The sequence below is a fragment of the Rutilus rutilus genome, assembly GCF_951802725.1.
Source record: "Rutilus rutilus genome assembly, chromosome: 13".
In the NCBI taxonomy this organism is placed as follows: Eukaryota; Metazoa; Chordata; class Actinopteri; order Cypriniformes; family Leuciscidae; genus Rutilus; species Rutilus rutilus.
The window spans coordinates 31,225,893-31,346,350 of NC_140218.1; the positions used below are offsets into that span (position 1 = coordinate 31,225,893).

Genomic DNA, 120,458 nt, shown 5'->3' on the forward strand with positions numbered 1-120,458 from the left:
GCCCCTCAGCTCCTCTAACCACCTTCAGGGAGGTGGAGTCGCCGTGGATCTGCCGGCCTACAACTCCAGCCTGACGGTCCATTAACGTCCCCTTGGCTCCTACCTCCCTCAGCTCCACCGTGGCCCATCAGTTCTGCCAGGCTCCCTCGTCCCCCCGGATCCACCTTGGTCGCTCGTCAACCTTCTCCCCCACTTCTGGACTGCACTCCTCTGGCTACGCCTCTCCCACCTGCCCCATCAGTCGGCCCCCTGGAGTCGTCAGCCCTGCCTCCTCCATGGCTCCCCCCTCCGCCTGCTCCGCCCTGCCCGCCTGCATAGTCTGCTCCACCCTGGTCTCCCCTGCCTTCAGTCTGCCCTCACCTGCTCTTTGTCCTCCTCCTGAGTCCCCTCCCTCCCTCTGCAGATGGTATATCTACGGCGCAAGGACAGAGTAATGTCACAGCTGTGTTCTGTTTAGTTTGTTTTCATTGGACTTGTCTGCCTGTCTTCATGTCGCGTATCATCATTATCAGTTCATCTGTATCACCTGGGTTTAGTTCATCATCATCATCATCCCGTTCAGTCAGTCTTTGTCCGTTCTCCATTGTATTTAGGTGTGTGTGAACCTTCAGCCTGTCTGTACCTGTTTGAATTATATTATTAGAAAACGTTTTGCATTGGAACTTTTGAATCCTCATCTTCTTCTGCCTGCACCACACTCTGACACTAAGCTGACAACACTTCACATAATCTAGTGCTAGCTTTAAAGTGCCACTTAACCAGGTTCAATCCAGCCTCATACTAAGGTCCGTTAACAAAACAAAGTGTATCAGACATTTTGCAGGAAGACAAAACAGGCATGGGTTCAAATCATGCCAATGAAAACATAAACCTAAATGAAAAAACAAACTGCTGGATATACCAGCTGGATAAGTGTTTGTCTCTGAATTTCTGTGTTGGTGTTTTTTCTTCTGAATGTCATAACATCTTCAATTAAAACCTATGAAATGGTCTCACTTTATATTAGGTATTTTAAATTAGTATATACTTACAGTACATGAAAAAAATGGTTCAGTTCAAAGTACTTATTGCTTTATTGTATTGCAGAACACTTGTGCTGCCATTGAGGTGGGATACGGGTAAGGTTAGGGACAGGTTTGTTGATATGGGTAGGTTTAGGGGTGGGTAAGAGAATGGTCAACAGTGTAATAATAGATGTACTAATAGAAATGAATTACAGCTGTAAATACATGCAGGTATTTTTTAAAGCAGAACTTGGTAACTTTTTTAACTTAAAGGGATCCAAATTAAACAATTCCCCATCGTAAGTACACATTGATGGCCTAAGACACGAAACGAGCGGTTTGTGTGAGAAAACGAACAGTATTTATATCGTTTTTACCTCTTGTACACAACCACGTCCAAGTGATCTGAGGGCTTCGGTCTGCGCAAGCGCCGGAAAGCGCCGGAAATGATCTCTCGCGCGTGTACGTCACTCATTGTTTACACAGAGATTTCACATCGAAACACATCGAAATTATTAGGAGTATAATATCCCATATCACACATACCCCGTATGCGGTGCAGGAGCAGCACGCGCTATAGTGCTTTCACATATGCTGCGTTTGCAGTGCGTAACTGATCCGCGGCTGTACCACAAAAACCTACTTACTATTTTTATTTGAAATCCAGAAGTTATACAGCAACGTTTATTAAAAAAAAGTTGTCAGCATTGCGATTCTCTTTGTACACATATACACTCTTTAATGGACGTATGCACGTTTAAACACAATTTAAAACAACGTAGGCCTATTATTCATGCATTACTTCTACTTATATTAAGTTGCTCAAGCAAGTGGTCAAATATTTAACCATGTACTTATATAAAAATCGCAAACATTTTAAATTAAAACTTAAAATTGACGAAAACAGCCGACTCTCATGCCTTTTCTTTTGCATTTAAATTTTAATACAATAAATCGTGCATGTCACAAAGAACTTGTTTTTCCACCTCCACGAATGAGACAAGTGTTGTTCATTATGTCGCCTTGTCGAGGTAAATTGTAATTTTCCTTGCTTTACCCCGTTCTTAAAGTAAAAAGATGACTGTGGAAAAAGGTAGTATTTAATGTAGTAGTATTACATTTTATTTAATTAAACGCATTTATGGTGAAATTACTACATTTTCAGGTCAATCTGTGTTCATTTTGACCACGAAACATGCGTTTGCAGCACAGCAAAAATAGACTCGGTGCGGAAACGATCGCTGCACTGCTGTATACGCACCGACTGGAACGGATCGACGGACTGCAACTGCGTGCAGTGTGAAAGCTCTAACCTGTTAACATGGGTATGGAAAAAATACGCAGCGCATACGCACTGCAAACGGAGAATGTGTGAAACAGGCGTGATGCATCAACCTCAGGATTAGAAAGAATAGGGGCTGAAACAAAGTGACTAACTGATTCTGAATGAACCACCATTAAAAATTGGCAAACCCCAGAAAGTACTGGACCGATTTGCGTTTATCTGGAGTTGGCCAATCAGCAACTGCCTTAACCTGTTAGCTAGCATCGGCCGGACGGGCCGTGGGGGCGTGTCTATACTTTTATTACTTTTTTTAACCTTTTGTTTTATAACAAATATTCAACTGACTATCATAAACTATGCATCATTTGAAAGCTAAAACACTCAAGAATCATGTTCTAAATTGTTTTTGCAATCAATACACCCGAGAGGAAAGGGTTAAATTAAATGCAAAAGGACTGGTCGTGTAAACATGAGCAAAATGAACAGCAATACTTATCTTTCATCTCCTATGGTTCAGATCAGTTCGGACGAATCCAAGAAACAACAGCATACATTTCAATGTAAGGGTCTACTCTTCAAAATGCATCCCACTTTTTAATCCAAAACAACGAAAAAATAGGGAAAAAAAAGAAATATCCTCCTTTGTTTGCATGAGCGTTTTCGCGATAGAGTTCGCATCATGTTCATTTTCAATGAAATATCGATTCTAATCCGTATTCCAACACTCAAAAGCCATCTCTCCCCCATAGTTTAGACTCTTCCGGATCGATATTGCAAGTACAAAAGTGTCAGACGGAGTCTGGAACATCTGTTATTCAAGATTATTTTAGAGGATATTTTTTTCAAGATATTTATTCGGCCAATTAAAGAAATGGGTAAGGACATCCATCTTTCTATAGAGCTACTAACACTTTCAAGAAGTGTAATAATTTACTTTTTAATTTACCCAGGTATGTAAAATAATCAACGATATTGAAGGTTGCAGCACACTTACTAGGTTGCTGTGTGTCAATCTCATTTAGATATAGAATGGAACTTTTAGCATTATTAATTTTGTATCCAGAAATTTCTCCAAATGTATTAATAAGCTCTAATAAAGCAGGTATTGATGTATCACGATGTTTTAGAAAAAGAATTACATCTTCAGCGAATAATGCTATTTTATGGTCTAATCCTAATGCCTGTTAATTCCACGTCTTTTTACTGTATTGCAAAAGGTTCGATGGAGATGGCAAAAAGAAGAGGAGAAAGGGGTGAATCTTGTCTGCACCCTCCTGATATGCTAAATGGTTTTGAAACCATAATATTTGTCAACACTTCTGCTGTAGGGCTACTATAAAGTAACCTAACCCACTTGCAATAACCTTCACCAAACCCAAATCTATAGGCAACAAATCAAACAAATAAGCCCATTCAACCCTATCATGTGCCTTTTCGGCATCCAATGATAGTAGAAGGAGTATCGCGTTCACTCCTTCGTTCATGAAGAATATTTAGGGCTCTTCGAACATTATGAAATCCTTGCCTGCGTTGTATGAAACCATTCTGATCCTCTCCTACTAAATTTGGTAGAATACCCTCTAACCTCTTAGCTAGAACTTTATACATAATATTTTTGTAAGGGAATTTAACAAGCTAATTGGCACTTTGTGTTTGATTTTCCTGGTTTTGTTAATAATGTGATTAAAGCTCCTCTCATTGATGTAGGAAGAAGGCCTTGATGATAGGCCACCACTATCATTTCCAAAAAGGGGGTTAATAACTTTTAATTTTTTTTAAACCCTACAAAATGGAAGTTTATTTCACAAATTCCGGGAGGAGCACGTTCAGGTAATCCAACCAATAAGCTCAAGGGGAGGCCAGTATATAGCCGAGCCTCACCTCTGTCCCGCGACAGCATCAGAGCATTTGGCCCTGCCCATTTATCATCATGTCCGAAATTGAGCTTTTCCCTTAATTCCAACCATCCACGCCATAGGAAAATGGACTGTCAAAGGGCTAAGACAGGCCCTGATGAATTCAGACATCAATTTCTCTTGTAGATTAAATAAAGCAGTTGCACAACGTTATATATGCTCGATCTTCCTCCTCTCTCTTTTCAGCAGCACTGCTACCAGCTCCACCGAATACCGTCACCTCAGAACCTCCTCCAGTGGCGAACAACATCAGAGCACAAATCCTTGCCGGTGCAGATGTGGATTTAGCCTGTTTATTATCTATGTTTCCCCCAGCCAAGTCCAATCGCCAGGTGGACTGCAGAAATATTTACATTATGTTAAAAAACAATACTCAGAATTCTTCCAGCATACTATCTCTGGCTGAATTTTGAATCCCTTTCTGCTGCTACACAGAAATAATTTGCTCTGCTTTTCCCGGAGGATAAATTACAGGTGTTGTTTGAAATATTACAGGAATCTTTAGTTACTTATCAGACTGCAGTTAAGACATCTAAGAGAAATTATTTTGCTGATTTACTCATAAAGTACAGTGGTAATTCTAAAGTGCTGTTCAATACTATCAATTCAGTGGTTAACCCAACTGCCACATGTCTTGTTATGATCTGTTAAACTTTTACACCCTAAGCCTACAAACTATCCCAGTCAAAGAGGAGTACCCTGGGTTCGGGCCGAATTCAGAGTTCGGAGCCCTCCCCTGGACAGCACGCCAAATAAGCATAATTTACTATATCTGATTTTATGTATGTGTGAACTGAAAAGGACTATATACTTACCTTGTGAGCACACCATAGAATGAGGTGGACTAGTGCCAAACTGAGTTAAACCTCATTCCATGGCCTGCCAATTCCACAGATACAAATGGCAGAAGTTACCACAGTGCCAAGCGTTCTGTAAGAGGTGTCAACCTATTATTATAGACTGCATATCGTAGGAAAAAAGGTCTATTCAGTGCCCTAAAACAGCTAGCTGGCAGGGAACAACTGAATGCATTGACCAGGGGACTCGTTGCGAGGGTATACACAACACTGTTTAGAGAGGGGTGTTGCCCTGACAGCTTATTTCCCAATACCCTCTGTAGGTGGTATTGGTAATCCATAATCCATAAATCCAGGGTGCCATAATCTGGCAGCATAGCTGAACGGAGATGGGGTGAAATCTCTGCTGGAAACTGGAAACATCCTCTAAGTATAACACGATCTGGGTGATAGACTGATTTTGTAATTATAACCAGTATCCAAGTACTCAAAGTTAGACACCATCAGAAAATGTCAAATGTGTACCAAAAGAATCAAACAAGGTTTTTGGGTAGCATGAGATCACTCACAGAGCGAGCTTCCAGAGTCAGGAGAAATAGCAAGAGAAAGGGGGACACCAGTCTCAAGCTCCACTGAACCAACTCAAACTGCAATCCCCACGAACAAAGCTGCCGCGTCACCTATACGCAAACACGAGACTGGAACCACGGGGCGCCAACATTTCTAACAAGCATATATTGTGTGAGTCGTCCACCGTAAAAAACGGGGGCATGGCATCACACACTTTCTATACTTTAGACCTGACATTTTAACAGACTAACTCCCGGTCTAATGATTTTCCACACACACAATAAAAAAAAAATTTATTTCACAAAGTGCTCAACAAACATGTGGCTTCTGAAGACAAAGAAGCTGATGACGTGCATTTCAGGCACTGCATTGCTTTTTTATGGTCTCTGTGATGCGATGCACTACAGCACATCGCCGTGTCCATATGTTCGGCCAAACAGATTGACATGTTAAGACGTGCTTCAGACAATGGCTCATGCAGGAGCGTTCCTATAACATCCTTTTAGATACACTTTAAGAGAAGTTTAGACTTAAAGTACATTACGTCTGTGGGAGATGTGTGGGAGATGATTGTAACACATTTTTCTAAACCACAAATGGGAGTGTTTTGTTTCAGATCAAATACATTTCCAAGGTTACACAAGATCTGCCTACCACAATGTGAGTCATTTTCAGATAATGCTAAGAAATTAGCATTTTGCATTTACCAAGAAACAAATTTTGTTTCCTAATAATGTGGTAAACTGTATATTTGCTTGTTCAAACAGAAGAAGAGCATGACTGTGTGTGAATGTGTCACAGTGGTATTGTTAAGTGGTAATTAAGTTGCACTTCAGACAAGATGAAGAAGAGATTAAGGAGAACTAGTATTCTGTTATATTTCACAATGTTTCCTATCAACTGGGTTTAGAATGAAAAACAACGTTACACAACGTGGACATTAAGTCATTGGGGTATACCTGAACTGTTCACATTTGTGATGAATACTAAAATCACATTTTCTTTAATATAGCAATAAACCAACTAAGAAAAGTTTAACATTCAGAATATTTCAAAGCAGTGAAATCACTTGTTTTTATTTTATTTTTTAGTTACAGTACAGTACTGTAAAACTGGATAAGTTAATCTAACAAAAAAAATAGTTGAAACTGATTACATCGAAAATTTTGACTGATACCAACTCAATTTTAACTGATACTTACTTAATCTTACAAGTTACAATAACATTATTGATCAAGTCATTTTATAAGTAGTTTTTGGTCACAGTACATATTCAAATTAATTAAAGATAACTTAAAAAAAAAAATTGTTACATTACAATTTTTTACCTTCATAAAAACAGTTTTAATTTCTTAGTAGCAAATTACTCACTTTATTCATCTCTATAAGTTTTTTTAATTTACATTATCAAGTAACTAAATTGCTACCTATACACATTATGAAAAAAAAAAAAAAAAGGTTAACACAGACAATTTAAATTCAAGTTACTCTTTTATTAAGAAACCACAAAACATCAACAATAAATTGTTTGTCAAATGGAAATTCTCCCAAACAGTGCCAGGCCCTTGAGAAATGTTTGCTCAATGATTTACTACACTGCACATAATAACCTTATTAGCATACAGAAATCAAAGATATGATTACTACATCGTAAACTGCAATGTACTGCATTGTCGTACTGTACGTTAAACAGTCATACTTTAAAACACATCTGTAAGCTGTTTTCAAAAAACAAATTTCCTTGCTCTGTGGTGTGCACTAAAAGTGACAGAAGTGTAAATTTAAATGAAATTTCAAATGAAGGAGGACCATTGTAAGCTTTGTTCAAACACTGAGGTTACTCCACTGCCAAAAGCTCATTTTTAAGACTCAGCACTCTGAGCCTTAGCTTCCCATCCTCCAGACCCATCAAGACTTTCTGGGTAAAGTTAAATGTGTTGGCCAACTCTTTTGGGTTAGTCCAAAAAGCATGACAAGTGCATCAGCCAACAGCCCCTTTCACACAGCGCGATGATCCCGGGAAATTGCAGGGAAATTGCCAGAACGCCCTCTGTGTGAATGCAAACACGACCCGGGATTGATGTTACTAGGCCGGTTGCCTAGTAACATGTTCAGTCCCGGAACGCGCGCTGTGTGAACAAAAGCTGTAATAATGCCGTGTCGTAGTGATGAGGCTGAAGCCGGGATCGTTCGCCAGCTAGTGAAACGGTACGTAATGCGCAAGTTTATGATCGAATCAGAGAAAAAAATGCACAAGCGTGGTTTCTCTCGAGAGAAATCGCAGCTCATAAGCAAACTTAAGACGCTGCTGAGACATTACAAGTCACATAGATGTCACGTGTCTTTACGGGATTTTTACGGGTTGTGTGTGAACACACTCTCTGATTCCAGAAAATCACTGGCAGTGTGAATGAACCAAAATGAATGAACCAGATCACTTTATCAGTGTATTTTCCGGAATCTCTGAGTGAAAGGGGCTAATGTGAGAAAATTTACTGTATAACCATGTGACCCTCAAGTAGCCTACAACTATCTTCTCTGGGCAGAATAATGTGGCTGTTAAATTGCCACTAATGATGAGGAGACCGAGTGGTTTGACAAGAACAGAGAACTGTTACTCTAAACTTCCAAAGGAGGACAGCTAATAAGTGACATATATTTACATCTATTCCAAACCATTCTATCCCATACAAAAACTACAATTATAAAAAATAATATATTAAAAACCTGGAACTAGAACCAGGGTGACATCTGAATGGCAAGTGAGATTGTTGGTAACCAAACAGTGCAACACTTACATCCCATGTCTTGAAAAAGTTGGAGTTGCAGATAGGTGGGGAGAGCACACAGGAGGACGGCAGCTAGTTGTACATGGATGTCCACGTTTTCCTTCAGTGTGAGATTTAGAGACTTGAGTATGAGAATATTGAGTTAACATGGAAGATAATCCGCACAGCCACACAATAATATGCATCACCCTAAAATGTCTGTAAATACAACCAAAATATTTCAAAATCCACTGCAGTTTCTATATCAGGCATCAAGAAGTGTAACCAACTGTGACCTGGTCATATATCCTGAAGAGCTGACTCAGCACTTCAGACCACTTTCCCTGTGCGACCGCTTTCTGAACAAGCTATGAAGACAGGGAGCATGCTGGTCCAACACGTCCAACAAGTGGTTCTTCAAGGCAAGGCAAGGCAAGTTTATTTATATAGCACATTTCATACACAATGGCAATTCAAAGTGCTTTACATAGAGGAAATTAAAATAATAAAAAGAAATAAGAATAATTAAAACAGTTTAGAAAATAAAATAAAATACAGTACAGTACAAACAGTCGGACAAACAGCGGCACAGTGCTCATTCAGTAAATGCATAGCTAAACAGAAGTGTTTTGAGTCTGGATTTGAAAGTGACTACAGTAGGAGCACATCTGATCTCTTCTGGAAGCTGGTTCCAGCTGCGGCTGGCATAATAGCTAAAAGCGGACTCGCCATGTTTAGAGTGAACCCTTGGTATTTCTAGCTGATATGATCCTAATGATCTGAGTGATCTGTTGGGTTTATATTCAGTGAGCATATCTGCAATGTATTGAGGTCCTAGGCCATTGAATGATTTATATACCAGTAATAATACTTTAAAATCAATCCTAAATTTAACTGGGAGCCAGTGTAAAGACCTGAGGATTGGTGTGATATGTTCATATGTTCTGGTTCTGCTCAGAATCCTGGCGGCAGCGTTCTGTATGAGCTGCAACTGTCTTATGGTCTTTTTGGGAAGGCCAGTGAGGAGTCCATTACAATAATCCACCCTGCTGGTGATGAAAGCATGAACAAGTTTCTCTAAGTCTTGTCTGGAAACAAAGCATCTAATTCTTGCAATATTTTTCAGATGATAGTATGCTGATTTAGTTATTGCTTTGACATGACTACTGAAACTAAGGTCTGACTCCAGAATCACACCGAGATTCCTGACTTGATTTTTAGTTGTTTGACCCCTAGAGTGAAGGTATGCGTTCACCTTGAGAACTTCATCTTTGTTTCCAAATGCAATGACTTCAGTTTTGTCTTTGTTTAACTGAAGAAAGTTTTGACACATCCAACTGTTGACATCAATGCATTGGCACAGGGAGTCAATGGGGCTGTAGTCGTTAGGCGATAGGGCTAAGTAGAGCTGTGTGTCGTCTGCATAGCTGTGGTAAGCAATTTGGTTCTTTCTCATTATTTGGCTCATTGGGAGCATATACAGGTTGAACAGGAGTGGTGCAAGAATTGAGCCTTGAGGGACTCCGCATGTCATGGATGTCCACTCAGACTTATGGTCTCCTATACTCACATAATAACCTCTCCCATCTAAGTATGACCTGAACCATTTTAGGACCATCCCAGAAAGCCCCACCCAGTTTTCCAGCCTGTCAAGAAGTATGTTATGATTGACATTGTCAAATGCAGCACTGAGGTCGAGTAGTACCAGCACTGATAATTTGCCTGAATCAGTATTTAAGCGAATATCGTTTATTATCTTTATGAGCGCTGTCTCTGTGCTGTGCTGCGGTCGGAAACCAGATTGAAAATTGTCAAAGTATCCATTCGAGCTTAAGAATTTGTTCAGCTGATTGAAGACAACTTTTTCAATGATCTTGCCTATGAAAGGAAGATTTGAGATCGGTCTATAGTTGCTTAATATGGTCTTATCCAGATTGTTCTTTTTCAGGAGGGGCTTGACAACTGCAGTTTTCAGGGAGTTTGGAAAGCTCCCAGAGAGAAGTGAAGCATTTACCACTTCTAGAAGATCTGCTTCTAAACTGTTTAACACACTTTTGAAAAAAGATGTGGGAAGTGTGTCAAGAGCGCAGGTTGATGTTTTAAGGTGCTGTACGGTTTCTTCCAAAATGTTGCCATTAATTTCTTTGAAGTCAGACATAGTAACTACTTTCTCAGGTGGTCTGATCTGTCTGATCCCAGTGCAACTCAAGGATGTGCTGATCACCTTTCTGATATTATTGATTTTCTCAGAGAAGAAAGAAGCAAACTCACTGCACTTGTTGTCTGAGAGCATTTCACTGGGAATCTTTGTCATCCTAGAACTGGTAAAAAATATAGCATCAAATCTGTGATTACTTGTGTTTCCACTCATGTTGTGTACTTGATACGTTGTCCTTGTGGTATAGGCTATGTGGGAAAAACGTCACGTCAATTGAAACAAAGGATTAGTGAACATAAGAGTTCGATCAGAAGAAAAGATATGAATTATCCAGTTGCGGTACACTTTTTAAATTTGAATTACGATGTTACCTCTTTACGTTTCTGTGGGATCGAGAAAGTAACTTTGCCACCTAGAGGTGGAGATATTGAATTACTTCTACAGAGACGCGAACTGTTCTGGATTTACACCCTTCAGACTTTATCACCTATGGGTATGAACGATGAAGCACCATTTCATGTAATGTTATAGTGATGTATTTGTTTTGAATGATGTGATGTTGTCTCTACTATGTATTCACAATGAGTTTGAGTGGCCATGGAGCCTGGCTGTTTGTTGTAACAATTTGAATGATGTGCTGTTTCTACTATGTATTCACAATGAGTTTAAGTGGCTGTGGAGCCTGACTGATTGTTGTAACAATTTGATGCTGTTTGATGACGATGTGTTGATCATGTGTTTTAGATGATCTTGTTAACTTACAGGGAGATCTTTATTGATTGTTGTAACTATCACAGTCTGTAACTGTTTATGATGTGATGCTAATTTTATACTCCTAATGAGCTTAATTGTTTACAGATGGAACTTTGTTAGTTAGTCATGTGTTTATCTTAAAAGAGATGAATTTGAACATTTGTATACTCCTGTATACATCCTGTATACGATAGTGTGCGGGAATTGCTTGTCTATTGAAGAGGAAAATTCTAAAAGACAATTAGAATTTTAGTCAATTAGAATTATTTTTCACAAGAAATTGGCAGGAACGTTGGCAGGAACGTAAAGAAAGATTTAAGGAACAGAAGCATCTCTGCATGTTCAGCTATAAGCCTGCTTCTGTTTTCATTCAGAATGTGTGACACTGAGCTGAACAATCTTTCACTTTCCACACTACTGCATGGGGCTGAACGATAAGTTTGAGCCATTTGAGCCAGACCTGGAAATCGCAGATTTTAAACTGTCTAGTACTTGAAGGGTTTGTCTGAACGATGCACAGTGGCCTCTCCACGATAGCCTATGTTTCCAGCTGTATAGCAGAGGCTGTTGAAGCTCGCTCTTAGATGTAGCTATACATCCATCTGCAATTTCTCCAAAAACACTGTCCAGGGGTGCATTTCCCAAAAGCATCGTTAGCCAACTATGTTCGCAAGTTCCGTCGTTATCAGGGATGCGTTTCCCGAAAGCATCGTTAGCCAACTATGGTCGCAAGTTCCGTCGTTATCAGCATAGTTCAACGATTTGGTGTTTCCCAAAACCATCGCTCCAACGAACGTTCGCAAACAGCATCGCAAACTTGTGTGGTTGGAACGACAGCTCTCGAGCTGTGGTTAGAAGCATAGTTTCTAGTTTACATGAGATGTAGACTGAATAAATCCTCATCTTTAGCAAAATAAGCAAGCTGACATTCAGTACAACCCGTGTTATTTATTTAGAATACATACAAATGTAATTTACGTCTTTTAGTTTGTCAAGAGATTTAAAGCACCGTTTTTGAAGACTGCGCATGTGCGAACGTGCTCTACTATGTAAGAACGAGCCAAATATTGAGTCTGGTAATAAAGCAAAATAACTGAGAAAAATTTGAAATGGTCTTCAGATGCCATGTCTGTAGCTTATATGACAAAATCTAGCGTTAATTCGAACTCAAACAGATTAATTAAAATAAGTTATTAGTCCACAACGTGCGAGACGTCATAAACCAACGTGGTTGAACGATACTTTGCGACATACGGTTTCGGGAAACAGTCGTGACTAGCTAGTTGATTTCTCCATCGCAGCGTTTCCCGTACAACTATATAGCTCGCTGCTTAACTACCATAGTACGATGCATCGATGGAGAAATCAACTAGCTAGTCACGACTGTTTCCCGAAACCGTATGTCGCAAAGTATCGTTCAACCACGTTGGTTTATGATGTCTCGCACGTGGTGGACTAATAACTTATTTTAATTAATCTGTTTGAGATCGAATTAACGCTAGATTTTGTCATATAAGCTACAGACATGGCATCTGAAGACCATTTCTATTTTGCTTTATTACCAGACTCAATATTTGGCTCGTTCTTACATAAGCCGCGTTTCCACCGCAGGAACTTTCCCCAGGAACTAGGAACTTTGGGCTGGTACTCGATGTGTTTACACCGCAGGAACCAGGGTCTAAATGAAGTTCCGGGTAAATATTTCCCCCTCCGATAGTCCCTGCTCACGAGGTAGTACTTTTTCAAAGTTCAGGAACTTTCAGGGGTGGGACTTGTGCGCTGCACAAGCTGATTGGTTGTGTTCACGCCGCATTTTGGTTGGATGACTCCACGCAGCATTTTCTTTATTTTTAACCTCCCTTTTAAAAAGTGGCTTCATGCAGTAAAGTTGTCTGTCTGCAAATATGGAATTTAATAAAAAAAACTGGGGGACTGGCGACGAGTTTCAGGCTTTATTATTTGGGTATTTGTGGAAGAGGAAACTTTCTGCGCGTTCGTCACAGCCATCTCACGGCCAATGTCCGCAATAGCTGATAACATACAATTTTATATCTAACGTTAGCATTACGAGCTCTGAACACGCTTTATCAGTGCTCGTCTCTTTTCTGCCACAGCTTTTAATATTAAGTCATTATGTTTACACATTGTCATCTATTGCAAGGCAAACCATGTTACAAATTTACTATAACAGGATTGAAATAGCGCTTTGAGGTTGGTAACAAACAACTATTTACAAGACTGTCACTATTTATGATTGATAGACGGGGTTCAGGCTTTTTTTAAGCGTATTTGCGCAAAAGGAAATTTTTGCGCGTTCGTCCCAGTCATCTCACAACATACCTTGTCTAATTTTATACGCATACGAGCTTTCTGAACACGCTTTAGTATCAGTGCTCGTCTATTTTGTTATATTAATTACCTCGTTAGTAAACCAATAACTGCAGCACAGTTTGAATCTCCTCCATACTTATAAATGTGGCGCTCAAAACTGATTACTGTCCGTCGCAGACTGGGAGGAGCAGTTGCGCGCAGTTTACCTTCCCGGTACTTTAGACCGCGGTGTAAACGCAGAAAGCAACCGGTCTGGGGCAAAAAAGGTTCCTGGGAAAAAAGTTCCTGGGACAAATTGTTCCGGGTAATTTCGGTGGAAAAGCGGCTATAGTAGAGCAAGTTCGCACATGCGCAGTCTTCAAAAACGGTGCTTTAAATCTCTTGACAAACTAAAAGACGTAAATTACATTTGTATGTATTCTAAATAAATAACACGGGTTGTACTGAATGTCAGCTTGCTTGTTTTGCTAAAGATAAGGATTTATTCAGTCTACATCTCCTGTAAACTAGAAACTATGCCTCTAACCACAGCTCGAGAGCTGTCGTTCCAACCACACAAGTTTGCGATGCTGTTTGCAAACGTTCGTTGGAACGATGGTTTCGGGAAACACCAAATCGTTGAACTATGCTGGGGTGCGTTTCCCGAAAGCATCGTTGGCCAACTATGGTCGCAAGTTCATCGCAATGTCCATTGAACTCTATTGGTAACGACGGAACTTGCGACCATAGTTGCCCAACTATGCTTTCGGGAAACGCACCCATGATAACGACGGAACTTGCGACCATAGTTGGCTAACGATGCTTTCGGGAAACGCACCCCTGGTTGCGGAGTGCTACGGCTAGCGCTAGCAGCAAATTCTCAAATAGCGCCCCAAGTCCCCAAGCACTCCCATTCAAAAGGCAATTTGACAAATTTCCATTCTAATTATGCTTTTAAACAAAAGTTTGACTCGGGTAGATGAACAAAAAGACCATAGGTTGCATTTTGGCGAGAGTTAAGGCCATTGCACACTGAGTCCGAAATTCGCATCCGAAATTTTCGCACGTAAAAAAAAAAATTCGACCTCACGTTATGTCAATCATGCTTGCACACTGTCTACGAAACTTTCGTCCGTAAAAAAAAAAATCGGACTGGGTTCGATTTTCTGCGTTTTTCGCATCCACAGCCAGTGTTTTGTGAGGTTTTTTGAAAATTCAGAGCCACCATACAAGCGACCGACAAAATCCAGAATGACGTCTGACAAGTTGATACACTTCGTCTCGCAGCACAAGTACTGTATGAAAAACAAAATGCGGATTACAAAGACACTGAATAAAATATAACCTGTATACAGCTGTTCTGTCTGCCCAGCGCTTCTGCCGGCCGTGTGTGTGTGTGTGTTTGTGTGTGTCCGTCCATAGACATACTGCCAGTTTCTGTTCAGAATCGATTGGTTCACGGAAATTGGTGGTCTTCTTTTTAATATGTGGCTCCAGTATCGCTAGCAAAGCATCAAACTGTTCCACTGACATTCTGAGGTAAATTTTGAATCGTTTGGGATAATTTCGCAACTCCTTGATAAGTAGGTGAAACTCTCCTTCCTCTCGGCGCAATCTCAGGATTGGATGGACCCAATATTTCCTCTTTCTTTTTCTCTTTTTAAGAAGAAAGAGGGCAACAAATTCATCCTCACTGCTTGACGAATCCATTTAGTATTTGTTGCGTTTTTTTCCGCAAAGGTTTAATAAATACGCATCGGACTCAGTGTGCAAGGTTTCTGTGCGTGGCGAATTTTACTGCTGACGAACACGAAAAAACGCATACGAAAATTTCGGACTCAGTGTGCAATGGCCTTTATCCTTCAAGAGCTACAGACGACGTGTTTTTTTTTAACAACAGTAGCAACAAAATAGATACTTTCTCTAAAACACTGCAGAAAACGAGAATGCCGCTAATACAATTATTTTTATCTATCATACAAATGACTCCGACCGTTTAACTAAACCAGGTTTGAGACAAGTTAATGTTAATGTACATTTAGCATTATTAATCAGCATATAAAAAGCATTTCATAATAAACAATGTTAGAATTTCGAAAATGATTTATTTAGAGATGGCAAGGGTGAGTTTTGATTATTAGATTATGTAGGCCTACATTGTTTGTTTTAGCAGTTTATTGCCAAAATATAAAAATGGTCCATACTTTTGTTTTCTCAGTCACAAGGCATTCTATGTGCCATACACAAATATATATAATATATATTTTTATATATATATAAAAAAATAGCCTGTTAAAACATCTATTCTAACCTTTTATGTTCATATCCAGTTGGAAAAAATATGTACTTTTTTGGGTAACTTTTTGGTAAAAATTGTCACTGTTTTGGCTCTCTGGGCCCAGAATTCTTATCTTTGATGACTATTTTGAGTGTTTAGGTTTTTATTCTTTTACAAAGTACTACGTCTGCCTCGATGGAAATGTATTACTATTCCAAAAAAGTATTGTCCCGACCTCCGCTGGGAGGGAAATATAGAGACCTCTTGAAACTTTAATTAAATACCCCTGCCTGCACTATGGAAATAAAAATAAAAATCCTATATGCTCTCACTATTCTTATTCCCTCCCTGTTCTAGCTTGTACTGTTCTGAACAATGTCTGTAACATTATATTGCTAGCCCTTCTCGTGTTTAAAAGTCGCTTTGGATAAAAGTGTTGTCATGATCCTGGTATCCTTCTCTTACACTCTTCCTCCCTCTTCTGGTCACACTCATTATTACATCCTCCTTTTGTGGCGATGGGCTCAGAAACAGGGACACCAAATGAATAAACCAACTACGCCACCCTGGGGGCTTATTACCAGGGAATCGCCCTAAACAAATCAGGAGCACACAAGGCTCACAGGCTCGTATTGGTTGGAGTCAGGCATGAGACATGGGTGAAGGATACAAACAATAAAATCACTTTATTGATTAAAATGATACAAACAATAAAAAAAAGGAAAGAAAAAAACAATCAGAAAAAGGATATTCAAAATGGGACACTCCTGGCGACGGAAATTGGGAACGGCAGCCAAATTACTCCACTCAAGGGGCCTCCCTATTCTCCTAAAAGAAAAGAAACAAAGAAAACCACAAACACACGTGCACTCACACTGCACTCAGTCAAACACCTCCAGGTGGCACAGCAATCACTCCAAAATACCACCACCAAGATGAGAAAGGCTGCCGCCCTTAGTTTCCTTGCCGCCCAGGCCTACAATAAAAAACACACATCAGACTCATACACCACAAAATAGAGAAAACAAAAAAGGAAAAAAAAAAACAAGAAATACACAAAAACAATTATTTGACCCAAATGAACAATGTTCGTCTCAAACCAGTATGATAACAAGCATTCTCATCATAGACAAATACATTCCAGATGATCGTCACCTCACAACATTGTTGAATTTTACACGTTCACCATTTAAATCAGGGTACTCTCATGAGAACAATTGGATAACCGGATATCCTAGACAGCATCCGGAAAATACAGACCAGATGTTTGTTTAACTCGTACCGGGCCACAAAGACAGCACTTGAGCCAAAAAGAAAGAATTAAACAAAACAAACATTCACATAATAATAAACCAAAAAAAAGAAACTTAAATTAAAACAATGAACAGTGATGACTAAGAATAATGAGCATCAAGAGTCACTTTAAATACAGCTCCTTACATTCTGAGTACCCAATATCAAATCCCAGGCAATAAAAACATCCACACCAATTCTCATGGAATGAAAGAGAAAAGTTAACGTTAATGGTGCCGTTGAGGTCGAAGACGTCGCAATGACGCTAGTCAGTAAAGGCCTCATTATACTTCTGCGTCAGACCTACGCCGGAGCCTATACGCTGTAGGCAACGTGTTGGTTTTAATTTATACTTCTGTGTCGTTGTCCGCGTTGACGCGTACCTAGGGAGTGTGTGAAACCCCGAGGGAGGGGTTCTGGCAGACCAATCACAGCGCTTGTGTCTGCGTAGAATTGACGCGTTGTTACATTTTTGGAGAGGTGCACGTCAGGGTACGCCGTAGGGTACGCGCTACACACAGCCTACGACGTAGCTACGGCGGCAGTTCGACGCAGAAGCATAAAACAGGCTTAAGGCTACACAGCAGAGCAGCACGTAGTAAGTTTGTGGTCGCTCAGCAGTTTATGTTGAACCGGACTGTTGATTAAAACGTCCAGTGAACGACAATGACAACGACAGCCCACCATAACCTTAAACAGGCATATGAAACACACCTGGATTAAAACAGAGGAAACTCACCAAGCGGACTTGAGTTGGACTAAGGCATTAAATATAAAAGGTTGAAAACATACCTGAACAGCACGTCATTAAAGAACCACGAAACTCATCCGTGTTTCTAGAAGTTCGCACAACAACGAGCGCCGCCGAGTGTACGCCGATTAGTTCCCCTGTCCACTATAACAAAGAAGTCTATATTACCCAGTGCCACAGGAATCATTTGCAACAGAGTCGCTAACCGGCAGCTCTTACCTCTCCAGCTCTTGCACACCGCGCCGGAACAACAACGACATGACGTCACGTGTAATGCCCTCACAGGTAACGTACACCAACCGCATTTATAGTCACCATAACTAGAGCTAAATCACCATCCAGCCGAGCATTAATAGGCGGAGCTAATGCCTACTGCTACAGTCTGCTACAGTCGGATCGAGCTCAATCGGATCAATTAAGGTGTTTACATGAAGGTTTTTTAGTCCGATTGAGCCGTCAATCCGATTATAAGTGTCCATGTAAACGCAGCTAATGATTACAAGTGCTCTGCCTTGACGGCTACACGAGAGACACTGGTTACAAGTGCTCTGCCTTGACGGCTACACGGGAGACACGAGACACTGATTACAAGTGCTCTGCCTTGACGGCTACACGGAAGACACGAGAGACACTGGTTACAAGTGCTCTGCCTTGACGGCTACACGGGAGACACTGATTACAAGTGCTCTGCCTTGACGGCTACACGAGAGACACTAATTACAAGTGCTCTGCCTTGACGGCTACACGAGAGACACTGGTTACAAGTGCTCTGCCTTGACGGCTACACGGGAGACACGAGACACTGATTACAAGTGCTCTGCCTTGACGGCTACACGGAAGACACGAGAGACACTGGTTACAAGTGCTCTGCCTTGACGGCTACACGGGAGACACTGATTACAAGTGCTCTGCCTTGACGGCTACACGAGAGACACTAATTACAAGTGCTCTGCCTTGACGGCTACACGGGAGACACTGATTACAAGTGCTCTGCCTTGACGGCTACACGGGAGACACGAGAGAAAACAAATAATAAACATTTAAATCAACAAACCAGAAAACAATAACACAAAGAATGACGTTCAAGATTTGGTACCAACACAAGGTGTATGTAGTAGCCTACTACAAAACTATTCTTTTAACAATACTTTCAAAAGCAAAACAGACATAAACCAAAACATTCATAAACAAATAAACAGAAAAAAATATATATAAACCACAAATAACAATTTGAAAGACTAGTTGGAGAAACAACCCAGCGATCACGGGGACGAGCGCTGGAGAGCAGGCGTCACACAAGACCCATAAATCGAGCGCACGTGTTGATGAGAAATGTTATTGCCGAGAAGAATCCGCACGTACAAACAGCAGGAATCCGAGTATATAAAGCAGCAGCGTCAAGCAGCGTTGCCCCGCAAGTGTCACTGACAGTCTAGTCCTCCTTCATTTCATACCAGTCGCCCGTCCACGTCACGCGCACACAAGACAGCACCATGAGGAACGCCAAAGGAGAGTAACAACTGCCAACAGCCCAGTTGCGATTTATCCTCAAGCTCAACGCATCACCAGACGCGAAACCGCGCAAGAGGAACGCCAGAGGAGAGTAGCAGCTGCCAACAGCCCACAGCCGCGATTTATCCTCGAAGCTCCAAGCGAGGACGGATGAGGAACCAGGAGGGGCAGTGCCCGGACAATGACGCACCACGCAGACGACAGCCATAGGTAAACAATGACTCGAAACCCTTTTTATATGGTCCCGCATCATTATGATTGAACTCACGCCCGAACGCATTAGGTTAATTAGACGCAGTAGGCTACGTCCCACTACACTTTCACGCGCACACATCCTCATTCATTATCTCATTCATTCTCAGCTGTTTCTCATCACCTCATCTCTTCACTCTCTCTCCCCACCTGTTTCCCACCTTCTCTGATTAGACTCTCTAGCTGTGTCCCAATGTTGAAGGCTGCATCCTTCGAAGGACGCAGACTTCAAGGATGCAGCCTATGCGTCCTCTGAAGGACGCACCATGTAGCCTTCCTAGGATTTCCTAATTGTGCAACCAGGTGTTCCCGATCACCGCTCCTGGCGCCAAGCAACGGTGCGAGAGGACAGCTGCTTTCCTGATCATTCATTTTTATAACTGAGTAAACAGCTATGGAGCCAGAATTGACTATTGTCATTTTTATGTTTTATATTTTACTGGAGGTCATGGTGTGCACCGGCGCTGCCGGATCATGTATTTTCGGTTTAGCCCTGTTTGAATACAAAACCCAATTTAATATAAAAAGTCCAGTATTTCTAGCGCTCGTCATCTGCAGCTGTCACGGTTGCCAGGCGACAAGAACAATCCTTCGTAGGCTAGACCGGTCCGAGCACTTCAGATGCGCCCTTTGATATGGGACGCTGCTGTAGTTAGCAACAATTTGTTAATATTGTGACAATAAGCCTACATTTTGTTACTTTAATTTTCGGAACTGCATATTTCGTTAAGTATTCACTTACAAATGTGAAGTAACCTGAAGTACTTTTTCCCCTCACATCACAATATGATTACATTACACTACACAAAAGTATATAATGTAACAACCAGATATTACTGTATATTGAAAATATACAGAAGTAAAATGCAACATAGCCTACGCAGTAATGCAGTAGTAGCCTAATATAAATGCAGTAGTTATTAAAAGTACTTTTTTCAGGAAGCCGTCGATTGAATCAGCCCTGCAAACCTGTTGGTAGACAATTTAGTGGATAGTGGAAATATGCACTTTAACACTCTGGAGACCATCCCAGATGATGTCCCACCAGCAGGAGGCCTTACCAGGGGCAGCCCATCCCGGTCCAGCAGCTCAGCTCAATAGAGTCTACATCATTTTTTTCTTATTTTATGTATTGTAAAATTAAATGTTTATGTTGATTTTGATATGTTTAACGTATTTTGTAAATAGTTGGAAAAAGTACTTTTATTTGAAAAAATAAAAAGGTATAGAATTTGTTTCTGTCACGGTTGTTGAATGCATTGTTTCCTTCTTGCCTCGTGTCGTTGTTGTTTATGTGTGAGTGGGCGTTGTCCCGCTCACGTGTCTGTCAGCGCTCCAGCTGATCATCATCATCATCAATCACTGTTCACAGCTGCTATTCATTTCCCTTCCCTATATATACTCACACCATTCTCTGTTCCAGTGTCGGATTGTTTGTTGAGGTCCTGTGTTTGCCGTGTCTGTGGTTTCCCGTGGAGTTGCCGTGTCCTTGTTCGCCTGCCGGGTCTTCCTGCCGTTCCTGTTCTTTGTCATTGGACTCACCGCACTCCAGCACCGGGATCGGGATTCGTCACCGTCACAGCACCAGCGCACCACAGACCATCAAGTCCCTGCACGAGCCTGAGTCGCCGCCCTTCGTTGTTCTGAACTGTTTGTCTGACCCTTTTGAGCTTAATAAACACTTTTGAGAACCTGCAACTGTTTCCAGTTTTGTCCGATCATGACAGAACAATCCGACCAATCCATGGAAGCAGCAGGTGCCGCCGCCGCAACAATGGATGACTTTGTTCGTGCAAGTATTCAAAGGATGGACGCTCAGGACCGTCATCAAGGGGAAGCGGCGCGCGCGATTCAGGCTCTCGTCACGCAGGTGTCCGAGCTGACCCAGCGTTTTCAACAGCTGCAACCTCCCGCTGCGCCAGCCGCACCGCCCGTCCCTCCCACACCACCGATGCCCGCCTCCCAGTCGGAACCTCGCCTTCCGACTCCTGAGCCATACTCTGGTGAGCCTAACTTTTGCCGGCCGTTTTTGACTCGATGCGGCATGCATTTTGCACTCCAGCCCCGGACATTTGAGAGAGAGGAGACGAAGGTGGCATTCGTACTCACTCTACTGACTGGGAGAGCGGCACTATGGGGGACGGCGGTGTGGGAGAATCAAGAACCATGCTGTTCCTCGTTCCAGGCGCTCTCTTCGGAGATGAGAAGAGTTTTCGACCGCGCGGTCGCGGGAAGAGAGGCTGCCAGGGTCTTGTCTGATCTACGCCAGGGAGAACGATCTGTTTCAGATTATGCCATTGAGTTCAAGACCCTGGCGGCCGAGTGTCGCTGGAACGAGGAAGCGCAGTGGGATAGGTTCCTGCATGGGCTGGCCGACCGCGTCCAGAGGGAGATCTACGCCCTGGACCTACCCCCCTCACTGAATGGACTCATCGATCTGGCGCTGAGGGTGGACGCCCGACTAGCCCGGGTCGGACCACGCGCTCCATCCAGCCTGCCTCGTGGGGGGGTGGAACATCAGTGGTCCAGTGGCATGGACGCGGCCGGTCCCTCCGATCCCGAGCCCATGCAGGTGGGTCGAGCTCGACTTTCCCGGGAGGAGAGGGAGAGGCGGAGATCCCTTGGCCTTTGCCTGTACTGCGGGAGAGCGGGACACTTTGCTAACAACTGCCCGGTAAAAGGTCAAGCCCGATAGTACGCATGAGGCTACTATCGGGTGGGATCTCCGCCGAAAAGTCCTCATCCACATCCACCATCCTCCCGGGAAGACTTAGATGGTCTGTCCACGATCATCACTGCACCGCACTGGTGGACTCTGGGGCCGAAGGTAATTTTATGGATCGCACCTTTGCACTACAGTTTCAAGTCCCACTCAGAACACTTCCCCAGAGAATCACTGTACGTGCACTCAATGGACAGTCACTACCCACCATCTCCCAGGCCACCGAGAACATTACACTCATCACCTCAGGAAACCATGCAGAGACAATATCATTCTACATCACGGACTCCCATCACACCCCCATTGTCTTGGGTCACCCCTGGCTCCATCAACACAACCCCCGCATTGACTGGAAACAGAGAACCATATCAGCCTGGAGCGCTGAATGTCATAGTTCTTGTCTTGTGTCTGCCTGTTCTGTTGTCTCTGTTCCTGTGTTGCAGGAGGAAGCAGTGGATTTATCAAACGTGCCCGCGGAGTACCGTGACCTGAGGGAAGTGTTCAGTAAGTCAAGGGCTGCTTCTCTCCCTCCGCACCGTCCCTACGACTGTGCTATAGATTTACTGTCAGGTAAGTCTCCGCCTAAGGGCAAGATTTATTCACTCTCGGTTCCGGAGAGGGAGGCTATGGAGAAATATATTTCTGATTCTCTAGCATCCGGGTTCATCCAACCTTCCTCATCTCCAGCGGGGGCGGGGTTCTTTTTTGTGGGGAAGAAGGATGGATCGCTGCGACCTTGTATTGATTACCGGGGGCTGAACAACATCACGGTAAAGAATACTTATCCTTTGCCGCTGATGTCTTCAGCCTTCGAGAGGTTGCAGGGAGCATCCATCTTCACAAAGCTGGACTTGCGTAATGCTTATCATTTGGTCCGTATCAGGAAGGGGGATGAATGGAAGACTGCCTTTAACACCCCTAGGGGGCACTTTGAATACTTGGTCATGCCCTTCGGTTTGTCCAACAGTCCCGCAGTCTTCCAGGCACTCGTCAATGACGTGCTGCGAGACATGATCGATCAGTTTATTTATGTCTACCTGGATGACATTCTGATTTTTTCCTCGTCTCTCCAGGAACACGTGCAGCACGTCCGACGAGTACTCCAGAGGTTGCTAGAGAATGGGCTTTTTGTCAAGGCGGAGAAATGCGCTTTTCATGCACAGTCGGTTCCTTTCTTAGGACACATCGTGTCGGCTGAGGGTATGCGTATGGATCCTGACAAAGTTAAGGCTGTGGTAGAGTGGCCAAACCCAGATTCCCGTAAGGCCCTACAGAGGTTTCTGGGGTTCGCCAATTTCTACCGGCGTTTTATTCGCAACTTTAGCCAACTAGCCGCACCTCTGACTGCCTTGACCTCCCCCAGAACTGCGTTCAGGTGGTCGGAAGCAGCCGAGACTGCTTTTTCCAACCTCAAGAGCCGCTTTGTTTCGGCTCCCATCTTAATCGCCCCTGATTCCTCACGTCAGTTTGTGGTGGAGGTCGACGCGTCAGAGGTGGGGGTAGGTGCAGTTCTTTCACAACGCTCACCCTCAGACAACAAGATGCATCCATGCGCGTTTTTATCCCATCGCTTATCACCAGCTGAACAAAATTACGACATTGGCAACAGGGAGTTGTTGGCGGTCAAGTTAGCCTTGGAAGAATGGCGTCATTGGTTAGAGGGGTCCGGGGTACCCTTTATTGTCTGGACGGATCATAAGAATCTGGAGTACATTAGATCCGCTAAAAGGTTGAACTCCAGGCAGGCGCGGTGGGCACTTTTTTTCGGCCGTTTTGATTTTACCCTCTCGTATCGTCCGGGTTCCAAAAACATCAAACCCGATTCTTTGTCGCGTATTTTTGATCGATCCGAACACGCACCTACTCCCGAGCGTATTTTTCCTGAGACCCTAATTATCTCTACGCTCACTTGGGAGGTCGAATCGAGAGTCAAGAAGGCTCTAGAAGGGGTAACGCCCCCGATCCGGTGCCCACCGAACCGCTTATTTGTGCCGGAGGAACTACGTCCAGACGTTATTCGGTGGGGCCATTGTTCTAGTCTAGCCTGTCATCCAGGAGTTAGTCGCACCCTCTATTTGGTCAAACAACGATTCTGGTGGCCGCTTATGGCTCGCGACGTTCACGATTTTGTTTTGGCTTGCTCAGTTTGTGCTATTGGTAAGTTGTCTAATCGACCCCCAGATGGGTTACTCCAACCGCTGTCGGTGCCTTCGAGACCCTGGTCCCATATCGCTCTAGATTTTGTTACCGCCCTCCCACCCTCCCAGGGTAACACGGTAGTTTTAACCGTGGTGGACCAATTCTCGAAGGCAGCCCACTTTGTTCCCTTGCCCAAATTACCCTCAGCCAAGGAGACAGCGGTTGCAGTCGTTAATCACGTCTTTCGGTTACATGGCCTCCCGACAGACGTGGTTTCCGACAGGGGTCCCCAATTTGTGTCCAAATTTTGGCGAGAGTTTTGTAAGTTACTGGGGGCGACGGTCAGTCTGTCTTCCGGGTTTCACCCTCAGAGCAATGGTCAAACTGAGAGAGCCAACCAAGACCTGGAGAGAACCTTTCGATGTACGGCTGCCAGGAATCCTTCCTCCTGGAGTCAGCAACTGCCTATGGTGGAGTACGCCCACAATTCGTTGCCGGTGTCAGCTACGGGCCTATCTCCTTTTGAGTGTAGTATAGGATACCAGCCACCGGTCTTTCCCAGTCTGGAATCCGAAGTCGTGGTCCCCTCCGCTCACGCCTTTGTCCAGAGGTGTCACCGCACATGGACAAGAGCCCGTGAGACTCTCCTCCGTGTGCGGGCGCGCATCAAGGCCAAGGCCGATCGCCACCGGTCTAGGCCTCCCGTATACGTCGTCGGTTCCAAAGTGTGGCTTTCTACTAAGAACATTCCGCTCCGCTCCGTATCCAATAAACTGGCTCCTAAATTCATTGGCCCGTTTTCTGTCACCAAAATTGTTAGTCCGGTGGCAGTCCGCCTCAACCTCCCTCCAGTGTACAGGAGAATTCATCCGGTATTCCACGTGTCCAAAATTAAACCCGTTTTTTTTTCCCGCATTAATCCGCCTGCCCCGGTTCCCCCACCGCCGCGACTCGTAGATGGGGAACCATCCTATTCGGTCCGTCGCATTATGGACTCTAGGCGGAGGGGACGCGGATTCCAGTACCTGGTGGACTGGGAAGGTTACGGTCCGGAGGAGAGAAGTTGGGTTCCGGCTCGTGACATCCTGGATCACTCTCTTATCGATGATTACAATCGACAGGTAAGGGAGTCTGGGAACGCCGTGAGGCGTTCCTAGAGGAGGGGGTACTGTCACGGTTGTTGAATGCATTGTTTCCTTCTTGCCTCGTGTCGTTGTTGTTTATGTGTGAGTGGGCGTTGTCCCGCTCACGTGTCTGTCAGCGCTCCAGCTGATCATCATCATCATCAATCACTGTTCACAGCTGCTATTCATTTCCCTTCCCTATATATACTCACACCATTCTCTGTTCCAGTGTCGGATTGTTTGTTGAGGTCCTGTGTTTGCCGTGTCTGTGTTTTCCCGTGGAGTTGCCGTGTCCTTGTTCGCCTGCCGTGTCTTCCTGCCGTTCCTGTTCTTTGTCATTGGACTCACCGCACTCCAGCACCGGGATCGGGATTCATCACCGTCACAGCACCAGCGCACCACAGACCATCAAGTCCCTGCACGAGCCTGAGTCGCCGCCCTTCGTTGTTCTGAACTGTTTGTCTGACCCTTTTGAGCTTAATAAACACTTTTGAGAACCTGCAACTGTTTCCAGTTTTGTCCGATCATGACAGTTTCATGCAGAAAGTATTACTGTCATTACAAAAATAAACAATGTCCAGAACAATTCATTCTCTTTTATTTACACAATTAAAGTTGCATAAAAATAAATTTACATAATTTTTCTTTTAAAAAATAAAAGTGAAAAAAGTTAAACAAGAATATGTAGAAAATATATATATTTTTCAATCATTCTCTCAAGAAGAGAAAACAGCCTGTCCATCCTCTCCCTTCTTTCCTGTGCACTCCTCGCCTCTGCCTCCCTCTGTAGTTGCATTTCTTCTCTGATCAAGTCCAAAAACTCGTCCTGTCTCGCCGCCTTTGTGCTGCTGCTGCCCCTGGCTCCTCCTCACCGTGGGCACCCACTGCTGAACTCGGCCCTGGTGTGTCCTCAGGGATTGAAGCGATGAGGACAGGGGGGTTGGTGCAATGCCTCTGTCCCAACACCTCATCCATGAGGACAAACCAGGGCCAAGCTTCAGCAGTGGGTTTCCCACTCACACCCTCTCCTGTCCCAGGACACTTGCAATCCTAAAGGCAGAGCAAATGAACCATGGCTTGATAACAACAACAGGACAATACATTTCAGCAAAGATGTGTGTATTACTTTTCTTTATAAATATATATATATAGACCCATTTTTTCCTGAATTGTTCTAAAAAAGCAGAAAAGGGTACTTAACACAGAGGAGCAATTTAAGTGCATTGTTAACACTGCAAAATATGACACATCAAGACATGCATACAAAATACTTAAGAAATCATATTTCTGTATACTAAAATTTGGTTAAAACCACATACCTTGCATGACAGCTACAAAAACACATAAAAGTGAAACCCCATTGCCTTATCTACTGCTTTTCTTATTGTTTTGGGCTTTATTGGGTGAGTGATAGCCTATTTCTTATAATACACAAGTGAAAATATTACAAATAGGTCGTTAAACTAATAACGTTATTACCACAAGTTTTGCCTAAAACTACCTGATAAATGAAGCCACGCAATGGTGACGAATGACGAAATTTAACTCTGGTTTCGCTAGCTATTTGAGTAAATGAAAACATAATACTTACATTTAAATGTGAATTTGCTGTCCACCACCGATCTCTAGTCTCGGCCGCCTTTAAAAAAAAATAAATAAATGCTGTCTTCAACGGCGCGCAATGACTTATGGGGTAGAATAGGCCGCTAAGTGTCCATTTATGTATCCTTCTTTTCACGGGGAAACGAAGGGTGCATTTGGCGTCGCTTTTGAATCAGGGAAGCCTTCGTCGCGGCGCGATGACGCAACCGGCCTTCGAATACGGCCTTCGAAGGATGGAGAATTGAATTGGGACAGCCTTCATCGAGCCGCGGTGACGCAATCGGCCTTCAAATGCGACCTTCCAAGGATGCAGCCTTTGAATTGGGACGTCCTTCGTTGCGCCGCGGTGACGCAATCGGCCTTCAAATGCGGCCATCCGGCCTTCAAATCCGGCCTTCGAAGGACGCAGCCTTCACTTTGGGACACAGCTTCTATTTCTAGGCTTTCCTTTCTTTTGTTCTTTGTCAGATTATTGTCGAATGTTACGTACCTGTTTGCCTGCTATTCCTGTTCCTGTCTGGTGCGTGTTCTTGACTGACTACATTATTACCTCGCCTCTGCTTTGTCCAACCTCCAGCTACGTGAGTGGTCCACAGTTTGGCGTTCCCGTGCTCTCTGCGGACTCAGTCTCTCTCTCTCTACCTCCGGGATTTCCTTTTGCCAGCCCTGACCGTGTATTTCTGTTGCATTATTGCTGAGAGACTTTCTGTTCCCTTTGGCTGAGATTATCTTCTGTTGGATTTAATACTGAGACTTTCTTTTGGGTTTACATGCCTTGCGGCCATCTGTGTTATTTTGCCTGAACTGTTTTTCAACTATTAAATATTGTCAAATCGCCTTCTGCTTTTGGGTTCTCTCTCCTTGCACCTGACAAGTGTCTGCTAAATTAATAAATGAAGACCTCTGATGCAAAAGCCTCTAAAAGCCACCTATGTCAAAAATGTAGTGAATGAATCTCTCGGCAAATACGCTCATCAAATACTTTCACTTCAAACTCACTAAATCCCAGCCTCAGCCCATTCAGAAATGTCGGTACTTAGGTAGAAACCTATACATGGGAGCCTGATAAAAATGTTCATAAAAAAGAAAAATGTTAGACGGACTTAGAGGCTTTTGCATCTGAAGTCTTCAAATATAAATGTAATGTGTTTGCGTGTGTGTGCTTTTACGTATGCATGGTTAACAAGGACAATTGCATGTAGGCTATAAATCCATGGCATTATTACTATGTAATAATACTACATACTATGTAATTCACACATCTTAAAAACATACTAAAGAATGCTTTATTGAAATTCAAAAAATCCCTAAAGTTTTCCATGAGAGTTATGTTTAGGGGTTGTGTTAGGGTTAGGGGACAGAAATATGTCACGTCAATGTTACGTGGTAGTTTAACGTTGTTTCTTCTACATATTTCTGAGTTTATGTTGGTGGATTATATTAAAGACTCCTTTATTTCTAATTTCCTGCGTTGTGCGCTCTTCACACACCAACTACGTGACATGGGAGAGGTTTTGTAAGATTTTATTAAGATAAAATGAAAGGTTTTTTTATTGTAAAAATGCAGAAAGTCTTCGTTAGGGTTATGATTATGGTTAAGTTAACGTGTGTATATATAACTGTATATGAAAACATTAGACGTTTATGGAATGTCCCCATTTAGATAAATGTGTGTCTTTTACAGCTCACTTCTCCCCTGTCAGGTCTTGTATTGTTGGCTGTTGAATGGTTGTATGACATTTTCATGATTGCCATCAACATGTACTTTTTCATGAAATTCGAATTAAATTAAAATGTAAAACATGCATGCTAATTATTGCATGCTAACAAATGTATTACAATACAATCCGGTGTACATCATTACAGATGGTCATGAATGTTAAAATCAGGCAACACTGACCTCTAGTGTTTAACAGGTGACTTGTTCATGTCTTGTGTTCACCATGTGGGGAACAAAAATTTGTCTTGGTTACATATGAAATCTGATTAACATTACGCAAAAAGAGGAACTCGCTTACAGTCAGACAAGTCTCTTGTTTGTTCCATTGAAAAACAGCGCAGAGGAATGCAAAATCATGTTCTGTGTGAAAGGACCCTCAGTGTACTGGAATGTGGGTCAACAGTAAGAGTTCTAAATATTTCTATAAATATATTTCTATATTTCCAGTACAAGGAAGTAAACTACACTCTTAAGAAAAATGGTTCTAAACAGTACCAAATGAGGGTTCTTCGGCTTGTAACAATAGCAGAACCCTTTTTGGTGCTAAAAATAACCCTTTTTATAAGGATCCATAAATAACCATGCTTTGAAAGTGCTATTTAGGACCTTTATGGTGTTATAAATAACCTTTTCAACTATATTTATTTTCATTAATATTAGTATATTAGTATTTTCATTTGATTAATATTACTATGATTAATATTATTTTTTATAAATTATTTATTAATATTGTTTTTTTTAGCCCTCTATATGCCTGGTCTTATATCTTGTTGCCTTGTTCCCTGTCAGTTTGTCACTTTATGGTTTCTATTTGATTGTGTCACATACCTGGCATCTCCAAGGTGTTTCTGGAGAAAAAATACTGGCTTCCTGCTTCCAGTCAGTGAGCAGAGCACACCTTCACCATACAGCTCAGTGTCTACGCCTACATGCACAACTTTTGTTTCAATCAGACTGAATTAATTCCGATTGATGAATCTGAATGTAGTGTTTACACGAACGCTAAACATGATCGGGTTGATGTGCGTGCTTATATGTCACAAGCTTCAAATCAGATTAGATTTTTTGAAATGTGCACACTGCACAAAGATACAGAGTTTCCTGCTGTTTGCACATAACCATTCTCCTACATTGGTTCTTTATTTTAACCGCAGACTATTTATCCATTTCTGGTCATAATTTGGAGACAATGAGCATACGAACTGTTGTGCCGTGCTGCTTGTATTTATCACACAGTAAAAATGCCCCTACCCGCGCCCAAAACCGTCTGCCGTCTGTGGATGAGAATCTGAAAGAACAAGGAATGGTGGGACGTTGTCCTGCTTCACTTCACAGAAGCTGAGTGAAAGGAGGATTATAGGATGATGGGACACTCATTTATATGACACTTTATTCAACAGGAAGAACAGCTTGTTCATTCGTTCAGGAAGAACATACATCATTACGCTATGTCAATGTCATTGCACATGCACAGTCCTTTCAATTTCGGTTTTCAATCTGATCAAGTGTTTACATATTCTCTCGATCGGAATAGAAAAGAAATAACCAACCCCATTTAAAATTTCATTCGGATTGATTACGGTGTTTACATGAGGGCTTTTCATTCCATTTGAGCCGTCAATCCGATTATTAACGGATTATTTGGTTGAATGTAAACGTAGCCACTGATCCTCACATTTTGTCCATTTCACTCTGTGACCTTTGGATTTGCTCTGGCAGCCAATATTCTCTAAAAAAAAAAAAAGTTTGAGGAGAGTTCCCAGCAAACACATTTACGTTGTGGATACGTCTGTGGCATGTTGCATTTACTATGGCAAAGTCGCTATCTACGTGCTCGCAATATTGTAACAACGTCGAATTGTAAGATGCGTCAGGGTGTAGCAACGTTGTTGTGCGACATTTAGCAACTGCGAGACAATGTTCTGACAATTTATTTTTTCTATGCTATAGATATCCCCCATTTAGCAGGTTATGAGGTTAATTTTTAATTAGTCAGATGTTAGATAATTATATACTTTTAAAATATTGTTTATCCTTATTATTATTATTATTTATAGGCCTAACAGTAAATTAATTATAATCAACACCTGCAAGTGTACACTTTGAGGAGTAAAAATTACAGAAGGCTACGTTAATTCAACTTTATTAAAACTGCATATGGTAATCAAAATTGCATTTCCAAAAGTCATACATTTGTGAAAAAAGAAAACGAAAATACAATTTCCTTTTAAGTATAATAAACAAAACATAAAAAGCAAAGGCAGATCAGAACATTTCATGAACAAAAACGGGTTCTGTACATGGCAGACAGTGGAGTTTCGAAAGCCGGACGATAAAGGTCGGTAACTGGAATCAGTCCAGAAAACATCAACAAATCCAGAGGAGCAAAGAAACGAATGAGACTAAATAGCAGACAAATCAAAGGAAAAACTAAACAGGTGAGCGAGCGGTTACAAATTTATTTATTTTCTCTGTGCATTTCCAAAAAAGGAAAAAATATTAACATGCAACAAGTAGGCGCTTAAGTCACTGTCTGTTCAAGGAGTGCTGAAATTTCAATTACTCATCATTAAAGCCATTTTGGCTTCATGGCCTATAACTTTTAGCATAAAGTTAAAATATTTGTCATACCTGACCAGAAGATGTTCAACACTTTTCCTAATGGTAAGGATTAAAGGATATAAAAGAAATATAACTAACGTTAGCATAGTTCTGTGATTTAAATAAGATCGCAAACTTCATGAATTATCAGCTAACGTTATTCCTTCCCTTCAGTTAGACAGAACAAATAAATGTCACATTAGACAAGGAAGTTGTAGATTGTGTTTGAATAATTACATTTCTTATTTATCTGAGGTAACGTAAACGCAATTCTCTCGTATCCTTGCTTGATGAAGAATGAGACAACACAATGCGCCCAACGGTCGGTTGAAATTTAAAAGGCTGATTCAGAGCAGTGACGTGTACATAGGTCATCCAGTGGTTGTCCAGACACCCTCGGCACAACCTTAAGCAATGGCCCTTGGTTCAATGTCAACATTGTGACAACGCTGTAACAACCTTCACCACACAACGTAGTTATAGCAACCTTTTGGCCATGTTGTTAAAAGGTTGTTAGAAGGTTGGGTACGTTGTGCCAACGTTCTGTGTTTGCTGGGTTTGAGGTCCAGGTTCACATGTCGTATCTGGTCACCGTCATCATCACATCTAAAAAATAAATAAATATAAAATAAATAAAAATTAAACATCGGTTAGAATGCTGATAATAGGATCATTTTTAACTATGGTATTAACATTAATATAATGTATACTCTATGAAATATCATACACACATGCATGTATTATTAAAAAATGCACTAACCAATTTTGTACATTATATTTTATATTATATATTTAACACATTCAATACCTACATCTGAGCAGAAATTTACGAACAAAAGCTTCATTGATGCGGCAGTATTTGCTAAAACAGGCCCATGTAATACCTCAGTATTTTGGTGGAGTACGGAATGCAGGTAAGTATCACAGGAGAGGAAAATGCACTTGTAGAAACACAAGGAAGAATGATAGACAAGTTTGCTGGAGGCAATTCTTAGGCATGATCAGGAGATTTCAGTACTGGTCTGTTTCCTTGTTCAAGGCGAAACAGTGACTAAACTGAGGTGTGTGCTTTTATGTGGTGGTTGATGAGGCTTGCTGATTAGTGACAGGTGCCGGTGATCAGAACCCTGGTCATTGTGATCATTGAGTGGTGGTGGTGAGAAAGAGTGAGATCCAGGATGTCATCACGTGGGACCCAGCATCTTTCCTCTGGACCGTACCCCTTCCAGATAATGAGGTACTCAAGTCAGCCTCCCCAGCGTCGGGAGTCCAGGATCTCCTTCCCTGCATAGATTGGCTCTTCGTCTACGAATAGTGGTACTGGGGGGTCGTCACTGGGGTCAGGCTCTGTGAAAGGAACAGAAACAGGTGAATAGTGAGGTTTGAGGAGGGATACGTGAAATTTAGGGGGAATTCTGTAGTGCGTTGGGAGTTTTAAGTCATATATGTGACGGGGTTGATCTGTTTGATGACCTGGAAGTGACCAATGTAATTGGGACTAAGCTTTTGACAGTGCAGGTACAGTGTGATGTCCTGTATTGAGAGCCACACTTTCTGCACGGGCTGATTGATGGGAGTGTCGCATGCACAGGATTGGAGTTAGACCGGTAACAGCTTGACAAAGTGAGTTCTGAGCATACTCGGCCCGGGCGAGGAACTCGCCCTAGGAACCTTTGTGGCTCTGGAAGAAGGTCCTCAGGAAGTGGCTTATTTCTTGGATATTCCTCTCCGTCTGTCCGTTAAAACAGGGATGGTAACTGGATGTGAGGCTTACGGTCACACCTAGGAGTGAGGAAAAAAGCCTTCCACACACATGAGATAAATTGTGGACCACGGTGTGGCGATTAAGGAAAAAAAAGGAGCTTTACGCCACCTCTTCGTTTTGTTTACTTTTATTTTTTACTTTCACTTTGCGTGTATGGGGAGGCGCTTTTCAATTAACGGCGGAGGCAAGGAGGATATAAATGTGGGTTCGTACCTGAGAGAGTGCGCGTCATCCGAAGGCTTGAAGCTGAGGGAGTGATTGTTTGGATTACCGTATGAAGGGGAGAGACGGCCGCTTGTGAGCTGAGGTTTCCAGCGAGGGATGTCTGGTGCGTCGCGGAGTTCACTCAACTTCACTGCGTTGCACATCCTGATCATCTGGTTTTAATAAAGCTGAAGACAAGTATGGGCTGCTTAATCCGCCGAAACGGTGCCTGACAACAACACCCCCTAGATCCCTTCATAAACGACAAACTTGGTCAGTACCTGTGCGCCGCCATTACCCACTCATTCATTCACGCACGCACTCGCAAAACATTCACGCACGCACTTTTGATATGCTTATATTACTGTGATTGTTTATTGATTATTGTACCTTTTAAGTTTGTTGATATTAGTAACTTTGAGCTAATTAACAGAATGTTTATTCTATGTTTTTTTCTTTTTTGTACAATTTATGAATGGTCCTGGACGCGAATCTGCCTATTGGAAACGTGACACAGGTGACGCGGCGATTGCTACAGGGATTTTTTTTTTTCCCCTTTTTTCTTTTTCTTTTCACCCTTGAATTACATTGTTGAACAGTTTTTTTGTTTTGTTTTTTGTGTTTTTATTTTTATTTTTTGCTCTTGAAGGTTGTTTTGTGTGTTGTTTTTGGGACATTGGAAAATAAAAAAAAATTTGCTAACAGTTGTCGCTGACAAATATATATTTTTTGTAAATATTGTAACCGGTGGTTTTTTGCTATCCGGGGAAAGATACCATCTTTGTCAGGAAATTCCTGGCTGGCGCCCGAACAGAAAGAATATATTATTTCTTTGAAAGACTTTTTGTGCTAGGGCGGTCACCACCGTTACAACGGTCTGAAACAATGTCTACTGGCAGACCAAAATTTCGGAATACCTGATTAAACATGGCCTCCACTGTTTCCATGGCAGTTGGAAGTCCCTTCATGGGAAATCAGCTTGCAGGCTTTCGAGAAACAATCCACAATTACAAGGATACAGGTATATCTGTCTGAGGCTGGCAGGTCTGTGATAAAATCCACCCCTAGGTGTGACCAGGGGCAACGTGTAACGGGTAGTGGGAGGAGTTTTCTGGACGGTAGTTGGCAAGGGACCTTGGAGAGTGCGTTCCTGACAGTACTGGACATACCGCTTGATGTCATTAGCCATGCAAGGCCATCAAAAGCAGTCTTGCATTAGCGAAGAGTGTGATGACTGGATTAACAGGAATCAGGGGGTTCTGGGCACATAGGTACATCGTGGCGGGCATCCTGGCAGAACTGGGTTGTTGGCAGATGCTTCAGCAATTTGTTCATCAAGGTTCCACTGAATGGGACTCACAATAGGGGCTTTCGCACCGGAAGAACCTTTTCATAGCCCCTAAGACCCATCTTGACTGAGGGCTCAGGCATGGCGGCCATGACGGGACGAGACTCTGGAATGGCTGCCATGCTGGGACAAGACTCTGAAATGGCGGCCATGATGGGACGAGACTCGGGAATCGCGGCCATGACGGGTTAAGACTCATGATGGGACAAGACTCTGGAATGGCGGCCATGACAGGACGAGACTCTGGAATGGCGGCCAGGACGCACAAATAGACAGAGAATCACTTAGGCTTGAGTTGGGTGTAAAAAAGATTCACCATTATCTGTATGAGCCCTTGGTCTTGATCTTCAACGTACAGTGAGGAAAATAAGTATTTGAACACCCTGCTATTTTGCAAGTTCTCCCACTTAGAAATCATGGAGGGGTCTGAAATTGTCATCGTAGGTGCATGTCCACTGTGAGAGACATAATCTAAAAAAAAAAAATCCAGAAATCACAATGTATGATTTTTTAACTATTTATTTGTATGATACAGCTGCAAATAAGTATTTGAACACCTGAGAAAATCAATGTTAATATTTGGTACAGTAGCCTTTGTTTGCAATTACAGAGGTCAAACGTTTCCTGTAGTTTTTCACCAGGTTTGCACACACTGCAGGAGGGATTTTGGCCCACTCCTCCACACAGATCTTCTCTAGATCAGTCAGGTTTCTGGGCTGTCGCTGAGAAACACGGAGTTTGAGCTCCCTCCAAAGATTCTCTATTGGGTTTAGGTCTGGAGACTGGCTAGGCCACGCCAGAACCTTGATATGCTTCTTACAGAGCCACTCCTTGGTTATCCTGGCTGTGTGCTTCGGGTCATTGTCATGTTGGAAGACCCAGCCTCGACCCATCTTCAATGCTCTAACTGAGGGAAGGAGGTTGTTCCCCAAAATCTCGCAATACATGGCCCCGGTCATCCTCTCCTTAATACAGTGCAGTCGCCCTGTCCCATGTGCAGAAAAACACCCCCAAAGCATGATGCTACCACCCCCATGCTTCACAGTAGGGATGGTATTCTTGGGATGGTACTCATCATTCTTCTTCCTCCAAACACGTTTAGTGGAATTATGACCAAAAAGTTCTATTTTGGTCTCATCTGACCACATGACTTTCTCCCATGACTCCTCTGGATCATCCAAATGGTCATTGGCAAACTTAAGACGGGCCTTGACATGTTCTGGTTTAAGCAGTGGAACCTTCCGTGCCATGCATGATTTCAAACCATGACGTCTTAGTGTATTACCAACAGTAACCTTGGAAACGGTGGTCCCAGCTCTTTTCAGGTCATTGACCAGCTCCTCCCGTGTAGTTCTGGGCTGATTTCTCACCTTTCTTAGGATCATTGAGACCCCACGAGGTGAGATCTTGCATGGAGCCCAAGTCCGAGGGAGATTGACAGTCATGTTTAGCTTCTTCCATTTTCTAATGATTGCTCCAACAGTGGACCTTTTTTCACCAAGCTGCTTGGCAATTTCCCCGTAGCCCTTTCCAGCCTTGTGGAGGTGTACAATTTTGTCTCTAGTGTCTTTGGACAGCTCTTTGGTCTTGGCCATGTTAGTAGTTGGATTCTTACTGATTGTATGGGGTGGACAGGTGTCTTTATGCAGCTAACGACCTCAAACAGGTGCATCTAATTTAGGATAATAAATGGAGTGGAGGTGGACATTTTAAAGGCAGACTAACAGGTCTTTGAGGGTCAGAATTCTAGCTGATAGACAGGTGTTCAAATACTTATTTGCAGCTGTATCATACAAATAAATAGTTAAAAAATCATATATTGTGATTTCTGGATTTTTTTTTTTGATTATGTCTCTCACAGTGGACATGCACCTACGATGACAATTTCAGACCCCTCCATGATTTCCAAGTGGGAGAACTTGCAAAATAGCACGGTGTTCAAATACTTATTTTCCTCACTGTACCTGAGTACGAATCTCGGCTGCACTGAATATTTTCACCTAAGCGAACGAGCTTATCAGACATTCTCCAGTCCCCTCTTTCAGGCAGCTGGAAATATAGATATTGCAGTAAATGGGTCTGTTACAAAACACACACTCCTGCAAACAAACACAGTTCTTACGGCAACACAAAGCACGAAAATAGATCTTTTCTGTCTGTGTCATATGTGGGTCAGGGGCATGGCCCCCCAGCTCATGCTGTAAGTGTAATAAATATAGTTGGGTGTCCACAATGATGTGCGTGCCCCTACACTCAAACGCTGCCAAAACAGTATCAACTCTCCCCCCAGCCAGTACGGGAGAGGTATTAAATGTAGATTGTGTGCCCACTGTAACGTACGCACTACTACACATGGAAACTGTTCCTACAGTATCAGTCTTCCCCCCGGCTCGCACTGGCGGGGCAGGACCAGCACGCTGTGAATGCAGTAAGTGTAGGTCGTGTCCCCACTATCAAGTGCGCACCACTACACATAAACACTGTTCGCACAGTTTCAAGCTTAAATAGGTCATGTGCCCGCTATAAAGTTTGCACACCTGCAAACAAGCACTGTCCCCACAGTTACCAATTCGCCATCACAGGCTGCGAATTTAACAGATGTAGAAGGTGTGCCCACCACAAGGTCTGCACCTCCACACACAAACACTGTGCATACAGTCTCAAGCCCCCCGCCAGCTCATGCTGCTCATGTAGTTCAGGTGCCCATTAAAACGTGCGTGCCCCTACACACAAGCACTTCGAACATGGTGTCATATTTTTCCCCTATCAAGGAAAAGAGGGTAATGAACATAGACCGTGTGCCCACTGCTATGAACGCACCGCTATATGTAAAAACCCACGCTATAGACACTATAGAGGGCTTGTGCTCACTGAGACGCGCGCCTCTGTGCATGAGCGCCGTTCACACAGGCGAGGAAACACTAGACAGTCAGACGTACCATCACGAAGTGTATGGGGGCGCGGCGCTCGCTCCCCTGAGACAGCGGGGAGTGCGAGTGTTGAACTACCTCGACGATTGGCTCATCATAGCCCAATCGGAGGAGTTATTAATAACTCACAGAGCCTGGCTCCTTGACCACTTAGAATGCCTGGGCTTCAGGATAAATTTTTCCAAGAGCATACTATCTCCCAGCCAGAAAATCTCCTTTCTGGGTATAAAAATAGACTCGGTGCTCACAGAGGAGCACGCGCTGTCTGTTCGGTGCCTACCGACATCTTTCAAGGTGGGCACTCGCGCTCCCCTCAAGAATTTCCAGAAGATGCTGGGTCTTATGGCTTCGGCCTCACCAGTACTCCAGCTAGGGCTGCTGCGAATGCGTCCTCTTCAGTGTCGGCGAATGCCACGGGTCCCAGTTCACGCGTGGCGATCTGGTCACTTACGAATCAGAGCGAGTCACGGCTGCATCAAAGCCCTAACTCCATGGAAAGCGACCGACTGGTATCGGTCTGGCGTGAGATTGGGTGTGATCTCGAGGAGAAAATAATCTTGACAGATGCCTCCAACTTAGGCTGGGGGGCCCTTTACGAGGGCAGGCCCGTCTCTGGTCTATGGTCAGACCCGGAGAAGCGCTTACATATAAACTGTCTAGAGATGAAGGCAGTAGAGCCTTAGCTTTAAAAGCCTTTCTCCCATACTTAAAAGACCACCACGTCCTGGTCCGGATGGGCAACAGGGCAGTGGTGTTGTACATAAACCGCCAGGGTGGTATCAAGTCACACAACCTGCACTGCATGGCCGAGAATCTCATTCTCTGGTCTCAGCGCAACCTGCGCTCGCTAAGGGCGACACATGTACCAGGCGTTCTGAACCAGGGTGCGGATATGTTATCCATACGCAACGTTCTCCCAGGAGAATGGTCTCTTCACCCACAATCGGTTCAGCTGCTATGAGATGTCTTTGGCAGGGCGGAGGTCGACCTCTTCGCCTCAGAAGACAACGCTCACTGCCTAATATTTTTTACAAAGAACAGGGATGCGCTCACCCACGACTGGCCGAGCCGCCCTCTGTACGCATTCCCTCCTGTCATGATGCTACCACAGGTCATTGAAAGGATCAGGGAGTGCAGGTGTGCAGTGCTGTTAGTAGCCCTCCTCTGGAGAACCCAGTGTTGGTACCCAGAGCTCTTACAGACGCTGAAAACCGCCCCATAACCGATTCCCCTGAGGAGAGACCTCCTCACACAGGCGAAGGGAATGATCCGATAATCCGATAGCCGATAGGATGAATCCGATAGCCGACAAACCGCTAGGAAGAAACGAACTCATTGTGCGTTTTCTCAAGGGCGCTAGGAGGTTGAACCCTCCTAAGGTTCTGGAAGCCATGAAAGGTCCCCCATTCGAGCCGCTTCGGTCAGTAGACCTGAAATCGCTCTCGCTCAAAACTGCTTTTCTGCTGGCGCTTGCCTCAGTCAAGCGGGTAGGTGACCTACAAGCGCTATCCAGAAGCGCTTCCTGCCTGGAATTCTGGCCAAACGACTCTAAGCTCGTCCTTAAACTGAGGCACGGTTATGTCCCTAAAGTGCTCTCCACTTCATTTAGAGCACAGGTCATTTCCCTGGTGGCTCTCTCCTAGCCAGATGATGAGAGTGATGCGCATTTACTCTGCCCTGTAAGGGTTCTCAGAAGTTATCTGGAGCGCTCTGCCCCGTTTAGGCAGTCAGAGCAGCTCTTTGGCGGTCACACTAAGGGTTTGGCTGCTACAAAGCAAAGACTGTCACGCTGGGTAGTAGATGCTATCGCGTTAGCTTACAAATCCAAGGGCCTTCCTTTCCCCTTGGGCGTCAGAGCTCACTCTGGCCTGGTCCAGTGGAATACCCATTGAGGACATTTGTGCGGCGGCTGGCTGGGCCTCACTGTCCACATTTGTAAAGTTCTATAACTTGGAGGTACCCGCCTTACAGGCCAAGGTTCTCTCAGTATAAAAGTGTTAAGCACCCCCACAAAATCTTAGGGTTCATACACACCTGGCGCTGCTTTAGCTGGCCACTATGTATCCCTTATACCATGAACTAAGGTTCCTAGCCCGTTTTCACTGGCTTATATTAGGATTATGCTTCACTGTGATTCATATATGCTTGGTCACGGTAGAGCGAAGTTAGCACGCACAGCGTTTTGCAAGGGGTTCCCATAGCGTAAGCTAGCCTTACGCAATACGAGAGACCTCTCAAAAGGGAACTTCTTGGTTACTAACGTAACCTCAGTTCCCTGAGATGAGGGAACGAGTATTGCGTAGCCTGCCGTGCTACTGTGCTTGGATCAGGGGATCGCTTCAGTCGTTTAAACCTGAAGTACCTAGGCGAGTCTCGCCAATGTATAGCCTCTGACCACGCCCATACTGACGGGCTATGACGCGCCAGGGCGCCAAGCGTCCCGATTGGTTCTCACATCAGAGCCGCCTCGCCATAGGTTCGTGCAGTTGCCACAGCACAGCCAATGACCGCTCTCGCGCTCAGTTGTGCTCGCAGTGCAGCTGCAATGCATTTTAAATGTGTAACTTCAGTATTCTCGAGAAAAGGAGGTTTTCCCATAGCGTAAGCTAGGCTTACGCAATACTCGTTCCCTCATCTCAGGGAACTGAGGTTACGTTAGTAACCAAGTAGACATTCCTCCAGGGTTAGTAACATCACCAACCCTAAAATTTACATAAACCCTGCCCCCGGGGACACGATTTATAGATTATCATGAGAATTGACACTTTTCGCTCTCATGCCACACTAGGGTTGGGTACCGAAACCCGGTTCCAATAGGCCAGCCGCACGTAGGTGTAGAGCGCTGCTAGCCAATAGGAACGGAGGAAATTCCAGGGAGGCGGGCCAGAAATAATACACCAAATTAGAGGTTCGATTCCTGTCTCGGCCACAAATACCATAAAATGAATTGGTAATAATTTTTACATCTAGATACACTTTAAGTACGATTAACATATAATAAAAGAACTTTGTGCACAAAAATAAAATAAAACTTGTAATATTTGTTCTTGTGTAGGATGTAAAAGATGTGCAATTAACTTAATAAACCTTTACATTATAATAAGGTATAGTTATCTTTAATATAGAAAACATTTGAATGTGAATAATTGAAAAGAACATTTTGATAATGTTTTAGACCTTTATTTGAGATATTCACATTATATTTGTATAACTATGTACAGAAATCCAATATATATGAAATATAACCAATAAACACCAAATAGAGAGTTTTGTTTTATTTATAGTACAGATATATACAGATTATTATATAAAACTGAAAAAGGTAATGTATTAAATAGATTAAACAACAACAACATTAATAATAATAAAATCTAAAATTGTGGAGAACACAGGAAAAAACAAGAAATATTTTAAATTAAATAATTATGTACAGAGTTCAATATTAACAGTTATTATTATTTAGTGTTTACACATCTGAGCAATAAGTCAATAAAATTAACTTTAAAAACATACTAAAATACAATGCAAACAAGGACAAAACAAATGGAAATAAATTGAACAATTTAAAATGATAGATTAAACAACAACAATAATAATAAAATCTAAAGTTAAGTTTAAAGTTTAAATTAAATAATTATGTACAGAGTTTAATAGTAACAGTAATTAACATTAAGTGTTTTTTTAAATCTGAGCAAGATAAAATAACAATGGAAGTCAATAAATTAACTTAAAAAAAAACACTAAAATACAATGCAATAGAATAAAATACAATACTTTTGGTGTTTTAATACAATGCAAACAAGGTTTAGTTTGGTACTAAAATACAATGCAAACAAGGACAAAACTTTTGGTATTTTAGTGAACAAATGGAAATAAATTGAACAATTTAAAATGATAGATTAAACAACAACAATAATAATAAAATCTAAAGTTAAGTTTAAAGTTTAAATTAAATAATTTGATTTAATAGTAATAGTAATTAACATTAAGTGTTTTTTCAAATCTGAGCAAGATAAAATAACAATGGAAGTCAATAAATTAACTTAAAAAAAACACTAAAATACAATGCAATAGAATAAAATACAATACTTTTGGTATTTTAATGAACAAATGGAAATAAATGAAATATTTAAAATATATATATTAAAAGTGCAGTAATATGTTTATACATATATGCATAACATTGTGGTACAGAGCCATCAGTCTGTGAAGAAGGCTTACTCACAGGAGCTGGTGGACTGGGAGAACTAGAGACGGCATGTGATGTCGGTGAAGGCTATTGCAGAACTGCGTGGAACACAAAGCAAAGGATATATATATATATATATGTGTGTGTGTGTGTGTGTGTGTGTGTGTGTGTGTGTGTGTGTGTGTGTGTGTGTGTGTCTGCATGTATAACACATTGAATGCACGTGTGTTTAACTGTCTTTACTTTTTTTGTCCCAGTAGCTGCTGGGCATTGGGGCAGATTGTGCTGCTTGAGGTGGTACAGAGCCTTCACCCCGTGAAGAAGGCCTACACACAGGAGCTGATGTTGATGGAGGCTGCGGCAGACCTGCAAGGAAAAGCACAAGGAGGAAATTAAAAACATTAAAACACTGAATGTACATGATATGCATTTGATTGTCTTGACTACATTGAATGACTAGAATAATTATTTATTATATTATTCTATTTATTCTTTTATTTATTCTAGTAATGCACATTCTAATAATGTTCAAATGTCTGTAAGCAAACAGTCCACTTTTCACAACAAATAAAAACAGTTTAAATAGCATGCATATGCATATCATGAAGTGCACTCACCCTCACCACTGGTATATTCAAACCTTAACAGTTAGAACAAAAGAACATGTTTTTCAGAACAGGCAAGAACACTGACAAAACAACAAATAAGATAATACAAATCAGAAATGGAAGATAAGTCTGTATGTAAAGGAATACACCTCCAAAACTGATGTGGAAAGTAACCTGTTGTATATAATACTGTGGATCCCATGGCTGCAGATGATCCCAAAAATTAAGCATTATAATTTGAATGATTTCTCTCCAGTATGTGCAATTTTATATGTCATAAAGATTCTGACACATGATTTACTTACTCAGATGTGTGAGATATTTTGTTGGAGAAAGACACTACACTTCTTGCTTGTCAGAGACATCCCCTCCTCTATTTAACACAACAGAACGGGCATTCGACTTGACCAGGTCTTCTCTTTGAGGTGTTGACCTGTCCTGCAGTGAAGGGTTGTCTTTAATTATTTTTGCCTCTTCTGATGGGTCCCGGCGTAAATGGCCTGATGGTCCTTTCCTGAAAGACACTTTGACTTTCCCTGGAAAAAACCCTGTTTTCTTCATGATGCTTTTCTGAAATCATAATGTATTTATTAGCGTCTCAGCATAAGCATGACAATATTTAAAGTGAAATAAGACAGTTAACTAAATCATCAGTGATATATATATAAAGAAATTGTAATTTAAATGTAATATATATATCTGTGTGTGTGTGATATTAATTACATTATAGGAGGACCAAACCTGCAGAAATTAAAGATGAATGAATACATATGTAAATGAATAAAAAGATAAATAAATGTGATAATAGGAAAATAAATAAAGGAATAAACGACTTGATAAAATAAATATTATTTATTTTTAATCAAATTCATTTTTGTATTTTTTTCTTTATTTATTTTCTGCTTTTATACATTTGTACATAAAAAAAATATTTATTTGTTAATTCATTTTTATATTTGGTAAGCAAGACCAACCCACCTAGATATCATGCATGGCAAAGAAATGTAAGAATAAATATAAAAATAAATAAAATTGAAATAAATAAAGGTTAAAATAAATAAATCTGGAAATAAATACATATTGGAATAAATAAATATAAATGAATATATAAATAAAAAATAAAATAAAAAAATAAATTAAATTAAATTAAAAAGAATAAAAAAAAAACATTAAAATATAAAAGCAAAAAATAATAAATTGGGGGGGGGGGGGTAATGCGTTTATTCCTTTTTTTATTTTCCTATTATCACATTTATTTATTCATTCATTTTTAACAAACAAAGATACTCTTATTAAATAACAGCCGATTTATAACGAGAAGTTTGGTTTACTGTTTCTTAACATCACAAACCATTCAACACAATTAACAATACGATTACATGATAATATACATGCAATTTAATGATAAAAATATATGAATAATAATGTATTTGCGGTCACCTGAGGCCAAATCTGTCTGCGGGTAGTTTAGACGGTAACAAAACAAAACAAGTTTGCTGACAAACAAATCTCTCCGATCGTAAAACGGGTCTCCCCTCCTCCACTGCGAATATTGACAGATGACACAATACGCTTTTTAAATTCCCCGCCACGGAAAAGGCGAAACAGCGCCAGGAAGTCTAGGCTACATGTGGCCAAACGTATATTGCATCCGTAGTGTTAAGCACTACCATAGAGAATGAATGGGAAAAGTTAAGGGAAGTTATGCTTACCCATTTTCGGCCCCCCCGCGGTCTAGTATTTTAATGCCAATTGCAAATCTTGCATATCAAGTATGAAGTATATCAAGTAGATTTATATGAGGCTATACTGTGTGTGTTAAATATTTCTGCTCAGTGTCAGATATTTCTCTGTTTTAAAGTAAAAGTCATAATATGAGAAGACAAAAGTGTTTTTAGGCTACATCAGTAGCCTTTTAAACGGCACAATTTTTCATTTAATCAGAAATCAGAAAATCTTTTTCAGAAAATCACACACACACAGGTATTATTTTTTTGATAAAGTGTGTGCGGTTTCGTTTTCTAAAACCCAACCAATACCCTATGCCACACATCCATTTTCTCATGCAGAGACAAATCGCGAAGCAAAGACAGAGCAGGTTACTTTTGATATGAAACAAATTCTCAGCTCTCAGATTCTGTCAATTTTATTACGAAATTCAAACAATAAATACCGTTTTGGCGCTTGTAAATGTGACGTGACAGACCGCCTCGGCCTCAGTTCAAGCGGCACGTGAACCGATAATCTCTTACACTCTTTACTACAAGTTAATAGTAAATAAAAATGAATGAACAATAGGTATGGGTATATAGGCCTACCTGAATTTTATTTTGAGCGTGCGTCTCTTTTTTATTTTCGTGTTACCGTGATTTTTTTATATATTATCCGTTCAGTAAGTTCAGTAGTTTTCAATCGAATGAAATCTTTTACACATTTTTTAAAAACAAATACTTAATATTAAATGCACTTCTCTATGCATCTATATGGATTTAAAGAGATAACTCTGACTAGTTTTATAATGTTCAAGTAGAGGTATTTTTCTGCTTTATTCTACTTGAATTATTGGATATCTACATATATATTTATATATATTAATATACATGTATATTTATTGTCATTTAAAACAATACAATTCAGACCCATGTTACTTTAGTATCATTGAAATACTATTATAGTTTTCAGTAATATTTTGAATTAGTTTTTCTTTTTATATGTCCAGTTTTCATTTTAGATAACATTTAAGTAATTTTGACATTTTTAGTAGTTTAAAAAAAAAACTCTATATTTTTATTCATTTTTCATTTCAGTTTTAGTTATTTTAGTAGGCTACTAAATGAAAATAAAAAATGTTACCTTGGCAACTAGATTTTAGTTTTTGTATATTTTATTTTATTTAAGCTAACATTCATTTTATTTCAAGTAACAAAAATGTATAGGCTTATAGTTTTGGTTTTAGTTACTAAATATAATACATTTCAGACATGCTTAAGTGTGCAGATACTTTTTGGGGGGCCACAATAAACTGGAAACGATTAACAGTTGCAGATATGCAGGAATGTTGAAATGGTATGAGAAAAGCTTTCCAAATAATTTGAGTTAAAAAAATCTTGTACAAACAATATAATTATTGGCTACAAGTTGCATCATAACTGCCAGAACAGGATAGCTAACAGGTAAAAAAAAAAATATATATATATATATATTTATATATAAAAAAAACTTTATAAAGTTTTATAAGAAAAAAGAAAAAAAACAACGTATAAATTGTATAACTTTTAGTTTATAAAACGTTTTATAAAGACTTTATAATTGTTTTATTATTATTTTGAAATGTAAATTGTAACTTTCTGTGTAATATTTTCTTTTCCAGAGTGTCTGTATTCAGTGCGCAAACGCATTAAAACAAAACCTACGCAAAAAGCGAGCCTGGGTTGTGGATTCACTCTACATGGAAGAGGAGCACAGTGGGCCTTTCCCATACAAACTGGGAGATGTAGGTGATATTGAACACTTTCTGTAGTAATCGGCCACTTTAAAGCAGAATATCAACTGATAAAAGCAACTAATTATTAAATATCACCTTTTTTCGGTTTGTGACAGATGAGTTTAATTTGCTTTCAATGACTGTTTTGTTTTCTTTGTATCCATCAATAAGAATTTCTTCATGACTGAAATTTTTCTTCCTGTTTCTTTTCTGTTGCTATTAAGATATTTTAAATTAAAAGTTTAATGTTTTGATTTTGAAAACGTTTGTTTTAATATCTTTTTTAAACTTTCAGTTAGTCAAGAACGAGTTTGAAATTACGCGCTGTTCAGACTATTTCCTGTTTACCTATTAGAAGGCTTGTGATTGGCTTAAGAAAAATAGACATAAAATATGCGTCAACGCATTACTTTACAGAGAGTTTACGACCTACTAGCTACGTTCTGCCTTACGAATAAATGGTGCAATGGATTAAAGTACAGAGTTAGTTACAAACTAGCTAGTAGTTACTAAGCCTCTAGTGTGGACTTTACGTCCCAGTTTACGTAAGAACTTACAAACAGCTGGTGCAACCCTACCCTGATGAGCACAGATTTCAGACTCAGAGCTTGTCCTCTGAATGTTTACACCTTTTTTCTCTTAGTCAAATATTGAGAGGACATCTTGTCTCTGAAATTGTATGGTAATTTTCTAAAAGATACAACTTCATCTAAATAAGAGCAATGTCGAGTCCTCCGATTTCGTTTTTTTATTATTATTATTATTATTGATCTAAGACAACTAAGCACAGTTTTTGAACAGACGCTGTTTAGTCAAAATAATACCTTAGTTTAAATTTATGCAAAATCATTTCTGCCATACAGAAGTCTTCTAGGAAGATAAATAGAAGATAGCTACGATTTTAATACAACTTTAAAGATTTGAGATAAACATTCTTTTAATTTTAAAAGATCTAATTTAAACTTTTAAGATTATGGTTTTAAATGAATTAAGTAGGAATAAAACTGTGGAAAGCAGACTAACTTTACATGTGCTGTGACATTGTGCCCCAGAGACTCCTCCCATCTCCGTGAGGGTCTGAAGCTTCATTTCACACTGTGGTTTATCCCTGAAGGATCTGGGGCTGATTTGTTTACGACAACTTAAACTATTTGCTTTTGGATTTTTTTTTTATCATTGCATAAACAACTTCTTCTTCAGCGCACTGAAAATGTAAGGTGTTTTTATATTTATATTTATTTTAGCCAACTTATTGAATAACTTATTTAACAGTTTATTTACTAAGTAAAACTGTTTAAATCAATTTTGTACAGTTTGTTATTATTCATTGCGTTATACATTTTATTTATTATCATTTAATCAAAAATATAGATACGTTTATTTTTATAGAACCCTTGTGTGTGTGTGTGTGTGTGTGTGTGTGTGTGTGTGTGTGTGTGTTTGTGTGCGTGTGTGTGTGTGGTTCAGGTATTTTTGACCTGAGCAAAATGTGTCCCGTGAGCAAAATACCTTATAAATTATATTTATTTATATTTTTGAAAATGTAAAAAAAACGCAGAAAGTTTTCTGTGAGGGTAGTGTTTAGGTGTACGGGTAGAATATACAGTTACAGTACAAAATCATTATATCTATGGAACACCCACTACTGCGACTGTCACACCATTTTAGCTAAAAACACACTCCTCTGTCTCTCTAAGAAACACTCAAGCGAATTTGTATTATGGAACATGCAGTCTTTAAATAAATGCACAAAAATATTAAAAATCAGTAAGCGGTAATTTATGTGTTCATAAAGTCAAAGGGTCATCTAATAATGTGGATTATCCTACCTTTTAATTGTTTTATGTTTCCTGAAACAAGTTGCAAATGCTAATACATAGCAACAACACCGAGAGGAAGAGGAGGGCCTGTGCTCCTGCCATGATGGAATCAATCTTCATTTTCAGTTTAGCAGCAGCACAGCACACATCTCTGCTCAGAAATTCAAGGATCTGTGATTTTAACCAGATAGAGACAAAAAAGACAGTCTCATATCATCTCAGGTAAGTTCACTTTAACTTGTTTAAAAGATTAAAATACTTATACTTGATAATTTAACATCTTATTTCAAATAATATGAACTATTATTCACTATTTTATATGTTTTATTTATTTTTCTATGTAAGGCAGTATATTGTGGTGTCCACAAAATGACCCTATGTCACTGATGTATTAGATTAAAATACATATACTTAATAATTTAACATCTTATTTCATTTATTTTATGTGGTTTATTTATCTGCAATGCTTTTTATTTCTTAAAAACTAATTTGTAACATTTCGTTTACACAAAGACCTTGTAGACTGGTGTAATCTGAAATCAAAACCACTGGCATATTTCATCTGCTCAGAAAGATTCAAGGTTCTGCGACTTTAACCAGATAGACATATAAAGACCGCATCGTTTCACCGATGGTAAGTTCAACACATGTTTAAAGATTAAACCTACCTTTAAAAAACTTAATGCTTAATAATTGTATTCTTATTTCATATATCTGTTATTTTATATGTTTTATTTAACAGCTATGCTTCTCACTTCTTACACTCATTTGTACCGTTTCATTCACAGACATTATGGACGCTGCAACGCATTCTGAAAACCTTGCCTCTGACCCTCTGGCAGGGCTCTTCATGATCAAAAATTCACCGACCTTTGATGCTTTAAACTGCAATAATAAAAGACATCCTGAAAAAAACATTCACTTCCTTGTCACACAAGCAGATTGGGGGCCATAAACACACAAACATAAACACACCGGAAGCACAGATGATCAAAACAGCACAAACCACCTGTTGGTCATAAAACCCCCCATAAACGGTCATATATGACCCTGGACAACAAAACCAGTCACATGGGGCAATATTTTGAAATTTAGATTTATACACCATGCTGAATAAATAAGCTTTTTTTACATTGATGTATATTGTTTGTTAGGATAGGACAATATTTGGCTAAGATACAACTATTTGAAAATCTGGAATCTGAGGGTGCAAAACAAAATCTAAATATTGAGAAAATCGTCTTTACAGTTGTCCATTTATGTTCACGATTTTGCTGCATTCACTCACAAAAATAAAAATTTTATATAATATATTTTTTACAAAATATCTTCATGGAACATGATCTTTCCTTAATATCCTAATGATTTTTGGCCCAAATTTTTTTATCATTTTGACCCACACAATGTATTGTTGGCTATTGCCACAAGTATACCCGTGTTACTTATGACTGGTTTTGTGATCCAGGATCACATATAAGGTCATAAAGGAAAATTGTGTATGTCTGTTCCGCCACTGGCTCTCGTAAAAGTGGAGGCAACATTTTCAAAGGAAGATTTCCTCTGTTCCTGAGTCCATAGAGGTTTAGACTGTTGGTGTGCGACCCTGTACTGCCTTGCAACCTTCAGCTACCTCTTGCTTCGCCAGCCAACAGTTGGTTGCGGTTCGAGGACCCGGTTTCGCCTTCTCACGCACTCTCTGAGGTTATCTAGAGACAGGTAAGCACTACAACACTCAGACCCTGTTTCGGGCCGTGAGCTGGGTCCCTGTTTGTTGCCTGAAGTCTGTGGTATCCGTGGTTCCGCTGCTTCGCTCAGTTGTGGCACTACACGGTACACGGTCCTGGCTGATCCAGCGGTTCCCCCGTACCTACAGACTCAGCTTCATTAGCTGGCATTGAGTGCGTTCGAGGACCGCACCTAGAGACAGGTGTTTACAACTCAGACCCTGCTTCGGGCCTCCTTCGGGCCTTCCGAGCTGGGTGCCTGTCTCTAACCCGCTGCCTCACTCTGAGTACGTCTCTGATACATTGGCCGCCCTGTGTTGGTCCATTGTAGCACTGAAAGGTGCTCCCGACCAACTCAGCCGGTTCTTGTATCATCAGACTCGGCTAAAACGATTCAGTTCGTCCGGCACCCGCCCATGTGCAGCGCTGTTTGTTACACATCTGTGTTCCTAATTGTGCTGCCGAGTGTGCGGTCGTCGCTTCCTACTGACGAAGGTTGCGATCGAGCCGTTCCTCCAGCCGATATGAAGATAGATTTCTAAGTGAGGCCTGTTCTTCATTGTACTCAAACTATAGTGAGTTCTGTGTGCACATCAGGGATCTGTGTGCTTGATTCGGGCCCTTTTTTCAAGCTTCCGTTCAAGTTACTACACAGTACGCATTACTAATGCTCATCCCTATGAATGGTCTGCAGCATGGGACCTGAAGGACGCATACTTCAGATATCCACTCCTCCGTAAACACGGGCCATCCTGTGTCTTGCGTTGAGGGGTCGAAGTCTCAGTACAAGTCCTTCCCTTCGAGTGCTACATATCCAGTTGGGTCTTCAGGTCAATGGAGAAGAGTAACTCGTCTACGGACTGATGAGCTTTTTTCCAGTATGGAGGTGGACTTGGTTTACACGTTTCTCACCCTGGAATGTGTCTGATTGGTGCTTAGAGGTGAAAGGGTCCCACTGAATAAACGTCAGAGGCTCCAGGGGCATATGTGAGATGCATCCGCAAATAAACTGTTTGTGCCCAAGGTTCCCCTTAAAACGGGACCAAAAGTCACAGGACCTCTCCAGCTCTCGTCTGTTTTGGAAACCAGCAGAAGGGAAGGCGGTTTCCATGCAGAGGTTGGCCCACTAAAAGATTAGTGTTGCCATTATCTTGGTGAAATTCCCAAGGTGCACCGTGCCCACCTGGGTAGTGAGCTCCTCCAAAAAGAGAGTGTAGCTCCTTCCTGGGCGTTGACATGAGTGCCTCGCTGACAGATTAAGAGCTGTGGGCTGGGCAAGACCAGCACATTCGCTAAGAAATTAGCCTATGTGTCGAGCCAGTTGCTTCCGTGGGCTCCCTTCACACGAAGCCAGCTTCACCTTAGCCCAGTTTGTAGTGTCGGCTTGCTGCGCCATTCCCCTCCTTTGGACTGGATAAGTGCGCCTTTTTGCTCCAGTTGAGTTCCCTCTTCAAACCCTGTTAAGTTCCTCCTCGCCTCCTTCGGTGTTGGACGTGGCAAAGCGTCCGATGCCAGACTTGTGTTAGGTGGGGTCCATATGTTGTGATCCTTACGGCGATCCCATATGTGTATTATGGTGTACTTCCACGGTTTTGACTCCCTGCGGCGAGCCCGTGTCTTCCCTTGGCAGAGCCTGCTCTGCCGTCACTGACCGATTGCGTCTCCCCCGTTACAGGCTGGAGCCACCTCAGGGACATGCCATATGTTGTACTGCTCGCTAAGTCGCTCAGTCCATATGTGTTTCTCCACATGTTACCTCCTTCGGGCAGGATGTGGCTTCCGCAGCGTTTGCCTTCCAACGAAAGGTAGGCTTCCCAGTTGTCCTGTGGAACAGCAGTGACTTTCCTGGCCTAAGCTCTGTCCTATTCGCTCAAATCGCGGGAAGATCAGGAGGCTTTTGTCTAGGCACTGGAAGGTGGCAGCACTAGTGGCGTCTTAGTAGGGATCCCAATCAGTCGACACGTCGAACAATGTCGAACAATAATGACTTAACATCTCATAATAATGACAAACTTTCTTGTATTAATGACTTTTTTTATTATTATTATGAGAAACTTTCTCAATATAATGAGATACTAAGTGTTATGATTCTGCCCGTGTCTTTAATTCTTTTCTTGTCTTAGGGTAGGATCATAACAGACTCTTGTTAAGTGTGCAAGCGCGTGGCTTTTCGGGCCATGTGCTTGTGTTGTCTCGTTCCTCGCCCCGCCCCCTTGTTATCCTCGTTTAGTCTTCATTGCTTTACCCTTGTCACCTGTTTCCCTCATTAGTTTCTCCCTATTTAATCCCCTTGTGTTTGTTGTCCTGTGCCGGTTCATTGTCACTCATTATGTGAAACCAACTGTGAGTAACCTGTTGAAAGTCTTGTGAAGAGTTTGATCCTGTCTTAGCTGTTAGCAGAGGTGTGGACTCGAGTCATGTGACTTGGACTCGAGTCAGACTCGAGTCATGAATTTGATGACTTCAGACTCGACTCGACAAAATGTACAAAGACTTGCAACTCGACTTGGACTTTAACATCAATGACTCGTGACTTCCCTTGGACTTGCGCCTTTTGACTCGAGAAGACTTGCTACTTCCCATGAAAACTGGGGGAAAAATGTCCACATGGCCGCGCCGCTCTCAGTTTATCTGCAACTGTGAAAAAAAATGTGCACCACCTGTATGCATGCAGCGAGCGCGCGCGCTGCCTGCACGACATCCAATCACTGTAGTCCCACGTTGTTTTGATTCGACAGCATAGCCCGTTTCACTTTCACACATACTCCGTTTGCAGTGCGTATGCGCCAGCGGGTGCGTATTTTTTTCCGTACCCATGTTAACAGGTTAGAGCTTTCACACTGCACGCGGTTGCAGTCCGTCGATCCGTTCCAGGTGCGGTGCGTATACAGCAGTGCCGCGATCGTTTCCGCACCGAGTCTATTTCTGCTGTGCTGCACATGTGCTGCACGCGCTGAATTAAAGTGACAGCGCATGTTTCGTGGTCAACATGAACACAGATTGACCTAAAAATTTAGTAATTTCACCATAAATGCGATTAATTAAATAAAATGTAGTAATCTCACCATAATTGTATTTAATTAAATACTATTTTCACTTTAAGACCAGGGTAAAGCAAGGAAAACTACAATTTACCTCAACAAGGCGACATAATGAACAAATCTCGTCTCATTCGTGGAGGTGGAAAAACATGTTCCTTGTGACATGCAAGATTTATTGTATTAATTTAAATATAAAATAAAAGGCATGAGAGTCGGCTGTTTTTTTTATATAAGTAGCCTATATGGTTAAATATTTGACCACTTGCTTTAGGAACTTCATATAAGTAGAAGTAATGCATTGAATAATAGGCATACGTTGTTTAAATTGTGTTTAAACGTGCATACGTCTATTAAAGAGTGTATATGTGTACAAAGATAATCGCAATGCTGAGACGTAAGACCGGGGTAGCCTAAATCAAGGGAAAATACATATTTCAACAAGGCAATAACACTCGTCTCATTCGTGGAGGTGGAAAAACAAGTTCTTTGTGACATGCGAGATATATTGTATAAAGATTTAAATTATGCAAAAGAAAGAGTATGAGTCTGCTGTTTTTGTCAATTTTAAGTTTTAATTTAAAATGTAGGCTATGCGATTTTAATATAAGTACATGGTTAAATATTTTACCACTTGTTTGAGCAACTTAATATAGCCTATAATTATATAAGAGTAATGCATTAAATAATACGTTGTTTAAATTGTATTTAAACGTGAATACGTCTTTTAAAGAGTGTATACGTGTGTACAAAGAGAATCGCAATGCTGACAACAATTTTTTTTTAAATAAAAGATGCTAATAACTTCTGGATTTGAAATACAAATAGTGAGTATGTATTTGTGGTACAGCTGCGGATCACGCACTGCAAACGCAGCATATGTGAAAGCACTATCGCGCGTGCTGGTCTTGCACCGCATACGCACTGCAACACGCATTCCAATTATATTATCAGGTTGGTCCAGTTTTTCAGAAGTGATAATTTTGAGGAGTGAGGATTTTATTGATGACATGTTTAAAAAGGTTTAGGCTAAAACGACCCATGTCTATTTGAAAGTTAAACTGTTTTGCAATATGAGGTTAATACAATACAGGACTGAAGCTGCATGCTGTGCATTGTTCTAGTGCAATATGCTGTTGAAATACAAGCATTTTTTGTGAAAATTAAATTTTCTGTTTTTTACTGTATTTGATTATAAATCAAAGTATAAAAAGAGGTTTAAATAAATACAAATCTTACAGGCGTACATGATTTGTATAAATTTTATTTCTGTGGTAAGAGGACTTGAAATGACTCGAAACTAAAATGGTAGGACTTTGGACTCGACTTGAGACTTGTTGGCTTTGACTTTTGACTCGACTCGGGACTTGCCTCATCTTTGACTCGACTTGACTCGGGACTCGAGGGCAAAGACTTGAGACTTACTTGTGACTTGCATAACAATGACTTTGTCCCACCTCTGGCTGTTAGTTTATTGTTCAGTTTTCTGTCTGAGTCTTAGTCTAGTCTTGTTAATCTAATATAGTTGTTCCTGTTTTGCCCCCTCGTGGGTTTTGGTTTTTCTGTAATAAACGTAGTTCACTTGCATACTGTCTGCATTTGGGTTCATCTCCTTGCACCATCATAATCATGAGAAACTTTCTCATTATTATGACTTAACCCTCTGTGGTACGCAATATGATATCAGTGAGGAAAAAAATATTTGTTATGTTTCTCTTGCTTAAAATTGGACACTATAACAATATCAATAAACATTATCATTACGTTTAAATGTATTTATTAATTAAAAGTTTGTTGCCTCAAGGCAACATTGTACCACAATGGACAAATTGAAACATTTGACATTTTCATGAAGAAAAAATTTATATATTTATTGAAAACATACATTCCTTTAACTAAACACTTGACCAAATAGATTTATCAAGTTTTTAATGAATTACACACTTCATATTTAATAAAAAGTAACATTTATTATCCAGCTGTTGCCCTCAGGCAACATTGTACCATTATGGAACGGAAGTACTACAAACCATTATCATATCAAAACATTACAATCGGTGTTGTTTCAAGGTAAAACATTAACAGTCACCATAACCTTATCCTAATATGAACCTTATCCTAACAAGCATGCACATACACACACACACACAAGGACCTGCATGTAAACAAGCACATAAACACAAAATCTCCTTTCTCACTAATGGCACCTCACTGCTTGTGAAAGTTGAGGAAGCAATTCCTCTCAACAGAAAAACACAGGTAGGTAACACATTTTGAGCACTGCACTTATACAATACCTGAACAACCTGCGTCTCAAGCTATCGCAATGCCAAAGTGGCCTAAATATGTGACCCTGGACCACAAAACCAGTCACATGGGTATTTTTTTTAAAAATTGAGATCTATACATCACATGAAAACTGAATAAATACGCTTTTCATTGATGTATGGTTTGTTAGGATAGGACAATATGTGGCTGAGGCACAACTATTTGAAAATCTGGAATCTGAGAGTGCAAAAAATCAAAACATTGAGAAAATCTCCTTTAAAGTTGTCCATTTATGTTGGCGATTGTGCTGCATTCACTCACTAAAATAAATGTTTTATGTATTTACGGTAGGAAATTTACAAAATATCTTCATGGAACATGATCTTTACTTAATATCCTAATAATTTTTGCCATAAAAGAAAAACCGATAATTTTGACCCTTACAAAGTATTGTTGGCTATTGCCATAAATATACACGTGCGACATGTGACTGGTTTTGTGATCCAGGGTCACATATAAGTTAGCCTACACAGTGATGAGTGGGTGACTGACCAACTTTCAAAATGCGTATTACACCTGTGGTGGGAGATGACGAGAAGGCTCTGAAATCAGAGCACAATTGAATTATTAATTCAAAATCGAAACTGAGTATGAGACTACACTACTCCTGTCCAGCATCAGGTCATATTTAAACCGTCCAGTACTGTACTCTGGTAGGCCTACTCGTCCTTGACAGCTGCTGGACTTGATTAGTTTTGACTGTGTTCTGCATTATGTTCTACAATATGTTCTTCACGAAAGACGTACTGTGGTTCTATCTGAAGTTAAACCGCAACATAAAGGTTGCACATTGTTGTCATTTTTTTCCCTGTCAGATTGTATTACAGTAGGCATGTATAAATCAATGAATGACACATTTTTGGCTGTCATGGTGTGTGCACCTGTGTGAAATGCCTGCTAATACGCTGCATTCCTATCACTTATATTGGACACTTTTTGCACTTAAATTGGATTTTTCTTACTGTTGACATTAAATGATTTCTTCCTGGATATTTTAGTCATATTTGCTAATTCTATTTGTATAGTATTTGCCCTGTTTTGATCCGTTTTCCTAGGAAATTTACTTAGTTTTATTTTTGTCATCATTATTCAGCTTTAAGGATATAAAAATCGCCCTTATCAACCTTGATTGACATGGCAATAAAATTCCATCACGTTATTTTGGCAGTTAACATTTTGTGAGCTTTTGGGCTGGAGATTGTCCACCCAGTCTGGCAACACTGGTTTCTATACTTCTATACAGTGGTGAAACCATATTTTACCTGTAAACTAAACTTGTCATAATGTTTGGAGTAGCCAAGCATACAAACAAAGCAAATGTAACTATTTGTTTTGAATGTAGATTTTAACATCGAACTCTTACAAAAACAACATTAGGCTCAGTGAGCTATTGTTTTTGAGCTATGATTTTCTATTTTATTGAATGCACGTACCCCGATTTTAAATAATCTAGTTAAGTACCAGAAAAGTTGATTTGGTTTAACAAAATATTTATGGTGTGACCTGCATATTTATGTTGTAGAATTCATTGAAAAGAAAATCACTCTTCTGTAAAAATGAAAGTGCAAACTGACATTGAATCGACGTATGTTCGCTATCTCTGTGTACTCTGGTTGAGAAGTCAAAGTCTTTATGTCAAAGACAGGTTTATTTGCTTGGAAGGATATAAAAATGTTCATAAAATGTGACCTAAACATTTTTCCATTTAACTCCAACCGGAACATCTCGTATTTATTGCTTTGTTCCGCAATGCCTGGGCTATTAAACAGTTCCTTAGAAATGCACTTCAACAATAGGGTTCTTCAAATGGATTTCCAGAGAAATGTTTTTAAATCCTCCTCTATTTAAGGAGGAACCAAAATCAACTTGCCTCACATTCACTTAGAACAACTAAAGCAAGAAGATCCCGAATCTGAGTGACAGGCCATTCCCGCTGCATAAAATGAAGGCTGTTGTGATCGTTTTCCTTGTGGCAGTAAGTAACAACGTGATTTTTTAACATATTATCAGTTCAGTAACACAGTTTTCAAATGAATGAAATGTTTTACACATTTTCTAAAAACAAATACTTAATATTAAATGCATCTAATGCATCTAAAACCTATGGATTTAAGGAGATAACTCTTTATTCTACTTGAATTATTGGATATTTACATATTTTGTCATTTAAAACAATACAATTCAGACCTGTGTTACTTTAGTATCATTGAAATACTATTATAGTTTTCAGTAATATTTTGAATTAGTTTTTCTTTTTATATGTCCAGTTTTCATTTTAGATAACATTTAAGTAATTTTGACATTTTTTAGTAGTTTAAAAAAACAATCTATATTTTTATTCATTTTTCATTTCAGTTTTAGTTATTTTAGTACTAAATGAACAAATTTTATTTATTTTTTGCCTTGGCAACTAGATTTTAGTTTTTGTACATTTTATTTTATTAAAGCTAACATTCATTTTATTTAAAGTAACAAAAATATATAGGCCTATACTTTTGGTTTTAGTTTCTAAATATAATTACCCAATTTCAGACATGCTTAAGTGTGCAGATACTTTTTTGAAAGGCCACTATAAACTGGAAACGATTAATAGTTGCAGATATGGAAAGAATGTTGAAATTATACGAGAAAAGCTTTCTAAATAATTTGAGTTAAAATCTTGTACAAACAATCAAATTATTGGCTTCAAGTTGCATCAGGCCAGAACAGGATAGCTAACAGGTAAAAAAAAAAATGTTATAAAAAAAAAAAACCCCTTATACATTTTATAACTTTTAGTTTATAAAACTTTTATAAAAAAAAAAAAAAAAATGTAAATTGTAACTTTCTGTGTAATATTTTCTTTTCCAGAGTGTCTGTATTCAGGGCGCAAACGCATCAAAACAAAACCTACGCAAAAAGCGAGCATGGGTTGTGGATTCACTCTACATGGAAGAGGAGCACAGTGGGCCTTTCCCATACAAACTGGGAGATGTAGGTGATATTGAACACTTTCTGTAGTAATCGGCCACTTTAAAGCAGAATATCAACTGATGAGCACAGATTTCAGACTCAAGAGTTTGTCCTCTGAATGTTTACACCTTTTTTTTTCTCTTAGTTAAATATTGAGAGGAGATCAGCTACGGAAGAATACTTCATCCATGGACAGGGCATTGACAAAGATCCCAAGGGAATTATCTCTGTCAAATCCAACGGATCGGTTTATGCTCTTGGAAAAGTTGACTATGAGGAGTACAAGAAGCTAACAGTAAGTCTAAGGCCCGTTCACAACAAGGACAATAGGCTATAAGGACAATATATAGTTCTAAAAATCTGTAATTGTGAAAGGGCCTTAACAATAGTGATGTGCCATGTTAAATTCATATTTAATTTATACTTACTGTTATTTTGTTGACTTGCAGGTCAGACTAACTAATGAAAACACAAACGTTGCCGTAGATATTGTGATTCAGGATGTTAATGACCACGCTCCTGTTTTCAACAAGGAAGTGTATGAAATCACAATAGATGAATCGACACCACAAGGTACTGATACACAAAACGTGTTTAAACCAACTGGTTTCCTAGGTGTACGTTTCCCATGTTCATCCCTCTATTGTCTTGCCCAAAGGTGAGCGTTTGGTCACAGTTATGGCAACCGACAAGGACCAGTTTGGCTCAGCAAACTCGTTGTTTACCCTGAGAATCGTTTCAGTCTCTCCCCAAACCTCCAATACTGAGTTCTTCATTGATCAAGCTGAAGCAGAATTGACAGGGACGATATATTTCAAGGGATGCCTGGATTATGAGGTATCATGAACACAGTTTCTCTCCTGTTGCACATATAGTTGCTCATTTAACGTAGATTCTTGCTCTGGGATGCTTTTAAACAGTATTAAAAGAGTTCCCATGCATGCTAGCCTTTTAGATCAAAAGGTCAATCAAGTGATGCATAAATTCAATCAGGCGTGTTCAAACTTTTGGTATAGTGAGAGATACAGTATTCAACTTTACTATTCCTTTTCCATTGTAGGAGAGCCAAAAATACACTATTCTGGTCGAAGCAAAGGATCATGGGGAGAAGGTGCAACTCTCCAGTACTAGCACTGTGATACTGAATATCATCGACAAAAACAACCATCTACCAGAATTCACCGAGACAGCAGTAAGTCAACCATGTGTAAAGCTTTCAGATGTTATTGTCAATTGCAGGCAAGTTATGCAGTTTGACCTGTTTTTGATGAGGGTTGGTTTTGAGAACCAATAGCACACTAAGATAAAAATATGTTTGATGACTTTTGTCCCACAGGACTCTTCACGGGTGAAAGTGCAGAAGCGCGGAGAACCGGTTTATCGACTGCAGGTGACAGATAAAGACAGCAGAGGATCTGCAGCGTGGAGAGCACGATACTCTCTCCAGGGTGAAAAAGCACAACACTTCAAGATTCAGACTGATCCTGACACCAATGATGGAGTCATAACCATCACGGAGGTAAGACTGGATTCGGCTCATTAGCAGGAACAACATTTGTGTCCCTATTGCACTTCTTTTTTTTTTTTATAAAATAAAAGATTTTTCTTAGACCTTTTCTAGTCTGGATCCAATTCAGTGTGCACAGCTGACCTTTTATTTTGGCTCACTTATCAACAAAATTGTTTTTTAAATGTTTTATTTATTTATTTGGAAAGTCAGCCCGTTTGCAATCTTATCACCATTACATTTTAATGGGTTAAATTAAAGTGAAAAATCAGCTTCTACTTTTATTTTGCTTTTATTAAAATGAATTCCATGCTTTTGTTGTCTGTGTAGTTTTTGACTAAATTCTTTGGCAGATTTTGTCTTCATCCCTGCACTTTTATTTCAACCCTGTTATGCCGTGGCCCTTTAAAAAAGAATTTAATCTTTCTGGGAATGATGTCTTTTTTCAGAAAAAAAGTACATCCTCAAACAATTTTTAATCATCCTGCCCATGTGAAAAAAAGTGGGTAAAAAAGTCACAAAAGAACAAAAAAAGCACAATAAAACACAATTATTTCTGTTTCAACTATCACTGTGATCATTTTTGTGCAGTTTTCTTTTTCTCTTTCCCAAAGTACTGGAGTATTACCTGTAAATAATGTGTTTTGGTATTTTTATGTACGCTAGTAAGCCCCAAAATATTGGCACAAAACATGTTTTTGAATGCTTAAAATATTTTATTTCAGTAATGTGATCTTCTCCCCCATGCAGCCTTTGAATTATGAAGAAAGTTCCAACTTGAGCCTGACGGTCATTGTTGAGAACGAGGAGCCCTTCTTCTACTGTAAAATCACAGGACGTCCCACACACGGACTGTGGGATGTACTACACTCAAGAGGAATGTCCAGCTCCACATCAGCATCCTTTCTCATCACCAGTCCTGATACACGGGAGATCGTGAAACATGTGAAGAGACTGGAGACTGGACCGCTGCTGGGGGCCAAAAAATTGGGCATGTGTCTGTCTGAGAAGAATACTGAGATCACAGCTGTGGACCCAGACCTGTACGGCCCGTCAGTCCACTTTGAGCTGATGGGAGATGTTGAGGGGGAATGGAGGCTTCATTCTAACTATGGTATCAGAAAAATACTCATCTTGCTTAAAATTGTAATAAAGCGCAATAGTCGGGTTTTAGAAGTAAAACGGCATTCATTTTCTCCATAGGAAACTTATAAACCTTTAAAGATGTTTTTTAAATGATCATGTTTAACAGCGGAATTCATGGTGATAAACTACATTACCCATGATGCTGTACAGAAAATCACCAGAAATCAGTCACAACAAGCAAACTGCGACAAAAGAGCTCTTTAGATATATACATTAGGGATGGGACAAAATAGCGATAGGGGGATTTATCGTTGTCCTTCTCCATGCAATATACGAGAATCGATACGCTGGCACCAAATTTCGATATTTTAATTAATAAAATAAGGCGCTCTAAATAGATTTCCCAGCTTCACTACTTCATGGCTCCTCGAGGTGGCGCTCAACACCTGAATGAGGGAAACGTGAACATATGTTAACAAGCCTAAGAAAAATAGGTTTTTAACGGGATAGTGGACAGCAGTGTGAGTAAAATAATAGATGCCCAAACCACGTTTAAGTCCAAAGTCTGGATGCACTTCGGCTTTTATACAGTAGCCTACCATTGATGGGACACACAAAATCGACAAAGAGTACACGATATTCAAGAACTGCCTGGTTAAAAGTAAAGTGCACGGGTAATACCACCAACATGCAAAGCCACTACGCCATTACCCTGATCTCATTGAAAATGTTTCATTTAGCCTGTTCAGTTTAATTTACAGACTGAAAAACCTTTTGTGTTGTTTTCTAACAGTTTGGACTTGAATAAAGAGAGAAAACCTGCACAGGCATTTTGTTTTCATAGTTAGACAGGCATCATGATGTATCATTATAGGATTGTCTAGCAATATATTGATTATCGCAGATTTGCTGTATCGTATCGTGAGTCATGTATCGTGAGGTACCCTGTGATTCCCACCCCTAATATAGATAAATATATTTTATATTTCTACAATCGCCATTGTTTTTCAATTATGTACTTCGCAATGCTTCATGGGATTGTAGTTCTTTCCCTAACTAAAGTCATTAAGTACACAGTTTTGTATCTTTGCATTGTTATCTGATTTTCAAATACTTTTTTGCTTAAATTCAAAGTTAGAAGTGTCGTGATTCACCACGTAGCTGGTTGGCTAACCCTATGGGAAAAATGAATGGAAAAAATAACAGCTGAAAAAAGTGGGCGAGCACTAATGCACTATAGCAACCTTTCTTTTACAAGAAAAAGTGGCACAGTGATATATATATATATATATAACATAATATCATATAAGGTACCATGTTCATTTTCCGGTGTAACTCTTGTTCTGGTTTCCTCCCAGGCACAACTGTGAGACTGATCAAAGAGAGCGCTGTACGTGCGGGCGATCATGAACTCACCCTTAAGATCTCCGACAGCCGGGGCCAGGTTTCACTCCAGAGCCTGTTGGTTCGTGTGTGTGACTGTGATGTTTCTGCAGGCTGCCATGTGCTCAGAAGAACAGCAGTGTTACAGCTGAGCGTCACTGCCGTCACTGCCATGATCTCCAGCCTCCTGCTGCTGCTGGGTGAGGAATAAATCACAGTTTGATCACAGGAATAAATTACAGTTTACAATATATTTACATAGAAAACAGTTATTTTAACATCGTAATCATATTTCACATTATTACTGTTTATTACTGAATTTTACTGTATTTTTGATCAAATAAATGCAGCCTCGGTGAGCAAAAGAGACATTAAAACATTTTTTAAACCTTACTGACCCCAAACACTTGAACGGTAGTGTATGTGCATCTAATAATTCATTTTTGTATGTGTGTTTTGTGATTTAAAATAAAAAGGGATGGTGTTGATGGCGTTCCAGATCAGACGCAGGGCAAAGAAACTTACTACTTTCCGCTCCTTAAGCTCACTGGGCACACTTGATCAATCTCTTAGTAGTGACACCTCCGAAGGACCTGAGTCTGTTGGATGGTAAGCACAGGAACATTATCTTGCTACTTTAGTCAGCTTGCACCATTCCCATCTATTTTGGCAGTATTTGTTATTGAATTTTTTTTTAATTTGATATGATGATATGATGTTTGACTTTCATTTTCTGAAAGAGCTTATTGGAGAACTAGATCTAGAACTGGACTAATCTCAATTTCTGGTCCAAATTACGCAGTGCATGGGACCCGAGGCTTGTGGACGTGGACAAACTAATGTCCTCCATTAACCAGGATCCCAGAGCTGGAATTAAAAGGAATTCTGAAGACTTCAGTACGCAACTTAATTTACTGTGACATTGTGAAGGAAAAAGAAAAAAAACGGATTTTTGAAGGATTTATTTATTTATTTTATCAATGCAGTGCATGTCGGACTGCTTTTGCACTGTGAAGGAAAAAAGCAATGTTGCTTTTGATTGTGTTCGTTCTAAATGTACAAAGTGAAGTGAATGACTTAAAGAATAGACTGAAACAAATTACTAGACTTATTCTGCATTAAGTGAATGCTGGCTGAATTCTGTGAATGAATATGCACTAAGTGAATGAATTTGTATTATGTGTCAAATAATTATATCAGCCTATGCAGATAAAAGTTGAGAAATTCATAAACAGCCCTCAGAACGGGTGATACTGTATCAAGGTGTTTGTACACTGATATGTTTATAGTGTTTATATGAAGACATTTTATACAAGTGGGAGATTGTACATGTTTTGTGGTTATTGTTTTCTAATATTCTTAATTATATTGTATTTATGTGCTAAAATAAAAAGATGTTACCATTAAAATGTCATACATGGAGATACAACATCTGCGGTGTGGTGCACATATTGTACACATACAGAAACACATGCACGTAGAGCAAGCAAGTGGCCTATTTTGTCCCTGCTGGACTTTGAGCTTTCCTTGATTTCCACATGATGGTCCTACACACAAGAAGGAAAAATGAATGTCTTATTAGTCTTCTAAAAACTGACACGACCAGTGCACACATTCATAATAATCATATCACCAGAAAACCATAATCCAGTAGGGCAATCAAGCAATATTGACTTGGCAAATTAGTATCAAATCTTCATAGTTGGTACTAAGATGTCTTGTACTAGTGAGATATTTTAAATAATATAGTTAAACATTTATTATTTGCTTCTTCAACTATGAACACAGTTGGCCCTGTGGAGTTTTTAGAAAACATTTTAAACAACTCAAGCGTTTTTTTGTGTGTGTGTCATTTAACCATTCGTTTATGGGAGAGACATTTTGTTTCTCAACAAATCTTAGTGCTAATTTTTCAGAAAACTAATTTGATTTAATAAATATCCTGTATTTTTTTCGCCTCAGAACTGTCATGAACATTTGGACACCTCTAATCACTTTATTCTGAGGTGGAAATAAACGTGTGAGTGAATGACTGTTTTCTCTTGCTAAGTGAAAAACCCTTTATTAGGGGCACGATTAGTTGTTTGTGATGGAAATAATGGACCTCCTTTTCAACAAAAAGAAAAGGTTAAATAAAAACCATGCAGGGCCTGGGACACAAACGAAAGTGTGTGTAGTGGAAGAGGGTTGTGTTATCTCCTCACAGTTCTTCTTGATGAAGCTGTGTGATTGTATGGGCGGGTGTTGTTTCGTGGCAGGACTGAAGATGGGCGGACTTTAAAATCAGCCAGGAAAAGACAGGAAAGCCGACACTTCCCCGCACCACAACAAAAAGAAAACGGTAACTATTTTAAATGTTTTGTGTAAATACATGAAGTTGACGAAAATAAAAGGCGTTTGGTGAGATCGTGGATTTTTCACTGTGGGATTTCAACGGCCTGAAACTCGCCGTGACTGTAAATATACATTTTTTTTTCACGCGAGTTGCATCATTTATGCTGATGATTCATGTCAGCTAGTTTGAACTAACTAGTTAAAATATTTCAGATGATTATGATTCGATTTAATATGAAGCCGATCTGCTTTCTATGCGTTTAAACTCAGCCTGTTTTAGCCTAACGTACATGAGATGAATTAACGAGAAAATATGAACCGATTAGTTTAATCCACGTATTCTAATCCCGAGTTTAAACTCTTCTGACATTGTTGAAATCAGTGTTTCAGTAGATTAGAGCAAATATTGTTTCTATTTGACCACAGTCTAATCTGCTTACAGCAAAGTCTTTGCCATTTCGCTTACAGGTTTTCTAAAAGATTATCGTGCGATATGTGTTCATAAAATAATGTTATACACTATGAAAGTGTTGTACCATTATGTAATGATGTGCCGATTATTACTTCAGGGTTATTTAAAACAGTCTCTTTCTGATGAATGTCGGCTAGTGGCTAACCAACCAATTCCACTTTAGATTCATCACTTATTGTGCGAAACTGTATTTTTAATTGAAAAAAAAAACCTATTTTCCATGTTAGTATATACATGTAGGTGTTTGTTGACGTTTTATGATGTATTATTTTATGAATGTATATGTTTGTGAATGAATGTTTTGATGGCGCGGGTGCGGCGGAAACACAGGCCTCGCGACAGGACGCGTTCCCATCGTGAATATATCGATCTTCACACGCAGTAATATACGTAGATCCTCGTTAATCGGATGTTTTATGATTATGTCCTTTGTTGTTTGGTCAGTGTTTGTGGAAAGTTTAGTTTTTTCTTTCTTTCTTTAGCACATAGCGACACAGATATAGTGCAACTTCCGGTCAAATGATACTTCCGCAGCTGTGTTTCCGGTTCCTGTATAGAAGTGATTCACAGATATCTATCTATCTATCACTTTAAATATAAACTACTTCTCCATTTTAAACAGCTGCTTTTCAATTTGCTCTCAAAATGCTTTGAATCAGTGAAGTTTACATTTTGTCTGTCCTTGTCTCTGTCTCTCCCCGGCAGATGGCTGCCATTCGTAAGAAACTCGTCATAGTGGGCGATGGAGCCTGTGGAAAGACCTGTTTGCTTATTGTTTTCAGTAAAGATCAGTTTCCTGAAGTCTACGTGCCCACTGTGTTTGAGAACTATGTTGCAGACATTGAGGTTGATGGAAAACAGGTATGAAAGCTGCCAATGGCTTCACATTTATTAATAAAATTGACTTGCGTGTGTATTTTGTGACATTGGTTTATGCAGTCCAAAATTACATCTTTGCACCATCATTTCAACCAAACAGTCGTTGTAGCCAAATATATTTTTAATGCAAGAAGTAAAATAAAGTACTTAATATTAAATAATAAAGGCATGTTTTCCACAGTTTTTTAAACAATTGGAAGAATAATAGTTAATTATTTTCATTTATATGCACTAAGACAGCAAGTTATGGTAATAAACGCCAATATTTACTTATTTTTAGTAAAATATTTGAATACGTGAAAAAATGCAATTAGACTGAGTGACGACAAACACATCTTTGAATCAGTGTTTTCAAGGAAACATCTGTGTTTCATTTCACAGACATTTTGTACTGATTCACATGAATTCTAACTCTACTGCCTTCCCAGCTCTAATAAATGCCATTTTTTATACTAAAATTGTAATCTTGGATGATATTTATAATACATCACCAGCAAGAATATTCAATATATGGTCCTGCCCCATTGCACAGATGTGGTTACATTGGTGTAAGTTACACTTGTTGTAGCAAAAAAGTTGTATTGATATATACAGAATAAGATTCACATTTATTGGTGGCGAAGTTTTGTTCATGTACCAATATCTTTCCTGTTATAGGTAGAGCTTGCCTTATGGGACACTGCTGGACAGGAGGACTATGATCGGTTAAGACCCCTCTCCTACCCTGACACAGATGTCATTCTTATGTGCTTTTCCATCGACAGCCCTGATTCCTTGGGTGAGACTTCCTCACAAACAACTAGCCTAGATTTTACCAGCCCATTCATCGCACTTCAATTCCAAATGATGAAAAAAGTTATTTCGGCATGAAATAGAAATTCACCTAATCTGTTTTCATCCACATGTTTCATTTTTTGTAAAAACAAAACAAAAGTGACCTTATAATTTAATCAAAATGTTATAACTCGATATTCTGGTGAAACAACAGAGTTCTCCAATCATTTAGTGTGCTTAAAGTTGCCCCTATTATGCCTTTTTTAGATATTATCTTTTATGTAGTGTATAATATATCTGTTTGGGAATGCAAGGTCAGCAAAGTTTCAAAGATCAAAGTGCAGGATAAATAGAGTTATTTTCTCCCAAAAGAAAGAAGCGATTCTAAAATCCAGTCTTGCTTCCTGCTTGAACCTACATAGGTTAGTAATACATTTCTACAATGCCAGCCTACGGTCTTCATTGACTGCCCGCAAACAACGCCATTATTACTGCTCGTATCACTGCGTATCAAGTGCTGAGGAAGATCCGGAGCTAAAATTAGACTAACCACAACAGACTGGGTCATCTAAACCAATCAGATCAGAGTAGACCAATCACAACAGACTGGGTCATCTGACCATTCAGAGCAGAGTAGACCAATCACAACAGACTGTGCCATCTGACCAATCAGAGCAGAGAAGACCAATCACAACAGACTGGGTCATCTAAACCAATCAGAGCAGAGTAGACCAATCACAACAGACTGTGCCATCTGACCAATCAGAGCAGAGAAGACCAATCACAACAGACTGGGTCATCTAAACCAATCAGAGCAGAGTAGATTGAACCCCATGGACAAAATCAAGTCCTGCCCTACATTTTTTTTTTTTTTTGCTAATACATTTTACACAGATATACGTTACAATACAGAAGAAAGCTCTGTCGCTACTTCTGTTTCACCGTAACCTTAAATGTGTCAATCATAGTGGTAAAACCAGTCAGCTAATAATAAATTAAACATTCTAATGAATTGGTTCATGAAATCTTCACTTGTTGTTTAAACAGTTTTTTACTTCAAAGTGACAAAGTTAAAGATGCAGCAATAGACTTAATGTCGAACGTCACATGAACAAACTTGACAACGGGTCTCATCGCATCCGCTTGTCTGAGAAAGTGTTAACGGCGATATCTATGCACTTTTAAGGTAATCAGCTAACCTAGCTAATTCTTTTCATTGTTGCTGTTTTATTCAATTTAAATATTTAAATGTGTGAAGAAGAAAAATAAAAACATTGTGCATATGCGATGGACATCGGCTCTTCATTTTGCACAAGATTAAAAAGTTTTAAATGGAATTAAAAGATTAAAAATAAACATTTAGCATGAATTTGAGATAGCAGTTTCTCTTATAAAGTCGTCATGAAACGGAATTTGTGATAGTATTCTCTTCCCTATTGTGTCGAGTGCAGTGGTGGAAAGAGTACTGAAAAAAAACATAAGTAAAAGTACCATTACATTCCAAAAAATCTAGTGTGAGTAGAGGAAAAAGTACTTGTCCAAAAAACTACTTGAGTAAGAGTAAAAAAGTAGCTTATTTAAAAGTACTCATGAGTAGTGAGTACTGAGTAGTGAGTACTGAGCTGCGGATTCCACCCCCTTATAATAAACAATGTGCACTACAATTAATAAATTAAAAAAAACATTGTACATACTGTAATTCACATTATATTTTGTTCTTTGTCAGAAAGATTGAAGAATATCTATCATCCATCTTTTTAAAATGCATCAAATCAGTACATTCATCACCATTTAAATCATATTGTTATTGTAAAATTGTAAAAAATATTGTAAAATTAGGCGAAAGGCCACTGAGACTGAGCATGCTTGTTGCACATACAATATCAATGTTCAAAGAATTCAAAAACCTTTAGAAACTCATAATAGTTCAGCATCACACACCATGAGGTGGGTTAAATAGAGAGATTAAAAAATACCCAATTTCTCTCCAAAACGGTACCAATTTGAGTTTTTTGATAAATGAGAATCACTAATATTATCAGATTACCTCACCCAATGCACTGAAAAAGCCTAAGATGGTGAGCTAACACTAATTACACTGTAATTCCATGCTATTAAATATGTTACAATTGAAACGTAAATGCACATTGATCTAGAAGGGTGACATCATCCCTTACATTTTACACGGCTACATTTACTCACATTGTAATGCTGATAATATAATTTGTTAGGAAAATTGTGCATTAAATAGGGAAGTTATATCCGGGAAACTTTTACATAAGAAACAAACACACACACACACACACACACACACACAAACAAATGCATGTCTCTTTGTAGTCTCGGCGAAGCTGTTTTATCAGCATCATCCACACACAAAAAAACAAAAGTTGAACATGAAAAATGTTTTTGCGCAAGTGCACTTGCCAAATGAAGACGGATTGTATGAAATGGATCAATCAAAAAAACGTTGTTTATTAACGAGCTGTAGTCACACACTGACAGAAATGCAGTTCAGGTTAACGCCATGGTTCATAACGTGCACTGATACTGAATCTGGCGGCATGGCGAGCGTGACGCGCGTCTCTGTAGATGTTATTGTGAAGTAAATGTGAGCGGGAATTCACCGCATTATGAACTCGTCACGCAATACCCCCAACCTCACACCAAATGCCAGGCCCTGTAGACAGGCCAGCCTATATAAATATCATAATAAGCAGAAATGTGAAATGTACCGTAGCATATTAGAGGAAGATGCTGATATCTGGATTGAATTGATGCTTGAAGAATGCACTTCCACACAGCAGTCACGAGTAACCGCAGGAATAGGCGGTTCAAGTTTTCTATGCTTAATTTGATTTGATGACAGTCACGAGACCGATTACTCGATCCAATCACGTTGATGGATAAAAATAAAATTAAAACAAGCATGTAACGAGTAACGACCACAAACGGAAGGAAAATAGCGTAGTAAAAGTACCGATACATCACTTAAAATGTGCTCAAGTCAAAGTAAAATTACACAATTTTTAAACTACTCAAAAGTACAATTTCTAAAAAAAAAAAAAAAAGGCGGGGCTTGAATTTGTCCATTGGTAATTGATTGGATGGTTTGTGGTTTGCTATTGGTGGATCTCCTTTGAGTGACAGGTTATTGCCCCGCCCACATCACCAGTAAACAGAAGAGATGTTGTTCAAAGAGGGAGGTTATAAGGTACATGAATTTAAAACAATAATGTGCACGGATAAATCATTTTGATTTCATTGTGACTTTAATGTTTAGGTCCTTGCTTGGCATGTGATTAACATATTGAGTGTGTTTATATATACAGCAAAATGCTGACTATCAGAAATCAGCCATGCGAAAGAACTGCATTTTCAAGAACGGTCAGGTTTTCCTCTGGTCTTTGCATCAAGAAGTAAACAGTTTTGCACTTGAGTACATTGCTGACATAACAGGAAAAGATAGAGGTGTTTCATTTGCGGTTTTGTTTTTATTAACTTTCTGGAAAATGTCAACTAAGTTAAGGATGTAAACTTAAGTGTGATAGTTCTGTTCAAACAAGATCTACCCCTGGTTTCACAGACAAGGCTTAAAGGGATACTTTTACTTTTACTGATCTAGCTTAGCATAGATCATTGAATCGGACAAGACCATTAGCATCTCTCTCAAAAAAATGACCAAAGAGTTTCGATATTTTTCCTATTTAAAACTTGACTCTTCTGTAGTTACATCGTGTACTAAGACCGACGGAAAATGTAAAGTTGCGATTTTCTAGGCTGATATGGCTAGGAACTATACTCGTACCATGAGTGCAGCAGGCGTAATGATATAACGCAGCGCCTGAAAATAGTCCCCAGCTTCCAACGTGACCGGGACTAAGTTTGTCTAACCTATTAGACCTATTTTCAGGCGCTGCGTTATATCATTACGCCTGCTGCACCCATGGTACGGCAGCAAAGTTTCTTGATTATTACGCAGGAATGAGAGTATAGTTCATATAGCCATATCAGCCTAGAAAATCGCAACTTTACATTTTCCGTCGGTCTTAGTACACGATGTAACTACAGAAGAGTCAAGTTTTAAATAGGAAAAATATCGAAACTCTTTGGTCATTTTTTTGAGAGAGATGCTAATGGTCTTGTCCGATTCAATGATCTATGCTAAGCTATGCTAAAAGTGGTACCGCCAGACCCGGAGTTTGGCTGAATGGATTCGAAAACGGTAAAACTCAACTGTTTAACTCTGGGGGAGTTGTAAAATGAGTATCCCTTTAAGTCTAGTCCCAGACTGAAATGCATGTTTTGTGCTGTTTTAACTGAAAGTAACGTTCATTAGCATATCTTAAAATATGTCAGTGCCATTGTTTTGTCACAAGATGCACACAGGTAATGTTTATAAAAGCTACTTAAATGTCCTAATTGAACTAAGGCTTAAACCTGGTCTGTGAAACCAGGTGAAATGTTTTACTCTTTAAATACTTGTCGTGGTTTTTAAAATAAGGTTGAAGTTCATTTGAAATGATCACTCTCTCCTTAAATTCATCACAGAGAATATTCCAGAAAAGTGGACACCAGAGGTGAAGCATTTCTGTCCAAATGTTCCCATCATCCTTGTTGGCAACAAAAAGGATCTCCGAAATGATGATCACACACGAAGGGAACTTGCCAAAATGAAACAGGCAGGGCCTTTTTTTTACTCATTCTTAAAAGCAATATTTCAATAGTTTTGTCAGAGATTCACCTTCATGTCTTTACAAACCTGTAGGACGACTAACTTTCTTCTGCTCAAAAACATAAGATGATCTCAGAATGTCCAAGCTACATTTCTTTCCATACAACAAAATTGAATGCTAATACACACCGCTAAACTCCAGTGTGTTTAAAGTACGGCCAGTTTCTAGATTATAAAACATCTTTTATGAGCTGGACAGTGTAAATCACATCCATTTTCATTGTAAGCTTGAATATTCTGCCTAACGTCTGATTTGTCTTTAATGGAAGACTACTGGAATGAGTCGACATGATTGTGAATGGGCATACATGATGACAAAAATGTTCTTATTTTATATAATGCATTCCTTCAATATAAACGTGTTGATATTGGCTAGTCGCCTGGACATGCTTGTAATATCTTTTGAATTATATCTTCATTTAGGAGCCCGTGAAGGCAGAGGAAGGGCGCGACATGTCCAACCGCATCAACGCCTTCGGTTATTTAGAGTGCTCAGCTAAGACGAAAGATGGCGTGAGAGAGGTCTTTGAAATGGCCACCAGGGCTGCGCTGCAAGCCAGGAAACGGGGCAAAAAAAATGGCTGTCTGCTGTTATAGAAACCTGTAGAAGAGTGGATGTCAGTCAACAGCCCAGGAGACTTCAGAGCAGGGAGCTTTGCATTCATGTCCTAGTACAGTCATCGGCCGTATCAGACTGATACTGGGACATCATGTCAGACAAACCACGAGAGACCAATGGAAATACTTCGGGAACAAGATGATGTCATTTCCTGTCATCGCTAAGTTTGGGGTTAAGAGTTTTCTGGTCACATCAAGCAAAAAAATTTGAGATCGGATTTCTAAAAGGACTCTATAACTATGATATTTGATGTTATTCTTCCCCCTCCACACCTCTTAGCCCCAAACAAAATGGTTGTCTAATAAGCGTCCTGTCTTCAGCGACTGTTTTGTACATTGGACAGATTGTATGTATGTTTGTATATGTAAGAATATGAATGTTTGTGTCAAATGAGTGCACGTCCGTCTCCAGGTTGCCATGTCTTCATTGTATATGCGTGTATCTGCCCGGCTTTATTCTGTTTGAATATTCTGTGCTCAACTAAAGCACACACTGAACGTTGAAGTGGGCTGAATTGTGTTTAACCTCCCACTTCAGGCTTTTTCCTTTTTATAGCTGATGTCTCAAAGGATTCTGGGCTGTACATTAGGGATCTAAACCATTTAGTGATACTGATTTATTTAAAGCTTACAGTTTTTTTTTTTTAATCATTTGCATTTAGAAATAAAATTTTAAGAAAATCAGGTTTGAAATGTTTCAGTTGAGCAAATTCATTGTCTTCCCATTGATTTGAATGCAACAACTTACATAAGAGTGGTTTTATAAGAAGTAGTTGCAAAGAAGTGCTATCAGAGGTGTAAAGAGTAACTGAAAATACCTCACACACACACTGAAAATGACTCCACATCAAGTCACCAGTTTCAATACGACGAGTAAAAGTCTTTGAGCGCCTGATTTTAACAGTGCTTAAGTGTTTTACTTGGACTGAATGTAGGCTCAGACAGAGACACACTTGTCCTCGACACCTAAGAGACATGCCAGTGAAAACGATAAACAGTTGATTTGTGAGGAGAGCGATCACATATTTTATTTTTTAAATTCGAAATAAAACCGAACACCTCAATATTGCGATTGACACAGCAGCCTCTTGAACATCTACAGGCCCTCAAGTCTCAGTTAAGCTCAAGTGCTCAAAAAGGACATAAGTAAACCAATATCCTTCTAAAAGGCCTCTTCCAGATATAACAGCTGTAGAATAATGGTAAGTATAGTTAAACAGCCTACTTGCACTGACATGCTGGTTTCAGCTGCAGTCATTTCCTCATCTTACATATAAATTTGTAGCAGAAATAAACTGCTACAGAAAAGCCTTGCAAAATGTAATTGCATTACTCCTCATAATGTATCGGAGTAATATGGAAGCTTGTCTCCGCCTCCACAGAATTGAACATAAAAAAGGTAATTGCGACTTTTTATCTCACAATTCGGACCCTTTTTCCTCGTAACTGCATTTGTCATTTGCACGTCTGCCTTTTTTTTTTCTCAGAATTGCGTGATATTAATTCGCAATAGCGAGTTATAAAGTTAGAATTTGAACTAACTCGCACTTGAGAGAAAAAAAGTCGCAATTTTATTTTAAGTCGCCAAAAAGACACTTAAGTTATTATACATTTACTCAAACACTTTACACCATGAGTTCTACTTACTCAATTCTACACAATGTACACTGTTTTACTATAGTGAGTGAGACAGTAGTATGCGACATTGCAAAAGGGGGCGTTAGTGAGCAGCAGTTTTCTGGAACCTGAAACAACAAATGGGACATGCTACCTTACACACACACACACTGCAAAGCTAATTCAAGACCGCAAGTACACGAGTACGTGTGCCATTTCAGACACGGCCTAAATCTGAGTACGCTGCCCATGTGATCCCAACGTGCAGCTTTTTCAGCATCAGGTGTGGCCCCTTATAGTATATCAATGAAACATATGTTTCCATGTTTAGTGTTAGTAATGGTCACCTTATCTAACACATATTGTGCGTTTGTATGCCAGTGTGCTTTAAGCCAATCAGCGTGAGAGTTCTGTCCCCGCCTACCGGACTGAGGCCATCTTACACCGAGCTTTACTGTGAGTGAGGCGTCACGCATTTGCACTGTATCAGTTTCGGTGCTCGTGACGCTGCTGCTGTAACAGAGGTAAATGACTTCATGTTGTTATTATTATGCAATTAAAATACTGTAGTTTGAAAGTTCGTGTGTCGGTGTGCTGGGTTCGGTTAGTGTCCGTGCCCTCTGGACTGAATCTGTCACACGCAGCTCCATTACGCATATTTGCACGCTTTATTTGGTTACGCAGAGGTAGAGATTTCATTGACGGTTGTTGTTTATGTATTTATTAGATATAAATTTTTTTTTCTATAGATTAGCGTAAGGCTCAGTTTAGCATTTGCATGACTGAACAGCCCTGCAGAAAGTATTGGATATCATTTCTGACAACGGCATTTCTGCCCTTTTGCAGTTTTTCTAAATGGCGTAAACCGTAAAGGGTACAAGAAACGACATGCGAACGAGTTTTTGGCATCGGCCAATCCACGCACACACGCGCGCGCGCGCACACACACACACACACACACACACACACACACTACTGTATCCGTCCTGCTCGTGTGCCTGGCAGCTTAAAAAAACAGTAAAAGTAAACATGATATCCATGTTTTTATGCATTATTTTAATAAATGTGAGGGTTGATCTTTACATATGTTGCCAACAGTTGTAAATGAAGCAGGCAGAGGAAAAAGTGGGCGTTTCTGTCGACTTGCACTGAAGCATGGATTATGAGAGGAGGTAGGTCAAGTGTTCTCTTCTGTTTTTAATATGAATTTGCATTTAACCACTGGTCTGGATGGATTCATGCATAAATGTTCTGACCTTATTACATAACCTCATGCTGTCAGACTTGTTCAGTTTATTGTTAAATAGCCTATGCATGAACTGCTTTTTTTGTTTACAAAAGAATTTAGGTATGTAAATGTATGCAGGGAAGTATATTTAAGGTACTGCAGCTGGTCACCATTTTTCTCACCCTTTTAACATCACCTTTTTGCAACTTATTTAAATAGTACTGTTGTGTAATAGAAGGATTTACAAATATAGTGAGGTACAAATATTTCATGTTGTCTTTCAATTAAGAGGTCATAAAGCTTTGTCAATAATAACTATACAAGAATGAGACGGATGGAAGTAGTTTTCAGATAAAATGTAACACTTCACGCTGTCACTGCTTTAAAATGTATGTCAACTACCACAGTGCTTGACAGCTCGACAGATTTAAAGGGATAGTTCCCCCAAAAATGAAAATTCTTTCATAAATTAGCACCCTCATGTTATTCCAAACCCGTAAGACTTTTGTTCATCTTTAGAACACAAATTAAGATCTTTTTGATGAAATCTGAGAGCTTTCTGTCCTTTCTTTGACAACTACACAACTGACACATTGTTTGACACTTCAAAAAGTTCATGAAGAGATCATAAAACTGGTTTAGTCCAGAATTTTCTGAAGAGATATGATCACTAATATGATGAACAGATTGAATTTATGCTTTTATTAACATATAAACATTCATCAACTCGCATCATTTGTGGTAATTGGAAGCTCAAGCATGTTCACTTGATGTGCAAGAACCAATGAGGCTCATTCTCGTGTTATGCAGCACGTTTGAGCTTCTTTAAGAACCAATGAGGTTCATTCTCGTGTTACGCAGCACGTTTGAGCTTCTATAAGAACCAATGAGGTTCATTCTCGTGTTATGCAGCACGTTTGAGCTTCTACAAGAACCAATGAGGTTCATTCTTGTTTTACACAAGAGGTTTGTTCTCATGCGTCCAGCAGGTTCGGTTTAGTTTCTGTTCATGTTCACTGATCAATGTTTCTATGTGAATAAAAGCCTATATTCAATCTGTTCATCATATCAAGCGATCGAGTCTCTTCAGAAAGTTTGGACTAAACTGCTTAAATCAAATATTGATTAGTTGAACTTTTTGAATCAACAATGTATCAGTAGTGTATCTGTCTATGGATGGACAGAAAGCTCTCAGATTTAATCAAAAATATCTTAATTTGTGTTCCGAAGATGAACGAAAGTCTTACGGGTTTGGAACGGCATGAGGGTGAGTAATTAATGACAACATTTTCATTCTTTGGTGAACTAACCCTTTAAAGGTGTAGTAAGTTATTTCTGAGATACATTGTTGATATTTGAAATCAACACCCAAACAAACACACCCCTACCCAAAAGAAACACACCTGGGCCTTCATTACTCCACCACCAAAATAACGAACACACTAGAGGTGTCCAAACTTGGTCCTGGAGGGCCACTGTCCTACAAAGTTTAGCTCCAACTTGCATCAACACACCAGCCTGGAAGTTTCTAGTATGCTTAGTAAGACATTGATTAACTGGTTCAGGTGTGTTTAATTGGGGTTGGAGATGAACTCTGCAGGACTGTGGCCCTCCAGGAGCAGGATTGGACACCCCTGCACTATGCAATACTGCAACACAGGCAACGACTTTATTTTTAACAGCGTTTAGTGCCTAAATCTTGCTCTTTTTCGATGCCCTAGGGGTGGTCGTGGTGACCGCATGGGCCGCTATGGGAAAGAGTCTGATGAACACGACTATAGGGACATGGACTATCGTGGCTATGGACAAGAAAATGGCTTGGGACTGAATAGCAGATTAACAAATGCAAGACAGCACGAGCGTGACAATAGTTTCGAAGGTGTGAGAGACTTTACCTCGGGCAATTTCTCAAATAATCGACCCGGATTCAGCCAAAAGGGGAACCGTGGATCCAAAGACAACAAACTTGGAAAAAGTCTGCTCCAAAGTCCGCCAAATCAGAACATCCTCTCAAGATTCCAGCAAGATGAAAAGAATTATGATTTTGAACCAGAGATTGATGCACATAGAAGAGATATGCAGACATTTAAATCAGGACAGAAAGTGTACCAGGAGGACCAAACGCCAGATGAAGGTGAAGAAAATGAGGACAACACTTGGGGCAGAGTTAGAGGACGGCACAACTCTCAGGGCGAATGCGGTGCTGAGGGAGACAAATATACCACACATCTTGGCCACAAGCAAGTGAGTACAGTTGTCTATCCGAAACGGTTTTAGTTTTGTATGAATCATGATTACAGACAAAGGTATTGACTATTGAAATGAATTAAGTTGCTTAAGATTCTTAAATCTTAATTTGCTTTACTTGCCTTATATTGTTTATGCTCTAAACATTTGTACATATCTAAACATTTCTCTTGGTGATAAAAAAAAAATTGAGAAGAGTAATATATAGGGGGAGGACTATCTTCCTGATTTAGGGTGTTCCTGACCAAGTCCAATCAGCTAGAGGCAAAATGAGAGATGGAAACTACCAGCATGCTCTGGAAATGAGCCAGGAGGAGCCAGAACCCCGTGACCAGGACTACAGGTCTGATACGGAGCCGGTCCAGAAACCCAGTAACGTTGTCATGCTGAGAATGCTTCCACCGAATGCAACCGCTAACGAGGTTTGTCAATATTTGTATTTATTGACTGACTACATAATTATATATAATATAATATCCAAACATCTGTTGCATACACTTGTGTCCTAACCAGACGGGTTGCGATGCGCGATAAAAAGGTATCTTGTCAATGTTAATCAGACTTTTTTTTCCAACCAGCCACGACGATGATACACACTGATTGTATTTTAAAAACGGTTAGAACAACAACAACACACGTGACAATGATAATCTCAGGTACTGATTATGTGCTTAATTTAATGTTAAATGAATTTGTTGTGAGTTTGAATATTTGTGCGACCTTAATAGCCATACTTAAAGCGACAATGGATAATTCGCCTCGGATCTTCAAATGGAAACAAGAGTATTCATACTGTGAACAATCAAGTGTTTTCTATGACAAAGATTGATTTAGTTGAGAGTGCAGTGCTCTTGCGGAGAGACTCCACCCACACGCTCTTCTGATTGGCTGTTTTTAAATCGATTTTAGTTGCGTCCAAGAGACAATTGCTTGTCACTGGAATCTTTTTGCAGCGCGTCTGGTTAGAACATAGATACACAAGATACACATAGATACATATACTGGACAAAATTATAAACGCAACACTTTTGTTTTTGCCCCCATTTTTCATGAGCTGAAAGATCTAAGACCTTTTCTATGTACACAAAAGGCCTATTTCTCTCAAATATTGTTCACAAATCTGTCTAAATCTGTGTTTGTGAGCACTTCTCCTTTGCTGAGATAATCCATCCACCTCACAGGTGTGGCATAGTATGATCATTGCACAGGTGTGCCTTAGGCTGGCCACAATAAAAGGCCACTCTAAGATGTGCAGTTTTATCACACAACACAATGCCACAGATGTCGCAAGTTTTGAGGGAGCGTGCAATTGCCATGCTGACTGCAGGAATGTCCACCAGAGCTGTTGCCTGTGAATTGAATGTTCATTTCTCTACCATAAGCCGTCTCCAAAGGCGTTTCAGAGAATTTGGCAGTACATTCAACCGGACTCACAACCGCAGACCACGTGTAACCACACCAGCCCAGGACCTCCACATCCAGCATCTTCACCTCCAAGATCGTCTGAGACCAGCCACCCGGACAGCTGCTGGCAACAATCGGTTTGCATAACCAAAGAATTTCGGCACAAACTGTCAGAAACCGTCTCAGGGAAGTGCATCTGCATGCTCGTCTTCCTCATCGGGGTCTCGACCTGACTGCAGTTCGTCGTCCTAACTGACTTGAGTGGGCAAATGCTCACATTCGACGGCGTCTGGCACTTTGGACTAGGTGTTCTCTTCACGGATGAATCCCGGTTTTCACTGTACAGGGCAGATAGCAGACAGCATGTATGGCGTCGTGTGGATCGAGCGGTTTGCTGATGTCAGCGTTGTGGATCGAGTGGCCCATGGTGGCGGTGGGGTTATGGTATGGGCAGGCGTATGTTATGGACAACGAACACAGGTGCATTTTATTGACGGCATTTTTAATGCACAGAGATACCATGACGAGATCCTGAGGCTCATTGTTGTGCCATTCATCCAAGACTATCACCTCATGTTGCAGCTTGATAATGCACGGCCCCATGTTGCAAGGATCTGTACACAATTCCTGGAAGCTGAAAACATCCCAGTTCTTGCATGGCCTGCATACTCACCGGACACGTCACCCATTGAGCATGTTTGGGATGCTCTGGATCGGCGTAAACGACAGCGTGTTCCTGGTCCTGCCAATATTCAGCAACTTGCAATGCCATTGAAGAGGAGTGGACCAACATTCCACAGGCCACAATCAACAACCTGCGAACTCTATGCGAAGGAGATATGTTGCACTGCCTGAGGCAAATGGTGGTCACACCAGATCCTGACTGTTTTTCGGACCCCCCTCAATACAGTAAAACTGCACAATTTAGAGTGGCCTTTTATTGTGGCCAGCCTAAGGGACACCTGTGCAATAATCATGCTGTCTAATCAGCATCTTGATATGCCACACCTGTGAGGTGGATGGATTATCTCGGCAATGGAGAAGTTCTCACTAACACAGATTTAGACAGATTTGCAAACAATATTTGAGAGAAACAGGCCTTTTGTGTACATAGAAAAAGTCTTAGATCTTTCACCTCCTGAAAAAAAAGAAAAAAAGAATTGTTGCGTTTGTCATTTTGTTCAGTGTAGAACACAAGATAATTACAACAGAAAACAAAACAAAATGCACTTACTTTATAATAGATTTCTCTGTGGCAGTTGTTGTTTGCTTGCACTATAAACTTCCATTGCGCATAGTACGTAGTTTTTAGAAACTGTGGGATAGGTTAACATTTTGTTATATACACAGTATACTACAAATGATAGAGCTTTACTACTTGTATTTAACCTGGAGTATTCAGCTATTAGAATACCCAGTTTGGGCAAATGCCATATTTGAGGTCCTGCTATGAGGTTTGGTGTGTTGGTGTAGTTAAGTGTTTGGTGTTTGCTCTTTAGATTCGGGCTCGGCTGCAGGAGCAGGGGGTCCAGCCCAGGGAAGTCCGCCTCATGAGGAACAAGTCTACAGGTAAGCATGATCGACCAGGGGGGCTTCTTTGTGCCCCAGACTGACTTCCAAGTCTCTCTTCCACTGCCTTTCATAACAAGCCTTAGCTCACTCTTGCGTCTGCCTAGTTCAGTGTGTTACTTCAGTACAGTCTCTGTCTTCTTTCTCACTTTCCTCCTGGTGTATTTGAGTTGAATGAAAAGGCTGCTTAGTACTGGTGTTTTGAAATCTTCAGGTGTATGTTTCTGTAACCCCCTGCACATCTTTTCATTTAAGCCATCACTTCTGATTGGTTCCTGTTCTGTATTGTGTATGACCATTTTCTTACCATACCCCTTGTCAGACTATTCTTAACCAGACAACATTCACATACACACTTGATACATCCACAAGGAACAGTAATGTATACGCCTTCACACAAGCACAAACACATCTACTCCTAGTGCCAAGCTTGCCTTACATGTCCTTCCAACCTTATCCCTCATTCACTTTGATTGCTCTTGTCCTGAAGTCTGTGGAAGATCTTGCACCTTGTATTGTGTAAGTATATTGCAATAGCTGTGTTGAGAGGATAAGTGTGGCTGACCATTACATGAGCATTTTTTGGCTTTTTTTGATGGGTATGAAAAGGTTTTGGAATTTTGTATCCTCAGTTAAAAGGGTGGACAAAGTAAGGTAAACACCATTTAAAAGCGTTTAGTTTCTTCAGGCCATTTAGTGCGTGTTGACTCTGGTAGTTCGGTTCTTTTGGTCTGGACCAAAAAAAGAAAATGGTACATTTAGTCCTGGTTCGCTTAGCGATCACGCTTTCATTTTTTTAACACCAAACCTAAAGAACAGAGTTTATGCTATATATTTCGTGACGGAACTTACCGAACATCCAAAACAAAGCTGTGTTCTGGGATAAATCTGCTCGTTGTATGTTAGATTTTTTTTGACCAGTGTAGAACTCACAAAAAGCTTATAAAATGTGTAAAGACGTCAAAACAGTGGCAGGAATCCCTATGTCACACACACACGAACAAAGATCTGTTGCAAGAAGATTGTTTCAGATGCCTGTACCAAACTGTTTTGGAGAACATCGCAACAAATATGAAGAGAAAAAAATGGTATTTTTTTTAGGGTTGCATCTTGTGACATCACAAACTGTTTTTGGTTCGTTTAGATGACTTTGGTCCGTGTTGTGTTCATATTTCAATGCATTTTTCCTGGCAGTTTAGTGCGGAATGAGGAACAGTTCGCATGAAACATTGCTAATGTGAAAGCTGTCATGTGGACCCGGGTTACACTGAGGAACCGAACCCGAGACTACCTGAAGGAGCTGGTCTGAGTTCGGTTGCACTCCGCGTTAATGTAAAAGCGATTCGGATTCAGGTGCGCACTTGTTCAGGAAGTAAAGTAAACTGTGCATGCGTTTTAGCCGATTACGATGTATAGTTCAGTAAAACACATGTAAGGGATGATCATGTTTGTGATGATGTAAGATGAACGCAAACGTACCAGGGTTCGATAGAATCAAGTTGAGTGTGAAACCAGACCAATACTTTGGAGGAACAATCGCACTCGGACTCAGGCCGCAGCAAACATGCCCAGTGTAAAAACGGCCTCAGTCAAACCGCACCAGAGCGTTTGGATGCGGATCGAGACCTATCTTTTCAGTGTCTCGGTCCGCTTGTTTGGTGCGCACCAGGGTTCAAATGGCAGCGTTCACACTTAATCAAATGAACCACAGTAACAGAGCAATCGCACCAGAGTTCTTTCAAATGAACCAAACCTACCAAGTGTGAACATCCTTGATTACACCACTACAAAGGTTAGTCACATTAGGTTAAGTCTATGTTCTAATGGGTTTACATTTGAAGAAAGCCAAGGGACACCAATAAATCGCAGTATTTAAAAATATATCTAACTGTTAAATATTGTACATAATCCATTAAGATATAGGCAGCTGCATCTGATTGCTGTAATACATAGTTATATAACAGTGGACTAGGGCCCCCCTAAGAGGCAAACACTGTTGCCATATCCAGGAGTGATAATACCTGCAGAGATACAACTGAGAATGACTTCCTGAACAGCAGGAAGAGGTCAAATACCAAATGCCTCGCTGATTACCAGATGTAAATGTAATTGTAAACATCTTCTGTACGAGTTGTTCTGCTAAACATTTCCCCCTACTTCACACCTGGAAGAAAGGGAAGATTCTCTTCTTAAATGGTGCAGTATCCCACAACACACGGTTGAGGGCTTGTATGACAGCATTCCGAGAAGGACTAAAGCTGTGGCTCTTTTCCTGCATAGATCCCTGATATTAATGTGTTATTAGGTGTTTCCTTTATTTTTTCCACCCTGTTTATGTGTCAGTGGCATGAAGGTATTTTGGAGAGAAGATTAAAGTTCTTAGCTATTGACTTTTAACGCATGTGGAACAGCTATTTACTGTAGTTTAGAGGTCAGTCAATTTAATTTGTATTAAAATAGTTATGGTTCAAGTATAATTTTTTTTTTTTATCAATTAACTATAGCAATAAAACTTATTGTGCTTATGTTTTGTTTGCAGTAGGAAACAATGCATAGTGGACTGCTTGGAATGCCTTTTTCAAACAGCTTTAATCCCATGTGGGCAGTTTAGCCAGAGACCTTTGTTAAACACAGTCCTTTGGCATTTCAGGCCGACTGATATTATTGACCTGTACTCTACCGCCTGGTGTGATTTCAGACAAGCCTCATAAAAATTAAGTATTAATTAGACTTGTATATAAATAAGACTGGTAAATTTTGTGAATAATTATGTAATTGGTGTAAAGTAAAGCAATTACTAAAGTATTTAATAATAATAATAATAATAATAATAAATAATATATACACATACCCACACTGCCATTGAAGAGTTTGGGTCAGTAGGATTTATTTCTTTTTTAATATTTCTTTTATTTCATATTAAATTAATTATATTGATCACAAGTGACAGAAAAGACTTTTACATTGTTTCATAATAAAAATCGATTTCAAATACAGTGAGGAAAATAAGTATTTGAACACCCTGCTATTTTGCAAGTTCTCCCACTTGGAAATCATGGAGGGGTCTGAAATTGTCATCGTAGGTGCATGTCCACTGTGAGAGACATAATCTAAAAAAAAAAATCCAGAAATCACAATATATGATTTTTTTAACTATTTATTTGTATGATACAGCTGCAAATAAGTATTTGAACACCTGTCTTATCAGCTAGAATTCTGACCCTCAAAGACCTGTTAGTCTGCCTTTAAAATGTCCACCTCCACTCCATTTATTATCCTAAATTAGATGCACCTGTTTGAGGTCGTTAGCTGCATAAAGACACCTGTCCACCCCATACAATCAGTAAGAATCCAACTACTAACATGGCCAAGACCAAAGAGCTGTCCAAAGACATTAGAGACAAAATTGTACACCTCCACAAGGCTGGAAAGGGCTACGGGGAAATTGCCAAGCAGCTTGGTGAAAAAAGGTCCACTGTTGGAGCAATCATTAGAAAATGGAAGAAGCTAAACATGACTGTCAATCTCCCTCGGACTGGGGCTCCATGCAAGATCTCACCTCGTGGGGTCTCAATGATCCTAAGAAAGGTGAGAAATCAGCCCAGAACTACACGGGAGGAGCTGGTCAATGACCTGAAAAGAGTTGGGACCACCGTTTCCAAGGTTACTGTTGGTAATACACTAAGACGTCATGGTTTGAAATCATGCATGGCACGGAAGGTTCCCCTGCTTAAACCAGCACATGTCAAGGCCCGCCTTAAGTTTGCCAATGACCATTTGGATGATCCAGAGGAGTCATGGGAGAAAGTCATGTGGTCAGATGAGACCAAAATAGACCTTTTTGGTCATAATTCCACTAAACGTGTTTGGAGGAAGAAGAATGATGAGTACCATCCCAAGAACACCATCCCTACTGCATACCTGCAAACTTGTCGCTTTTCGGCGATAATCGCCGTTTTCTTGGTCAATTGGGTCATTTAGGTGAATCGCGTAGAACCGGAGAGTTTTTTTTCGAGGGGGGGGGGGGGGGGGGTATATTGTTTCTCACAGTAACTGCCATGCAGGCTAGAATTGTGAAACATTATTGGATAATTCTTATAATTGACATTTCTCTGGGCCAATCGGAATCTTAGCACTTTTTCTCTTGGCCAATTGGAATCTTAGGACTTGCGTCAGAATCTTGCAGCACACAGCGTCAACTGAGCTGAGCTCGCCATTTGATGAGACGTCTGGCTACCGTTCGAGTCTAATGGAAACTCACGCATGAATTTTCCTGCATTTTAGCGCCCACCAAAATGATTTTTTGTCCCGCCAAAGTCTTATTTGATCGGTGAGTAATGTAGATGAACGGCTGCGTTTGTGACAGGGTGTATGTTTAACTGAAAGAACGAGCAGAGAGAGAGAGAGAGAGAGCCGGTCGCGCGCGCGCACTCTCTGTGTAAACGACTTCACCGTCTCCAAACTAGGCGCTGTGTTGCTCTCTCTCCCTCGCACGCACATATTAATCAAAAATAAATCGACACGGTGGTAAAAGGTCGAAAGACCTTTTTTTTCTGAATTACTGCTGGGTGTGAATTTTGCTAAATAAGTTTCCTTATCTTCTCTGAAAAGCGTTCTGGACATTCAGCTGACTTAAACAACACTTTAATTAAACGAAATAAAACTATACAGTGATGAAATGTTTTTATGTTGACACAAATCTTGGATGTCAGTGTCCTAACTGCTGGCATAATCACACAACGCGCACGACACGTCCAATTCGCGAACTAATGACTCCTTTGAACCGATTCATTTTAATGAATGGTTAAAACAACTAATCTTTCCAACAGTGAACTCAGGTGACGTCTGAATCGGTGTAACTAATCAGTAACACTTTACAATAAGGTTATATTTATTACATAAATTATATAAAAAAGTACAGTTTGCTAACTCAAGCTTAAACTTCAAAATAAAGAAAACCACTTGTTTAAAAAAAAAAGAAGCATATGACTACATTTTTCCACACAGTGCTATCAAGAATCGATAAGAGAATCGATAAAGAATTGGATCGATAATCAGAATCGTCAGTGGCATTATTATTGATAAAATCTTATCAATTCCCATCCCTATGTGAAGACCGTAAAATTATAATCAAACATTAAAGAACATACATGTTTTTTTTAAGGTTTTTTTTTTTTTTAAGAGTTAAAAGATTAAAACATTTTGCTAACATGAGGTCTTATTGTGTCACTGTCAGTCTTTTTACATCAGTGCAAAACTAGGGTATGCATATTAATTATTATTATTATTATTATTATTATTATACATTGTTAATCAGCATGCATCCCCCCCCCCCCCCCCCCCCCCCCCCCCGGCGACACTGTCACCTTTTTTAGTCTGAGGAGTTTGCAGGTCTGCTACTGTGAAGCATGGGGGTGGTAGCATCATGCTTTGGGGGTGTTTTTCTGCACATGGAACAGGGCGACTGCACTGTATTAAGGAGAGGATGACCGGGGCCATGTATTGCGAGATTTTGGGGAACAACCTCCTTCCCTCAGTTAGAGCATTGAAGATGGGTCGAGGCTGGGTCTTCCAACATGACAATGACCCGAAGCACACAGCCAGGATAACCAAGGAGTGGCTCTGTAAGAAGCATATCAAGGTTCTGGCGTGGCCTAGCCAGTCTCCAGACCTAAACCCAATAGACAATCTTTGGAGGGAGCTCAAACTCCGTGTTTCTCAGCGACAGCCCAGAAACCTGACTGATCTAGAGAAGATCTGTGTGGAGGAGTGGGCCAAAATCCCTCCTGCAGTGTGTGCAAACCTGGTGAAAAACTACAGGAAACGTTTGACCTCTGTAATTGCAAACAAAGGCTACTGTACCAAATATTAACATTGATTTTCTCAGGTGTTCAAATACTTATTTGCAGCTGTATCATACAAATAAATAGTGAAAAAATCATACATTGTGATTTCTGGATTTTTTTTTTTTTTTGATTATGTCTCTCACAGTGGACATGCACCTACGATGACAATTTCAGACCCCTCCATGATTTCTAAGTGGGAGAACTTGCAAAATAGCAGGGTGTTCAAATACTTATTTTCCTCACTGTATATGCTTTTCTTTGGAATTTTACTATTCATCAAAGAATCCTGAATTTTTTTTACTGCAGTTTCCACAAAAATATTAAGCACAACTGTTTTCAACATTTATAATAATCAGAAATGTTTTTTTGTGCATAAAATCAGCATATTTGAATGATTTCTGAAGGATCATGTGACACTGAAGACTGGAGTAATGATACTGTAAATTCAGCTTTAAAATGGATTTAATTTTTCATTTAATATTAATACAAAAAAGTATTTAACATTTCACAATATTGCTGTTTTAAAGGTGCTCTAAGCGATGCCACGTGTTTTTTAGGCCAATTTTTTTTTTGTTACATACAGCAACATCTCCTCACTATCCGCTAGCTGCCTGTCCCCTGAACACACTGTAAAAAACGCTGTCTCTGTAGACAGCCCAGGCTCCACAAACGGCAACAAAAACAAACTGGCCCAGCCTGGACCACGAAACATAACAAACAGTGTTCCAGCCAATAACCAACAAGAAGGATTTGGGGGTGGGGGTTGGGGGGTTAGTGCGTATGCACATGAAGGGGGATGTGGGGAGTGGAGGAGAGAGAAGAGGGATGAAGAGGGAAGTTAGCTAGAGGAGAGATGTCCTAGACAACGACAATGACTAACGTTAAAAATGTATATTCTTAAGAATTTTGATGCGACCGACACACAACCAAAGAGACGACGTTCCGATGAACAATTAACAAAGGAGGGAAAAGGAGAAGGAACGCGCAAAGTCCCGAATTTACATTGGAAAAGCGTTCAAAAGGTGGCGAGAACTCCGCCGGCAGAATGGCTTCCAATCTGAAATTCAGGTGGCTCTGTTTTTGCTGGACAGAAGGGTAAATCCAGTTTGTTTTTTCTAAATTGTTCATGACTGTTTCAGGAAGCACGGAAGGGAGGGGGAGGAGACGGGATGAGGAGGAGGAGGGAGGGTCGAGCTAGCCTCCATTTTGTTTGACAATACTTCGAGCGTCAACAAGAAGTGACTTCACCCAACATCGCTTAGAGCACCTTTAACTGTATTTTTTATCAAATAAATGCAGCCTGAGTGTGCAGAAGAGACTTTCAAAAAACCCAAACTTGTGAATGGTAGTGCATAATAATGGTTTTCAGATGTTAGGTTTTGTTGCTGAAACATCAGAAATCTAATAGACCTATAGTTTTGTGTGTACCCACATTTTCAAATTAATGTCCTGTGTGATTCTAGTTAAATTGACTGGTGTAAATAGCAGAGGGAATTAAAAAGAGCCAACAGTTCTAGCAGTTTAAAGGCAGCAGTGTTGTTATTGGTTAGAATACAGCTATACCTCTTTCTACCATCTCTCTGTCTCTCTCTTTCTCCCTCTCTGTCGATATGAAAACACTAACCCCTCACTGCGTTGTGTTGTTCTGTCATTGTGGCCCGGCGACGGCTGTGTCTCCAGGTCAGAGCAGAGGATTCGGCTTCGTCGAGTTTAATCACTTGCAGGAGGCCAGCCGCTGGATGGAGACCAACCAGGTCACTTCACACTGCACACACACATACACACTACAAGACCACACGTGTATGGATATATATGCCCTTTATAGCTGGATTCCTTATGATTTCACAGATTTCGCCATCTCTTAAGAATGAGGTCTGCCTGTTGCCATTCTAATAATATACAGTCTGTCTAGCACAAATATTTGACTGTGCAACTACTTGGGTATTTTCTGGAAATGCCCAAGCTTGATATAAATTCAACAGTATTGTCCCCCTGAAAGCTCAGTTTGCTACGAAGTGTCTCTTGGCAACCGTAAAAACCTAGTGTGAGACCTGCCCTTTATTTTGTGTCTCTCTAGTTAAATCTTCGTGGCTTTGAAATGTCAGAACCACTCGAGTTTCAAAAAGGGTTTGAGTTCCGGTAGTTAAGAGTTCCATGAGAATTTGAGCAGAATGTTCCTCTTACGTATCTTTCGAATTATTCAATTATTCCAGTGCATTCATAGATTAGCTGATTTACTGAATATCAGTTTACATGAAAGCCAGGACGAAGTGATAATAAAGTAATAGTCTGTGGCAGACACATTTGTTCAGAGAAACTTACGGTACACTTTTTACAGGGTCCCCCCCCCTTCTGGTCCACACTGCTGCTTATTCTGAGCAAGAACCCCACGCTTAAACAGGAATAATTGGTTTGACGGCCTTGTAAAGCCATTAACCACAATTTTGTTTTTGTATTGATGATGCCAAAAAACTGACAGGATAATTTATTGGTCAAAGCAGTCATGTGATGTCACTGGTGCGGCAGCATGACTATAAAAGGGCACCTGCATTAAACGTCATCAACTTTGAGTTTTCTGATTGAAGACATGCAGGCATGTCTGGAGTGCCTGAAGGGCAGACTACTGTTCCACCATCATTTTCAATTTGTAAAGCTCTTTAAAAACAACCCAACTGAGGGGAGCAAGTATTCAGTGTCCAGTCTCAAAGAGCTGACGAAGTCTAAAAAAGAGAGTGAGGGAAGTTTACTGTTGGAACCATCTGCTCTATCAACATGTCTAACCCTCAGTCCTGCTTGTAGAAGAGTAGCAAAAGTACTTTCAGGAGATCCAGCTGGGAAAAACCTTCCAGTGGACACCGGGGAAGTGTGCCGTCATATCTCGTCTACACTATTGGCTCTGTGTTAAAGCGTCAACACCATGACGCAGCACCTCGTTCCCCTCTTGGGGAATCGGGTTACGCGTGTAACCCTAAGACATTCCCTTTCGAGGGAACTCGATGCTGTGTCATGGTGTTGACGCTATACCCACGAGGCCATACTAAACAAATGCCTGCTCACCAGCTGTTCTTTGGATGAACTGCAGTGAACCAAGCATAGTCCTAACCCAGGGTCTGAACCTAGAGTTGGCATGCAAGATGCATACCAAGGGACCAAGAGCTTTAACACCTAGAGGTGCGGAACGTTCCGCAGCTCTGGTGCCTCCATCTAATAACTGTTAGGGACGCTTCAGCGACCAGACTGGTCCTAGGACCAAAGTTTAGTTGGTAATCTTCCTACCAGAGTCCCGAGGGGTAGAGCTGACTAGGGAGGCTACAGCCTCCGCTGTGTCCACTGAACACTCCCTCTCTGGAAAAGGGCAGACTACTGTTCCACCACATTAGCCATTCCCAGTTTGTGAAGCTCATTAAAAGCAACCCAATCGAGGGGAGCATATATTCAGTGTCCAGTCTCAAAGAGCTGACGAAGACTACAGACAAGAGTGAGGGAAGTTTAGTGTTGGAACCATCTGCTCTATCAACTGCCCGCTCTAACCCTCAGTCCTCCTTGGAGAAGAGTAGCAAAAGTACTTTCAGGAGATCCAGCTGGGAAAAACCTTCCAGTGGACACCGGGGAAGTGTGCCGTCACATCTCGTCTACACTATCACCTCTGAGTTAAAGCTTCAGGGGGAGACAGACAGAGCCCACCTTCTGTCAACTGCCCTTCACTAGGTGTCACTTAACAAAAAAAGAACTTGAAATACTTTTGCTGCCGATCTACCAGGGGATGCTCTGTTTAAACCTGCCCTCTAGGGAAGTGTGCAGACCACCCTTCTGCAATGTAGCCCATACCTCGGCTAATGATCGCTTATTCTCATCGTGAGTTCAGCAAGGAAACATCCTGACACTGCAAAAGGGGGCTTTACACTGTCAATTCACCCATTCCTCGCAGACTCCAAGGACGCATGCCAACATAGTTCATGTCCACACTGCCGGGGCTGAAGGACACTAAACAAGAAAGGGGATTAACTTTTTTTAAGGCTGCTGACTGAACCCTCGCCTCTCTAAACCTCTTGAAAACTGTATCAACGGTCTATCAAGAGTCCAGAGGGAGAGACCGGGGTGTTAATGGGGAAAGGATTTCTCCCCCTCCTTTATCCCCAAAATGTTTAACCACAGATGACTCTCCATGGCAACCATTACAGCCATAGAATGACCGATTGCCCAGGCCATCTGCTTGGTGGCATGGAGGACGAGATCTGTGGCTCTGCGGTGCTCCAGGACTGCCTCTGGAGACAGTCCCTCCCCTTGGTCCAGGTTCTTCAGAAGGTCGGCCTGGTAATCCTGCATAATTGCCGTAGTGTGCAGTGCTCCAAGGGCCTGACCTGCCGCTGCATAGGACTTGGGAAGATCTGGAAAGGCATAGAGGGCAAGACCGGTGCCTTCAGAGAAGACTTGGTTGAGATAGCTTGAAAGTGCATCTTCAACCTGGGGCATCTTCTCATATCTGTGCTCACATAGCCCCTCTATGTTCGAATAATTTGACGTGATGGAGGTGACTATGCGAGCTGAATTCCCAATGATCTCAATACCTTACTATGGAGATCAGGGAGAAACAATCCATACCATGAGGTGCCGATGCCTGGCTCTCAGCGAAGAGAGCCGAGCCAGAGCAGCAGAGCTCCTCAAGAGCTGAACCAAGTGTGCTTTGCTCCCAAACAGATGAAACAGAGTTTATGTGTGTCATCCGCTGTGATAAATCGGTGACACGGTGAAACACAACTTCTTCTCTTTCTCACACACACAAACAAAGTGCCTTCTTAAAGACAAAGAAGCTGTTGACTTTTAATGCAGGTGCCCTTTTGTAGTCATGCCGGCACACCAGTGATGTGATATATGACTGCCGTGGCCAATAACATTGGCGTGATTTCACACGTTTTAGACAACTGCGCACACTGAAGACATTCCCATAGTGTCAACACCATGTCTCAGCGTCGAAAGGGCAATGTAGAGTTAAACTGGGATTTCTGTCTGCACAGAGGTAATAACTACCTATTATTTCACATTAAAGAAGTTACATTAACTGTGTACTTGCTGCTAATTTATTGCTACGAGCCTCGCTGAATTGGGCAAATTCACTGGTTTGTTGTTCATTAAATGTGCTGTAGCAGCCCAATACCTTGTAAACCACACTTTCTTTCATGCTGTGCACCCTGATGTCTGGTATTTGTCTAGCAGCCAGGCAGCCAGATTAGAAATTGATGATTTCAGCCAGTGCTTGCCATTTTTGCATGTAGCAGATCGTTCATGGATGGACTGTGTGGGGTCCCCACTAGCCTAGATCTTGATTTTATAAAGGCTAATGTTAGTTGATGTTATTTCTGTTTTATTTGTGGGTACGAAGGGGTGCCATACACAAGCATGGAGTCATGTTATTTGTATTTATTTACCAGGCCTCTAAAGTGCTCAAAATCGGGTTATTGAATAGTTGTTGTTTTTCTTTAAGTATTTAGTTACATTAAGGATGTTTTCTTAATGCCAGAAACTCAAATGAGGGGAGTTGTCAGCATTTTTCATTGAGGTCCTTATGGATTTATTTTTGGCTCAGGTACAGTTCAAGTCTTTATTCTATGTGTCCTGTCATCGCTGTATGAATTTGCTTTTGTGATCTTCTGTCTGGATGTTTTATTTGTGGCTTAATGTGGGTGGGCAGGAGTGAGCGTGACACTTTTTTTTTTGTTCCCCTGAATGGGGGAGGTTGAGGCTTTTGGCCAGAGAGGGTGTCCGCAAACGCTCTCTCACATGCAGGCCGGCGCGTCTTTCTGAGTCCTCTCAAGCTGATGGTGATATCTGACTTCCTCTCTCTCTTTTATCCAGTCTTCTCCTCCCCTCTTGTGTTGAGATGAGGTCTCAAGTGTGCCAATTCCACCCTGAAAATGATATTTACCCTCTTTTATTCTGTTGTCCCCTCTCTTCTTCTGTGTCTCACTTTCAGAGCGTGCTCACTATTTTGGGACAGCGAGTATCTATGCACTACAGCGACCCAAAGCCCCGTGCAAATGAAGACTGGCTCTGCAATAAGGTAACTTTCTTAATTCTTTACTTCAATTACTAAAGAATTATGTTAAATTAAGACTTAGTCTTAGTGTACCTTAAAAGGATAGTTCACCTTTAAATGAAAATTGTCATCATTTACTCACCCTGGTGTTGTTCTAATGCAGTATGCCATTTAAATATTGGGCCAGTACAACACTTCATATAATCCAAGTAGGGATGTCACGAATCGCGATATACCGGTATTGATGATGATCATTATATTTAAAAAATGATCTCGTTATCAGTTTAATTAAGCGTGTAACAATATACCGGTATTGGCGATAATCATAATATTTAAAATGAATAGAACACATATAATATGATGTAAATAATCCAGTGGCAGTATCTGGTTGACATCCCAATGTACAGTAGGTGGCGGTATTGTACCCCAACGATAGTTTCCTCCTGTCATAAAACACAAGCAGCGCTCAGCTGCTACTGCTTCGTAAAAGCATGTCGTCGGATCTGACTGACGAGACACTCTACCCGCACTCCAAGAAAGTTAGCTCGCCACTTGTAGTTTTTTGGGGATTCTGCGAGAGTGACTGAATCTACAAGAAAATGAATCACCCCAGTCTGCAGTCTTGCCGATCAAATGTGTTTGCTTCATTGGTTCTCGTTCATTAATCAAGCTCGTTTGAGCTCCAGTAGAACCAATGAGGTTTGTTTGAAGTACGGTTGAGCTGCTGTCGAGCCGCCTTATTTTTATATTTATGTGTTTAAATATTATAATTATATTGATGATGGCTACGTTTACATGCACAACTTTTGTTTCAATCGGACTGAATTGATTTCAATTGATGAATCCGAACGTAGTGTTTACATGAATGCTAAATGTGATCGGGTTGATGTGTGCGTTTACAGTATATGTAACAAGCTTCAAATCGGAATATATTTTTTGACATGCGCACACTGCACAAATATACTGAGTTTCCTACTGTTTGCGCATAACCATTCTCCTACATTGGTTCTTTTTTTTTTTTTTTTGTACCGCAGACTTAATATTGATCCATTTCTGGTCATAATTTGAAGTAAATGAGCATATGAACCGTATGTCGTCTGTGGATGAGAATCCGAAGCAAGGACTGGTGGGACGTTGTCCTGCACCACTTCACGTATGCTGAGTGAAAGGAGAATTTTAGAATGACGGGACACTCATTTATACGACACTTTATTCAACAGGAAGAACAGCTCGTTCAGCGTGTCATACATCGTGACACAATTTCAGCGTCATTGCACATGCGCTGTCCTTTCAGTTTCGGTTTTCAATCCGGTCAAGTGTTTACATGTTCTCTCTATCAGATTAGAAAAGGAATAAACCACCCCTTTCAATCGGATCGAAATTTCATTCGGATCGAGCTCAATCGGATCGATTAAGGTGTTTACATGAAGGCTTTTCAGTCCGATTGAGGCGTCAATCCGATTACTAACTGATTATTTGGGTTATATGTAAAAAAACATCCACATAATGGTGCAATTTTATCCCCAAACGATTGCATAGAAAACTCTGGAGACTTAGACCACATTAAATAATTATATATTGAATGTGCTCTGTGTATGTGCGTTGATCAGTGTTTGTGTGAAAAGCGAAGTGATTCGGTTCAGTCTTCAAAGGACTTGGATAAAACGTACTCGGTTACTAACGTAACCTCGGTTCTCTCTAGAAGAGGGAACGAGTACTGCGTCTTAGCTAAGACGCTGCGGGAAAAGTCTCTTTTCACGAATATTGAAGCAAAAAATTATCCTTAATTTTAATATTTGTAAAACGCATTTGCCACAGTATGCAGCCATAGGCAAGACGGCTCGTTTGCTCATTGGCTGTTGTACTAGCAAATGCATAAGCCTATCGAGCGCAGGCTGATGCAACATCAGACCAATGAGGCCACTTCCCGCCGACGCGGGCGTGGCCTCGCCCTATAAAGGTAGCTCGAAAAGGCTGACTCACTTGATTTATTTCAACGAAGAAGCGAACCAAAGTGAATCGTACGCACGGCAGGGAACGCAGTACTCGTTCCCTCTTCTAGAGAGAACCGAGGTTACGTTAGTAACCGAGTACGTTCTCTTACGAGAGTTCTCTCGTACTGCGTCTTAGCTAAGACGCTGCGGGAACCCAATGTAAGACGCCGTGCGTGCAGGGATTAACAACCATAAACCTGGAGGCTGACCCAGGATTTACAGTGCACAATCACCAGAGGGACTGACATAGAGTCCTAGAACAAGAGGAGGAACTCTCCGTTCTGATATGTGGCTGCGTCTGCAGACGTAATATAAGACATCACTTAGACAAGACACCCTTGACTAAAGTGGGAATATGGGTCTTACGTAAAACTGCCCGTAAGATAGTAGTAACGCACTGTGCTTGCATTCTCAGTGTTCAATTACACCGATAACAGCTTAGCCTGCAAAGCGGGAACCTCGAGGTTATAAAACCTGATAAATGTAGACGGCGAGGCCCAGCCTGCCGCCATACAAATATCCTGTAGAGATATTCCACTAGACCAGGCCCACGAAGAGGCAACGCCTCTCGTGGAGTGCGCTCTGACACCCAGCGGGCACTGAAGACCCCTGGAGGTGTATGCCAACGCTATGGCGTCAACTATCCATCTGGATAGGCCTTGTTTCGAAACAGCCGTTCCCTTGGAACGTCCACTGAACGAGACAAATAGTTGCTCAGTCTGTCTAAAGGCAGCAGAGCGAGACACATAGGCTCTTAAAACCCTGACAGGGCAGAGAGAGCCCAAGTCTCCTTCCTCTTCTAACACCGGCAGGGCGGACAGGGATATAACCTGAGCCCGAAACGGTGTGTTGAGGGATTTCGGCACATAGCCGTGCCTAGGTTTGAGTATGACTCTCGAGTCACTAGGCCCAAACTCCAGACACGACGGGCTCACTGAGAGCGCGTGCAGGTCCCCTATGCGCTTCACTGAAGCAAGGGCCAGCAAAAACACTGTCTTAAATGACAGATGTTTGAGACTAATCGACTGGATGGGCTCGAAAGGGGAACCTTTCATGGCCTCCAGGACCGTAGAGAGGTCCCAAACAGGGACCGACGGGGGTCTGGGAGGGTTCAGTCTCCTAGCTCCCTTGAGGAAGCGGATGACCAAATCGTTCCTTCCTATCGACTGACCGAGCGTTGTCTCAGCGAACGCTGCGATAGCCGCCACATATACTTTGAGCGTGGATGGGGCTCTGCCCTTATCCAACAGCTCTTGAAGGAAGGAGAGAACCTCCGTTACCTCACAGTCGAGGGGTGAGCATCCCCGAGCCACACACCAACTGGAGAATACCGACCACTTTGAGGCATAGAGCCGTCGAGTCGACGGTGCTCTAGCCTGAGTGATAGTATTTAGCACTCCTACTGAGAAATCAGCGGGTAACCGTTGAGAGCCCACACGTGTAAGGCCCACAACTTCGGTTGAGGGTGCCAAATCGAGCCCCTGGCCTGCGAGAGAAGGTCCCTTCTCAATGGCACCGGCCATGGGGCAGTGTCTGCCAACTGCATCAGCTCTGGAGACCAAGGTTGGTTCCTCCAGAGTGGTGCTACAAGCAGCACTGAGCATTTCGTTTCCCTCACTCGTTCTATCACCTCTGGAAGGAGGGAGACGGGGGGAAAAGCATAGAGCGGGCGGCGCGGCCACCTCTGGGACAGCGCGCTTTCGCTCTTGGAAAAGAACGCGGGGCAGTGAGCGTTTTCGCTGGACGCTAAGAGGTCCACTTCCGCTCTGCCAAATCTCTCCCACAGCAGCTGGACTGTTTGTGGGTGTAGAGACCATTCGCCCGCGGGAATGTTGTTCCTGGACAGCCTGTCTGGACCCACATTCTGTATCCCAGGCACATGAGCTGCTTTTAGCGAACGCAAGTTGTGCTGAGCCCATACCAGGAGGCGTTCCGCCAACCTGTATAGATCTCGGGATCTGAGACCGCCCTGGCGATTTATGTAGGACACCACCGACATGTTGTCCGAACGGACTAAGACGTGATGGCCCTTGATTTGGGGACGAAAACGTGTCAGCGCGTTTTCTACTGCCAGCATTTCCAGACAGTTGATGTGTCGGAGCTTTTCCCGTTCTGACCACAGGCCATATAACGGTCTGCCCTCGAGCAGCGCTCCCCATCCCGAGGTGGAGGCGTCCGTGGACACCACTCTCACTCTCGAGGAAGTCCCCAGGCTTGCACCTGTTTGGTACCAGCCGTTCACTGTCCAAGGTTCTAGAGCTGTAACACAGCTCTGGTTGACCTTGAGGCGCAGTCGACCAGAAGTCCACGCTCTGCGTGGTACCCGCGCTTTCAGCCAGAACTGTAGGGGGCGCATGCGGAGCAGGCCCAGCTGAAGAACTGGCGACACAGCCGCGCCGTCATAGACTGTGAGTCCAGAACTATGCCCAAAACAAAATCGTTTGACTGGGGTTCAGTGAACTCTTCGTCCAATTGACTCTGAGACCGAGTTTCTCGAGGTGATCGAGTAACATGGTCCTGTGCTCCACGAGCTCTGATCGTGAATGAGCCAGAATCAGCCAGTCGTCCAAATAGTTCAGCACTCGCATGCCTCTGAGTCTGAGAGGGGCGAGCGCTGCGTCCATGCACTTCGTAAATGTGCGAGGTGCCAGGGACAGACCGAATGGCAGGACTGTGTACTATGCGCGAGGATTTTCCTGGTCGTAAGCATTCTGAAACTGCGTTTCACTAATGCTTTGTTCAGCTGTCTCAGATCCAGTATGGGTCTGCAGCCCCCGTCTTTTTTGGGAACCAGAAAGTATCTGCTGTACAGCCCCCGTTCGCTTTGAGCATGAGATACAGGCTCTAAGCCCCTTTGCTCATCAGTTTTGAAATTCGGCTCGGAGTAGGTGTGCTACTTCCGAATTCACCGTAGTTTCGACACGCGCCGTAAAGCGGGGAGGGCGTCGATAAAACTGTAGCGAGTAGCCTCTCTTTATAATGCTTAGCACCCATTCCGAAACCCCTGGAAGCGCTGCCCATGCATCTGCATGGATGGCTAAGGGTTGGATGCGAAGCGCACTCTGTTGGCTGAGCAACGGAGGCGCTTCGATGTGCTGTAACACAGGCGTTATGTCTGTGGCATTCGAGGCGTGGGGCGCGCTGATGACAGCGGGCAGAGCGCTCGTCCTCGACCCCGCTATGGCGCTTAGCCGAGTGAGGGAGGGCTGAGCGAGTCCCGTGGGACTCGTATCGTCTGTGAGTAAATGTGGGCTGGAAGCGCGCACCTTTACTACTTTTGGCGCGTTGTCTGTCTGAGCAGAACGAACGTGCACGGGTTTCGTTTTTACAGAAACCGTCAGACGTGCGTGACATAGTGTTCGTGTGCACTGAGGAGTGGGCACGTCTACTATGCAGTGCGCGCGATCGACTTGAGTCGATTTTATGGGCGCGAGCCCTGTGTGAAGGGCTGTGCTTGCGTGTACGGATGGGCACTGAATAGTGGGCATCAGCACTACATTTATAGCACCATCGGCCGTGGCCGGGTGTAGCCGTGAAACGGCTTTTGTGTGCAGGCAAACAGGCACGGGTTGTACCACGTGGTTGCCTGCTGCAAAATACATGTCTGCAGTCGCCTCTCAGGGAACTGGCAGAGCGATTTGTATTTGACGGCATAAAAACTTTTTGCCATCTGAGCGGGGATCGAACCCAAGTCGCCCGCACGAAAGCCTTAGAATCTACCACTGGACCACAGTGGAAGACACATTGACTTTCTGTTAACGCGAGTGTTTGTTTGCAAGCATGCGGGTAGCATGACGTGCAATATCAACATTCTCAGACGCACTCGACCTCGCCGCGGTGTTTAACCGAGTGAGGGAGGGCTGGGCGAGTCCCGTAGGACATGCAATGTCTGTGAGTGAATGTGGGCTCGGAAGAGCGGGCACATTTACTGCATTGAGCGCGCTGTCTGCCTGAGCAGAGCGAGTGCGGAAAGGCCTCTTAGTAGAAGAACGGTTTTTGTGTGCAGGCAAACGGGCACGGGTTATACCACGTGCTCGTCGGCTGCAAAAATTCACATCTGCAGTCGCCTTCCAGGGGACTGACAGAGCAAATTGTATGCGACGGCATAAATTTTTCAGCCGGCGGACCCGGGAACCGAACCCGGGTCGACTGCGCGATAGGCTATGAATCTACCACTGGACCACAGGGGAAGATACATAGACTTTCAGTTATCGCGAGTATTAACCACACTTACTGCATTGAGCGCGCTGTCTGCCTGAGCAGAGCGAGTGCGGAAAGGCAGTAGAACGGTTTTTGTGTGCAGGCGAACGGGCACGGGTTATACCACGTGCTCGTCGGCTGCAAAAATTCACATCTGCAGTCGCCTTCCAGGGGACTGACAGAGCAAATTGTATGCGACGGCATAAATTCACATCTGCAGTCGCCTTCCAGGGGACTGACAGAGCAAAATGTATGCGACGGCATAATTTTTCAGCCGGCGGACCCGGGAACCGAACCCGGGTCGACTGCGCGATAGGCTATGAATCTACCACTGGACCACAGGGGAAGATACATAGACTTTCAGTTATCGCGAGTATTAAACACACTAGCGTTCATTTGCAGGTATGCGTGTAGCACAACATGCAATACTGACATTTTCAGACGCCTGAAAAGTGCCAGAATGTGAGGAGAGAGGATAACGCCCGGTCTCAGCGGGGCTAAAGCACTCCATTCTCTTTTCGCCAGTGACGCACGGGAACCGTAGAAACGGTGTTCGGTTGCAGGCAAGCGGGTACCACGCGCTTGCTGGCTGCAAAAATGCACCTCTGCAGTCGCCCTCAGGGGAGTGACAGAGCGAAGCATTAGCGGCATAATTATATGCGGCCAGACCGGGAATCGAACCACCGTCGTCCGTGCGAAAAACCTAACACTCCACCACTGAGCCACAGGGGAATACAGGTTTTTGGATGCGTTGAGCGTCAACATTCTTCAGCGTTTGCTAGCAGGCGTACGCTTGCTGCAAATGACATTTCCAGTCGCCGACAGGGAACTGGGAAATGTAAGAGAAAAGAGGCCAGTACACAACGAACACACTTTTCTCCTTTCGCCGGTGAATGACGCGCAGAGGCAGGGTAGTTTTTCTTATAACGTAAAGAAAAACTAACCCCGACCGTCCGCTTTCAGGAGGAGCAGCCTCGGAGAAGGATGCCAGGTGAGTCCTCAGAGTCACCATAGACAATTGGCTCGGAGTGGGGGCAGTCGCCGCCAGCGAGCGCGAGAGCTGCGAGATCCTCTAGGAAAGGGAGGGCGTCTTGAAAAAGACGCGAGCTCTTTTACGAGTGTGTGTCGCGGGGCGAACACACACATACACACACACAGAGAAACAGAAAGGATATGAGCGCCGGAAAGCGCAGCAGGTACGGCAGTGGAAGGCGGCGAAGGCCAGCGACTTCAGATGGCTCGTCCCGCTGATGTGCTTGCACTCAGACGACGCTTGCTTCTATCCGAGATCCAGCGATGTGAGAGGTTCGCTGAAGAGATGAAAAATCAAGTGAGTCAGCCTTTTCGAGCTACCTTTATAGGGCGAGGCCACGCCCGCGTCGGCGGGAAGTGGCCTCATTGGTCTGATGTTGCATCAGCCTGCGCTCGATAGGCTTATGCATTTGCTAGTACAACAGCCAATGAGCAAACGAGCCGTCTTGCCTATGGCTGCATACTGTGGCAAATGCGTTTTACAAATATTAAAATTAAGGATAATTTTTTGCTTCAATATTCGTGAAAAGAGACTTTTCCCGCAGCGTCTTAGCTAAGACGCAGTACGAGAGAACTCTCGTAAGAGAACTGCTCAATTCGCATAGATTACTTTTACAATTTTTTTAAGATAAACGAAAGTCATCTGGGTTTGGAACGACACAAAGCCGAGTATAGATGATGATAGAATTGTCATTTTTGATGAACCATCCCTTTAAGTGAACAAATACTTCTAAGTGATGTAGTTGTCTTCCCAAACATGTGTTTTGATTGGCAGTGTGGAGTGCAGAACTTCAAACGAAGAGAAAAGTGTTTCAAATGCGGAGTTCCAAAATCAGGTGTGAATGGAAATGAATTTGTTGCAGTTCCTTTGCTCCAAATGGTAAAAACATGAATATCAATGTAAGTTCTTGCACATATGACTCTTTCCTTTCAGAGGCTGAGCTGAAACTCCTTCAGGTGCCAAAGAGTTTACCTTTGGGGCAGTTAAAGGACTCAGCTCAGGGTTTACTCCCCCTTCCCATCATATACCAGACAGCATCTCCAATTCTCAACTTAAGTTCCTCATCCCAGGCTGCCGAGGTGGCCAATGACAGTAAGTCGTACATGAGTTTAACACTTTTACTTTAGGGTTAGACAGTGTTTACATCTGTGTTCACATCTCTTCAGCTCTGATCCTGCGGAATCTGGGACCCCATACGACACTAGAGGCCATTTTGTCCGCTTTGGCCCCGTTTGCTACTCTCTCCCCTTCAAATGTTCGGCTCATCAAAGACAAACAGACACAGCTCAACCGAGGGTTTGCTTTTCTGCAGCTCACTACTATCGTGGTAAGACAGCGACTCTACTTGATGCAAATGGCATCTGCTTGTATGTGTTGTGGCCACAACTCCCCAACAACACGTGTAAGACTAACACAAACAGGTATTGTATCATGTTTTAGGAAGCTTCACAGCTGCTTCAGATCCTCCAGTCCCTGCAGCCTCCTCTCTCTATCGACGGCAAGCTCATCTCTGTAGAGTTTGCCAAGGGCTCCAAACGGTACGAGTTCATGCTTTTCTAATACTGATCCTGCAGCGTTACACTGATGTCATGGTTGTGTAATAGGAAAATGCAGCACAGCCACACATTTGAGAGTGTTCACAGATCACGTTATACAGTTTTGTGAGTGTTCTCCCTCTCTCTCTCAGCGATGTTTTTCTGGCAGATGGGAGTCGGGTGAGTGTGGCGACCGTAGCGAGTACAGCTATAGCTGCAGCTCAGTGGGCCGTCACTCAGGTACACACAGCACAGAGAAATGGCTTGATTAACAGTATAAAGACTCGTATGCAGGAAATGATTAACTCTAGGATCTTCAGTTAGTGATAACGAATGTGCACCCAAGGTGTAAACGCGGCCATGTTGCAAAGCAGACTGAATAGATATCAATTATTCCACTTAAACCACAGTTACAATTGTCAAAGTTTTGGACTGAAAATGCTCTTGTGGTGAAATTGTTGAAAGTCACTGTTACTAGTTCAAAATAGGGCTGGTCCGAATACCATTTTTTAAGCTTCGAAGCTTCGGTAGTAATGAACTGCGAATATTCGAAGCTTCGGAGAGAGGGGGCTGAACCTATTCTTCTCTCTTATAAAGGCAGGAATCGCTATGTGTCTGTCTGTCCGTTTGCATTTTGATTATTTCGAGAACCGTTCATCCAATCGACTTCACAAGGGAGTGCAGTGTCGCATTTGGTGCAATATAGATGGACACACGAGACGCGACACATTCAGAATTAATAAACGTTTAATAAACTACAGAATAGCGCGAGCGGGAAGCGCGGACAGGGCTTATATGCTCCGAGAACGGACACAGCACTAGTGATAAACACACACACACACACACACACACACACACACACACACACACACACACACAGGTCTGTTAACTTAAGCAATACTTTTAAGGTAGTCTAATATTTTTCTGACTAACAAATTACTGACTGAGTAAAGGGTAGATTTAAATAAAGAAAAACAAAATTTAAATAAAGAAAAAACAAAACTTAAATAAAGAAAAACGAAATTTAAATAAAGAAAAAACGACATTTAAATAAAGAAAAACTAAATTTTGATAAAGAAAAACTAAATTAAGTTAGATTGATAATAACGGGTAAAAAGCTTAATACATTTTGTTTCTATTATTCTATTTTCCACAATATCAAAGCAAAGCAGCTTAACCCAAAATACAAGCTCAGGCATGCACTTCTGTCCATACAAACTCCGCTGTTCTGCGCTCTAGCCAGAGAACACTCCCGTTGCAGGAACACTTTAGTAGGCCAAGAAGAAACAAGTATATTTATTAAGTATAACGAGGTTGGGTTCCTTCAACTGTCCATCCTATTAAAAAAGACTTGGCTATATAAGATAATTGTAAAAAAGAGTATTGTATTTCGTCAGATTTTATAGTGTAAAACATATTCAAGCGTGAATGTGAACCGTTTCGAGGGGGATGCCAGGTGTGAAAAAATAAAAAAATAAAAAAAAATTCAAATCGAATACCAACCCACTGAACGAATATTCAAATATTCGGGTCCAGCCCTAGTTCAAAACTTGCATAACAAAGGGGAAAAATCTGTGATGTGTAACTAATGTCATAAACAAACGATTTAATAGCCACACAAACTGAATTAGTCTCAACCAATCAAATTTTTGTATTAAAATTTGTAATATTACCACAATAGTAACTAGTGATGCAACTGGAAATATTTGGCTGAAAATTAATTTTTGGTTTTGGCAAAACCATTAAGTCTGAAATGTCTGAAACTGAAAAAAGTGATGTTTAATTATTTTCATTCAAGCATGAATGAACATCAGAAGGTTTATTTAAAGAAACAGTACAACCAACTTACAGAAATGTAATCACTCAATCAGTGTTTCAACCTCAGAAAGATGTGGATAAAATAGTGGCGTAATACATTTACCTCAGGAAAACCATTCAGTGCCCATAAATTCATTAGTTAGCTAGAAACATTTACTCTATAGAGGAGCATTTTGATAAATATACTGTATGCAGTATATTACATATTCATTATATATATTTTTTTTAATGTTTGTTTGAATAAATCTCTTGAACACAATCTATTTCAGCCATCATTTAAATATTTATGTTTCACCAACTAATTGGAGTAGAAAAATAATAAGTTGGTATAAAAACTGCCTTATGTGCGACCTAAATGTTTATAAACGGCTCATATTTGATTTCAGTGACTTTTCAGTTTTCAGCTAAATGAAAGCGCTTAGGTTTCTGTTTTGGTAAAATAATAAAAAACAATACTGTGCATCAGTAATACTAACCCTTTCACAGGTTTTTCCTTAAGAATACATACATTGATTTTGTTCTTTGGATAACTAATGAACCTGACAGTTGCAGAACATATCTGTCTTCCATTTAGTGTTGAGATTCGATTTCCTTCTTTAACACACACTGCCAAATGTCTGGTTGTTGTTCCAGACGGCGCAGCTCTCGGGTGCAGCTGCGAGTGGTGATTTCAGTGTGCACCAGCAGGGGGCAGCAGCTGTGTTTGGGCAGGAGGCTGTGCTGGGTGTCAGTGCAGAGGCACAACCCTTTAAAGGGCCAGCGGCTGCGGGACTGATTAGCCACACTTTATTAGGCACTCCTGGCAGAGGAACTTCCTCCACAGGTAAAACTACAGCTCAGTTGCATCTGCTTTCAGCCTGTGGGTCTTTTATTGTAGTAAGTGTGAATGTGTTTTCCACCATAGGAGAAACAGGTGCTACCTCCTTATTGGCGCTCACAGCATCCCATACCCAGCTTGTTGCAACGACAACCTCCACACAGGCCAACCAGGTAGAGTTCTGTTTTTTTTATTCATTATTTGATTTGCTTTGTTACTATCAAAATTCTAATTGTCTAAAAAGCACTAATTGTCTGTCTGTATTGTGTGTGTGTGTGTGTGTGTGTCTGTGCAAAGGCCCAGGTGGAGATCATTGGGAAACCTCAGCCTGCTACACCGAACCAGCCTGCCACACCTGGAACTGCTCTGGAGTGCCAGCAGTACCGTAAGCACACAGCCCAAAACATTAAAGTGCTCCTGTTATGTTATTTTAAAGGCTCCTAATTTCGTCTCCTACAACAGGTTTACGTGCGTCCAAGTAAAAAAAAAAAAAAAAAGAATACTTGAATTTTCTCATAATATACATTGCAGCATCACATCTTTTCTCACTGTCTCTGAAACGTTTTGATAAAATATTCTCTCTCTCAATCCGTCCTTCACAAGAGCAATCTGATTGGTCAGATAGCTCAGTCTGTTGTGATTGGCAGGGTTCGTACGGGTGCTTGAAATCCTTGAAAATGCTTGAATTTCACAACAAATACCTGTCTGACTGAATAGTTCGTTTATTAAATGGAGAAATAAACGTAGCCCTTCAGATACAGAGCGATTTGCGCTACGCTGGCCAGATCAAAAGTAGGCGGAGTTTTCATTTTGATTTCCACGCTTGATTTGTTTTAATTGGCCACGCGGGTAATCGTCACAGATCGCAGCGGCAAAAGTTGAACTATGTTTAACTTTCACCGTGCCGTGCGCGCGAGCTCGTCAATGCTGCGCTCCGCTTTGGTCGGCGTCCTCGCGCGGTGCAAGCCATTGAAATAAATGGGTTTCATTGCACAGCGCATTCCGCACTAACATGTAATGTTAGTATTGCATGTCCGTTATGGCACGTTCATTTGTGTAATATGCAGTGAACATAGCCAAAGTTACAGCACAGTAACTGTAACGTTAACTACCCGCAAATTAAAACTCCAAACGTTTAGCTCATAGTTAACAATCGTTGATTGCTGAACAGAAATCGTGTCAGATGGAGTGTCATACATACCTGCAAACTTGTCGCTTTTCGGCGATAATCGCCGTTTTCTTGGTCAATTGGGTCATTTAGGTGAATCGCGTAGAACCGGAGAGTTTTTTTTCGAGGGGGGGGGGGGGGGGGGGTATATTGTTTCTCACAGTAACTGCCATGCAGGCTAGAATTGTGAAACATTATTGGATAATTCTTATAATTGACATTTCTCTGGGCCAATCGGAATCTTAGCACTTTTTCTCTTGGCCAATTGGAATCTTAGGACTTGCGTCAGAATCTTGCAGCACACAGCGTCAACTGAGCTGAGCTCGCCATTTGATGAGACGTCTGGCTACCGTTCGAGTCTAATGGAAACTCACGCATGAATTTTCCTGCATTTTAGCGCCCACCAAAATGATTTTTTGTCCCGCCAAAGTCTTATTTGATCGGTGAGTAATGTAGATGAACGGCTGCGTTTGTGACAGGGTGTATGTTTAACTGAAAGAACGAGCAGAGAGAGAGAGAGAGAGAGCCGGTCGCGCGCGCGCACTCTCTGTGTAAACGACTTCACCGTCTCCAAACTAGGCGCTGTGTTGCTCTCTCTCCCTCGCACGCACATATTAATCAAAAATAAATCGACACGGTGGTAAAAGGTCGAAAGACCTTTTTTTTCTGAATTACTGCTGGGTGTGAATTTTGCTAAATAAGTTTCCTTATCTTCTCTGAAAAGCGTTCTGGACATTCAGCTGACTTAAACAACACTTTAATTAAACGAAATAAAACTATACAGTGATGAAATGTTTTTATGTTGACACAAATCTTGGATGTCAGTGTCCTAACTGCTGGCATAATCACACAACGCGCACGACACGTCCAATTCGCGAACTAATGACTCCTTTGAACCGATTCATTTTAATGAATGGTTAAAACAACTAATCTTTCCAACAGTGAACTCAGGTGACGTCTGAATCGGTGTAACTAATCAGTAACACTTTACAATAAGGTTATATTTATTACATAAATTATATAAAAAAGTACAGTTTGCTAACTCAAGCTTAAACTTCAAAATAAAGAAAACCACTTGTTTAAAAAAAAAAGAAGCATATGACTACATTTTTCCACACAGTGCTATCAAGAATCGATAAGAGAATCGATAAAGAATTGGATCGATAATCAGAATCGTCAGTGGCATTATTATTGATAAAATCTTATCAATTCCCATCCCTATGTGAAGACCGTAAAATTATAATCAAACATTAAAGAACATACATGTTTTTTTTAAGGTTTTTTTTTTTTTTAAGAGTTAAAAGATTAAAACATTTTGCTAACATGAGGTCTTATTGTGTCACTGTCAGTCTTTTTACATCAGTGCAAAACTAGGGTATGCATATTAATTATTATTATTATTATTATTATTATTATACATTGTTAATCAGCATGCATCCCCCCCCCCCCCCCCCCCCCCCCCCCCCCCCCCGGCGACACTGTCACCTTTTTTAGTCTGAGGAGTTTGCAGGTCTGGTCATACAAGTAGCCTAGTGTAAGGTTTAGGATGGCCTTATGCAATATTTACACTGCTCTATTCCAGTAGATAAATGTATATGTCTTGGCAATGAAATAAAAAAAAATGTTTTAATTAATATAGGCTATTTATCAGGCAGGTGCTTGTGCTTAGAGTCTTCCAGAGTCTTCTGGGTTAAAATGGAATTACAGGTTGTTGTTGCGCTGTCTCAGATTTTCGTTGTTCAAACCTTGTCTTCATATTTTCAGCCCTTGAAATTACTTCAGTTTTACAGCCTGAAAATCACATTATCTGGGAAGCAATATTTGAACATTAATATAATGGAAAGTATTATTCATAGGCATTATCTACTTAGACAGTGATACATTTTGAAAAATAAAACTTGTGATTTGCTTAAATATCTGATCCTTCTGCTACTATTACGAAACACAATTTTGGCTGTTTATAGCATTATCTCTTTTAATGTGATAAAAACACTAAATAATAATTTTGACTATGTATTGGTATGTAATTTATGGTAGTGTAAGGTGCTGGAAACAAGCTTTAAAATGGACCTTGAAAGTGCTTGAAAAGTGCTTGAATTTGACTTTGGAAAAGGTGTACGAACCCTGGATTGGTCAACTCTGCTCTGATTGGCCAGACTGCCCAGTCTGTTGTGATTGGTCTACTCTGCTCTGATTGGTCAGATGACCCAGTCTGTTGTGATTGGTCTACCCTGCTCTGATTGGTCAGATGACCCAGTCTGTTGTGATTGGTCTACTCTGCTCTGATTGGTCAGATGACCCAGTCTGTTGTGATTGGTCTACCCTGCTCTGATTGGTCAGATGACCCAGTCTGTTGTGATTGGTCTACCCTGCTCTGATTGGTCAGATGACCGAGTCTGTTGTGATCGGCCTACTCTGCTCTGATTGGTCAGATGGTTCAGTCTGTTGTGATCGGCCTACTCTGCTCTGATTGGTCAGATGACCGAGTCTGTTGTGATCGGTCTACTCTGCTCTGATTGGTCAGATGACCGAGTCTGTTGTGATCGGTCTACTCTGCTCTGAATGGTCAGATGACCCAGTCTGTTGTGATTGGTCTACTCTGCTCTGATTGGTCAGATGACCCAGTCTGTTGTGATCGGTCTACTCTGCTCTGAATGGTCAGATGACCCAGTCTGTTGTGATCGGCCTACTCTGCTCTGATTGGTCAGATGACCCAGTCTGTTGTGATTGGTCTACTCTGCTCTGATTGGTCAGATGGCTCTTCTGTCTTTTCGACATGTCGACAACACGAACCAAACTCTTCCAGGCCTCAGCTACAACTACAGTGTTTGAGGGTCAAAGTAGACATTGTTCGTGGGCACCCAATAAAGACCATAGGCTGACATTATGCTAATTAGTTTATGCAGTAAGAAAGACTGGAATAATCATTTCGGCAGTTCAGAATTGGTTCTTTCTTTTAGGAGCCAATTACTCCATTTATAGTGCACTTTCATCTTTGAAACTTTGCCGATCTTTTACATTCACAAACCGCTATATTACACACTACATGAAAGGTAATATTCAAAAGGCATAATGTGGGCACTTTAATATTCATTTTACCAAAAATGTTTTGTAGTTACTTTAGCTGACCTAATGATTTCTTTCCTCTTTCCTTCAGCGGATCCTGACGTGTCCACATACCATTACGATGAGAGCTCTGGTTATTATTATGACCCTCTCACAGGCCTCTACTATGACCCAAATTCACAGGTAATAAAAAAGGCTTAGGGATCGCAGAGCACAGTTTATGAAGCGTGTGCCGCTGCTGCGTACACCAGTATCCTGGAGTATTTGCTAATTTACACACAAACGCGTATTGACAGAGAAGAAGGGGCATAATAAAGTTGTCATATAATTATTTTATATGTATTTGTTTTTAAATAAAACATTGTTAAACGCCTTAAAAGGAATAGTGAAAAGTTGACATATTTTAAATATTGTTTTTAATCAAATTGTACCAGCATCAACAAAAGTCATCTTTACGCTGAAAGACTGTTTAATGCTGTTTAAAGGTGGTTTACATGTATTTACACTATTTCATAATGTAAATAGCCTACATAAAGTATATAAATTATAAAACAATTTATTACAAGGTAGGGCAGCAATATTATGTTACACTTTACTTTAAGGTGATGTTGTTACAGTGTAATTTCACAAATCAGTACTGAGTAATATTAATTAACTACAAGTACTTACTATAGGGTTTTGGATTAGTTACTTGTACTTACTGTTGTAATAACAGATCAGCATAATTACATGTAACTGACCTTTAAAGCTGCAGTCCTTAGTTTTTCCTCTTTGTCGCCATCTCTGTTCGAAATCTGCAATTGCAGTTATTCGCGGAATTATCAACTTTACGTGGGTTGTGCCTCGGCATGGCACAGCACGGATGAATCTGATGTTTTGAGGATGTTTCGCAATCACAGATTCTACTTTTTGGAAGTATGACCAACATAAGAATTTTCCCCAGAAAATGTCGTCTGAACAAGTAACATCCACTTTTGTTCTGACCAACTAAGAGGAAAAAACATTGCAGTAAAGCGCGCTGATTAAATCTAACGATCGCTTATCATATCACGTCAAACCATGCAAATTATACTTTGTTCTCAAATTGTTAAAGGTATAGCGGAGGATTTTCCCGAATTTTAGAAAAGAACCGCCCTCTCCACTTTTTGAAAAAATGCACATGCGCAACACTCTACCTGCTCCCGAGAGGGAACGCCTATTAAACGTGTGCACGAGAGAGCATGCACGAGCCTAGTTCTCCTGTAAATTTAGATTGCTCTTTCTCTGCCATTGTTTTGGTATTCCTAGGTTCAGTGCCTTCTTCTTCTTCTTCGATAGATTTTATTGGCAGCTTGCAAACATAGTGCATTACCGCCATCTACTGGACGGAGGTGTGATCAGGTTCCGTGCCTCTCGCACTCCTCAAATCAAACGGTCGCGCGCAAGTGGGCAGGTGCTGTGTGGCAAAAGGGTGGTTGCCATGGTTGCGAGAGAGTGACAGTCGCCTAAGCCAATCCTTTGATTCGTCCCGAATCGAAATAATGAGCTGTGTTTAATACAGATTAAACGGTCTAGAGAGTCACTTGATTTTTATACTCTTTTTTTCAGAGTTCTTACATTTTAATTATGTATTGATATATATAGAAAGTTTTAACAAATTTGGATCTTTAATTTTTAATAAATCCTACCTACCCTGCCTTTAATGTTTTAACACTGGAAATAAAAACATTATTAAAAGCTTACCGTTTTGAATCGAGCTAAGGCAAGCAGAGAGTTTTGAACACTGGCTGGTTATGTACTTGCTCAAATTTATTTAGGATAATTTTTAATCCTAAAAAGTTACGGACTGGAGCTGTAAGTAAAGTGTTACCCAATATTATGACAGAAATAATTTTCAGATTCAGGATTCGGTCAGTGATTGCGCACGTAATAAAACTACGGTGTTTCAGCTGTGTCTAAACATCTAAACGCCTCTGATTGGCCACTGCATGCATAAGCTCAACAGATACGTGTGGGATTGGTTATAATGCACATCGCTGCAAAAACCAACACATAAAAATAAATCTGATACAACAGTCGTAATAGATTTAGTTTAATTGTGCAGGGGCATTTTATGCCCCCTTATCTATTATAAGCATTTTTTTTGTTCAGTTTGGTGTAATTTTTGCCCCCATTGATTTCCAATTCTGATTCAGGAGAGTTTAATTGTGTAAGGTTCTTGGGTCTTTATTTGATGATGTCAGTGATGATGACCAAGCTTACTGCGCAACTTAATACTAATTTTATACAAGCATACTGATACTGCAAATGTTTTCTGTTCGTTTTGTGATGTTCTTCTAGTACTATTATAATCCCCATACCCAGCAGTACATGTACTGGGATGGGGAAAGCCACACGTATGTTCCTGCCCCATCACAATCGTCCGACGACACCACAGACCCTGCGGGAGTGACCTCTGACCTTTCAGGTGCTCCCAACAGCGGCAAGGACAAGAAGGACAAGCCCAAGAATAAGACGGCACAGCAGGTACACCCTCAAACAACTTAATAGTCACCATGAAATCAAAAATGTGGTTACTGGCGCAACCTGTCACTCGCACTCAATTCTCCATGGACAAAATCAAGTCCCGTCTTTCTTTCTTTTTTTCTTCTTTTTTTTCTTTTTTTTTCTCCATTTCATGCCGAATTTAAATGAAAGGTGTTCAGACATCAGAAATGCTCGCTGCTTGTGAATCATTTCGCATGTTCAGGTTTACTGACGCATCTTAAGCCCAAAGTACACTTCAGTTTCTGCTGAAACACACAGCTTTTTTTGAGCGATAAAAGTCTTTGTACTAAAATGTCCCCTCACACAAACGCTCGTCATCTTGGCCGTCTGTTGTTGTTGCCATCTCCACAAGTTTGTTGTCGTTTCATCTCATCGGTTTATTTTCCGACTGTGAAACAACAGGCCTTGGCAGTGTAAAAAACGAAGTATACTGTGGGCTTTAGAGGTGAGGTTTTGGTGAGATGGCGTGTCATTTAAATCGAGTATCTCTTCCTGATGTATCTGTATGTCTCTTCAGATAGCCAAAGACATGGAGCGGTGGGCCAAAAGTCTGAACAGGCAGAAGGAGAATGGCCGATCATCCTCGTCTTCCTCGTTGAGCACTAACTCTCGATTGATGGCACAGGGAAGACCCGATGACAGGCGGGAATCTGCCAGCGCGGATGCGGGATACGCCGTCCTGGAGATGAAGGTTGGGTTTTGTCTGACTAATGTCCTGCTGTTAAAATGCCACATCATTTCTGAATGATGGTGTGAAATATATATATTTTTCTTCTTCACACAGGGTGCCTTGCTGGAGAGACCTCAGATTCTGATGGAACAGATCAAACATCTAGAAGAAAGAGAAGTGTGTTTAGTTTTTGTTTCGTTACCCTACGACCTGGATATACTCATGGCAAAGTTCTTTTCCATTCTTCGCTTGGGGGTAAAAAGAAGTCTGAAATACTTTTGCAGCGAAATACTGATAGCGAACATCCTAACGCCGTCCACACTGCTGAGAGCGACGGTTAGATGGATATGTAAATATGTTGTGCGTTTTCCTCTCAATAACAAAATAAATACATAAAAAATGGCAGCGGTGAGAAAACATCAGTTAAGAACGCATCTGATCATAGCGATGTGGATATGTTTGCACCAGCTCTGCAATTCGGCACTCCAGTAGTCACGTCATGTTTATTACTATAACACTTTATACAATGTTGTTTAAAAGCCAGCGGGTTTACTGTATTAAACATGAAAAACAGTGTCAGTGTCGCTTTCAGTTAGAAGTACAACCTCAGTGTCTGCTATAAATCATCTCTCCAGTGTGTTCATGTTTTCACTTGTGTCTGACATTGACAGACTGAACAGAATAAATGAACCGGAGAAGATTTACACGTCGAAGAAGGCGGAGCCCCAGAGACACATCTAACTATATTACCTATTATAATACATTTTGGCCTAATTTACTCTAAAATGACGTCACACCAGTTCCTTCTGCGATTTCGCTTTACAATTTACATAATGGTGTTTGGTTCTTATATTATTTAGCATTTGTTTTTTAGCAATAGTTTTTTGGGGGATTCATTTTAGTATTTTCACTTGTTTTATTCTGTGCATCTTTGTGTGTGTGCCGTTTGAAAAACATTGTCTATTATTGGCACTGCAGTGTTTTAAAAGTCTGGTTGTTTGTGCTGGTCTCTCAGCTGAGTCCTCCTCCGGGTCTGGTGTCCGGCTACAGCGCAGAGACGGACAGTGAGGAGGAGGCCGGAGAGCGAGAGGAGAGACTGACGGACTGGTCTAAGCTGGCCTGTCTGCTGTGCAGGAGACAGTTCCCCAGTAAAGAGGCTCTGATCAGACATCAGCAGCTCTCTGAGCTTCACAGAGTGAGTGACGGCTGCAGACCTGCCAACATATGAGCCATGCTGAATGCCAAGATAGTGCTGTTTTTATTTGTAATCATTTTGCTCCCCATTTATTTAGATTTTGAAAAGGAATATATAGCAATAACCAGTGCTATTACTGTTAACTAACAAAAACATCATTTTTATTAGTTTTATTTTAAATTCCCCCTGTAGTCAGTAATTTTATCCCTTAAAACTCCTCTTTGATCACCAAAATTACATATTTAAAAATGTTTCCTTGAAAAAATTCTTCATGCCTTAAAATAGCTTGAATGTAACTCGACACCCTTGCCTCATTTAGTATACGCGATTCTATGAATATGCAAATAAGCCTGCCTCCACTCACTCACTCAGCTCAGAGATCCACTCGTTGACGATCACACGTTGATCTGATTGGTTACAAGGTAGTTTGTGACGTCAGAAACACCAGCGATTTCAAAGCGTCTTTGGTTCACTGCAGTTTTAAGGAGAAAATACTCAGCAATGGTGTCGACTTATGAATTTGTACATGGTTTGTCTTAAAGCATATTAAAAACACCACATAGACATATAAACAACATTAAAAGCTGGATTTTCACCTCAGGGGGACTTTAATTTAAAAAAGCTGAAATATAATAAAATAGTGATATTACACAGGAGCAGATTCACCTCAGATCTTGAATCTAAATAAAAGGACACAAGAACATTGTGAACAAACAAGTGTTTTCTATGACAGATTGTTTCAGTCACTCAGTATGTATTTTTTTATGTTTAAATGGTGTAATATTTATTAATTTGATTATGTGCTTATCCATTTAGTTGTGAGTGCAGTGCGCTTACAGAGAGACTATTGCCAATCAAATTAAATAATTTACACACACAAAAAAAAATACAACTGCATTAGATAATGTTATGAGATTGTTTTAAATAATATTTTGAAAATACAAATAAGAGATGTTGGATGGAAAATTATACTTTTAAACATGAAACTAAACCACCAGTAGGTGGCGGCAAGTGACCGTCTTAATGAGCGAGTCACTGAGTCATTCATTTAAACGATTCGTTCAAACGGATGATTCATTCAAGAATGAGGCAGTTGTTTACGAATGGATCATTGAATCTTTGAATCAACCCTGAAATGTTCAGTAATGAAACATTTTCACATTTTCAATCCTGATTGTATTCAGGAAAACAGCACTAATGAAAATATTAATAAATACCATAATGCTAAAATAACACCAGCAATAACTAGACGACTGTGCTAGCTGTGCAACTAAACACTTGTACCAAATGATTGTTCGCACTCAAGTCTGATTTATTCATTTTTGTCTCGTTGTACTTGGGATATTTTTGCTGGCAAAAATTCAAGAATCCACAATTCAGGCTGCAACAAGCAACCAAATGAATGAACAGAATAATATGTTCTATTCATGTCCTCTTTCATGTGCAGCAAAACCTGGAGCAGAGGAGAGCCAGACCGGGCCAGCCAGAGGCACACGAGCGATCCGAAACAGAGGTAAACCCATGATTACATCTCCAACCTCCTCTGATAGGATCCGCAGTGTGGACTTATTATTTCCAAACAACCAATTCCCCCTTAACTGCTATTTTTTTTTCTACGATTCATTGATTTGACACTTCTGAAGTATTGACCTCTGGGTGGCGCTCTTCGTTTCAGCTGAAATACAGGGACCGGGCAGCAGAAAGGAGGGAAAAGGGGGCCGTCCCACAACAACCCGATGCAAAAAAGAGGAGATTCAGCCCTAAGTAAGTGGAACGAGTGAAGTTGTAAAGACCATTGTACCGTGTTATAGCATGTTATTTGGGGGTTTGCTACGGTAATAGCGTGGTGTTTGAGTATAATGTCTAATGTTTCGCTCTTGCACATGGTCAGCAGTGGCGTCGGATCTCAGATGCTTCCAGGAAGGATGGAAAAAGGCTTTTTCATTCGCAACCTCCCAGTGGAGTAATGCTGTACTTCTGTGGACTTTCTTCAATACTAAACGAAACGCCTCGTGAGCAGTTTTTAATCTTGTGATGCGGAACATGTGCACAGTGTTTCTGTACAGAGCAACAATGCAGCTAAGAGACCATCACAATTAGAATGATGCGGACATATATATATGTATGTACATGTGTATATATATTGGATTCAGGTTGATTAATGAAAAACCCTCAGGACCCTGAGTAAAAAAAACACTATACAGCACACTGTTACTGTAAATACAGTCCAACTGTGTGGCATTCTTGTACTTTAGCCCAGCGTCAGCTTCCCAGAAAGCAATTTGTGAACATTTGTAAGATGGCATGAATTTAAGCGAAAGATGTTGAAATTCTGGGAAGCTGAGAAAATGATGTCAGACTGCGATAATCCAGAAACTATTTCTTGAGTTTCTTTCGACTTTGAATACATCTTTTTGTCCCTTTGAGCAACAGCCGGTGGCCGTAAGGAGAAGCTTTGCTGATGTTTGCCAGTAAGTGCGCTATGCATTTCGCATGTCTCGTACGACATGACAGTCTATGCAGAAATGACAGACAGCAGGCGTCTGTGAAGACTTGCACTGTAGATTCTTCTTTAGTGATTCTCTTCAAGAAAAGGCACAGCAGATTATTATGGTTTACTTTCCTAATTTGCAGTATATATCATAAATGACTTATAAGCTGATATATATATATATGGTTTTTCAAATGTGAATTTATGGTGGTCAGAGCGAGTTTGAGAGTATATGTCCTTATCAGCACTAAGTGCCGTTATGTTTTTGTTTGTTTTTTAATGTTGATGCATACAAAATCATGTAAATCTTGCTAATTTTGCTTAAAGGGTATCAGAAAAGGCTAAAAGCCTGTTTTGTTTGATAGTTATGATTTAGAAAATGGTTCCTAATGAGAATTATTTTATGTGAATATAGAATGATGATAATGTGATGTTTTGAAAGCAGAGGATTTTTTTTTTTTTCTTATATTGACGCCTCAGTGCAATAAGAAGATCTCACAAAACCTGTCAAAAACACGTCTGGTTCTCGTTTCATCACAAATCCAAATCAGAAAGAAAATCTCTTAATTTACTAAATTGTGTTTAATTATACAAAAAGAAAATAGAGCTGATTTTTAGGACCATTAATATTTTCTTCTATTGTATTGTGACATTTTCATTCCAGTTCAGCATTCACAGTCTGGGGGGGGGGGGATCTTCTTTTTCACTGTAATTTGAGAGCAAAAAAAAAAAAAAGCTTTTTCTTTTATTATGCTATGAAATATGACTTTGTGAGATTCAGTGACGTTTGCAATGTGAATTTGTCCCCCACAACCCAATATGTACTGAAAGAGAGCATTTGCACAATACAGCTTCCTGTGTGACATCAGTTTGGGGTCCGTTTTATTTTTATATGAAAGAAATGAATCCTTTTATTCAGCAAATATGCATTAAATTGATGAAAAGTGACAGTAAAGACTTTATATCGTTACAAAAGATTTCTATTTCAAATACATGTTCTTTTGAACTTTCTCTTCTTCGAAGAATCCTGAAAAAAAAAAACAATGTCACGGATTCAACAAACATATTACAGCATAACTAAACATAATTTAGCACAACTGTCATCAACATTGAGAATGATAGTGTATGTTTCTTGAGCATCAGATCATCATATTAGAATGATTTCTGAAGGATCATGTGACACTGAAGACTGGGGTAATGATGCTGAAAATTCAGCTTTGATCACAGGAATAAATAAAAATATAGTAATTTTTAATTGTAATAACTCATTGTTTTTGATCACATATGTGCAAGCCTTGGTGAGCATAAAACACCATATAGTCCAGTCATTTTAAGCCAAAATGGGGGTCAACCTTGAACAAATTGCAACAGAAGCAAACTCAACTGATTTTGTATCCTCAATATGTCCTGAGTAAGGAAAAAAAGCCCAGAAGAATCCCAGTAGGGGAAAGTTTCGAAAAAGACCCAAATATAGCCTATTCATACGCCTATTCATTATTTTTCTTACGTGAATAGGGTAAAAATTTTAACCTTTAGATATCACCATGAAAATTACTGAGTTGATTACTTGCATCAAGACAAACAAAAAATGTATTACAAGTTTTTTAAAATGGTTTGTTAACATGGACAAAAGGTGCATAATCTAATTACGTATGTGCTAATTTGCATAAATACCACAACAAATCTAAACATTGGGTGAAATGTCTTGTTGAATCTTGTTGACAAATAACAGTAAAATACTTAATGAATGGTCTGAAAGGAACCCATTACGGCTACCCAATACATAGAGGCAGGAAGAAGTACTTTAAACCAGCCTTTATTAATTATTATTGCAGAGATGGGGTTTGGGGCTGGGTCCGTGGGACTGTTTCTGGGGGACGAGTCTGAGGGAAGAACAGGAGACAATGGTAAGGAGAATGCAGAAGACAAAAGGTTGGCAAAATAAAAAGTGAATCCCCAGAAACAGTCCCACGGACCCAGCCCCAAACCCCATCTCTGCAATAATAATGAAAGGATTAGTTCACCCCAAAATGAAAATTTCCTAGTAATTTACTCACCCCAATGCCATCCAAGATATCCACGTCTTTCTTTCCTCAGTGGGAGAGAAATTATGTTTTTTGAGGAAAACATTTCTGGATTTTTCTTCTATCAATGGACTTCATTGGTTACCATCGTTTTTAAGTCCAAATCAATGCAGTTTCAAAAGTCTTTGAAGTGTTTAAACGGGCTGTACGCGATCACAGCTGAAGAAGAGGTTGTTATCTAGCGAAACGATAGGTCATTTAAACATTTTTTTTTAAATAATTTGTAGACTTTTTACCTTCAATAGTTCGGATTGAGCTGATCAACAAACGGACAGGGAACGTTGAAAGGTCACGCCGGCGCCGGCAGAAGTACCGCCCCACTGTTTACAATGCGACCGTACGTAGGAGGATAGTTCAAATAGTATTGTTTGCTATTATATATATAGTAATCGTATTCAGTGAATATGAATATGAATAGTATATGAATAACATTCTGATGAATATGAATAGTAGTTCAAATAGTATTGCCGGCGCCGGCGTGACCTTTCGACGTGATGACGTAGTTCCTGTCCGTTTGTTCCTATCTTCGCTAGATAACAACCTCTTCTTCAGCTGTGATCACGTACAGCCCGTTTAAACACTTCAAAGACTTTTGAAACTGCATTGATTTGGACTTAAAAACGATGGTAACCAATAAAGTCCACTGTTAGAAGAAAAATCCAGAAATGTTTTCCTCAAAAAACATAATTTCTCTCCCACTGAGGAAAGAAAGACATGGATATCTTGGATGGCATTGGGGTGAGTAAATTATTAGGAAATTTTCATTTTGGGGTGAACTAATCCTTTAATAAAGGCTGGTTTAAAGTACTTCTTCCTGCCTCTATGTATTAATGCTCATGGGTAGCTTAACATTAAGTATTTTACTGTTATATGTCAACAAGATTCAACAAGACATTTTCACCTGGCTATACCCAGTGTTTAGATCTGTTGTGGTATTTATGCAAATTAGCACATAGGCCTATATGTAATTAGATTATGCACCGTTTGTCCATTAACAAAGAATTAACAAAAACTTGTAATACATTTCTTGTTTGTCTTGATGTAAGTAATCAACTCAGTAATTTTCATGGTGATATCTATAGGTTAAGGTTTTTACCCTATTCACGTAAGAAAAAGAAAGAATAGGCGTATGAATGGGGTATATTTGGGTCTTTTTTGAAACTTTCCCCTAATGGGATTCTTCTGGGCTTTTTTTTTTTTTCTTCCTTACTCAGGACACACTAAGGATACAAAATCAGTTGAGTTTGCTTCTGTTGCAATTTGTTCAACCTTTTTTCAATAAAATGACTGGACTATTAAGAAATCTTACCGATCTCAAACTTTTAACACACAAAACATTTATTTTGAATCATAACCGCCTCTTTCTTGGCAGTCCAGTGCATTTTCATTGCGCTGCATGTCTTATATTTTTGTGGTAAGGCTGTGATTAGTTTTAATACTCAGTGAAATGGCTGCGCTGCATGGGAAGCATTTACTGCATAATACCACAAACACAGGCCAAGTGTTCAAGAGCGAACATGGGAAAGATCTTGTTAGGGCAAGACTGTTGAACCAAAAAGACCGTTGATGAGATGATTACATTACCAGTCGTGCAGAATATGAACCTGCTACATTACAAATATATGGTCGGCATGGCAGCATACGGTATTAACAAGTGAAGTCTTGTTGGTTTTCGCTTAATCCAAGGACCATTTTCTTCTTCATTCCAGTTTAAGGATTCTTGGAAGCAACGGCCGGTTGGAAATACAGGCTCATTCAGTTTCCTCCCTGTCCTCGAGGGAGTCGCTGCATGGACAACACGAACGGCACAAAACACATTCCTAGAAGCTCTTTTGTTTATGACAGCCTGAGGACGGCATGCGTGACATCGTAATGTCTAAAGCCATAATTGATCACACACCTCAATTATTATTATTTTATTTTTTATTCACATCCTGTTGGAAAATGACAGACCAATTCAAGGAATGAATAGATAATGTTTCCAATGAAAGGTGTGCTGGGTCAAAGGTCATTGATCACATTCAAACCATAGAGTTTAAAAAAAACACCAAAAACTTTCTAAAACGTGTGCTTGTACATCACATGCTTCTAAGCCACAAATACAGACAATACAGGAAGTTACAATCTGTACATCAGATGGACACATTCAAAGCAGGAGGTGTGTGTATTCCAGCATGGCACATGGGCGTTTCCTTAAGGAACGTTTCAGGCTCAGTGCAAGTCCAGTTTGTGAGGAAGCTCGTCTCCACCACTGAGTAACAAGTCAAAAATATAATTGCGACTTTTTATCTCACAATTCGTACTCTTTTTCTCGCAATTCTGACAACTATTCTCAGAATTTTGTGGTGCGCAAACTCAAAATAGTCAAAATTGTGAGTTTATACCCTGCAATTCTGAAAAAACAAGTTGCAATTATCTTCTTTTTTTCCCCGGTGGTGTAAACAAGCCTCCATATGTTTGACCTGTGACATCTAAAAACGGCCTCATCCCACAGTAAAACAGTTCATAAATAAAAATAATACAGTAATGCACTTACAGTTGGTGTATATATGCAGGACTGCACTAGGTTGAAAATAAAAATACACAAAAGTATTTCAAAGTTTGAAAGTATTGCCACAAAACTTGTACAAAAATAATACACAAGACTAGTGGGGGAAAAATCACTTATCACTTTTTTTTTTACTATTATTTATACACTATTGTATTCATGTTTTGAAGTGGCTTGTGTGTGTGTATATATATATATATATATATATATATATATATAGTTTTGTGCTTTATTTTTTTATTATTATTATTACGTATTACTTCATCGGTTTAATTTATTTTTATTTCTGTTTTAGTTATTTATTTCCAATTTTAGTGCTCTAACTTAAACTTATTTTAGTTAGTTGCCTAGGCAACATTGCAAATTTTAGTTTAGTTTTTCCATCTAATTAAATTAAATTTTTATTTCAGTTCATTACAACCTTACAGCTAATTTAACACATTTTCGAAAGGAAGAAGAACTAATATAAGTGCTTTAAGCACACGCTTCACATTTCCTCTGTAATGTTTGCCTAAATGTCCATTGTAAGTGCATTATTGTACTGCATTTAACTCTTTCCCCGCCATTGACAGAATGTTTGAGAAGGGTATCGCTGCAGCCTGGAGATCTGCTAAACGGGGTGTGGCTTCCTCCTATTGACAGACAGACAGTCAGACATGACACGCATGTGTGATCCCCCCTCCCCCCTCTCAAACGTTCCCATGCGTAAAAATAACTTTTTATTTTAGATCGACTAGAAACTGCTTAATTTAAAGAAATATGTATGTTAATGACAATTAGCTGAAGCCAGAGCCAATAGCGCAAGTCTTTGTTTGGGGAGACCCCGCCCACTTTTGAGGCTCTGCCCACTTTTGGAGTTCACGCCCCATTTTGGTCTGCAGCTGTATTTAGTTGGAATTTTCTGGCTTTCTGTGTTTTCACTGTTATATGGTAGAGGGCGCTATTACGCATCTTCTGAAAGAATACTGAATCTCCTGATCAAAACAGGCGAAAAAGCAGAAACAAGCGTTAGCGTATGTAAAATAGCGCGATTATCAACATTAAACAGCATATAAATCAAAACTGCCCAATGTTACTGAATGAAAGGACTTCTATAGGACTGTGAAGCTTTGATGGACTCGATCTCCTCCATCTAGATTTTCTCAGCTTATTGCTCAAAATGTTGCCTTTTTTATGAAACCTACCCACATTCAGATGTTGATTAAAAAAAGAAGCTAGTTGTTGTTTAAAAGCAGAGGCTCTGTTCTTTCATTTGATATATTGCATGGTCAGATATTCATAGAACAACATATTCTGGGGGGTCATGAAACTTTTGTGAAAATGCTTAAAAAAACGCCGGCGGTGGCTGGCAACTCTTTTTTTTTTTTTTTTTTTTTTACCGCTGGCGAGGAAAGAGTTAAGTTTGTTCACACACAGTACTGAGGAACGAGCGAATGATTCTGTGTGGTGATCGACAGCATGCTTCACATGAGCTTGTGTTAGACCAGAACATTCCTTTAAGAGCATTGACAACATTCTTACAGAGTTCTGTGGTAAAAACAGAAAACATTTATTTATTTATTTTATCTTAAAGCGGAAAAACCAAAGTCTCGGTTTTCCAGGGTCTTGTGTCGGCAGTCTCGCCAAGTTCACTTC

The 120,458-nt window shown here is 40.7% G+C and overlaps 3 protein-coding genes across 5 annotated transcripts; all 3 read left to right on the forward strand.

The window, feature by feature from the left end:
• Window positions 1–56,866: 56,866 nt before the first annotated feature.
• LOC311303080 (cadherin-like protein 26) lies at window positions 56,867–63,348 on the forward strand. Its single transcript, XM_084429353.1, has 11 exons — window positions 56,867–56,968; window positions 57,844–57,966; window positions 58,091–58,240; window positions 58,395–58,518; window positions 58,604–58,782; window positions 59,006–59,137; window positions 59,282–59,464; window positions 60,203–60,566; window positions 61,897–62,121; window positions 62,398–62,530; window positions 62,724–63,348. Exons 1-11 carry the CDS (start codon window positions 56,936–56,938, stop codon window positions 62,839–62,841), a joined length of 1,764 nt encoding a protein of 587 aa, XP_084285479.1. The 5' UTR covers window positions 56,867–56,935; the 3' UTR covers window positions 62,842–63,348.
• A 730-nt stretch (window positions 63,349–64,078) lies between these two features.
• rhoac (ras homolog gene family, member Ac) lies at window positions 64,079–72,417 on the forward strand. 2 transcript variants are annotated; one of them, XM_084428298.1, is made up of 5 exons: window positions 64,079–64,262; window positions 65,433–65,588; window positions 66,264–66,384; window positions 70,932–71,062; window positions 71,539–72,417. In XM_084428298.1, exons 2-5 carry the CDS (start codon window positions 65,433–65,435, stop codon window positions 71,710–71,712), a joined length of 582 nt encoding a protein of 193 aa, XP_084284424.1. In that variant the 5' UTR covers window positions 64,079–64,262; the 3' UTR covers window positions 71,713–72,417. The 2 variants fall into 2 exon arrangements, with proteins under 2 accessions (XP_084284424.1, XP_084284425.1); XM_084428299.1 differs by having other exon boundaries at window positions 64,194–64,377.
• A 1,343-nt stretch (window positions 72,418–73,760) lies between these two features.
• Window positions 73,761–115,059, forward strand: rbm10 (RNA binding motif protein 10). Of its 2 annotated transcripts, none has more exons than XM_084428984.1 (23): window positions 73,761–73,874; window positions 74,449–74,522; window positions 76,300–76,822; window positions 77,059–77,247; window positions 79,729–79,798; window positions 87,325–87,398; window positions 91,616–91,702; window positions 99,680–99,740; window positions 99,839–99,997; window positions 100,072–100,232; window positions 100,346–100,443; window positions 100,593–100,680; window positions 102,892–103,081; window positions 103,163–103,248; window positions 103,373–103,460; window positions 107,401–107,492; window positions 109,629–109,814; window positions 110,353–110,526; window positions 110,620–110,682; window positions 111,521–111,700; window positions 113,148–113,213; window positions 113,376–113,464; window positions 113,592–115,059. In XM_084428984.1, exons 2-23 carry the CDS (start codon window positions 74,506–74,508, stop codon window positions 113,665–113,667), a joined length of 2,817 nt encoding a protein of 938 aa, XP_084285110.1. In that variant the 5' UTR covers window positions 73,761–73,874; window positions 74,449–74,505; the 3' UTR covers window positions 113,668–115,059. The 2 variants fall into 2 exon arrangements, with proteins under 2 accessions (XP_084285110.1, XP_084285111.1); XM_084428985.1 differs by having other exon boundaries at window positions 113,595–115,059.
• Window positions 115,060–120,458: the final 5,399 nt, after the last annotated feature.

Excerpts from the sequence above, each read along its gene's own strand:
- LOC311303080 (XM_084429353.1), top strand. The coding sequence starts at position 56,936 with ATGAAGGCTGTTGTGATCGTTTTCCTTGTGGCA. Across the intron at positions 58,783-59,005 it reads AGGGATGCCTGGATTATGAG|GAGAGCCAAAAATACACTAT; the intron begins GTATCATGAACA and ends TTTCCATTGTAG. Across the intron at positions 60,567-61,896 it reads GAGGCTTCATTCTAACTATG|GCACAACTGTGAGACTGATC; the intron begins GTATCAGAAAAA and ends GTTTCCTCCCAG.
- rhoac (XM_084428298.1), top strand. The coding sequence starts at position 65,433 with ATGGCTGCCATTCGTAAGAAACTCGTCATAGTGGGCGATGGAGCCTGT. Across the intron at positions 66,385-70,931 it reads CGACAGCCCTGATTCCTTGG|AGAATATTCCAGAAAAGTGG; the intron begins GTGAGACTTCCT and ends AATTCATCACAG. Across the intron at positions 71,063-71,538 it reads AACTTGCCAAAATGAAACAG|GAGCCCGTGAAGGCAGAGGA; the intron begins GCAGGGCCTTTT and ends ATCTTCATTTAG.
- rbm10 (XM_084428984.1), top strand. Across the intron at positions 103,082-103,162 it reads CAGAGGAACTTCCTCCACAG|GAGAAACAGGTGCTACCTCC; the intron begins GTAAAACTACAG and ends TTTCCACCATAG. Across the intron at positions 113,214-113,375 it reads ACGAGCGATCCGAAACAGAG|CTGAAATACAGGGACCGGGC; the intron begins GTAAACCCATGA and ends TCTTCGTTTCAG.